At 34.7% G+C, this 144179-nt stretch overlaps 1 pseudogene; it reads right to left on the bottom strand.

Annotated features, from left to right (window-relative positions):
- Positions 1 to 71892: 71892 nt before the first annotated feature.
- Positions 71893 to 125920, bottom strand: LOC100022546 (pseudouridine-5'-phosphatase-like; annotated as a pseudogene).
- Positions 125921 to 144179: the final 18259 nt, after the last annotated feature.

The following is a 144179-nucleotide window of genomic DNA, read 5'->3' as shown; positions in this document are numbered from 1 at the left end:
GAGAGCTCTGGATATAAATCATCAAGGATTTGCCAAGATCTAAAAATATACCAGTCTTCACAGTTATATGTACAAACTTCCAAATATTCCATATTCTTGAGGATCTTGGATTCGTTGGGGGTGGTCGTGTGGAAGGAATAGAATGTTGTTAGGAGTCAAAGAACTGGACTAGAGTTATGATTCCACCAATAAAAATTATTAGATGACCATTTAAATATTTTTCTACTCCAAGTTGATGAACAAATCTCTATGAATAATGCATGGAACCAAACTGAAATTATTGAAATAATTTGGAGTATCTTTCTCTGAAATAAAACCTATACAAATGTATGTATATATGTATAGTTCAACAAATACTGTCAGGTCTTGCTAGAGCTTGAGTAGGGATATTATGGAGAACTAAAATATTTTAATCATTAGTTTCATTGTAAGATTTTAACAAATTTAGAATTTAATGGATTTAAAATTTCCAAGCTTTTATTTCTCTAATTCTGCTCTGGCAAAGGTGGTGATAAGACCTTGAATTATTAGTTTTATCTAAAATGTAGTCAAGAAGAAAAAAATTGAAAAGAAAATCATTTAAATAATTCACAATGGAGACAAATTCATAAATGATTCAAAATTGGCTCCATATCTTCTGATTTAGTGAGTTGGCTTGCAGCTTAAAGGGAGGGATATAATTTGTATCAAATGTCCAAGAATATTTGATAGTGTCAACTAGAAAAAACACAGAACTATTAAATAGTCAAAATCACTCTTTAATCAAGGGCTAAAGGGGTTCAGCACTAAAGGCCTCAGTGCTAATAGGCTAGGACAACAGAGCTGCTCCCCAAGACTACACAGAGTCTGGACACCCTGGTCACTGACCCCTGGGAGTGCCACCATTTCAGGATGGACTCGGAGGAACAAAAGAATTTGGGGATCCTATATACCATTTGGGGAATCCAGGGGCAGGGAAAGATGACATCAATACAGCTACAAAGAAAATGGGAGTGTTCAAACTACACTGATAGGATACAATCCAGCTTGGAAAAGGACTCCTAGCTAGAGGCTAGGGTGTAAGAGAAGAGGCTGCTTACAATAGACTAAAGGATGGTTCCTACTCAGGTGTGGATCTTCTTGGGAAAGGTTCTAATACAATAGGGGAGATTTCCTAAAACAAAGAGTCCTTAGCATATACTTATCTCACCCAACCAGGATTGTCAATCTCCTGAGGATCTCCCACTCAATCTGAAACTGCTAATTTGGGACTCCCTTCAGGGTAGATTCCATGGGAACAGGGAACAAGTACAAGCTTTGGGGTCTCCAATCTACAAGCTAGTCCTGAAACTTGGGGTTCATCAGATCCCATTAGGAAACAAGTTTGGGATTCCTAAATTCCATGTTGACAATAGCAAATGGAAAATAAGACTTTCTTTTATTGCCTATATTAGACTCATCTGAACAATGGAAAACACCTCAAAGATTTATCAATCATCAATACCAATAAAAGTGATTCATAAGGAACCTAGTCCTTGGTGTCTTCAGCATCAGTCAGTAGAGTTATGGAGGTTTTCTTGGAAAGTTTGCATTAGAATATAGCTCTGGAGACTATTTAGCTTTTGAATCAAGATCAGGTCACTGAATGAGTGTGCGTGATTTCCTCTCATTTACAATGGTAATAATAAAATAATTGTATTACATTTCCCATTGTGAAGTTTCTTGTCATTTGTTTAGCATAAAATGTATTTGAAATTTCCAATTGTAACCAAGGAAACTCAATTACATTTGTAGTACCTTTTAGCTTTTCATTTTGTTAAGATTCAAGTAATGAAAAGGTCAAGTTGAGTCTTTGAACTGAAAGTACTGATTTAAACTATTTTTATCAACATGGAGCCTGTGGTATGATGGTTTTGTAGTAATATGCCCACTTCTTTAATAGGGGAAAAGCAAGAAAATTATATTTCTGAGTTAAAAACTTGTTAATATAGTGTTATGAATATACTTCTCATATTTGGCATAGGGGAAACTGCATTATATGCTCAATTATGTTTATGAAGTAGGAAGGCACCCTATTATAACTTAGAAGAAAAGAAAATTAGGCAACTTGTAGTACAGGCATTTCATGTATAGCAAATATTTTAGAGTGGTGAGTGATGTTCTTAGATGGTGAGAATGTCCTTAGGTGCATGGAAAGGGGGAGGGGGCAGCCTGGCCTTCCTTCCCTCTGGCTTTCTAGTAACAAACTCTGGTGAACTCTGTGCTGGAGCAATGGTACCCATGCCCACAGAAAGGGATTTGAGTGTTCCCTCTGGCATGTGTGTCATTGGTTTGCCACCATGGTTTTAATATGCCTGAGCATTCTTAATCGATGTCTGTACTTTATTATTCCATGATTCTACAACTTTTACTTCATTTTTTAGCCTTTGTTTTATTTGGCCTATAACTTATTTTCCCCCATTCTATTTTACATGGCCCCCCAAAGTAATAAAAACCAATGGCTATTGCTAGGCATCTTAGACCCTTGGTCCTGGGGGGAAAAAAACAACTTTGAGCAACTTGGTTATGAGTATAAATAAAATGCAAGATCTGGAATTATATTCAGGAATATTGGTCCAATATCATGTTCAAGTACAGATAAAATCTAAATTTATAACCAAATTTGGTCATTGATAAAGAAGTCACAGTGATCAATAAGGCTATTGATATTGATGAAAATATCCATAAGCAGAGAGGGTTTCTGGAGCAGAACAAAATGAATTTTACTTTAGACATGTTGAGTTTACCATGTCTATAGGAATATCTAATTTGAGATATTTAATAGATAGAGATGTTTGACTCTAGATCATCAGGGAGACTAGGACTGATTTTATTGATCTGTGAATCATCAGCATAGAAATTATAATTAAAACTATGTAAGAAAATAAAATCACCAAATTAGGAGGTCTAGATTAAAAAGAGAAGGGCTTCCAAGACGTAGTCTTGGTAGACACCTATGGTAATATTTGTGGAGCTAGATAGATGGAGGGGTAAAGAGAGCCCTTGGCTTAGAGTTAGGAAATTGGTGGTATTCTTGTTATTGTTCAGTTGTTTGGTCCTATCTGACTGTGACATTCATAGACCATACCTATCTATGGAGTTTTCTTGGCAAGGATGTTGAAATGGTTTACCTTTTTCTTCTCCAGTGGCTCCTTTTGTCAGGCAATTGGAAATTGTGATTTGGGCACTTCCAGTCAAGATGGGGGCTTAGAGAAAGCTAAAGTTCAGATATCCAGAAATCCTTCCTTACTGATCTCAAACTATATGCTCCTAAGGCACCGAAATTCAAAACGAACAACAGCATAGACCCTGGGAACCCTCCTCCTGGACCTGGATCAAAAGGTATGCCCCTTCCCCCAAGCCAGAACCCGAGATCACTCAGATCTAAGGGGTAGGCAGAAGGAAGGTCCCAGGACCCATCCCCCCCAACCCAGAGGTCTGAGTCCGAGGCAGCAGAGGGAACCTCAGAGGCTCAGCGCCTGCTATTCTGAAGGCCTCTTCCTGAAAACAACCTGACTCATTCACGGGGGCACCCAACACAGACAGCAGGGAAACAGAGAGAGACAGGGGGAGCCTGTAGCCCCCTGGCTGGATCGTTTCATCTGAGTCTCATGGAAGGTCCCTGCCTCAGGGCATACTCAATTCAACCCAGTGAAAGTTAATCCTATCAGGAGCTCTCAGAGCTCCAGGAAGCCACGGCCCCTACCCCTCAGAGTGAAGGGTCTTCTGGCCAGCAAAGGCATTGAAACACCTCTCCAAGCCAGGCTCAGAGTGTGGAAATAAGGCAACGGAGAAGCATCGGGAGGGAACTGAGGAGGGCAGTAACACTGAAACACAAGCAATTCCTGGCTTCCTCGGGAAGACAGAACAGCTGAGGAGAAAGGACAATTTGCCTAGGGCTACAGCCTCTGAACACCAGACATAGATAAGAAAAGCTACCCCTCCCCACTCAGATAAAGATGGCAAACAGCACAGAAGATCAAAAGCCTCAACAGTCCAAGAAAAACAAGAAGAAGGGGGTGAATTTGGACACATTTTATGGGGCAAAAATACAAAATACAGAGGAGATAGAAGAGGAAACACAAGCAAATGCGCCAAAACCTTCAAAAGGAAATGGAAACTCTCCACAAACCCATGAAGAATTTGAATCAGAAATCATCAAAAGATTTGAAGCCTTCTGGGAGGAAAAGTGGGAAATGATGTAAAAGAAATTCACGCATCTAATAAACCAGTTTGACCAAACTGAAAAGGAAAACCAGGCTTTAAAGATCAGAATTAGGCAACTCGAAGGCAACAAGCAAGAATTAATAAAGCAAAGCCAAAAGACCAAGAAATTAGAGAATATAAAATATCTCATTGACAAAGTCATAGACTTGGAAAATAGAGGGAAAAGAGACAATTTAAGAATAATTGGACTACCAGAAAAGCCAGAATTAAACAGGAAACTCGACATCATAATACAAGATATAATCAAAGAAAATTGCCCAGAGATGCTAGAACAAGAGGGCAATACAGACACTGAAAGAGTTCATAGAACACCCTATACACTAAATCCCCAAAAGACAACTTCCAGGAATGTAATTGCCAAATTCCAAAGCTTTCAAGCAAAAGAAAAACTCTTACAAGAAGCCAGAAAAAGACAATTTAGATATAAAGGAATGCCAATCAGGGTCACACAAGACCTTGCAAGTTCCACTCTGAATGATCGTAAGGCATGGAACATGATCTTCAGAAAGGCAAGAGAGCTGGGTCTCCAACCAAGAATCAGCTACCCAGCAAAAATGGAAATGTAAATGTAAATAAAAAAACTCAAAAAGCGATCAAATTAAAAACCCCAGCAGAAAACCAAACTAGAAATCCTAAAAATTAAGGGAGAAATTAATAAAATTGAAAGTGATAGAACTATTGATTTAATAAATAAGACAAGAAGCTGGTACATTGAAAAAACAAACTAAATAGACAAAGTACTGATCAATCTAATTAAAAAAAGGAAAGAAGAAAAGCAAATAACAGCATCAAAGATAAAAAGGGGGACATCACCTCTGATGAAGAGGAAATTAAGGCAATCATTAAAAATTACTTTGCCCAATTATATGGCAATAAATACACCAATTTAGAGGATATGGATGCATATATACAAAAACACAAACTGCCTAGACTAACAGAAGAAGAAATAGAATTCTTAAATAATCCCATATCAGAAAATGAAATCCAATAAGCCATCAAAGAACTCCCTAAGGAAAATCCCCAGGGCCTGAAGGATTCACAAGTGAATTCTATCAAACATTCAGAGAACAGTGAATCCCAATACTATTCAAAGTATTTGACATAATAAGCAAAGAGGGAGTTCTACCAAACTCCTTTTATGACACAAACATGGTACTGATTCCAAAACCAGGCAGGTCAAAAACAGAGAAAGAAAATTATAGACCAATCTCCCTAACGAATATAGATGCAAAAATCTTAAATAGGATACTAGCAAAAAGACTCCAGCAAGTGATCAGAAGGGTCATCCACCATGATCAAGTAGGATTTATACCAGGGATGCAGGGCTGGTTCAATATTAGGAAAACCATCCACATAATTGACCACATCAACAAGCAAACCAACAAGAACCACATGATTATCTCAATAGACTCAGAAAAAGCCTCTGATAAAATACAATATCCATTCCTATTAAAAACACTAAAAAGCATAGGAATAGAAGGATCGTTCCTAAAAATAATAAACAGTATATATCTAAAACCATCAGCTAATATCATCTGCAATGGGGATAAACTAGATGTATTCCCAATAAAACCAGGAGTGAAACAAGGATGCCCATTATCACCTCTACTATTTGACATTGTACTAGAAACACTAGCAGTAGTAATTAGAGAAGAAAAAGAAATTGAAGGAATTAAAATAGGCAAGGAGGAGACCAAGTTATTGCTCTATGCAGATGATATGATGGTCTACTTAAAGAATCCTAGAGATTCAACAAAAAAGCTAGTTGAAATAATCAACAACTTTAGCAAAGTTGCAGGATACAAAATAAACCTGCATAAGTCATCAGCATTTCTATATATCTCCAACACAGCTCAGCAGAAAAAACTAGAAAGAGAAATCCCATTCAAAATCACCTTAGACAAAATAAAATACCTAGGAATCTATCTCCCAAGACAAATACAGGAACTATATGTACACAACTACAAAACACTCTCCACACAACTAAAACTAGACTTGAACAATTGGAAAAACATTAACTGCTCATGGATAGGATGAGCCAATATAATAAAAATGAACATCCTACCCAAACTTATTTATCTATTTAGTGCCATACCCATTGAATTCCCAAAAAATTGTTTTACTGATTTAGAAAAAAAACATAAAAAAGTTCATTTGGAATAACAAACAATTAAGGATATCCAGGGAAATAATGAAAAAAATAACACAAACCATGGGGGCCTTGCAGTCCCAGATCTCAAACTATATTATAAAGCAGTGGTCATCAAAATAATTTGGTAATGGCTAAGAGACAGAAAGGAAGATCAGTGGAATACACTGAGGGAAAGCGACCTCAGCAAGACAGTGTACGATAAACCCCAAAATTCCAGCTTTTGGGACAAAAATCCACCATTCGATAAACACTGCTGGGAAAATTGGAAAACAGTGTGGGAGAGATTAGGAATTGATCAACACCTCACACCCTACACAAAGATAAATTCAAAATGGGTGAATGACTTAAACATAAAGAAGGAAAGCATAAGTAAATTGGGTAAACACAGAATAGTATACATGTCTGACCTTTGGGAGGGGAAAGACTTTAAAACCAAGCAAGACAGAAAGAATCACAAAATGTAAAATAAATAATTTTGACTACATCAAATTAAAAAGCTTTTGTACAAACAAAACCAATGTAACTAAAATCAGAGGGGAAAATAACAAATTGGGAAAAATCTTCATAGAAACCTCTGACAAAGGTTTATTTACTCAAATTTATAAAGATCTAAATGAATTGTACAAAAAACCAAGCCATTCTCCAATTGATAAATGGGCAAGGGACATGGATAGGCAGTTTTCAGATAAAGAAATCAAAACTATTAATAAGCACATGAAGAAGTGTTCTAAATCTCTTATAATCAGAGAGATGCAAATAAAAACAACTCTGAGGTATCACCTCACACCTAGCAGATTGGCTAACATGATAGCAAAGTAAAGTAATGAATGCTGGAGGGGATGTGGAAAAGTAGGGACATTAATTCATAGCTGGTGGAGTTGTGAACTGATCCAACCATTCTGGAGGGCAATTTGGAACTATGGTGAAAGGGTGATAAAAGAATGTTTGCCCTTTGACCCAGCCATAGCACTGCTGAGTCTGTACCCCAAAGAGAAAATGGACAAAAAGACTTGTACAAAAATATTCATAGCTGCGCTCTTTGTGGTAGCCAAAAATTGGAAAATGAGGGGATGCCCTTCAATTGGGGAATGGCTGAGCAAATTGTGGTATATGTTGGTGATGGAATACTATTGTGCAAAAAGGAATAATAAAGTGGAGAAATTCCTTGTGGACTGGAACAACCTCCAGGAAGTGATGCAGAGCGAGAGGAGCAGAACCAGGAGAACATTGTACACAGAGACTAATACACTGTGGTATAATCGAAAGTAATGGACTTCTCCATTAGTGGCGGTGTAATGTCCCTGAACAACTTGCAGGGATCTAGGAGAAAAAACACTATCCATCAGCAGAGGACAAACTGTGGGAGTAGAAACACCGAGGAAAAGCAACTGTTTGACTGCAGGGGTGGAGGGGATATGATTGAGGAAAGACTCTAAATGAATACTCTAATGCAAATACTAACAACATGGCAATGGGTTCAAATCAAGAACACATGTGATTCCCAATGGAATCACGCGTCAGCTATGGAGTTGGGGGGGGGGGAAGAAAATGATCTTTGTCTTTAATGAATAATGCATGGAAATGATCAAATAAAATATTAAAAAAAAAGAAATTGTGATTTGTCAAGGGACACATAACTAGGAAGTGTCTGAGTGTCAGGAAGATATGAATTCAAAGCCAGTCTTACATATTTCTTAGACGTGTGACACTGGGCATCTCTTTTATTGTAGATTGGCAGTATAGGAGCTCTGAAAGTTTAAGTGGTTTGCCAATTCAGTATTTATTGTAGCTAAGATGCAAATTCAATTCCTGATTCTATGTGCAGTGCCTTTTCTCTCCCAATTCTGGGTCTGAAGGGAGAGGCAATGAGGGACATAGAGTGAAACTTCTCACTTGGTATAGAAGTAGAAACAAATTAAAATTTAAAAAGCCCCAAACAGATAAATATTCAGTACAAAAGAACAATGCTCTAATGTAGTACATTACATTGTGGGAGAAATGAGAGTACTATGAGGGTATACTGATAAAAAGTCACTACTGCTTGGTTGTCTCTATCCAGCATATTTGAATCTGAATAGTTACAAATCTAGAAGTTTTCAGAGTTCCCCACATATTATTTTGAAAAAAATGGGATTCTTAGAATTTCTTACTCTTCAAAGGCCCAACTGGAACTTAAGCCTGGAGCCTCTTCAACGTCAAATGAAATGATGTTCCTAACTATGTGAACCACTTTAAAAAAACTCCCTTCCTTAGTAACAATAAGTTGCTGCAAAAATATGAGATGTGTGGACCTTCAAAAACTTGAGCTGCACCTAAAGAAAGACATAAAATTAAACTCAACTAGGGCAACTACATATTTTAGTGGATAGAGAGTAAATAGATAGTAGGTCCTGGGTTCAAATCTGACCCCAGACACTTCCTACTTGTGTGACCCTGGGCAAATCACTTAACATCCATTGCCTAATCCTTACCACTCTTCTGCTTTGGGACTAAGACTTATTGTTGATTCTAAGGTGAAGCTAAAGATTAAAAAAATTAAATCCATCCACTTTCAAAGGATAGGATAGCACGATTGCACAGTATTTGTAATTTTCCAACAGTAATGCTATTTCTCTGTGCATCCTCATGACACTCTTAGTGCCTCAAGAATACCATTAAGTGCTTTATTGTATCATTCATTTTTATATGTATGCATACCTAATTGTTTACGTATCATTTTCCCCATTAGACTGTGAGCTCTTTGAGAGTAAGGATTGCCTTTGGCCTTTCTTTCTATCTACAGTATGTAGGACATTATATTTATTGACTTACTAACTGAGGGACTACAAATTAAATTAATTACAAATTAATGAACCACAAATTAAAAGTTCCCAAGCAATAAGGCATCTAGACTCTTAGCTCTTCAAATACTCCTTTCTCTTCACAAGCTTTGCCCTCATTAAAAAAAAATGAATAGTAGCAGTAGCAGTAGCAGTAGCAGTAGCAATAGTAGTAGTAGTAGTAGTAGTAGTAGTAGTAGTAGTAGTAGTAGTAGTAGTAGTAGTAGTAGTAGTAGTAGTAGTTAGTAGTAGTAGTGGTAGTTGTAACAGTAACCTTTGTACAACACTATCAGACATGTAAACCTCTTATTGAATTCTCAGAACAACTGGGTGAAATAGTTGCAATTATTCCCAATTTATAGATGAGAAAATGAGGCTGAATGAGGTTAAGTCACTTGTTCTGGTCTTTCTGATTCAACTTCTGGCTGTCTATCCAGTATTCTAATGAGCGGACCTCATGAGAAGCAGCTGAGATTTAAAGCCCAGGAAAAGTACTTAGTAATTGTAGGACCATTAGCAAATTGTTTAACATCCCTAAACATCCTTACTCTCTGCCTTTGTTAAGCTTAAAACACCATAGGGATAAGAATAACCACTATTAATATTCATATAGTGAGTAATAATACAATCTGATTTCTAAAGAATTGTAAGAAATAAGTCATTGGGAACAAATACATGGATTGTTCCTTTTTGCATTTCATAAATTTCTTCTTTATCCTGACATCACAGGTGGACAAAATGCTGCTTTCTGTGTTTGAATTACTGTATTAGGAAGTAATCTCATCCTCTGCTAACTTCTATGAAAACATCCTCAGTGCAGCTCTGGCAGCAGATAGGATAAGGGGGGTAGATTTCATCTCATCCGGTTCCACATGATTTTTTATCACTTCAGTTGGCTGCTATATATCTATATCTATATTTTTATATGTTAAAAAACCCTTACCTTCCACTTAAGAATCAATACTGTGTGTCAGTTCTAAAGCAGAAAAGCAGTAAGGACAAGGCAATGGGGGTTAAGTGACTCATCCAGGGTCACACAGCTAAGAAGTGTCTGAAGTCAAATTTGAACCCAGGACCTCCTGACCCTCAATTCACTGAATCACTAAGCTTCCCTGATTGCCACATTTTAAAAGAGGTTTTTTATTTCGTAGCTTAGAGATGATATATTTTAGAAATTCTAACAATTATTAAAATATTATTCTTAGAGGCAACTGAGGGTTCAATGAATAGAGTGTTTGGCTTGGAACTAGGAAGACCTAAGTTCAAATCTCGCTCTGTGACTGTGGGCAAATCATTCAACTTCTATTGCCTCAGTTTCCTGAATTGTGTAATGGGAAAAATAACAGCACTTACCTTGCAGGGCTTTTGTGAGGACAAATAGATATTCATAAAAAATGCTTAGCCCAATGCCTGGCACAAGGTAAGTATCATATAAATGCTTATTCCACTTTCCCTTCTTATATTTTATAGATTCATATTATATTTATATGATGGTAGGCAATAGTTTTTTTCTGTGATAATTATCCTGCTCTAATAAAATATAAGACACATATGGTGAGTGTAAAGGGTGAAATTATGGATGAGACTGAAAAAAATCTACATTTAAATGGTTGCCAAGGAAAATCCCAAATAATAAAATACCCAAGTCAGATGCCAAATTTTATGGTGATTTAATTGATAATGGAGAAGATTAAGAAGAAGGAAGAAGAAGAAGGAGTAGGTTTTTTCTCTCCCTGTCCCCCCACCTGATTAGTATTGGGAGGGGGATCAGGAGATAAAGGAGTAAGGGTTTGGAGTATGAAGGAGGAAGGAATCAGCCTGACCTCCAAAGGGGTTCAGCTAAGATGCCTGAACTGAAATCAGCTCCAGGGCAAAACTCACCAACCAACACTCCAAGATGTTATAATGCTTAGCACACTGTAAGCCAGAGTCCTCTCTCCAGGGAAAGAGGAAGGGCCAGGAAGTGCCATGCCTTATGACAGCCCAGAGATCTGTCCTTTTTTTGCACAGGTCTATTGAAGGCCGTCTCCTCAGATAATTAAATCTTGAGTTTGATCCAGACCTTCAAAATCTTGTTAAACTGAGTAGGGTGGAGAATGTAGAGTTTCCAAGACCTGATTCTGTTATTCCAAGTATCTCCATTGCTATTGATCAGGAAATAGCTAAATCACATCTTCTAAAGAATGGTCTGATTAGGGTGGAATAGTTTTGAAATTCACTTGAGGAATGGATTTAAGAATATGGTTGCTTATAACAATACTTATTCCACTATGAAATAATTTTAAAGAATAAATGCATTTCCTAGGGTAATGAAAACCAAAGGGAACTTTTGGAACAGGGTTCAAACAAAAATAGATTACAGTCAAAAACAATCAGTTGAGTCTTTTTGTGCCTGTGGAACTCCCTTTCTGTATGGATGTATGTGGACTATATAATTCTAAAAAGTGCTATTTCCAAAATGATGGCAAGGATCTGATGATATTTTTCCACTTGAATTTAAATTCATTACATTAATGTAGGAGGAAACGCACTTCTTACTGTAGAAACATGTAGAGCTCACAATATGTAGTTCTTGATTCAGTGAGATGCAGTGTGCAAAAAAAATGATGAACTACAGAAGGAAAACTATGTAGCTTATGTGTTTCATTGCAGAATATCAACCTGCCTTTCGGTAATGAGATTTCTTTTTCCATGTTCTCTGATGGAGTTGTTTTAAAATTAAGCCAGCTCAAAAGAGTCACAAAGATAATTCTAACTATTCAAAAATTTAAAATTAAAAGTATGTATAAGATGACATTTTATAATTTGTGTAATCTGGTTGTCTTTTAGAATTATTTAAACAAAATATCTCAGATTGAAATAAATTATGAAAAGGATGACAGAAGAGTAAAAGCCAAAGCCTTTTCTTCTCTTTTGCTAACTTGTGAAATTGGACTCAGAATAAAATGTGAACTTTTTCATACTGTGGGGCTAGGTGCCTTGGAGCTCATCATAATATTTAACTTATTCATGAATACAAAATGTGATTCAAGGCAGCAATAAATGTATCTTACACTGTACTTATATTTCTATTTGTTTTCTTCTCATTTTATGAGCAATAAAAATACTCAAAATTTTAAGAATATTTTGTCCAATAATTCATTCAGCAAACATGTATCCAGCAAGGTATTGTGAGTGGCAATAGGAAAATAAGCAGATGAAGGAGATTCTATATAATTCATCAGAGATCTTACAATATAGTGTAGGAGGGAAAAAATTCACCCATATGTACAAATAAATACAGTTCACAACAAATATGTCACAAGACCAATAAAACGCAATCTAAGGACAGGGTATATTTTTCATTCCCTGTATTTAGCAGTGTCTAGTTCATTGTAGTCACTCAGTGAGAGTTTGTCAATTTGCATTAGCATACAAGGCACTGAGAATATTCTAGTTTGGTCTCCAGAGACTATAGGTATAATCCAAATGAGAAGAAATGGCAGTCTATGGAGGAAGAAAACCTTACCTTTGGTTTGATCAGGGAAGATTTAGGATAAAACAGAAATTGAATCACACTCATATTCAGAATTCATTTGAAGGCACCTAGAGATAAGGGACCTTACTATATCTCCAGGAAATATTGTCTCAAATCAAGGCTAAACTCCCTTCTTCCATCTTCCACAAAATGATTCTAGGTCTCTTATATGGGACCAAGCAGAAAGCATTTAATGCTTTGCCACATGATATTCTGATATATACTTGAAGCACATAGGTCCTCCCTAAACATTCTCTTCAGATTTATGAGCTCCATCATTTGAAAGGTGTTTTGCTTCACAACTTTAACCTGGTCATCCTCTGACTTCTTTTCTAAAATGTAGTGACTTGAGGTGGATAACCTAGAAATGGAATTATGCTGACAGTATATAGGGAATCTATTGCCTTTATCCCTGTGGATATTGCTTCATTTATCTAGCCTCAAAGCACATTAGCAATTTTGCAAGTAGATCTGACTCAAATTAAGTTTCAGTTTACTTAATGCTCCTGGCCATTTTCATATACATTGCTCTCTAACTATATGCTAATAATAACCAACATTTACATAGCATTTTAAAGTTTGTAAAATGCTTTACAAATATTTTTTTTCATTTTACTCTCAAAACCTTTGGAGGTAGGTGCTATTATTATACCTATTTTACAGATGAGAGAACTGAGTCAGACAGAGAGAGGTTATGTGTTTTGTCTAGGTTCAAATAGCTTGTAAGTATATGAGGGCAGATTTCAACTCAGTTCTTCTTTACTCTTAAGCCGTCTATCCTTTATGCCACTTATGTGCCTTTTCTGCATTTTCCAGTTTGATAATTTGAAACCAAGGAAAGGACTTTATATTGCTCCTAATTATTATTTGTATTATTATGTTTTATATATTGTTCTAGATGCTCACGGTCATTTTGTACCATGCTTCAGCTATAGAATGTCATATATTTTGGCTTCTGATTTTCTATGAATTTAGTAAATAGTCTACATACATCTTCATTCAAATCACTGATAAAGATTTTGAAGAACATAGGGCCAAGAAATAGATCCATAGTATTTTTCACTAGAAATTTCTGTCTTAGTTGATATCAATCCATTAGTCACTTCCCTTTGAGTCTATTCATCCAAGCAGTTGTAAATGCATCTACTACATTATTGTATCATTGAGTTAATATCTCTTCATCATGTCAGTAAGGATACACATAAGAAACTTAAAAATGTCTTGCAAAATTACCACAAACCATTCCCATTACATTTTCAAGTCAAGTAGCCATTAAAACAGGGAAATAAGTTAATTTTCTATGACATTGTTTTGATTAAATCATAGTGTCTTTTAGTTACTCCTTCCCTTTTTTACTCATCCCAAATTATTCCTTTCATAATATTTTTCATATAAATTATATATGCATATATAATGTGGTTATTTTGAGTAATTTTTTTTATTAGAAAACTTGCTTCACATCCTTCAATCTTTAAATTCAAAGAATTTCCTCAAGTTCTACCTTTATATTTGATTCTTGCTTAACGTAAATTCTTTTTAAAAAATTGATTGTCCATTTTATCTTTTATGGACTCTATTTTTAGGCCTACCTCTTGGGGAGGAGATTTCTACTCAGTTTTTATTTCTCTCTCTTTCCTCCAATGTCTCCCTCTTCTCCTCCTTGTTCTCTTAACTATCACTTCATTCCTTACTTTCCATCAATTTTAATCAGAGATCCCGGACAATTGGTGAATAGTACATCCAAACAAGAACCGAAAAATACATTGGAGGCACATGAATATAAAAAGGATCCTGAGGAAAATGGCATCTTCAGGTAATGCGTGATCCCTTGTGATGAAGAACCAGCTTTGGACTGAAGATCAAATCCTCAAAACCTAACTGAGTTGCACATAGAATAGAATGACACAACCAAGGGAGCTCTGTGGAATTTTACAGAAAGAAATGACTTCTAGTAGAGTGACTACTTCTTTCTGCCACAAAAGACATTTCTTACTAATATGTTTTAATTTTCATAATCTAGCACACCTCTCTACTCTTCAAATCATTATCACTGTGCTCAAAGGAAACATATTAGAAGAGGAATGACAAAGGAAATAGTAGAAATAGAAATTACTACTTATCCATGAAAATACTTATAGACATGATAAAAAAAAACAAACATAAAATCACCAGGTATGTCTACCTACGTATAAATTGTAAGTACTAAGAGTTGGTGTGATCTAGGATTTTGGAGTTGAGAAGGCTTCACTGGAAGAAATAGTGAAATGAAGTGAAGACTTGACTGTATGATTGAGATGAAAGAAAACAAATGTTATCCAAATGATTGATATAAAAATGAAATGGCAAATAGGGATCTTAATAGTCTTTTATAACTCCTACATTTTTTAGTTTTTAATTTGTGTTTTTTTTATTTTTACGTTATAAACCATTGATTACTTCTACTTCATGAAAGGATTTCTCACAACAAAGTAAAACTATTAATAGTGAATTTATCTGAAATATCATTCATCATTCTACATCTATGGTACCACTCCCATTTCTCTAATGAAAAAATGAATGGGAATCTACTTTCTCACCACTATTGTTTTTGAATGGAAAAACTGCATGCAATAAATATGGTAAGTCAAGCAAAACAAATGCCTTATCAACTCTCTCTGCATCTCTTTTTCTTTATATTTCCATATATATATATATATATATATATATATATATATATATATATATATATATATAAAACTTCTCAACATGGATTCTAGAAATCCCCAAACTTATAGCCTTATGAGGTCTAATAACCACCCACTTTAGTGAGCTTGAAGGTAAAGACCTTAAGTTTGACCTTGTCATATTAGTTTCCCCCTGAGGAAAAATCCAACTTCAAGAGTCTCAGACTAACAATGGACCTTAAAGGAGTTTAAGTGGGGATGGCTAATCCCTTCAGGTATTAGTGGTAGTTCCTCTGTGACCGAGAATGACATTGTCTTTGTGCATTATCATCTATTGATGTACCCTCATGTGGCTTTGGAGTCCAAAGGCTGAGGCGCACAGTGTGTGGCACATGGGGCCTGGGACGCCAGTTGTTACGGGAGGTGCGGCTGTGGCCTGGTGTCTGCGTTCACGCGCAGCGGCAAGACGTCGACGTCGCTCATCTTCAAAGGTGGTGGCAGCATGGTGAATGTGGGTTCGCCAGCTGCTTCTGTCAGAGGCAGCGAGTTCTAGTTGCTTTGGTGCAATGCCAGCCCACTTCAAGTTGGACTTTAGCTGATCCTTGAATCTTTTCTTTGGTCGGCCTTGTTTCCTGAGTCCAGCTGACAGTTCACCATAGAATCCCTGTCTTGGTATTCGCTGTGGGTCCATGCGGATGACGTGTCCAGACCATCGTAGCTGGGTTCTGAGGACCAGGACTTCGATGCTGGTGGAGTTGGCTCTGTCGAGGACTTCCTGGTTGGTGATTCGGTCCTGCCATCGGATCCTCATGATTGACCGGAGGGAGCGTTGGTGGAATTGCTCCAGCTGTTTCATGTGCTTCCGGTACAGTGTCCATGTCTCACAACCGTACAGGAGCGAGCTGAGGACCACTGCGTTGTACACTTTGAGCTTCGTCGCAGTGCTTACACCGCTGTGTTGGAGGACTTTAGAGCACAGCTGCCCGAGTGCCTGGCTGGCCTTTTGGATCCTGGCATTGATCTCATGGTCTAGGGACCCATCGTTGGCGATGGTGCTGCCCAGGTACTTGAAAGTGTTGGCGTTAGAAAGCTGCGTGCCGTCGATTGTAATGCACGGCTGGTTCGTTGACCTCCCTGGTGCAGGTTGGAACAGCACCTCTGTTTTGCTGAGGCTGATAGTCAGGCCAAACAGTTTTGTTGCAGTAGAGAACCTGTCCACAATGGTTTGGAGATGATTTTCTTGGTGGGCCATGAGAGCACAGTCATCTGCGAAGAGAGCTTCCAGGATGAGTCTCTCTGTTGTTTTTGTTTTTGCAGTCAGGAGGCGAAGGTCAAATAGTGAGCCATCCAGTCAGTATTTGATGTATACGCCCAGGTCTAGATCCATCACAGCACGTTGTAATACTTGGTAGAAGTATAGGTTGAATAGTACCGGAGTGAGGACACAGCCTTGTTTCACGCCATTGGAGATGTTGAAGAGATCGGAAGTCTCTCCACCAGATAGGACTTCCCCTGTTATGTCGACATGAAAGAGCTGGATCAGTTTGACGAATTTTGCTGGGCAACCGAGCTTGCTGAGGATCACCCACAATGCGTCCCTGTTCACTGTGTCGAACACCTTTGTCAGGTCTATGAAGACAATGTAGAGACTCAGGTTCTGCTCAAGGCATTTGTCCTGCATTTGCCTCACCATGAAGACCATGTTGATGGTGCTACGATCTGGTCGGAAGCCACATTGTGATTCAGGCAGGTTCTGCTCTGAAACAGATGACAGGAGTCTGTTGAGTATAACACGGACGAGGATCTTTCCGGCAGTGGAGAGTAGAGAGATGCCTCTGTAGTTGTCACAGGCTGCTCGTGAGCCATTGTTCTTGTATAGGGCTACAATGGAGGCATCTCTGAGTTCTGGGGGCATGTCTTCCCCTTCCCATATGCTGGTCAGCACTATGTGGAATGCCTGGAGCGCCTTTCCATTTAAGGCCTTGTACACCTTGGTTGGAATCCCGTCTTTACCTTACCTGCACTCATTTGTTTAATGGCTTTTTGGACTTCCTCTATTGAAGGAGGGATGTCAAGTTGTTCAATGGTGAGGTTTTGGGGGATCTGGTCAAGGGTGCTTTGATCGACTGAGGAGGGTCGATTGAGAAGCTGACTGAAGTGTTCTTTCCCCCTGTTGCTGATGCCTTTTTTTAACTTTTTTAGTTTAAGTGGGGATGGCTAATCCCTTCAGGTATTAAGTACCTCTTTTGTCCTAATGGTTTCTCCAAGTCTTTTTTTTTTTTTAATATATTTTATTTGGTCATTTCCAAGCATTATTCGTTAAAGACATAGATCATTTTCTTTTCCTCCCCCCCCCCACCCCCCATAGCCGACGCGTAAGTCCACTGGGCATTAGATGTTTTCTTGATTTGAACCCATTGCTTTGTTGATAGTATTTGCATTAGAGTGTTCATTTAGAGTCTATCCTCTGTCATGTCCCCTCAACCTCTGTATTCAGGCAGTTGCTTTTTCTCGGTGTTTCCACTCCCATAGTTTATCCTTTGCTTATGAATGGTGTTTTTTTCTCCTGGGTCCCTGCAAGTTGTTCAGGGACATTACACCACCACTAATGGAGAAGTCCATTACGTTCGATGATACCACAGTGTGTTTGTCTCTGTGTACAATGTTCTCCTGGTTCTGCTCCTCTCGCTCTGCATCACTTCCTGGAGGTTGTTCCAGTCTCCATGGAATTCCTCCACTTTATTATTCCTTTTAGCACAATAGTACTCCATCACCAACATATACCACAGTTTGTTCAGCCATTCCTCAATTGATGGGCATCCCCTCATTTTCCAGTTTTGGGCCACCACAAAGAGCGCAGCTATGAATATTTTTGTACAAGTCTTTGTGTCCATTATCTCTTTGGGGTACAGACCCAGCAGTGCTATGACTGGGTCAAAGGGTAGATATTCTTTTAGCACCCTTTGGGCATAGTTCCAAATTGCCCTCCAGAATGGTTGGATCAGTTCACAGCTCCACCAGCAATGAATTAATGTCCCTATTTTGCCACATCCCCTCCAGCATTCATTACTTTCCTTTGCTGTTATGTTAGCCAATCTGCTAGGTGTGAGGTGATACCTCAGAGTTGTTTTGATTTGCATCTCTCTGATTATAAGAGATGTAGAACACTTCTTCATGTGCTTGTTAATAGTTTTGATTTCTTTATCTGAGAACTGCCTATCCATTTCCCTTGCCCATTTATCAATTGGAGAATGGCTTGATTTTGTGTACAATTGATTTAGCTCTTTATAAATATGAGTAATTAAACCTTTGTCAGAGGTTTCTATGAAGATTTTTTCCCAATTTGTTGTTTCCCTTCTGATTTTAGTTATATTGGTTTTGTTTGTACAAAAGCTTTTTAGTTTGATGTAGTCAAAATTATTTATTTTACATTTTGTGATTCTTTCTATATCTTGCTTGGTTTTAAAGCCTTTCCCCTCCCAAAGGTCTGACATGTATACTATTCTGTGTTTACCCAATTTACTTATGGTTTCCTTCTTTATGTTTAAGTCACTCACCCATTTTGAATTTATCTTGGTGTAGGGTGTGAGGTGTTGATCTATTCCTAGTCTCTCCCACACTGTCTTCCAATTTTCCCAGCAGTTTTTATCGAATAGTGGATTTTTGTCCCAAAAGCTGGGATCTTTGGGTTTATCGTATACTGTCTTGCTGAGGTCGCTTTCCCCCAGTCTATTCCACTGATCTTCCTTTCTGTTTCTTAGCCAGTACCAAATTGTTTTGATGACTGCTGCTTTGTAGTATAGTTTTAGGTCAGGGACTGCAAGGCCCCCATCATATGTGTTTTTTTTTCATTATTTCCCTGGATATCCTTGATCTTTTGTTCTTCCAAATGAACTTTGTTATGGTTTTTTCTAAATCAGTGAAGAAGTATTTTGGTAGTTCAATGGGTATGGCACTAAATAGATAAATAAGTTTGGGTAGGATGGTCATTTTTATTATATTGGCTCGTCCTATCCATGAGCAGTTAATGTTTTTCCATTTGTTCAAGTCTAGTTTTAGTTGTGTGGCGAGTGTTTTGTAGTTGTGTTCATATAGTTCCTGTGTTTGTCTTGGGAGATAGATTCCTAGGTATTTTATTTTGTCTAAGGTGATTTTGAATGGGATTTCTCTTTCTAGTTCTTGCTGCTGAGCTGTGTTGGAGATATATAGAAAAGCTGATGATTTATGTGGGTTTATTTTGTATCCTGCAACTTTGCTAAAGTTGTTGATTATTTCAATTAGCTTTTTGGTTGAATCTCTAGGATTCTTTAAGTAGACCATCATGTCATCCGCAAAGAGTGATAACTTGGTCTCCTCCTTGCCTATTTTGATGCCTTCAATTCCTTTATCTTCTCTAATTGCTACTGCTAGTGTTTCTAGTACAATGTCAAATAGTAGAGGTGATAATGGGCATCCTTGTTTCACTCCTGATCTTATTGGGAATGCATCTAGTTTATCCCCATTGCAGATGATATTAGCTGATGGTTTTAGATATATACTGTTTATTATTTTTAGGAATGACCCTTCTATTCCTATGCTTTCTAGTGTTTTTAATAGGAATGGGTGTTGTATTTTATCAAAGGCTTTTTCTGCATCTATTGAAATAATCATGTGATTCTTGCTAGTTTGCTTGTTGATGTGGTCAATTATGTGGATGGTTTTCCTAATGTTGAACCAGCCCTGCATCCCTGGTATGAATCCTACTTGATCATGGTGAATGATCCTTCTGATCACTTGCTGGAGTCTTTTTGCTAGTATCCTATTTAAGATTTTTGCATCTATATTCATTAGGGAGATTGGCCTATAGTTTTCTTTCTCTGTTTTTGACCTGCCTGGTTTTGGAATCAGTACCATGTTTGTGTCGTAAAAGGAGTTTGGTAGAACTCCCTCTTTGCTTATTATGTCAAATAGTTTGTATAGTATTGGGATTAACTGTTCTCTGAATGTTTGATAGAATTCACAGGTGAATCCATCAGGCCCTGGGGACTTTTTCTTAGGAAGTTCTTTGATGGCTTGTTGGATTTCAATTTCTGATATGGGATTATTTAGGAATTCTATTTCCTCTTCTGTTAGTCTAGGCAGTTTGTATTTTTGTATATATTCATCCATTTCTCCTAAATTGGTGTATTTATTGCCATATAATTGGGCAAAGTAATTTCTAATGATTGCCTTAATTTCCTCCTCATTGGAGGTGCTGTCCCCCTTTTCATCTTTAATGCTGTGAATTTGCTTTTCTTCCTTCCTTTTTTTAACTAGATTGACCAGTACCTTGTCTATTTTGTTTGTTTTTTCAAAGTACCAGCTTCTTGTCTCATTTATTAAATCAATAGTTCTATCACTTTCGATTTTATTAATTTCTCCCTTAATTTTTAGGATTTCTAATTTGGTTTTCTGCTGGGGGTTTTTAATTTGATCGCTTTCCAGTTTTTTCATTTGCATTTCCAATTGATTGATCTCTGCTCTCCCTTGTTTGTTAATATAAGCATTCAGGGATATGAATTTACCTCTGATTACCGCTTTGGCTGCATCCCAAAAGGTTTGGAAGGATGTTTCGCCATTGTCATTTTCCTCGATGAAATTATTAATTGTTTCTATGATTTCTTCTTTAACTAAACGGTTTTGGAGTATCATATTGTTTAATTTCCAATTGGTTTTAGATTTGGTTTTCCATGTACCATTACTAATCATTATTTTTATTGCCTTGTGATCTGAGAAGGCTGCATTCATTATTTCTGCTTTTCTGCATTTGTGTGCTATGTTTCTGTGACCTAATGTATGGTCAATTTTTGTGAATGTGCCATGTGGTGCTGAGAAGAAGGTGTATTCCTTTTTATCCCTATTTATTTTTCTCCATATGTCTATTAATTCTAATTTTTCTAAGATTTCATTCACTTCTTTTACCTCTTTCTTATTTATTTTTAATTTGATTTATCTAAATTTGATAATGGTTGGTTTAAGTCTCCCACTAGTATGGTTTTATTGTCTATTTCTTCCTTCAATTCTCCTAGTTTCTCCATTAGAAATTTGGGTGCTATATTATTTGGTGCATACATATTGATTAATGATATTTCCTCATTGTCTATAGTCCCTTTTAACAAAATATAATTACCTTCCCTATCCCTTTTGATCAGGTCTATTTTTGCATTGGCTTTATCAGATATCATGATTACCACTCCTGCCTTCTTTCTATCAGTTGAAGCCCAGAAGGTCTTAATCCATCCTTTAATTCTGACCTTGTGGGTGTCAACCCGCCTCATGTGTGTTTCTTGAAGACAACATATGGTAGGGTTTTGGATTCTAATCCATTCTGCTATTCGTCTACGTTTTATGGGTGAGTTCATCCCATTCACGTTCAAAGTTATGATTGTCATTTGTGGACTCCCTGGCATTTTGATTGCCTTCCCTAATTCTAACCTTTTCTTCTTCGGCTCTACCTTTTAGTCCAGTGATTTACTTTGAAACAGTCCCCCTTGTCCCCTCCCTTGATGTTTCCCTTTTTAGTCCCTCCCTTTTTGTTCCCTCCCCCTCCCCCCTCTCTTTCCCTCCCTTTTTGTTCTCCCTCTCCCCCTCCCCCCCTTGGTTTTCCCTTCTCCTTACCCTTGTTGGGTAAGATAGAATTCAAGATCCCAATGGATCTGGATGATTTTCCCTCTCAGAGCTGATTTCCCTGAGATTGAAGTTTAAGTAACCCCCCCCCTCTCTTCCTCTCCTTCTTATAGGAGTTTTCTTCCCCTCCCCTTCCCATGTGAATCTTTGTGTGAGAATGATTATTCTATTTGGTCTTTCTTTACCCCCTATTTATACATTACATTTTCCCCACATGTTAGTATACATAGGTTGATATAAATGTAGTCCTTATAGAAGAGAGTTTGAGTAAAAGAAGAAGATAACATTTTCCCCTTTCCTTAATATTTACCTTTTCAGGTATTCCTTGCTCTTTGATTTTCGGTATCAAACTTTCCACAGAGCTCTGGTTTTTTCTTTGCAAAAAGTTGGAAGTCTTCTATTTTGTTGAATGCCCATACTTTCCCTTGGAAGTATATAGTCAGTTTTGCTGGGTAGCTGATTCTTGGTTGGAGACCCAGCTCTCTTGCCTTTCTGAAGATCATGTTCCATGCCTTACGATCATTCAGAGTAGAACTTGCAAGGTCTTGGGTGACCCTGATTGGCATTCCTTTATATCTAAATTGTCTTTTTCTGGCTTCCTGTAGGATTTTTTCTTTTGTTTGATAGCTTTGGAATTTGGCAATTACATTCCTGGGAGTTGTCTTTTGGGGGTTTAGTGTAGAAGGTGTTCTGTGAGCTCTGTCAGTGGCTGTATTGCCCCCTTGTTCTAGAATCTCTGGGCAATTTTCTTTGATTATATCTTGTATCACCATGTCCAGTTTGGTGTTTATTTCTGGCTTATCTGGGAGTCCAATTATTCTTAAATTATCCCTTCTCCCCCTATTTTCCAGATCTATCACCTTGTCGGTGAGATATTTTATGTTCTCTTCTAATTTCTTGGTATTTTGGCTTTGCTTTATTGATTCTTGCTCTTTTACACGATCGTTGTCTTCCAGCTGCCTGATTCTGGCCTTTAAAGCCTGGTTTTCTTTTACAGTTTGGTCAAACTGGTTTTGTAGATGCGTGAATTTCTTTTGCATTATTTCCAACTTTTCCTCCCAGAAGGCTTCCATCTTTTTGGTCATTTCTGATTCAAATTCTTCATAGGTTTGTGGAGAGTTTCCATTTCCTTTGGAAGGTTTTGGAGCATTTTCTTTTATATTATCTTCTGTCTGCTCTGTATTTTGTATTTTGGCTCCATAGAATGTGTCCAAAGTCGCCCCTTTCTTCTTATTTTTCTTGGTATTTTGGGGCTTCTGTGGTTCTGTGGAGTTTGCCATTTCTGAATGTGGAGGATTAGTTTTTCTTGTCTCTTTCTGGTGTTCAGAGGCTTTAGTCCTGGGCAGATAGTTCTATGAGCTTTCCCTGGGTTAAACTGAATATGCCTCACTGGAACTGGAATGGAAGGTTCGGACCACGAGGCCACACTCTCCCCCCGGCTCGCTTTCCGGAAGTTGCCTTCAGAATCGCTGGCCGTGAGGCTGTTTCGTCGGCCTGCGGGGGGATGGGCTGCAGCTTTCCCAAGCTCCGGGCAAGGACTTTCACTGAGACTTGGATAGCAGGATCCAGCCTGTGAGGCTGTCTTGCCCGCCCTGAGGGTTGCTGTTGTTTCGACCAGCTCTCTGCAGCGGAAGCCCCAGGCAGTAACTTTCACCGGGACTGTAGAAGGCCCTGAGGGTTCTGCTCTCTGAGCCCGGCCGGGCTGCGGCTTCCGGGAGCCTTGGACTCTGCGCTCCTACCCCTGAGGTCCGAGTGATCTCGGGTTCTGGCTTTTAAGGGGAGCCGTACCTTTTGAACCGGGTCCAGGTCCAGGAGGAGGGTTCCCAGGGTCTGTGCTGTTGATCGTTTTGAATTTCGGCGCCTTAGGAGCTTATCGTTTGAGATTGGTCGGGAAGGGTTTTCCGGAGATCTGAGCTTTAGCTTTCTCTAAGCCGCCATCTTAACCGGAAGTCTCTCCAAGTCTTTCACCAAGGTAGAGCAGCCCTTGGCTGGATCTTTCCCTTTTGTGTATATTATAAAGCTTCAGCCTCTTACTGTTATTCCTGTCAAGGACCGCTCATTTTCTTTGTAACCATTGTAAAGTCAATCAACTATATTCTCCCATTCTCAGTCCCGAGTTCCCTTCAAAGGGTATTTAAACTTCCCAATTTTCATGGCTCCTCAGATTTGTCATCTAGCTAGGTGGTAGTCCCAGGGGTAAGTGACCAGAGCAACCAGAGTCTTGGGACTCTGTGTGGATTTGTAGTGCAGCTCTGAGTGAGGCCTTGAGGATAGCACTGAACCCCTACCCCTTTTTCTTAATTAAAGTTTTTTGACTAATTATTAGTGCTGTGTTTTTTTTTCCAGTTTAACAATCTTACTCTGTACAATAAATCCTTCACTTCTCTTCCAGAAGGTTAATAGTATGCTTTATGATCAATGGTCATTGTATACTAATATTATAGCTTTCAAAGTTGTTTTTATAATGTTTTTTATTGAATAAATTGTTCTGCTTCTCATTTCATTTATCAATTTATAAATGTCATTTCCCACCTATAATATTGACACTATTTACATTCGTTCATATAATTATTTGTCTTTTTGAAATCATCTATTTTCTTATTTCTTACAGTGCAATTAATATCACATCATATTCTTTTATAGCAACTTATTTTGTCACTCCTCTGACTTTACCTGATATCCTTTTGGTTTCTAGGTTTTCATTACCATGAAAAAACTACAATAAACACTTTTAAGCATATAGGAAATTTTTCTTTTTTTTTTAATCTCTTTTATATGGCCTTTGCAATAGTATAGTTGGAACATGAGGCATGCTTTCTTTAGTAGCCTTTTGTTATATAATTCCAAATCACTTTCCAGAATGATTTACCTATTTACAACATACTTATTTATTTTCTTAAGCCAATCCAATGTTTATCATTTACTTTTTTTTGTCAGTCTTGCAGGCAAAAGGTATTCTCAGAAATCAAATTTCCCTTTTTCTAACTAGTAGTAACTCAAAATATTTTTTTCATATAGCAACAAACTGCTTGGGTTTCTTTTCTTTAGAACTACCTCTTTACATAAGACAATTTATCATTTGGGGAATAGCTCTTACTTTTACAAGTATGAATCCTATTCATGCATATTTCAACAAGGAGATCTTTATTAGAGAAGGTGATGCAAAGATTTGAATTTTCACCCTATTTTTCCTTTGGCCCAGAACCATGAAGATTTTGAATACTCTGAAATTGAATACCTTCACTCACTTCATGAGATACATTAGTATCACTAATTGCTACTTAACATCTGTATCCTGCAAGTATAGTGAAATTATTAATTGTTTCAATTATTTTTATTTGACTCCATAGATTCCTGTATACACACCATTATATCATATGCAAAACGCAATAATTTTATTTCTTCTTATGTTTACTTCCTCAATTTATTTTACTTAAATTATTGCAATAGTATCTATTATTATAGAAAATAGAAGTGATGACCTAGGACAACCTACTTTTATACTTTTACTGACAATTTTTCTCTTTGTTTTCTTTTTCTCTGTTTAGAAAACATCACTGCTCTGAACCTTGAGGTAGCCAATTTTTGCTCATGTATAATTAAATCTTCTGGTTATAAACTCAATGATCTTTCACTTGTTTAGCCAAGCTATTTGCCCAACAGTTCTTAACTCTTGTTACAGACTGTGAATCTTAAAAACTACTCAGACTGTACCTTAGAGGATTTGGTCTAGCTATTTCCTTATTGTAACAGTGGAGATACCTGGTCTAACAAGAATCAAGAATGTATTGGGAACTTTTAAAATTACTCTACCCTACTCAGACAGTGCCTTAGGGGGAGATAAAGTTGTAAACTCCTGATTGAACAATGAAAGTCCCTAACTCATACCTTATAGTAAAGCTAGAACCTTAAGCGAGGTCTGTTTTTAGATCTAATACAAAAAGGTGTTAAGTACCTGTAAAGGTTAAATTAATCACAAAAAGGTCAAGTAACTTAAAAAAAGAAAGCTTAACAAAGAGGTGTAAAGTACTCAGAAGATATAATCTAACCAGAGAATGTGTGAACTAAAGAGTGGTGAAAACTAAGAATGGGCAGTTCTGGAAAAAGCATCTACTGTGATTGGTAGATGTGAAAATTTAGGGGAGGTGACATAAGAGAAAATTTCTTTAAAAAGAAGGGGTAAAAAGTCAGCTGAGAAAAAATTTCAGTTCAGAGTGGAAGAACCCAGCTTGGAGACAGTCTTGTGGTGAGTAATAAGACTTACTCACTCTCCCTTAGGCTCAGGCCTAGGCCATTTTGGCCTAGGTCTTTTTCTACTGCTTGGCTTAACCTGAGCCAGAGCAGTTTGCAGTTTAAATTAATTCTCTCTCTCTCTCTCTCTCTCTCTCTCTCTCTCTCTCTCTCTCTCTCTCTCTCTCTCTCTCTCCTTCTTTCTTTCTTAATTAAAATCTCCATAAATCCCAGCTGAATTGGGTATTTTCATATTTGGGAATTTCCCATGGTGACCACCTATTTTAGATTTTAAGTCAAAACACTAAAAATTATCCTTACAGTTGTGGTGTTTACAAGACTGACTAATGATCTCTCCTTTACTCGAGGATGCTGTTACTATCCTTGTTATGTGATTCTTTGATTTATAAAAATTACTTCCCCATTCCAAAAATATCCTTCCCATCCTATCCAGAGAACCATATTATAATGCTTCAAGCTCCAAAACTCTTACATCCTATGTATGCCTTTCTAGAATTCAAGGCATTCCAGTAATTTCTTATTACTTCCTCACTGGTTCTTCCCACTTTCCAAAACATAACATATATAGCCCTATCTTTGCATCAGCATAGTTGGCTCTTAAGATACAATTTAGGGATTTCCAAAGTGCTTAGAAATGCAATCCTACCTTCTTATGTTTTTCAAATTGTTATGTTAAGATTCTATCCACAATAGGTTCCTTAGATACTGTTGACATTATAAAGTACACTGCAAATATAAAATTGTTGTGTAATATTTCTCTTCCCATGATGGTTATAACTTTCTCTCCTTCTAATATATTCCTAGTTGTGCATAGAATATGCACAATTGTGATCAGTCTTTCTTTTGCTTTCTCTTCCACCTCATCTGTTATTTCAAATGTGTCATTAAACAAGTTTAATGTACCCACAAAGAAACTATGAGCAAGCCACTGAGACACTAGCCTTCAGAATAAGTGCTTAATGACCATGGAGAAAGATTTTTCTTTTCTGATCTTTATTATTCCATTGCAGTTATATTTCTACTTGGTTTATGTTACCAAGATGCAAAAAGTATTTGGGGCTTAACAGAGTTAAATGTGGACAAGAGGGAGATTATTATAATTCTTACTAGTTCATTCACAAGAGGTTATGTAATAATAAATGTCATTTTTACTCACCTCCTTTTCAATTTTTAGAATTTAGTGATTAGGGAAATATGATATGAAGGCCTGCAGAATTCCTGAAAGATAACAATATTGCCATTTTTTGTGAGATCAAAATTTCTCTTTTCTTTTGCATACTTCATATCCTTATATGATTTTCTAACATTGCTAATCCTAATTTGATTTCTCTCTTCTGGGCAAAGGTTAACATGTGCTACTTATTTTTATAAGAAATCTGCTCATGGATTCATAAACTCTTGACATAAGTCATTCAAATAAGGGGTACTAGCTCTTATTTCAGAATATACACAGAGAATGTGTCCTAGATATGAGAAAAATAAAATAAAATAAATCTAATTGTTATATAAGAATGTAAAATGGCAACATTTCAAGATCCAAGTAATTTAATTAATAAAGAGCTAAACTTTTATTGTTTATAGTATCAAATTCAAGAAACATATCCCTGTCACATAGTGACTTAAATATATATGCTAACATTATCTGTTTTATATTTTTAATTAATTTGCTAAAAATTTCCCAATTTCATTTAAATCTGGTTTGGACTGCATTTGGAATGAAAACAGCTTCAGTGCCACCTATTGGTCATGTGCTTGTCAACTCTAGTGTACAAGACATAATCTATTTAACTTTTATGTTTATTTTTAGTCATTTTTAGTCATGTATGACTCTTCATAACTCCTTTTTGGGTTTCCTTGTAAAAAATACTTGAGTTCAATTTGTAGATGTGGAAAATGTGGCAAAAAGGGTTATGTGACTTACTCCAGGCAGGTCCTACCCTCTCACAAGGATAGGGGTCTTGGAGGTGGGGCAGCATCAGCATAATGAAGACAGGAAGCAGTTAATGTTTCAACCTATAGCCAGAAGTCACAAGGAACTGCTCTGCCTTTGGCTAGCTTGACTTTATTTTTATACCCTAGTGATTACATGTGTTCTTGGAACACAATTGGGAGTAAGTCATACATTAACTTTGAATAAATTGTTTAATCAACATTTTATGATTATCCTACATACTTTGATTCCATGGATTCTAACAACAAAGGTGAAACTTTTGCAGAAGATAAATGTTTTCTCATCACAGGCAGCATGGCTAGAGGTCAGTTCCTTATTAAGCTGTGAGGTGCTCAGACATGCCACTAAGCCAAGAGTGATTATTTGTTACTTTAATCAAATACACAATCAATCAAATTTTTTTAGGAGATAACACACAACATTGTTGCCAAGTGTGTGGTCAGAGGGTAATAAAAGTATAACCCAGTTTTAAGTATTTTTCTAGTACCAGGCTTTAATTTTCTAATATTTCACTAAGGTTTCTAAGACATTTTACCTTGCCTACAGTTAGGAAAACAAATCAGTGAGGTAAAACATGCTAGCCTCTGCATGAAAGGCAATTAATATACTGAGTCCAGGAAGCTTTTATGGCCTGGCTTATATGGTGGTGGAGAATCTAGATACTGTTTTGTTAGGGGTTTTAGAGAAAAGGGGGTCCCATCTATGATCTAAATGGATACATAGGAATCCTTAGGTTTAATCTTATAAGTAGAATCTTTAGGCAATATTCTGGGAGAAGAGGGGTAGAGTGGGACATCTACTTCAACCCTGCAAGCATTTTGCTCTCATCTATGTTTTCCTGGGGCTGGGGAGAGTATAATAGTCATAACAATTTCAATAATAAGGGATGCTAATGAGAGAGAAGTCCCATGAAGGGTTCTGAGTGGGTGTTTTCATACTTCTTGAGGGCTGCTTTGCAGTACCTGGTTTCCACTTGTGACCATGTCAAAAAGCATGGAGTTGATGGCTCCCAGGTGATACAGAAGATACAATACTAAGACTGGTGTTAGGAAGACCAAAGTTCAAATCCAGTTTCAAATACTTACTAGCTATGTGATCATGGGTAAATCATTTAATCTCTATTTTCCTCAACTTTAAAATATTACGTAAAAGAATTATATTAATATGATAAAAATAATTACATATAATAATACAATTATATTGGTATAATATACCTACCATTCAGGATTATTGTGAATGGCAAATGAGATGATATTTATAAAGCACTTATCACAATACTTAGCAAATAGTATGTACCATTTAAATACTAGTTCTTATTGGCAATAATAATAGTGATAATAAAGGAAACCATTTTGAAAAATGAGGACTCTGATCAATGAAATGAAAAAATATCCATATGTGGGGAACCAAAGATGAAAAGGAGATAACTTAAAATGCAAAATGAGAGATATATTTTTGAACATGCCAACTGAAGGAATTGGATTTGTTTGAGTTTCTGGCTGAGTTTCCCTCCTTTACTTTTCTAACTTATCCCCTAATCTTCTTCAGAGCCCTAGAGGCGGGGATTTTAAAACTCCCCCTGGCACAGACCAGGCAGGAGAAATCCTATATCCTCTTTCCTCCTTCTCCTTAAATTTCTTCCCTCTATATTAATTAAATTACCATAAATTTCTAGACTGACTTGGATATTTTATTTGGGATTTTCCCTGGCAACCAATTAACTCTATATTTTAAGTCACAACCCTAAAATTATATTTACAGCTCTTTGGGGTTTCTAGGGTTCAACATGGTAAATGATCAACAGATGGAATGACTGAAGGAATCACCAGTTCTTTTTGTATTACCCTTTCATCCTCTCTATCTTTCTCCTTCCCTAGTATAACATAGTTGAATTGAATAATTTAAACTTGGGTATATGCATGTTTCTATGTATGTTCAATAGTTCTGTCATTGTTTACATACTGTGTTACATAATGCCTTATGCAAATTTTTATTTTGACCAGGTTCAAACTCTAATGTTATATTTGAATAGTCATGTCAGAAAATTCTTTTTTAAATAGAAATATTTTATTCATTGAGTAGTTTAATAATTTTGATTTGAATGAGATTAGAATAAAATGAAACTGAGTCCCTTATCTTTTCCTTCTTGTGTTATTTTCATCTTGTGTTTTTTAAATGAATATCAATCCTTTTGAAATCATATGTCAGAGAGATTTGGAAATTATGGAGGAATATCATCATTTGATAAGAACAATCCATATTTAGTATCAAAGGTGATCCTGGAAATAATTTATATCAGTGATGGTGAACCTATGGCATGGGTAAGAAAGATAGCACTCAGAGTGCACTCTATAAGTACTTGGTCACCCCCTCTCTCATCAAGAGTTCATTACTAGAAAGGCAGAGGGACTGAGGCAGAACTGTTCTCTTCCTAGTCTCCATTAAGCCCGATGACATTTTTTCACTTTACTTGCCCCTCTGTCCAGCAGCCCAATGGGAGCACACAGGGGGTTAATGTGGACAGCTCATAGGCTGCAGAGCTGGAAGGGAGCAGAGCACTGATGACATTCCCCTTCCCCTCTCTACGCTCACTGAGAACATTATTCTCTTCCCCTGCCAAGCAACCCAATGCGAGTGCTCTCTCCCTCTCCTGTGTGGGGAAAGGGGGCAGGGGGGCATGGTACAGGATCTCTGGGGGTTGGGCACAGCTTTCAGACTGGGGATTTGGGGGGGCAGGGCCTGGCACTCCATCTCTAGAAGGTTTGTCATTACTGATCTGTACTAACTTCTTCATTTTTCAAAAGAGAGAGTTTAGACATAAAGAGGGAAAATATTACCATGAACATACCAAATGTCAGACAACTCAAGATCTCAGATGAGTGTATAATAGTGAAACTATTGCTGCTGCTGCTTTGAGTGCCATAAATTATGGAAGGGAATGGGCATGGCCATTATCACTGCAATCATTATAAAAATGAGGAAGAAGAATATCTCTAATATAAATAGTTTAAAAATAGTGGAACCAAAAAGAAGAAAAAGTAGTAGAAAAAGAGGAAAGAGAAAATTAAGGGCTGTTAGAACATCAGGATCATCCTGTGAATGTGAACTTCATCAATTCTATGCCCACAATCATCCATATCTATGAGAAGAGTAGAATAGTTGAGATCAGTTTTATTTGTGTCCACAAGAAATTGAATTCCAAGTAAGTGAGTGGTACCAGTGCATTTTAGAGATGCCATAATGATTTACTTGAAATTTATCTTCTGGGCTTTTTAGACTACTGGGGTAGTACTACTGAAACTTGTTGGCCCTTTCTGGTAATAATTCATTAGTACGTGAATGTTGATTGAAGTGAAATTCCCATATTTGAGTAGGAACATGATTATTTAGGGCACCATGAAACCCTATGGAGACACCAAAAACATTTGGGACATGGCCCATAGCACAATGGGTCAAAAAACAATCAAATTTTAGAGTTGTGCCAGCCCTGACCAAGTAACTTGGCAGTTCCATCTAACCTCCATTATGAGTTCAGCTTTTTGGAGTAGCTGAAATTTGGAACTGGGAATGGCAATCTGCTTTATTATGTATACCATTGGAAGTTTTTTAGTATGGCTGAAGAGAAGTTTGGACAGGTATTGCAGGTATCAATTGACAATGAAATTGAACAAAATCTTTGAACCAGGGAAAGGAACCCCACAAATTATTGGTCTGATTTTCATAAAAGTGAAATCCCTTGCTGAAGGAACAGACTTGAGTCAGCTTCACTAGCCACTGATTTTTAATATTCTATCACAATAGTGTAGGCTGTGACCTCTGTCTGGCAGCTTTACCAATCTGTTTTACAATTAATTTTATCTTCATGCAGCCATGATCATGGGTTGCTGAAAACTAGCTCATGATTGGCATATTAGTGAGTTAACAGGTAAAACATCTATTCATTTATGTTTACAAGTATATATATATACATATATATATAATATAAAATAATATATACATAACATATGCATATATACATATATAAATGTATCCATTGTAATAGATGATATTTGAGGGTATATTTGATGGATATTAGATAACTAATGGATCAGGTAGTTATCTTCTTTTTGCCTACCCTCCTCCCTTTTATACCTCCCTTCCTCACTTTCCCAATCTCCCTTTCTCCTCTCTTCTTCCCTTCAGTTTTCCCTTCTTCCTTCTTCTTCAGCCTCCTTCTAAGTCACTCAGGGTGAGCATTGATGTTTCAGAGGAAATACACTTTTCTCCTTTTTATCTCAAGTAAGGGTTTATTGGGGAAAACAGGAAAGATGGAGGATAAGGTAAGAGGGGTGGGATTTCCCTATTATCTACAATGAGTTTTAGGTTGGAGGCTATTGAGAGAAATGGCAATTCAGTCACTAGCATGAAACAGAGCCAGTCAGAGAGAGATATATGGACTATTGTCCTTCTTCTTCTGCCTTCAAATCAGCCAGACTACCTCCAGCCTGATTATCCCAAGTCCCAGAGATAAAACCAGCTTCTTCCTTCACAGTTACCACCCTCAGCCAGAAGACCAAAAAAAAAAAAAAAACAAACAAAAAACAAAACAAAAAAAAAACCAGTCACTGTTGGCTTGGCTCCAAACTGGAATATTCAGTAATATTCCAAATGGAATTTTTCTTTGATTGACAGCTGACCCATCTCCAGCTTCTGTCGTTTGCATACATGCCTCTTCCACACCATCTATCTATCTATCCGCCTATCATCCATCTATTCATATAGCTATATATATATATATATATATATGTCTGTGTATGTATCAATGTATCTATGTGTTGATATAAATATCTGTGTGTATATATCTATCCATGTATGTTTGTATATGTGTGTGTGTGTATGTATGTATGTATGTATCTATCTTTCTACCTATCTTTTCTAAAGAGTAAGTGGTAGAGTCAAGGACTTCTGATATTAAATCCAGTACTCTTTCTAGGAGGCCTGCTTTCTTCCGAGGGTTCACTTGGTGGGGAATATTTCATTGTTGTTTCTGTAACTACATCTGTATCTGAAATCATTCTGTTGTTTACAGATAGGAAATGCATCTGTATTATTCAGTGTGCCCTGCCGTAATTTAGCTCTTCTGAGATATGTAACAGCTCTTTCGGGTCATTCACAGGATAATGCTTTTTTTTTTTGTATTTCATTTGATGCTTTACTGTTAGTGCTGCCTACCATAAATGATAACTTAAAAGCCCTATAAATAAGCCACCCAGGATACATTTCATCAATTGCACCCTAGAGATCCAAAAGAACTAACTAATCAATGAAATGGTGCATTAAAAAGCACATACTATGATTGTAGTTGCATAATCAAATCCAAATCACTAAATTATATGATAGTTCTTATTCAGCTATTCAATAAGATTATATTTATCAAGCAGCAATGCCTTTTTTGATACAAATTGATAGGAAAGATAAAAAGTTCCTTCTCAATTATTCTGGATACTCTTCAAGTCAGAGATTCTTACACAGAAGCATATTTAAATGCATCCTTTGATTCCTTAACATATGAACTAATTACACAAATTGCAAGGCCTTGTGCTAGTTACTATGGAAGATACAACTAATTAAATGGGTCTTTGCCCTTAAGGAAGGTATAAGTAAAACATGAAATCTAAATGCAAGATATAAAGTTTAAAAACTTTAAAAGGGATATCAGAAGACAGCAGAAGATGAATTTCTAGAGGAATATTATGGACAATCAATCAGGGCCATGAAATTCAGAGTATGGAAAGAAATCATTGGATTAAAGTGACTTGGTAAGTTTTCATAGGGGAAGATGGATGTAATCTACTCCTTGAATAAAAGGTAGAGTTTGGAAATTAGAAAAGACATTCCAGATGGGGCAGAGGTATGGGGCACAAGCACATGTAAAGTATGTGGAAAACTTTAGAATGTATTTGAAGTGTGAGGAGACAGTGGAGACTTCCCTAAGGATATTAATAAGATCTTAAGCATACAAGGTATAAAAGCACACAGTAAAAGGGAGTTAAACACATTAGGAGATTGTATAGACAGTTGACTAGGGTTTTACACAACCTAGCAGGTTTATGGTGTTCTCCCCAGAGGCAGAGTACTAACCTGAGGTAGAGGTCAATGATGATTGACTGGGAATTTGGCTCAACCCAGCTGAGGTAGAACCCTCACTCCAGGATAAAACCTAAAAGACTGCTTCTCTACCTTATTGTTCTGTTTGATGGATCTGACTGTTTAAACAGGGATAGGATCAGGAAAGATGATGTAAGGTTTTTCTAAACTAATAAAATAAGCATCCATGTCAAACGATGTCAAGTCTTGTCAGCTCTCTGCTGAAGCTGAGGCCAATCTGAATCTCCTCTCTATCTAGCATTTCTTTCCTATGCTGTCTAATCCTGGCTAATGCATGAAAGGAATAAGTCTCTACATATTAGCTGAAGCAGGTGAGAGGTCAGGTATTAGGAGTGATTCTGTCTATTTCAGGGAATAACCCCAGAAATTAACTAAGCAGTATGAATCTGTTCTCTCTTTGGTCTTATTCTTCTCCATGTGGCAGGATGGGTGGCAGGACTATGCAGAGCTCAGTTTTGATAGAAAATCCTTGGCAGCAGTAGGTTTCACTTACAAGTGCTGGAATAAGGATCTCAAAGTTGGCTCTCTCTTCAGAGTTTAAGAGCAACTTCTCAAGCTGGCAGTTCAACTCCCAGAAACCCCTTTTCTCTCTCCAAGATTCCAATCAGACTCTCTCCTGTCTTCACTGCTCAACCATATTCTATGGCACTTGCTTGCAAACTAATTTCTTTTGCAAAATACCATCTCTAAAAGGTAGCTTTTCATCTTTGACTTCAGAGTAAGGAGTTTTTGCCTCAAATTATAGGTAATGGAGAATGAATAAATATTTCTGAATCAGGAATTGATTTGATCAAAGAAATGCCCTATTGGTATTTATATAGCAAAACTGTGAAGCATAGATTAAAGAGGAAAAGATCAGAATAGGGAGACCAGTTGGGTATCTCTACAATATTACATTAAGACTATAATGGGAGGACTTACGGGTAAACATGGCTGCAATCTAGACTTGAATCACTTCCTCTCCCCCAGCACTGAACGAAATAGACTACCTCAAAAGAGCGTAAAAATCATCCTTGGGAGAAGGGAGGGACTCTCCAGAAGGCCACAGCAATGAAGGTACGTGGGGTTTGAACATTTCCACACTATAAGAAGGAGAAAAAGTGTGCACAAAACCATGAACTGAGCTGCCCTCTCCCATCTCCCCTACAGAACCAGAGTAGGGGCTCAGCACACTCACCAGAGACAGCGAGTGAGTGAGGAACGTCTCTGTCTGGGGGGGCACACCAAGGTCCTTGGGATTTAACAGGAACTGCCAGGGTACTACCCTCAGGGAGGTTTCACTAGAGAACCCTGTGCACTAGAGAATGCACAGACCTCAGAGGCTCTTGCAAACTGTGAACACTGTGGAGATGCTAGAAACTGTAGAAACTTCCTGGGGCCAAAGCTCCCCTCCTCACTGTAGTGGGGGGGGCAAAACAGGGTCCTTGAAAATTCACAGGGGCTACCAGGGAATTACCCTTCAGAGCGGTATTACAGGAAACTCCTGTGCACAGGAGAGGAGAGACCACAGAGCACCGGGGCAGGCCAGCACAATAACAAACCTCAGAGTCAGGGAAGAACCAGCCTGAGGCAAAAAACATCACCACTTAAATCCACAGAAAACCCAACCATAACAACCAGTCCTCTGACCAAAAAGGAAAGGGAAAACCACCAAAGGGAAGGCTAATAGTGACCAAGATCAACCCTCAAGGAAGAAAGGGAAAAAGTGACTTGAAAACTTTTATGGAGGGAAAACCCAGACTACAGAGGAAAAAGAGGATGAAATTCAAACAAAATCAAAACATGCCCCCCAAAATGGAAATTATCTACAAGCTCTGGAAGAACTCAAAATGGAGCTTATCCAAAAGATGGAAACCTTCTGTCAAGAAAAATGGGAAAAAATTCAGAAAGAGGTCAACAGCCTGACAGACAAATACTCAAAATTGGAGAAAAAGCTGGAAGCCTCTAACAGAAGGGCAAACCAAACTGAAAAGCAAAACCAGTCCTTAAAGACCACAATTAAGCATCTAGAAGACAAGGATCTTGAAAATCACCAAGAATTAATAAAGTAAAGTAAAAAAATTAATGAATTAGAAGAAAACATAAAATATCTCACTGACAAGCTGACAGACCAGAAAAACAGAAGGAGAGACAATTTGCGAATCATTGGTCTACCTGAAAAATCAGAGATAAACAAAAATCTTGATGCCATACTATAAGAAATGATCAAAGAAAATTGCCCTGATGTTCTCAAGCAAGAGGGCAAAATAGAAATGGAAAGGGTTCATAGAACACCCTTTATACTAAATCCCCAAAAGACAACCCCCAGGAATGTAATCGTCAAATTCAAGAGCTTCCAAGCTAAGGAAAAAATCTTACAAGAAGCTAAAAAGAGAAACTTCAGATTCAGAGGAGCATCAATAAGGGTAACACAAGACCTAGCAGTGAACATGCTAAGAGACCACAAAGCATGGGACACGATATTCAGAAAGGCAAGAGAAATGGGTCTTCAACCAAGAATCAGCTACCCATCAAAACTGACTATATACATCCAGGGGAAATTATGGGCATTCAACAAAATAGAAGATTTCCAAGTATTTGCAAAGAAAAGATCAGAACTCAGTGGAAAGTTTGACATTCAAACACAAAGAGCAAGAGAAACATGAAAAGGTAAATATGAAAGAAAGGGAAAAGCAGAAAAGTGTTTTTTTCTTTTATTCAAACTCTCTTCTATAAGGGCCAAAATTAGATCAAACATATATACTAACATATGGGGGAAATGTTATATGTAACTTTCAAAAAAGGTATGCATTAATATAGTAATCAGAAGAATCACTCATAGGGAAAGATCGGGGCATTAACATGATTTGGAGGGAAAAAAACAGAAAGAAAGAAAAAAGGAGGGAGGATCAATGATGGTACTAAGATATACTTGAAGAAATAGAAATAAATTAAATAGAATAATCTTTGTCACACAAAGATAAACATGAGAAGCAGAGGGGAAGAATTCTCTTATAAGAAGGAGAGGAAAAATGTGCTAATTGTTATTACTTTAACCTTTCTCTGAGTGAAATTAACTCTCAGAGGGAAGAAAATCTAGATCCATTGGGATCGTGAATTATATCTTATCCAACAGGTTAAGGGAGAAGGGAAAACTAAGGGGGGCTGAGGGGGAAGGAGTACAAAAAGGGAGGGAAGGAGGGGGGAGAGGAAGGGAACAAAAATGGAGGGGCCAGAAAGTGAAACATAACAAGGGAGGGGACTAGTGTGACATGGAAATCATTTTAAAAGACTGATATATATTAATTTAAGGTCGCCAAGGAATTCAGCTATGTAATTCGTAAATGAAAACTCAAGTCAGCAGTCAACCTTTTATGGAGTTTTTAATTACAATCAGGAGGAAGAAAGGTATTAGAGAGAGAGAGAGAGAGAGAGAGAGAGAGAGAGAGAGAGAGAGAGAGAGAGAGAGAGAGAGAAGGAGAGAGAAGGGATTAGGGCTTAAATACCCCCACTGTTTAAGCTGGGCCAAAGGCCCAAGCCCTTAGATAGCTGAGGCAAAGAAAAGAGATCAGTCCCTATCACTCATGTGACCAAAATGGAGAAACAGTCTCAGGGGCCTCCACCTCCAGCCTCCTTCAGAGCAAGCCCTTCTCTCAGACCTCTCCAGGAACTCTCCCTCCAGGACCTCTCTCCTCTCAGACTCCTTCAGAGCAAAACCTCTCAGAGCAAAAGCTCTCAGAGCAAAAAACCTCTCAGAGCAAAAGCTCTCAGAGCAAAAACTCCTCCTCAGGAACTCTTCCTCCAGGTCCTCTCCTCTCAGACCTCCTTTAGAGCCAAAAGTCTCAGAGCAAAACCTCCTCCTTCTGTCCTCAGACCCTGCTATCTTTAAGGAAACCATCTAAGTCCCCTCCCCTCAGTTCTCACAACTACCAATCACTGTCCATCTCTTCCCTGTGCCAATGGTGGTTCTAGCTTAACCCAGGACCACCCAGAGGTCTGCCCCACTTTGCACATGTCTGTTGAAGGTCATATTCTCAAATAATTAAATCTTGATCTTTGCTGCAGCCCTTCCTAAATCCCGTTACTCTGAGTAGGGTGGAGATTGTAAGTTCCAAGACCTGGTTCTGTCATTCCAAGTATCTCTATTGTATCAATTCTAAAATCAATCATGACTCAAAGAACTTCCTGTTCTATGCTTAAGTATAGGTCAAAGCCCTTTCCATTGTTTAGGAAAGGTTTCTTTCCTAAAGTAGTCTTACATAGGGAGGAGAAGGACCCTCCCATGCCAAGGGTTTTCACATTCCAATAGAGAAAAAAAGTCCCCAGGGCCTGATGGATTCACAAGTGAATTCTATCAAACCTTAAATGAACAGCTAATCCCAATATAATACAAACTATTTGACATAATAAGCAAAGATGGAGTTCTACCAAATTCCTTTTATGACACAAACATGGTACTGATTCCAAAGCCAGGCAGGTAAAAAAATACAAGAAAGAAAACTATAGGCCTGTAAAAAATGGACTCTAATCCAGGACTTAAATCCCCAGAAATCCTTGCTGAACTTCCCCAGAGTGCTTTGTAATCTCACTCGGTTTTCACCTGGGCCAAGAGCAAAATCATTATTTACAGGGTCTCCACCCACAGCAGGCGCTGGGCCTTTCCTGTTTCTACTTGCAAGCAGATGTGGCTCTTTTCATAATGTAGGTGAGGTTGTCTAGGCCCCTGGGCCTAGACACATGCTTTCTTATCCTGCATTTTCTTTAATCTTAATCTTCAATAAACCTCTAAAATATAATACTCTTTGCAGAGAGAAACTAATTTCTACCTGCCTCAGTTTCCTAAAATTTTAATCTTTACAGACCAATCTCCCTAATGAACATAGATGCAAAAATCTTAAACAGGATACTAGCAAAAAGACTTCAGCAAGTGATCAGGAGGGTCATTCACTATGATCAAGTAGGATTTATACCAGGAATGCAAGGCTGGTTCAATATTAGGAAAACCATCGACATTATTGACCATATGAACAAGCAAACCAACAAAAATCACATGATTATCTCAATAGACACAGAAAAAGCCTTTGATAATCAATATCCATTCCTATTAAAAACATCAGAAAACATAGGAATAGAAGGGTCTTTCCTAAAAATAATAAACAGTATATATCTAAAACCATCAGCTAATATCATATCCAATGGGGATAAACTTGGTGAATTCCTAATAAGATCAGGAGTGAAAAAAGGATGTCCATTATCACCTCTATAATTTAACATTGTACTAAAAACACTAGCAGTAGCAATTAGAGAAGTAAAAGAAATTGAAGGCATTAAAAAAGGCAATGAGGAGACCAAGTTATCATTCTTTGCGGATGACATGATGGTCTACTTGAAGAATCCTAGAGAATCAACAAAAAAAGCTAGTTGAAATAATCAACAACTTTAGCAAAGTTGCAGGATACAAAATAAACCAGCATAAGTCATCAGCATTTCTATATATTTCCAACACAGCTCAGCAGCAAAACCTAGAAAGAGAAATCCCATTTAAAATCACCTTGAACAAAATAAAATACTTAGGAATCTATGTCCCGAGACAAACACAGGAACTATATAACCACAACTACAAAACACTCTCCACACAAGTAAAGCTCGACGTGAGCAATTGGAAAAACATCAAGTGCTCATGGGTAGTATGATCCAATATAATAAAAATGACTATCCTACACAGACTTATCTATCTATTTAGTGCTATACCCATTGAACTTCCAAAAAAATTTTCACTGATTTAGAAAAAACTATAACAAAGTTCATTTGGAATAACAAAGGATCAAGGATATCCAGGGAAATAATGAAAAAAAAATACAAAGGAAGGTGGCCTTGCAGTCCCAGATCTCAAACTATATTATAAAGCAGTGGTCATCAAAACAATTTGGTACTGGCTAAGAGACAGAAAGGAGATTCAGTGGATTAGACTCGGGGTAAGTGACCTCAGCAACACAGCCTATGACAAACCCAAAGTCCCCAGCTTTTGGGACAAAAATCTACTATTTGACAAAAACTGCTGGGAAAACTGGAAGACAGTGTGGGAGAGATTCGGTTTGGATCAACACCTCACACCCTACACCAAGATAAACTCAGTATGGGTGAATGACCTGAATATAAAGAAGGAAACTATAAGTAAACTAGGAGAACACCAAATAGTATACATGTCAGACCTGTGGGAAGGGAAAGACTTTAAAACCAAGCAAGACATAGAAAGAGTCACAAAATGTAAAATGAACAATTTTGATTACATCAAATTAAAAAGTTTTTGTACAAACAAAACCAATGTAACCAAAATTAGAAGGGAAGCAACAAATTGGGAAATAATTTTCATAACAAAAACCTCTGACAAATGTCTAATTACTCAAATTTATAATGAGCTAAATCAATTTTACAAAAAATCAAGCCATTCTCCAATTGATAAATGGGCAACGGACATGAACAGGTATTTTTCAGCCAAAGAAATCAATATGATTAATAAGCACATGAAAAAGTGTTCAAAATCTCTTATAATCAGAGAGATGCAAATCAAAACAACTCTGAGGTATCACCTCATACCTAGCAGATTGATTAACATGACAGCAAAGGTAAGTAATGAAAATTGGAGGGGATGTGGCAAAGTGGGGACATTAATTCATTCCTGGTGGAGTTGTGAATTGATCCAACCATTCTGGAGGGCAATTTGGAACTATGCCCAAAGGGCGATAAAGGAATGTCTGCCCTTTGATCCAGCCATAGCATTGCTGGGTTTGTACCCCAAAGAGACAATAAGGAAAGATATGTACAAGAATATTTATAGCTGCGCTCTTTGTGGTGGCAAAAAAATTGGAAAATGCGGGGATGCCCTTCAATTGGGGAATGGCTAAACATATTGTCTTACATGTTGGTGATGGAATACTATTGTGCTAAAAGGAATAATAAAGTGGAGGAATTCCATGGAGACTGAAACAACCTACAGGAGGTGATACAGAGTGAAAGGAGCAGAGCCAGGAGAACATTGTACACAGAGACTGATACACTGTGGTACAATCGAAAGTAATGAACTTCTCCTTTAGGGGCAATGCAATGTCCCTGAATAATCCACAGGAATCTAGGAGAAAAAAAAACACTACCCACAACAGAGGACAAATTGGGGGAGTAAAAACACCAAGGAAAGGCAACAGCTTGATTACAGGGGTGGAGGGGATATGATTGAGGGGAGTCTCTAAATGAGCACCTTAATGAAAATACCAACAACATGGAAAAGAGTTCAGACTGAGGACACATGTGATACCCAGAGGAATCACGCATCGCCATTGGGAGGCATGGGGAACTTGGAACACCAATGGGAGGAATAATCTGAGGAAGGACAGAGAATTCCCAGGATGGTAGGAAGGCAATATCCCAGACCCATAATAAAATCTGGTAACCTGAAATCCTGGTGTGGAAGCGGTCTACAATTCCAACCTGGCTATAGCTTTTCCATTGCCCAGGCTACATTATCTGTAACATCCTTGAATACACACTTTCATTTCTTAAGATAAAGACATCTGAGCAGCAGTTCTTTGGGTGAAAAACAGCATTCTCTCTCCCACAAAAACAAACAAGCAAAACAAACACACAAAAATACTAACCTCTCTTTCCCACAATATATTTTGGTTCTGAAACCCATGAGTTTCACTTTCAGTTCAAGCACCATCCATCTGAAGGTAAAGAAAACCTTCCTTAATCCTTTCCTTTCTGTCTTAGGGGCCAGCTTTAAGTAGGAGCAGAAGTGGTCCCTTACCATAGTTTAGGTACATTCCTACTATAGTACAGAATGGCTGGCAGGCTCTAGGTAAATGGGGGATGTCATGCTTTGAGTTTTGTCTATTTGGGGGCAATGGGACAGATGTGGTTGTCATGCTGCTTCCTGGGGCCTTGCTGCATCAGGAGCATTACCAACCATGGTATAGGTTGATAATAGAGATGGACAGGGTGGATGGGGCAACGGAGTATATATCCCCAAAGACTCACTTTTGGGATGCTCAATTGGGACAAAGTCACTTTTCTAGAGTTGGTTAGCTAGGAAGTGTCTTGAGGCCAGATTTGAACCCTGGATTTCCCCCTTCCAGGCTTGGCTCTCAATGCATTGAGCTACCTACCTGCCCTCTTCACTGCCTTATTCAATTATAAATCTCTTAAATCTCTTTTTTTCTACTTATGTATAGTTTATTGTTGGTAACATGGCCTATTTCTTCCTGTAATATTTATTATTATTTAGTTTATTTAAATTTGTGATTCCTCTATTATTCATAGGCATGTGGTAATACTTAAAGAAATTGATATTAAACTGCTCTTTGTTTCAGGGAGAAGTTTGGAGAACTAAAATGTACTATACCATTTCACAAATGAAATCCAGTCAGTTCAAAGATAGTTTGCAGTGTCCACAAAATATATGAGTTGATGGATAAGTTATCTGGGCTGCACATCAAACTGACTTCTATAAACTGGACAAAATAGTCATTATTCATCTACTTGGGCATCTCACATAGATTATGAAGGCCAGTTAATTTGAGTGCTCATGAATCACATTCAGGAGTTTCTTCAATGTTCTTGAATTTTTTATAAGCTAAATCACATTCTCTTTGGATAGGGTTGTGAGGAGTTTTTAACCTACCTGACTGCATTCTTTGTTCTTTTCCTTTACTCACCAAAAAATATCATCATTAGGAAACCTCATCATCCCCCAAGCTCAAATCAGCTTTGTTATTCCCACCTTGTCAGTATCCTCTGCCTCTCTAATTAGAGGGAATAATGATAAGCTATAAAACCTGTATAATTATTCTAAAATGAAAAGTTTAAATTCTTTTGAGAGTAACTTAAGGTTAAGAAACATGCTACCTCTCCAAATCCAGAAAGCGAACTGTTTGGAGAAGGCACCATGAAGATGCCTCCACAGACCACACACTGTACCAGAAGATCCAGAGAAAAGTTTGGGAAGTGGTGATTTGAACTGTGTGGGGTTGAATGCATTTGTTTTGTATGTATACTCTTATGCCAAAGGGGACTGCCCCATAACTAGCTTTTTGTCAATACGCCTAGCAATTATTGGTTTTGTTATTTTTTCCTCGTATCCTCAAATTATTGTAATTTCAAAGTTTGTTTTGTTTATAAGATCCATTGGAGAGACTAGTCTTCCATGAATCTCAGGGGTGAATGTATAATTGAAAATCTGTTTCCTAAAAAAGAATTACATTTCCTGGGATCCCACTGACTTCCTGTCATTACATACTTCCTATAGAAAGGGGATATTAGGCAGGGACATAGAAGTTCCTTCCTTTTTTGTCATGATCACAGTAAGCTTGGTGGCAGTGTTAAGAGCAGGGATTTTAAATGTGCTCAACAGCCATGGGCATGTGGTTCTTTATTTTGTATCCTCTTTATTCCTTGATTTCTAAAGATCATTAATAAATCTCCTAAATGTATATATATATGTAAGTATATATGTATATATATTTATATTTGAGATGTAATTTTAACTTTTACAAACCTTAATTTAAGGAGGGGGACCCAGTCCATCCATCTCTTCATTTCCCACCAGCTGCCCTTGTCTGCACTTCTCAACCGTATCCTCACTCTACTTACCTCTCCCCTCATTCTTTTCAGTTTCCTTTTTATTCTGTCTTTTTCTTTAGATTATAAATTCCTTAAAAGCAAAGACTCTTTTTATTACTTAGTGAATAATAGTGAACTAGGAAATAGTAGACATGCAATACATATTTATTTTCTTACTGACTGACATAACATTTATGAAAGTAAATTGGAAAAGTATCATATGGATATAAGGCTTTATAAGTCTTATAATATCACTGCGTTGGAGGAGAGCAAGGAGTCAAAGACGACCCTGAAGTTTGAGCATGATTAGAAAAAGGATGTTATCTATAGAAATAAGACATCAAGAAAGAGTTCTAATTTTAACAAAGGTCAAGGGCATGAAACATGACAAGTTATATATTTAAATATATTAATTTGAGATTACAAATTACAATTCAGAATCCATGGCTACTTTTTATTTAAAAGGCACTTTCTCTGAAAAACATTTTAATGAGATATCTATTTTTGTATGATGTTTGTATGATGTTTAGTGTTACTTTTATAGTTCAAAAATCTCACTTTTTCAGAAGGGTAATATTTCACATCCACTCAACTTGGGTGAAAAATTTTAATAACAAAAAGGAGCCAATGTGATTTTTTTCTAATTAAAAAGTTTTGCATTATCAGACACTAAATTATTACCAATATTTATTTGAAAGATGTTAACACATTGTTGGGCAGCAAGATTGCAAAGTGGATAGAGTGCCTGACCAGAAATCAAGAAAACTCATTTTCCTAAATTCAGGTCTCTCCTCAAACACTTCCAAGCTGTGTGATCCTGGACAAGACACTTAACCCTGTTTGCCTTAGTTCCTCATCTGTAAAGTGGGTTGGAAAAGGAAATGACAAACCAATTTAGTATCTTTCCTTATAAAACCCCAAAAGGGGTCACAGTCAGATATGATTAAAATGATTTAACAACAGCAACAACAAAAATATAGTGCCTGCTTATCCAATTTACCATTAAGTATACTAATTAATGTAATGAAAATATAAAACAGATTTCCACTCATCAATGCAGGTATAATCACTTTAATATCTATTCAATAACAAAAATATCAATTCCTTGTTAGATTTAAATTAATATCAATAACTGCAAGTATTATTTTTATAAAGTTTATTAATAGACACTTGAAGAAGAAGAAAACAAGATAGAAGTATAAAGCCTAATCTAACCTAACTGACCACTGCCTGGCTCTCATGCAAGCTCCACAGCCACGTTCTAGAAAATGTAGAGAAACGGTGTTGGCACACCAAAAATTTTGTTCTCTGTCACTCCCACACAAATGCATTCATTTCTGTCCATTCATGCAGCATTCACATAGCGTAAGTACACAAATGGGATGCTGGGTAAAATCATCTGAGTCCCCCAAGCTTTTGGGGAGTGAATTCTGTCTACGCACCCCTTAAGAACAAACCTTGAATCTGATTCGTAAAAGATGGATCAGTAGGTAGAATGCTGGACCTTGTATCAGGAAGACCAAAATTTGAATCCTGAATTACCCTGAATAAGTCACTAACATATATTTGCATTAGTTTTATCATCTGGAAAATGGAGATGATAATAACTACTTCACAGGGTTGTCATGAGGATAAAATGAAATAATATTTGTAAAGGACCTAGCAAAACTTAAAGTGCTTTATAAATAACAATAATAATAATAGTAGTAGTAATGAATATCCTAGCAATTTTTTTTATCAGTATTCACAACAAAAATTTTCTTTCTGCTTAATAAGAGGTCATGTCTCTATCCAAATGGCATTCTGGTGTGTACCTATCAATTGATTTTTAGAGAATATGGGAATCTCATGTCTTTTGAGTACCAGTAAAGCTGGATCTTTTTTTCTAACTGTTTTATCCCGTGGCAGAATAATGACTAGAGTCCAGAATGGGTTTATTGTAGTTCTGGCTATGGCATTTACTGGTTAAATGTCCTTAACTAAATTCTGATTGTTGTCTCATTACCTAATTTGTTTAAATACAATTTGATTGTATATTTTTGTCTAAGTTGTGAGGAAAAGAATATAAATTGTTCATAATAATTTTTGGTGGCCTCTATTACCTTAGAGTACATACATTTGTTATTTACCAAACTACCTTTCACAGATGCTTATCTTATTGTTGAAAACCAAGCTAATATAGGAAAAATAACAATCACAAATGAAGGCTTAAAACAAAATGTTAAAATAGACAAGCTAAGTTTGCATTCTTAATTCCACAATAAAAAATGATTATTAAAACAAACAAAATTTACAAAAGATTGGTATAAGATATATTTTCCACAACAGTGGGAAGCTTCATCAGTGATATGACCTCTTAGATGCCAGTATGAGTCCTTTTAATAAAATATTCTTAATCTCAAGAAATTGGTATTTAAAAATATTTCTTTGGGTGCTAATCTGACTTTTTCATAAAGCATTAAGAAAGCATTTCACATTATTGATATTTATAAATTATACTGTTTACTTCCAATTCTTCCTATTTTTAAAGTTATTTGTTAAATAAGATGACATGGGGAGAGAGGTGGAAAAGAATGCAAGGGGAAACTTAAGAGATATAAAATTTTCAAAATCCATACAAATGCAATTTTCAAAAAAGAAGTGTTGGAAATTTAAGTTGTTTCTGCAGAACTAAATGTGAATTTTCTTTCATTTATCATGCTAATTAATAGAATCAACAAATAATGAAGCTGAAGAGAGTGAATCAAGGGTTCAGGAAAAAGGTAGAGTCTTAGGAACATGAAATGAATTTTCCAAGACTTGAGAGTTGAAAGAAAAAATAAACTCAATTTAGAGAAGATGTGAAAAATGGAGTATTAGAGGAGAAATGCTGAAGAAATGTTTGTCAAATGCTTCATGTTCTTGTTGAGGTAATAGGAGACCAGGTCATTTACTGAAACTGTGTGTGTGTGTATCCATCTAGATTCATTCACTATAAATTTTGTGGAGTAAAATCAGCTGAATTTTCAAATGTTCTTCAAAAAATGAGCAGGTCCTATAGAAGGAGGAAAGAAATCAGCCAATGATGGCTATTTAAAGATGAGGATTTGGAGGTTAGGATAAAAAAAGAATGTCAAAGAGGCAAGGTTAATAGAACAGTGACTGGTAAAACTATGGTAGTGTAAAACCATGGATTTGCTCTTGTTTGGGGAGGTAAATGAAATCATCACAAGGGAGATGACCTGAGAGAACAAGAATGATTTGGGATCCAAACATTTACTATAAGAGAGAGGAATAAATATAGAAATGAAGGAGCAAGATGAAGAAAGGGAAAAATGGAAGGGTAGAGGGCAGAATTTCAAAGTTTTTTGCAGGCAGTGAAAATTCTCAAAGCTATGAATTCTTTGACATAACTATATTGATGTATTATTGCTAAAGAATATGAAACCAGGTCTTGATTAGTATGAACGTGATTCTCCTGAACTGGTCACATTATTCAAATTCACACTGCATATATCTATTAGTCTGGAATATATCATGCAGTTGCAATTCAAATGGTAGAAATTTGAATATATGTGATTACTTCACAGGCTTTATTTTTTCACACTAAGTGGGACTATTTGAAAAGAGCCAATGGAGTTGCCTCAGAGTAAGTCAGCCTTAGTCCATTAAAAGGTGAAATAAGCCCTACATTTTCTCTTTAAATGTAGTAGAGCATATTTTCTCTCTTTCTATATATGTTTTTAAAATACTTACTTTTCATCTTAAGTATTGTTTCCAAGGCAAAAGAATGATAAGGGATAGACAATGGGGGTTAAATGACTTGCCCAGGGTCACAGAGCTAAGAAGTGTCTGAGGCCAGATCTGAACCCAGGATGTCTCATCTCTGGGCCTGGTTTTTAATTCACTGAGCCACCTAGCTGCTCCCTTCAATAAATATTTTAACTTTTATTTTTAAAATTTATTTCTCCTAAAGGAAATTAGGAGGAATAATAATCATTCTCTTTGAGTGAAATATTCAGAGTTGCAAAGAAGTTCAAAATCCTTGACAGTCTTTGTGAAATACTGGGTGTCATGGTTTCTAGGCTTTTTTGTTTCTAATTGCCATGTTTAACTGTCATCATTAATCCCTAAATATCATAAAGGAAAAGTTCCTCTATAAGTCATTACTATATGACTAAATAATTCTCTTTTAAAAATCCTCTTGATATTTCCTCTCTAAGTAAAATAATCCTGCTGTGTTTGCACATATGATTTTCTCTATTTGACTATCCCATGGTACAACTGCAAGAAAACATATACTACTCTTTTCATATTTTCATTAGATCTCATTTAGTGTCACTTCAGAAAACTCATCCCTATCAACTATCATTATTGAATTCTGACACATTTAGTTTTTATTAACTGTTTTATAAGATGATTATGCAAAAATTCCTGAGAAGGTCAAAGTAGATGGCTGAAAATATCTCTGTCTCCCATCTCCCCAGAGAAGAGGAGTAGATTAAAACACACATACCCAAGATGTATGTGTATACATTTCACATACATGTGAAATATTCCTTATGTGTGTGTCAGCAAATATTTGTTCATCACCTACTATGTACCTGGGATAAGCAAGGAACTAAAATTACAAAGACAAAAAATTAAATATTCCCTACTTTATAGAAGTATAACATTCTATGAAAGATAAAATATGCCCAAATATGTGTATAAAGAGTAAAAAATAGAAGATGAAAATTTGAGGAATTGAAAAAGTTTTTATTAAGAAGATAATGCTTGAGTTAATTTATGAAGGAAGTAAAAAATTCTGTTAAGGAGAGGGTGAAGAGATGATAGTATTCAAGACAAAGGGGATGGTTAATATTCTGTGTCCAGAAGAGCAGGAAGGCCAATTTGGCTATTCCATAAAGTATAGGAAAATTAATAATGTAAAATGAAGCTTGAAAGGTAAATTAGGGATTAGTTTTTAAAGGATTTAGAAGTCTAAAGGTGGAGTGTATATTTTATCCTAGAGGCAACTAAGAGCCACTGCAGTTTATTGACAAGAAAAATGGCACAGTCAGAGCTGTGCTTTAGAAAAAAATATCTGGTGGCTTTGTAGACCCAAAAGATGTAATATCTCCACAAGGAGAGTCTTCATAAGAGTGGGTTATCTACACTAACCTGTTCCTCTCTTCCTAAAAAACCTCAATCCCTGTTCTTGGCTAAGCTATGACTATCCCCCCACCCCCTTAGTTGGTATAAGGAACTGGTCTGTGTAAGTTTAGTAAGGCTCAGGGAAGATCCTAGATCCAAAAGGACCTAGACCTAGTCTCACAAGCTGTGCAGACAAGTTGGTCAGGATCACCAGGTTCTGCTTCAAGGAAATACAGCACCAGAGACAGCAAGCAGGACAGGGACAAGGACAGGATCAGCCACTAAAGAAATGCAGCCATCACCTCTAGATATCTCCAGAGAGGACATCTAGCAGTCTCAATACCAGTCTAACCCTCCCTTCAAAGTTCCAGAATCTTTTCTGCTGGTCTCATGCCACTCTCCATTGCAAACTAACACACTTTCCTCCTTAACTTTTCCTTGTAACAAACCTACTATTTATTTTTGTAGAGTTCATGAGCTAAGAATTTTTTCTTCATTTTAAATGATTGAAAATAAAAAAAGAAGAATTTTTCATGATACATAATATGATATGAAATTAAAATTTTAGTGCCCATAAATAAAGTTTTATTGGGACACAATCATGCTCATTTGTTTTCTTATTTTCTGTGGCTGCTTTTGTTCCAATGGCAGAGTTGAGGAATTGTGATAGGAACAATACTTGGTTCCCTCCTCACTTTCCACTGCTCCTTCAGCCCAATGGAAAATGCAGTAACACAATTATAACTCGACAATGTTTCAGATACTCTGTGAATCACCATACCATATTTTCATTTTATTACTAGTGTATACTCATTATATCAAACAAACCTATATGGGGAAAAGTTGAATGTTTTGAGTTCAGGGTCAAGATAATTTTTTCTGATGAAGAAGAATTGTCCTTAACCATCATTATCAAACACTGAATGGTAGAAATTAGCTTTTGATGCAGATTTAATAATGTTTGCAGATTTGATGTTTCTTAATGGGTTCAACTTAAAATTTAAGATAAATTTGATAAGTAATGCTGTTTGAATGACAAGTAATATCAAGTTTCTTAAATAATTACTATGTTGTCAAAAGTTAAAACATGAGATCAGCCTTCTCACACACATTTTCAGTAGTTCTGTTTTCTGAGCTCAAACTATAGTGTCAATTACCTTTTTCTGGCCTATGTGTAAGTGCCAAAGGAATTTTGGTATTTCAAAAGCCATTTAACTGTGTAATTTAGGAGCTTCTACTTAATATTTGATTGGAAGTAATTAATTTGAAATGTAAAAATGTTGAAACATGACAAAAGTCAAGTATCAAGAGAAGAATCTAAATTGAATAGACTATAAGCAAAATTCCCAAGGGGGGGGCAGGAGGACCAGGTAGATTTACAATTATTTATTTATATACAATTATATATACAATATATGCAATATACAATTAATTATACCAAACATTTAAAGATTATCTAATTCCAATATTAAATAAATTATTTGAAATAATAGGTAAAGAAGGAGTTTTACCAATTTCTTTTTATTACACAAATATGTTGCTGATATATAAACCAGGAAGAACAAAAACAGAGAAAGAAAAACATAAACCAATTTCATTAATAATATGGTTGCAATTATCCCAAATAAAATACTCTCTAGGAGACTACAACAATATTTAATAAATATAATACATTGCAACCAAATATGATTTATACCAGGAATGGAGGGATGGTTTAATATAAGGAAAATTTCAACATAATTGACTATATTTAATAAAAAAGCAATTAACATTATATGATTATATCAATGGATTCAGTAAAAGCCTGTATCAACATACAACACTCATTCCTATTAAAACACTGGAAATCATGGGTATAAATGATTTTTTCTTAATATTATATGAAGCATCTATCTAAAATTATCAGCAAATATTGTTTTTAATGGGGAAAAGCTAGAAGCCTTCTGAATAAGATCAAGAGTGAAACAAGGATGCCCATTATCATCAATACTATTTAATATAGTATTAAAAATCCAAATTATCAATAAGAGAATAAAGAAGAAAATGAATGAATCAGAATGGGCAAAGAGATAATAAAAACATCTCTGCAAGTGACATGATGGTATATATGTAAAATACTAGAGATTCGAATACAAAATTATTTGAAACTATCAAAAATTTCAACAAAGTAGCAGGATATAAAGTAAAACCACATAAATAATCATTATTTTTATATATTACTAAGCAAGTCCTCTAAGAACTATTTAAAATAACCATAGGTAGAATAAAATACCTTGGAGCACATCTGCCAAAAATAAATGACAGAACTACATGAAAATAATTATAATACACATTTTACTATCTAAATCATCTGAGATATATTAATTACTTATGAAGTGGCAGGGTCAATATAAATAAAATGCCAATCCTATCTAAACTAATCTACTTATTCAATGCCATCCCAATTAATTTACCAAAACAATATTTTACTGATCTATAACAAACAAAATTCTTTTGTAAAAACAAAAGATCAAGAATATTAGAAGAACTAATGAAAAAATTAAAGGAAGAAGGTCTTTTAGTACCAAATTTTAAAATGTATCATAAAGCAGTCATTTTCAATACTATCTGGCACTAAGAAATAGAAAGTAGATAAGTGAAACAGGACAGATATAAAATAATAGTAGTAAAAATTATAATAACCTTTTATTTGACAAAAGCATAGATCTAGGTTTAGGGGATAAGGATTAATTATTCTGTAAAAATTGTTGGGACAATTGAAAAGTAGTTGGTCAGAAATTAGGTAAAACCTAATTCTTACATCATTTTAAGTAAGATTAAGTAAAGATTTAAGTAAGATTAAGTAAAATGGATACATGATCTAGACATAAGAAGAGATAGAAATAAATTAGAAGAACTGAGAACATATTACCTATTAAATTTATTGATAGGATTGGAATTTATCAGCCAACAAGAGATGGAGAGCATTGTGAGATATAAAATGGCTATGGAAAAATAGGGACACTATTACATTTTTATTGGAACTGTGAATTGATCCAACCTTTTTGAAGACCAATTTGCAAGTATACCCAGAGATTTATAAAACTGTCTATACCCTTAGATGCAGCAATCTTGTTGTGTCTGTTTACTAAGGAGATCAGGAATAAAGAAAAAGAACCTTTTTGTTCCAAAATATTTATAGCAGATTTCTTTCTGGTGTCAAAGAACTGGAAATTAAGGGGATGTCTATCAAATGGGGAATTACTAAACAAATTGTGGTACATGATTGTAATGGAATACTACTGCATCTTAAGAAATAATGAACACAGTAACTTTTAAAAAAGGAAAGAACTACATGAGATTATGAACAGTGAAATAAGCAGAACAAAGAGAATATTATACACAGCTACAGATTTAGTACCTGAAGAATAAATTATAGATATTACCTCCAGAGAATGAACTGAAAAAAATGGAAACTTGAAATGTATTATATCTATATCCATATTTATATCTATGTCTATATATTGTGAACCTTAAAATTTCTAAGAACCTACTTCATAGGGTTAGGATTGTAAACCTTGAAGAAATTCCCAGACCCTACTTCATGGGGTTGGGTTAAGACCATTCCCCATTGGGACCATTCCCGATTTGGGCACTGAAGGTACTTAGATCAGGAATGTGAGAACTCTACTTAGATCAGGAATGTGAGAGCTCTACTCCACCCCTACTTAAGTCTGCCCTAGGGAAAGATAAAGTTGTAAATTCTTTGCTGAACAATGAAAAGTACTTAAACCCATACTTATAGTAAGACAAAAAGTTCTTTAAGCCATGCCTATTTTAGGACTAATACAAAAGGGTGCTAAGTACCTATAAAGGTCAAGCAATTTGTGAATTTACAAGGAACAAAGAGGTGAGAAACTTACTCAGAGTTTTCCTGGTATGAATTACTCAAAAATTTACAGCTTCTTAGGTGTGAACTAAGAATGGTCTGCCCTTTGAAAAAGGTCTACTGTGATTGGTAGATGTGAGAACTTAGGGGAGGTGACATAGGAGAAAATTCCCTATATAAGGAGATGACAGTCTCCTAAGAAAGAAGAGTCTCTAAGGAGGCTCTGAAGACAGTCTGAAGAAGGCTGACTCTGGCTGGAACTCCCTCTGAGGAGACTCTGTCCCTCTGAATTCTTGCTTGGACAGATCTTGTGGTTAGTGATTAAGGACTGACTGATCTCTCTCTTAAGACTCAGGTCTAGGCCATGTTGGCTTAAGGCCCTTCATACTTATTCCTTTTTCTCTCTTTAATTCCTCATTTGTATTAATTAAAATCTCTATAAAACCCAGTTAACTTGGGTATATTTCATAATTGGGAATATTTCCCTGGTGACCACCTTATATTTGATTAAAAAACAAGACACTGTCTTGAAACTATATTTTCTGTGGTCACAATTTACTCATACACTCTTATATCTACTACAATTTACTCTTCCACTCTTTTAACTGCCACAATTTATTTCTTCCACTATTTTAATCACTACAGTTTATGGCCTCAACCATTTTAATTATTACAATATATAAATATATGTTTCCAAAATGATGACTTCTATGATGGTAAGAAGGGAGAAAAGGGGTTAGACACATTAAAATAAATTCTATTATTAAAAAAATAGCAAAATATATTGACCAAGTAGTTCAAAAAATCTAATAGAATTTTAAAAATATCTTCCAAGAAATGAACATTCTCAATTAAATTCATATGCTCTTAGATCAGTATCAGTATTTGAAAGTATTTACATTCATGAGAATCAGTATATAGAGGAACTATGCAACATTATGTTAAAGATACATATGAATATATGAATATTTGGTATCATTTTTGATGATAGAGAACATGGACTTTGAACTTATATTAAGCAAGATGCTATTCACCTCACCCCAAAAGAATTACATTCTATTTAGCTGACCTATATGACAAAAATTACTTTATTAGTAGTATATTTTTAATTTTGCCAAGAAAAATTGTGAAAATTTGTTTTTTTCTCTTGTTGTATAAATATATACATACTTTACTTGATTTTGACTTTTGGCCCACAGCCTAAAATATTTGCCATCTGGCTCTTTGCAAATAAAAAAGCATGCTGGTACTTGTTCTAGACAATCAACAGAAAAATAAATTAAGTCTTGACTCTGAGGCACAAAGACTCACCAAGAACATTTAAAAGTCTTTAAGCTGGTTCCAGCATGTATATTCATACATTGAACATACAACATACACAGTTGAATATGGACATACAAATACCTATACATGTATACATGGTAGTAGCAGATACAGTGAGTATATATATATATATATATATATATATATATATATATATATATATATATATATATATATATATATATATATATATATTTACCTGTATTTATCTAGGACTTTCCTGATGAAAGAGGATTCTCAAAGATTTTGAATAACCTCCATAGGATGATAGAGAAACCTTATGCCAGACTGGCACTTAAGAGAATTCAGTATTTTTTGAGGTTCTAATTATTTTGAGGAAAGGTTTTGGGCTATCAGAGAAAGTAGAAAGGAAAGAGTGATATATCACTCATATTCAAAGAATGTAAAGTTAGATGAGAGAAGATAAACAATGAATGGAGAAGTGGACAGAGACCAACCTGAGGTGGCCTTTGTGGTAATTTTGGCAGCTTAGATAACATTTTAAAAATAACATTTACCTGAGTTTTGAATTCCATTGCAGCCTTATAAACTTTAAATTCTTATTCATATGCTTTCTTTTACTTGATTATACTAATACAATCTTAGACTATCAAGAATGATTTCATCTAATAGTAATCTTGCTTATAAATTCACATCTTGATATTGACAGAGAGAAGAGACATTAAGCTACAGGAGAAAATCCTGTTAGGACAAGTTTGGTAATTTCTCTTAATATTACAGAATATACTCGCTAAAATATCCCCTAAATCCAGAGAGAAATAATTACTAAGTGCACAAGACAGTTCGAAACAACTGGGTCAGGGTTTGATACTGTGATCTTGAAGTGTATCTAAGAGATCTTATATCATATTATGCCACTTTTATATTCTCTACATGTATTGTACATATGTGTATGTAAATACACATATTTAAACAATATACTTACATAATATACCTGATTATCTTTACATTAATTTAGAAATAAACATCTGTATTTCTCTATCCCTCTTATCTCTCACTAATGGGGGTGTGGCCTGATAATGCCTCTTGATTTTAAACAGAAATGAGGAAAATGCAAAAAATATATTACAAATAGTTCACATGAACAAAACCATTTTTATTTTTGTATGTTTGAATTATTTTGACAACTCTGAAAAATTAAAAAATATTATTCCACAGGACTTCCTTTAAATGAGAACATCTAGTATTTATGAATATTTGCTAATATTATTAAGCTTCTTTTCTCAGCATAGGAAATAAACTAGTCCAATGTCTCATAAAAAAACAAACAAACAAACTTAAAGTCAAAAGGTCAACTAAATGCTCTATGTTGTTTTTTTTTTCAGATGTGCAGTCAGAAAGAAATTCTAATATATATACTTTCTTCTTATAACTAATTCAGAATTCAGTTCTGTTAGCTCTAGGGCAGAGTTTTACCGTCTCATCTCTGGTAGTCATTTTTCCTTTGTCACAGGATATGAAATGAGAATACATTGTGTTCCACAGTGTAGTGTAGTTGTAAGGATGAATAAATGGGATGTTTACAGACTGATCATACCTACAACCAACATTATTAAAGTTTAAATTCATATGATGCTTTCTGGAAGACCCTTTCAAAAAGGAATAAACCCTACTGCGTTTTCAGAAGGGCATTTTCAACTAGCAAACAAATAAAGATGAGACTGAACTCTGGGAAGAGATCTAATACCTGGAGTTCTGATAAAAAGGAAATAAGCACAGAGGGAAGTAAAAGGACTATGAAGCAGAGGGAGAAGCTTAGAGCCCTTGCAAAAATAGTAGAGTCAGAATACTAGCCTGTGTTAGAAAGGAGCTTTTATTTCTGAAGAAACACTGAAGAAAGTCTCAAAAAGTGAGGGGGCTAATTAGCAGATGGGATTATTGTTGCAAATGAAGTATAAGCAGGCCTTTTTAAAAGTTCAATTTTTAGATAATATACTAAAAATCATCACTTTTCTCTATCTACCCCATCAGGGCTCCATCTGCTTTCTGTCCTGAAAAGCCTGTTTAAAAATGTGGTTATCCTAATGTTGCAAAATATATTTCCACTTATCGCAGTTCTTGTAAAACACTTCTTGGTTTTTGTTTTTGTTTTGGAAGATGTTCCCTCTGAAAATATATACACATGCAAAAAAAGCATGAACAGAAATGTCTTAATCCCTTAACCCATCATTAATTTTATCACAGGACATATTCAGAAATTTCCACAGGACAAGTATACACATACCTATAATATACATGTGAATATAAACATGCACATGCATATGTAGGCATGTATATTTTATAACATTTTGATGTAAAAACAAATTTAATGCTGCCAAATATTTTATGAAATTCTTATTATATGCAAAGCATTGTGCCAGGTACCAAGATCATAATGACTTAGGAAAATAGTTCCCATCCCTGTTAAATTCTACTGGGAGATATACAAGGTGAATATATTAATCAATACAAGAAAATTTGAGGATAGGACTGAGGGCTAAGTAAAAGTTTTACCATAGTAGATTATACCTATCCTAGCCTTAAGGGAAGCAAAAGATTTTAATGGGTGCAGATCAGGACACTTCAGAGACCATAGAATCACTACACAGTCAAGGAAATAGGAGATCAAGTGTCAGTTTTCTCATCTGTAAACTAGGAATAATACTTTGACTACCTACCTCAGAAGCCTATTGTGATGTAAGATATCCTTAATGTTAATGATTTAAAAACATCTCAATGAGAAGGTTCAAGTTCTATAAATTTTCCATATGTTTTACTTAGACATTCACATTATTCCATGGAGAATATCATTAAAAAATAAGAATGATATTGGTTTGACTTCATCAGCAAAATTTTAATTACAAGATCTGCTAGACACATCAGCTTTTCAGTATTTAAGCACCAAAGCAAAACAAAGCCAAGTTAAATGTGAAAATTAAATCTTTAAGGAATTCCTAAAGCAATTAGTACCTGTGCAATTAATTTGTCAGTTAATCCTCTTCTGCCTTGATGTCTTTCGTATTGTTGTCTCAAACTGTTACTTACTTTTTATGCTCCTGCTTTGTCCTTGTCTGTCTGTCTCAACTCCTCAATTATTTTATAAACTTTTTTGAGGGTTGTGAATATATAATATTCCCATAACTTTGGGAATATGATCTCTGCTCCATAGATATTAATTTTGTTTTTTTATGCTTTTCTTTCCTTTAATCATTAGCATAACAGGCACCAAAATACTTAGGCAGAAATATCTTCCTACTGTCAAAATTATTCATGAAATAAATAAGCTGAAATTTGGGAAAGATCTTAGAGATCATTCATTCAAGAAGTATTTTTGTTAAATATCTCTTATGAGCAAAGTTGCAGAGGTTATAAAGCTACCATAGACCTTGCTCCCAAGAGCTTATCTTTTAATTACTTGAAAGTTTACACAATTACCTATGATAGAGAGAAAGTTCATTCTGTGAGCAAGTGTCATGGTATAGTGGAAAGAGGGAAGGCTATGGAGTCAGTGGATGTAGTTTCAACTCTTGTTCCTGAAGACTATTATCTCTGTGACCTTGGGCAAGTCATTTACATTCTGTCAGAAGCCTCCAGGTGTAACAACTTTTCATGCCACTGGACCCAGGCATCGACTTTTCCACTTAAATCTCCTTCACGCACAAGTGTCTTTGTGCACACTCATCTACATCACAGATGAAAATGCACAAAGACAATCATCATCCTCTGTTACCGAGAGACTACTATCTTCAATTTCAACAACTGCAAAATGGAGGATGGTGAACCACATGACCTTGAAAGTCCTTTCCACTTTTGAAGCTACAATACAATGAAAGTGAATGCAAAAGATTTATCTAAGTATAGCAATTTAAGGGAGAAATAATTTTTATCAAAGGGTGTGAAGTATGAGAAGATTGGAAAGGTGGTAGAAGCTATAATTTAGGAAAGTTTGAATACCACCCAGAGGATTTGAGGGAATCTTATATTACAAAAAGGATTTAATCTCTAATGTCAAATGTCACTAAGAGGTCAAGAATAATAAGAATGATAATCCATTTGCCTCAGTGACAATATTATTAGTGAATATAATATAATGATGGAATAAAATCCCATCTTTTACAGTAAGCTTTTTGGAACCTTTCATTTTATTGCTTCTGTCTTTTGATTATTTTCTACATAACCTATACATAGATTGTTTGTGAATATTTATTTATATGTGATTTTCCCTATTAGATAGTGAGCTCCTCAGGACAGAGATCGTCTTTTGCTGTTCTTTGCATTTCTAGCTCTTAGCTTAGCATAGTGCTAGCAACATAGTAGGCACTAAATAAATGCTTATCTTTTGACTGTTCCTCCTTGTCACTGTTCCATAGGTAAAACATTTGAAGGAAAGAAGGAAAATTCACATCTGTATTTTTATTCTTTATACTACACAATACATTTAGCAATTTAGAAACATTTTTGCTCAGAAGCATGTAGATACCATTTTTATTATTTGTCCTCATGGATATTAGCATTCTTTTCTACCAGATTGAGGAGGAGCACATTTTTCTTTGAATGTACTTTTTGTCTCATGAATTTATTATGGTAATTCTTGTTACTTTGAATATATGTGGAGATAAGTTACTTCTTATCTTGAAAACAATGGTTCAAAGAAATCCTTTCCCAGGTAGATGTGTCACATCTTTGATTTCATGTTTCCATCAAACAGATCCCTTTCCTAATTTGCTTATTGCATATGTTGGCAAAAGGTTAGTAGAGTTTTATGACTGCCAAATATTTATGTATATGTGCACGTTTTTCAAATTAAAATAATAAATGTTTTCTGTTCTTACTCAGAGTATTAAAGCACTGAAGAAGTGAAATTTAAATGATGATTTAAAAACTGAATTCTGCCCATTTTCTTACATTGAAATTGATAACAGGGATTTTCACAAATTTAAAATAGAGTTGAAAATAATGTAAAGTATAGCTCATGTCAGTGTAATCTAGGTGTCATAAGGATTTCTATTCAGGTTCTCTAGGCTCATTAATACCAACATAAAACCATAAAGGTAAGTCTGGGATTTTCAAAGTGGGGTATACTATATAACTTTGACTCACTATTCTTTAAGGGCCCTAAAAGTAACCATGGTGTGTGTGTGTGTCTGTGTGTGTGTGTGAGGGACTGAGGGAATACACACTACTACCACACATCATTGCTACTACTCTATTAATACCTGTCACCTTTGTGCTTCCCATTTATATAAAATTAGTAGGCATGACAACTGCAAATCTCAAGCTTAACATATTTACTTAATGATAAGGCAAAAACAAGAATAATGATACTATTTATGCAAGAGAAGACAAAAAGTAAAAAAAAAATCATATTTCTTATAATAGAAGAAAAAAGCAAGAATAATTAGAAGCTTATAGTCCAATTGTAAAACTGGTTTGCACACTACCACAAATACTATCAGTGTTCAGAAGGAAGAATAGGTATACACAACAACATAATAGGGAGTTACATAAATTGGAAAATTCCTGGGTCTAGTGACAAGTTGTAACTTTGGACTATAGATTCTGGACTCAATCCTTTGTAGCTACAGTAATGATTTTCATTACGCAAAGCCACTTTTTTTGCAAGCTGCTCCTTGTCTGGCCCTTATAAACATACTACTAGACAGATCTATTCTTTTTTTTTTTTGACTTGAGTATGAACTCTATTTAAGTGAGGCAGTTTCCCAAAGTTGTGAGCTTTACTCTCTGTTCCAGAGTCTTTGGAGTCCAGTGATAAGATAGGAGTCAAGATGACTGATACTGTCACAGGATACCTTCTTTTTCTTTCCCTTTTTATATTTAGAATATTTTTCCATGGTTACATGATTCATTATTCCCCCCACCACCACTTGCTCTTTCCTCCCCCTTCTGGAGTTGAAAAGAAGTTCCACTGGGTTATACATGTATCATTGTTCAAAACCTATTTCCATGTTATTCATATTTGTAATAGAGTAATCTTTTAACATCAAATCCCAAATCATATCCCTATTGAACTACATGATCGATCATGTGTTTTTCTTCTGTGTTTCTGTTCCCATAGTTCTTTCTCTGGATGTGGATAGCATTCTTTCTCATAAATTCCTCTGGATTATGTTGGGTCATTTAATTACTGCTAGTAGAAAAGATTATTACATGCAATTGTGCCACAATGTATCAGTCTCCATGTACAATGTTATGCTGTTCTGCTCCTTTCACTCTACATCAATTCTTGGAGGTCTTTCCAGTTCACATGGATTTCCTTCAGTTCATGATTCATTTCAGCAAAATAATATTCCATCATCATCAGATGCCACATTTTTTCAGTCATTCCCCAATCTATGGGTACCCTCTCATTTTCCAATATTTTGCCACAGAGTGCAGCTATAAATATTTAAATATTTATAAATATTTATTATCTCTTTGATATACAAACCCAACAGTGGTGTAGTTGAGACAAAGGGTAGGAATTCTTTTAAAGCCCTTTGGGCATAGTTCCAAATTGCCCTCCAGAATGGTTGGATCAATTTACAACTCCAACAGCAGTGAATTAGTGTCCCAATTTTGCCTCATCCTCTCCAACATTTATCACTTTCCTTTTTCTGCCATGTTGACCAGTCTGATAGGTCACTAGCGGTGGTACTTCAGACTTGTTATAATTTGCATTTCTTTAATCAGGAGGAATTTATAACACTTTTTGCTGTGCTTATTGATAGTTTTTACTTCATCATATGAAAACTAGGCAGATCTATTCTTTCATCAATGACAATCTTTTTTTTGCTCACAGCCATTCTTAATATGGCAATCGTGAAAAAGTGTTAAGCTTTTTCAGTGACTAGCAGTTTCCTTAAGCCAGAGAAATATTGTGCTTTTTAGATCTTTAAATAAAAAGGGATTGTGTTTTGTCCAGTTAATTATAATTCTTTCCATCTGAGTAGGGTGGAGTAGTTTTAAAATTCACATTTCTCATAGAAAAGCATAGCTCACAGCCCAAGTCCTCCTACCTCCCCATTTATCCCTCACCACAATAAAAAGCAGAAGAGAATTATCAGGTATCCCTGAGAGATTTTTCCCCTTCTGAGGCTATAAATGGCAATAAAGAGCAATAAGTTATATTGAAGCAGGATTTAATACTCCTCCAAACCACCCCGCAGCTGAACTGTCTCTCTCAACTGGCAAATCAATGACTAATCAGTAGGCTCCCAGAAAAGCAGCTGATGTCATCTTGTCTAGTCAGCTTCTATCACATTCCCTATTCTATTGTCTTAAAGAAACTTTTCTCATGACCATCTTTGGACGTAGATTTAAGTAAACCCTAAATCTGTCACTTTATATCTATTAGGATTAAAATAGATTTGGGGTTAATTTTGGGATTTAGGGTTAATAACACAATGAAGATCCTGTCTGGGTAAATTGGAGTCCTACTTGGAATCTTGAAGCAGAATTCCTGGTGAGGGGCTCTGAGAATTCAGGGAAGCTTGAAATGGTTGGTTTTCCAACTGTCAGACTCTCTCTGGGAGTTAACCTTTGCTTGGAGAGGTTGGTTGGTTCCTGGTCTCTGGATTTACTCTGGAAAATACTGGTCATTAAGAGTGGAAGCAGGTTGGAGTTTGGAAGATAAGTTGGTGATGAAGCCCAGAAGAGAAGAAGGAATGAGAAACTGTTTGTCATCTGTATGGTTCCAGAGTGCAGGCTTTTAAGCCTTGCTAGGCCCAGAAACCTGATTAGGCACAGAAAGAACTGATGTGAGCTGAAATAATCAAAAGAGACAGTTACTTAAGATATATAAACGTATTATAACTAGCATATGGTATTTACCATAGATTTTTGGGTTTCAGTGGTAGATTTAAAGAGATCAGTGGAGTCCTGGACCCCAGGCATAAGAAACTCTGTGAGGAGTCTTAGTTTGGGAATTGGGATAAGTTAGACCCCCTTAGAGTTAGGGATCCTATCCTCAACTTTTTAATCCATCCTTACCTGTCCTTAAACCTTTTAAACCTTATTAAATAGAGGTTTTTGTTTTCTTAAAAACTGTCTCCAAGCCATTTACTTAGTTATCCTTGTGTAGGTCCAAAACCAATTTCACTGAGCCTCAGCTCACAACAGCTCCAACTCAACTGTCAGCCAGCTACCCTTTTACCACCAACAACAACCACAGAGACTATAAAGAAGGGGCAGTTTATCTCTATAATTTCCAACAACCTTAAATTAATCTGAGCTTCAGTTTCATTATTAATAAAATGAAAGAAAATGATACTTTCTATGACTACTATACAGTATTATTCTGGGAATGTATATGGAAACACTTAAAAAAAACCCTACAAAGGACAATAGAAATACAAAGCATTTTTAATTAGCTTCACTATAATATAAAAGTATGGAATTAGCTATGAGATAGGTTGTGAGATCTATGAAATCCTGTAGCATATTAAGGTGATTTGAATCACTACCCTATTATTTATAGAGATCTAGTATATAGCCAATTATCTGTGGTAACAGTGCCAATCTAATGCATGAATAGCCTAAGCAAATTCAATTTCTATTGCTCAAAGAGTATCAGAGGATGAATGGATCTGAAAATACATTAATTTTTTTGTTTTTAAAATTGCATTTCAGGGTTATCCACACAATGAAAAACATCTAACACCTTAACTCATATATCTTTTGTGGTACAAGTTGGTCTGTTCCTCCCTTCTCTTTACATTTCTACCTTTTCTTTCAGATTTTCTGCCTGTTTCTCTTTTCATGACGATGTCCTTGTCTTTCTTTTCACTCTTCTATACTCCTTTTGGCCCCTCTACCCCCTTCCATTCTTTCTTTACCTCTCTCTTCTTCCCTCTCTCTTCTTTAGCCCTTAGAAATAGCAATTAGCTAAAAAAGGCTTAAAGTCTCCTGCTTCACAATAGTGGAATTTTCTTATTTTATTTATTTATTTATTTTAAGTTACATGGAGAAAAACTTTTGAATTTTTTTTTTGACATTTTAGGACTCAGATTTTCTCCCTCCCCTTCTATTCCTTCCCTTAAAGGATAATTAGTCTGACATATATTATGTCAGTGCTTTCATGTAATAGATATTTCCATATCACTTACATATCACACACAGAATAAAAAAAAACTTGTGAAAGAAATAAAATAGAAAGCAGGGACTTCAGGTCAAGATGGTGGCTTAGAGAAAGCTAAAGTTCAGATCTCTGGAAACCCTTTCCTACCAATCTCAAACTATATGCTCCTAGGGTGCCGAAATTCAAAACGATCAACAGTACAGACCCTGGGAATCCTCCTCCTGGACCTGGACCTGGTTCAAAAGGTAAGGCCAACCTCAAAAGCCAGAACCCAAGATCACTTGGACCTAAGGAGTAGGAGAGCTGAGTCCAAGGCTACAGAGGGAAACTTAGACCTGAGATTGTAACCCCCTGGCCGGATCCTTCCATCTGAGTTCCAGTGAAAGTCACTGCCCTCAGAACTCTGGGAAGCTGTAGCCCCTCCCCCCTCAGAGAGCAGGGTCGTCTGAAACAACAGAAATCCCCAGGGCCGGCAAGACAGCCTCATGGCCAGCTATTCTGAAGGCAACTTCCGGAAAGCAACCCGACCCAGTCGAGGGGGGACCCAAACAACAGGGAAACAGAGAGAGCCAGAGGAGAGTGTAACCCCCTGGCCAGATCCTTCCATTCCAGTTCCAGTGAAAGTCACTGCCTTAAGGAATACTCAGTTCAACCCAGGGAAAGCTCATAGAATGGACAATCTGCCCAGGACTAAAACCTCTGAACACCAGACAGAGATAAGAAAAGATAATCCTCCCCATTCAGAGATGGCAAACTCCACAGAAGCACAGAAGCCCCCAAATCCCCAAAAAAATAAGAAGAAAGGGGTGACTTTGGACACATTCCATGAAGCAAAAATACAAAATACAGAGGAGATAGAAGACAATACACAAGAAAATGCTCCGAAACCTTCCAAAGGAAATGGAAACTCTCCACAAACCCATGAAGAATTTGAATCAGAAATGACCAAAACGATGGAAGCCATCTGGGAGGAAAAGTGGGAAATAATGCAAAAGAAATTCACGCATCTACAAAACCGGTGTGACCAAACTGAAAAGGAAAACCAGGCTTTAAAGTTTAGAATCAGGCAACTGGAAGACAATGATCATGTAAAAGAGCAAGAATTAATAAAGCAAAGCCAAAATACCAAGCAATTAGAAGAGAATATAAAATATCTCACCAACAAGGTGACAGACCTGGAAAATAGAGGGAGAAGTGATAATTTAAGAATAATTGGACTTCCAGAAAAGCCAGAAACAAACACCAAACTCAACATCATGATACAAGATATAATCAAAGAAAATTGCCCAGAGACTCTAGAACAAGGGGGCAATACAGCCACTGACAGAGCTCACAGAACACCTTCTACACTAAACCCCCAAAAGACAACTCCCAGGAATGTAATTGCCAAATTCCAAAGCTATCAAACAAAAGAAAAAATCCTACAGGAAGCCAGAAAAAGACAATTTAGATATAAAGGAATGCCAATCAGGGTCACACAAGACCTTGCAAGTTCTACTCTGAATGATCATAAATGGAACATGATCTTCAGAAAGGCAAGAGAGCTGGGTCTTCAAACAAGAATCAGCTACCAAGCAAAACTGACTATATACTTCCAGGGGAAAGTATGGGCATTCAACAAAATAGAAGATTTCCAACTTTTTTGCAAAGAAAAGACCAGAGCTCTGTGGAAAGTTTGATACTGAAAAACAAAGAGCAAGGAATACCTGAAAAGGTAAATATTAAGGAAAGGGGAAAGGAGAAAAATGTTATCTTCTTCTTTTATTCAAACTCTCTTCTATAAGGATTACATTTATATCAATCTATGTATACTAACATGTGGGGAAAATGTAATGTATAAACAGGGGGTAAAGAAAGACCAAATAGAATAATCTTTCTCACACAAAGATTCACATGGGAAGGGGAGGGGAAGAAAACTCCTATAAGAAGGAGAGGAAGAGAGGGTTTTTTACTTAAACCTTAATCTCAGGGAAATCAACTCTGAGAGGGAAAAACATCCAGATCCATTGGGATCTTGAATTCTATCTTACCCAACAAGGGTAGGGAGAAGGGAAAGCCAAGGGCGGGAGGGGGAGAGGGAAAACAAAAAGGGAGGGAAATAGAGGGGGGAGGAGGAGGGAAGAAAAAGGGAGGGACTAAAAAGGGAAACATCAAGGGAGGGGACAAGGGGGACTGATTCAAAGTAAATCACTGGACTAAAAGCTAGAGCCGAAGAAGAAAAGGTTAGAATTAGGGAAGGATATCAAAATGCCAGGGAGTCCACAAGTGACAGTCATAACTTTGAACGTGAATGGGATGAACTCACCCATAAAACGTAGACGAATAGCAGAATGGATTAGAATCCAAAACCCTACCATATGTTGTCTTCAAGAAAAACACATGAGGTGGGTTGACACCCACAAGGTCAGAATTAAAGGATGGAGTAAGACCTTCTGGGCCTCAACTGACAGAAAGAAGGCAGGAGAAACAATCATGATATCTGATAAAGCCAATGCAAAAATCGACCTGATCAAAAGGGATAGGGAAGGTAATTATATTTTGTTAAAAGGGACTCTAGACAATGAGGAAATATCATTAATCAACATGTATGCACCAAATAATATAGCACCCAAATTTCTAATGGAGAAACTAGGAGAATTGAAGGAAGAAATAGACAGTAAAACCATATTAGTGGGACACTTAAACCAACCATTATCAAATTTAGATAAATCAAATCAAAAAATAAATAAGAAAGAGGTAAAAAAAGTGAATGAAATCTTTAAAAAAATTAGAATTAATAGACATATGGAGAAAAATAAATAGGGATAAAAAGGAATACACCTTCTTCTCAGCACCACATGGCTCATTCACAAAAATTGACCATACATTAGGTCACAGAAACATAGCACACAAATGCAGAAAAGCAGAAATAATGAATGCAGTCTTTTCAGATCACAAGGCAATAAAAATAATGATTAGTAATGGTACATGGAAAACCAAATCAAAAACTAATTGGAAATTAAACAATATGATACTCCAAAATTGTTTAGTTAAAGAAGAAATCATAGAAACAATTAATAATTTTATCCAGGAAAATGACAATGGCAAGACATCCTTTCAAAACTTTTGGGATGCAGCCAAAGCGGTAATCAGAGGTAAATTCATATCCCTGAATGCTTATATTAACAAACTAGGGAGAGCAGAGATCAATCAATTGGAAATGCAAATGAAAAAACTCAAAAGCAATCAAATTAAAAACCCCCAGCAGAAAACCAAACTAGAAATCCTAAAAATTAAGGGAGAAATTAATAAAATTGAAAGTGATAGAACTATTGATTTAATAAATAAGACAAGAAGCTGGTACTTTGAAAAAACAAACAAAATAGAGAAAGTACTGGTCAATCTAATTAAAAAAAGGATGGAAGAAAGGCAAATTAACAGCATCAAAGATGAAAAGGGGGACAGCACCTCCAATGAAAAGGAAATTAAGGCAATCATTAAAAATTACTTTGCTCAATTATATGGCAATAAATACACCAATTTAGGTGATATGGATGAATATATACAAAAATACAAAGTGTCTAGACTAACAGAAGAAGAAATAGAATTCTTAAATAATACCATATCAGAAAATGAAATCCAACAAGCCATCAAAGAACTTCCTAAGAAAAGATCCCCAGGGCCTGATGGATTCACCAGTGAATTCTATCAACCATTCAGAGAACAGTTAATCCCAATACTATACAAACTATTTGACATAATAAGCAAAGAGGGAGTTCTACCAAACTCCTTTTACGACACAAACATGGTACTGATTCCAAAACCAGGCAGGTCAAAAACAGAGAAATAAAACTATAGACCAATCTCCCTCATGAATATAGATGCAAAAATCCTAAATAGGATACTAGCAAAAAGATTCCAGCAAGTGAACAGAAGGATCATCCACCATGATCAAGTAGGATTTATACCAGGGATGCAGGGCTGGTTCAGTATTAGGAAAACCATCCACATAAATGACCACATCAACAAGCAAACCAACAAGAAACACTTGATTATCTCAATAGATGCAGAAAAAGCATTTGATAAAATACAAAACCCATTCCTATTAAAAACACTAGAAACATAAGAATAGAAGGGTTTTTTTCTAAAAATAATAAACAGTATATATCTAAAACCATCAGCTAATATCATCTGCAATGGTGATAACCTAGAAGCATTCCCAATAAGATCAGGAGTGAAACAAGGATGCCCATTATAACCTCTACTATTTGACATTGTACTAGAAAACTAGCAGTAGCAATTAGAGAAGAAAAAGAAATTGAAGGCATCAAAATAGGCAAGGAGGAGACTAAGTTATCACTCTTTGCAGATGACATGATGGTCTACTTTAAAAATCCTAGAGATTCAACCAAAAAGCTAATTGAAATAATCAACAACTTTAGCAAAGTTGCAGGACACAAAATAAACCCACATAAATCATCATCTTTTCTATATATCTCCAACACAGCTCAGCAGCAAAAACTAGAAAGAGAAATCCCATTCAAAATCACCTTAGACAAAATAAAATACCTAGGAATCTACCTCCCGAGACAAACACAGGAACTATATGAACACAACTACAAAACACTCGCCACACAACTAAAACTAGACTTGAACAATTGGAAAAACATTAACTGCTCATGGATAGGACGAGCCAATATAATAAAAATGACAATCCTATCCAAACTTTTTCATCTATTTAGTGCCATACCCATTGAACTACCAAAATACTTCTTCTCTGATTTAGAAAAAAACATAACAAAATTCATTTGGAACAACAAAAGATCAATGATATCCAGGGAAATAATGAAAAAAAAACACACATGATGGGGGCCTTGCAGTCCCTGACCTTAAACTATATTACAAAGCAGCAGTCATCAAAACAATTTAGTACTGGCTAAGAAACAGAAAGGAAGATCAGTGGAATAGACTGGGGGAAAGCGACCTCAGCAAGACAGTATACGATAAACCCAAAGATCCCAGATTTTGGGACAAAAATCCACTATTCGATAAAAACTGTTGGGAAAATTGGAAGACAGTGTGGGAGAGACTAGGAATAGATCAACACCTGACACCCCACACCAAGATAAATTCGAAATGGGTGAGTGACTTAAACATAAAGAAGGAAACCATAAGTAAATCGGGTAAACACAGAATAGTATACATGTCAGACCTTTGGGAGGGGAAAGACTTTAAAACCAAGCAAGACATACAAAGAATCACAAAATATAAAATAAATAATTTTGACTACATCAAAATAAAAAGCCTTTGCACAAACAAAACCAATATAACTAAAATCAGAAGGGAAACAACAAACTGGGAAAAAATCTTCATAGATATCTCTGGCAAAGGTTTAATTACTCAAATTTATAAAGAGCTAAATCAATTGTACAAAAAAACCAAGCCATTCTCCAATTGATAAAAGGGGCAAGGTAGTTTTCAGCCAAAGAAATCAAAACTATTAATAAGCACATGAAGAAGTGTTCTAAATCTCTTATAATCAGAGAGATGCAAATAAAAACAACTCTGAGGTATCACCTCACACCTAGCAGATTGGCTAACGTGACAGCTATGGAAAATAATGAATACTGGAAGGGATGTGGAAAAGTAGGGACATTAATTTATTGCTGGTGGAGTTGTGAACTGATCCAGCCATTCTGGAGGGCAATTTGGAACTATGCCCAAAGGGCGATAAAGGAATGTCTACCCTTTGATCCAGCCATAGAACTGCTGGGTCTGTACCCCAAAGAGATAATGGACAAAAGGACTTGTACAAAAATATTCATAGCTGTGCTCTTTGTGGTGGCCAAAACCTGGAAAACGGGGGATGCCCATCATTTGGGGAATGGCTGAGCAAATTGTGGTATATGTTGGTGATGGAATACTATTGTGCTAAAAGGAATAATAAAATGGAGGTGTTCCCTGGAGACTGGAACAACCTCCAGGAAGTGATGCAGAGAGAGAGGAGCAGAACCAGGAGAACATTGTACACAGAGACTAATACACTGTGGTATAATCGAACATAATGGACTTCTCCATTAGTGGTGGTGTAATGTCCCTGAACAATTTGCAGGGATCTAGGAGAAAAAAAAACACCATTCATAAGCAGAGGATAAATTGTGGGAGTGGAAACACCGAGGAAAAGCAATTGCCTGAATACAGCGGTTGAGGGGACATGACAGAGGAGAGACTCTAAATGAACACTCTAATGCAAATATTATCAATATAGCAATGGGTTCAAATCAAGAAAACATGTAATGCCCAGTGGATTTACATGTCGGCTATGGGGGGTGGGGGGGAGGAAAAGAAAATGATCTATGTCTTTAATGAATAATGCTTGGAAATGATCAAATAAAATATTAAAAAAAAGAAATAAAATAGAAGATGACATCTGTAATCAGACTGTACCAAAAGTTTCTTCTTAGGCTATGGATGGCATTTTTCATCATGAATACTTTGTGGTTATGTAGGAAACTTGCTTTGCTGATAATGGTTTAGCCCTTCACATTTATTTATCCTATATTTCTGTTACTGTATAAATACTTGTTCTCCTCACTACATTTTGCAACACTTCATACCAGTCTTTCCAGGTTTTTTTCTGAATTCTTCCTGTTTGTCATTTCTTATATTCAATAGTATTCTGTTACACAACTTGTTCAGTCATCCCCCAAATGGTGGTGGATAATCCCTCAGTTTCCAATTCTTTGTCACTACAAAAAAAGACCTAATAAAATATTTTTATACAGGTAAGTCTTTCCCCTTATCTCTGTTCTTTTTGGGATACATAAACAGTAGCTTTTATTCACATATAAGGATTCTTCCATAATAGTTTGATAATTTATAATTATGTGATTTAAATAAGATATGATAGGAATGTTATTTAAAGTCTCTTTAATGTTAAAAATGCTGATATAATTCCCCTTACTTTTCATACATGTTTGAGGTTGTGACATGGGGAAACTGAGCCTCTAGTCCTGTAGTGTGATTAAAAATAAAGTCAATTGAGAAGGGAAAGGAGACAAGGAAGGGGTTCCTTGGTCACAAACTTTATTACTGGAACCTATTCTGAAAATCTATTTCATCAATCCTATTTATGACTCCTTTTCATAACATATGTTCAGAACATCTTCTGAATGCTTGATCCAATTCATAACCTCTTTTTGAGCCATTGCCTATGCTTATAAAATTTCTAGTCTGGGACCTGGACATTCTAGACCACTCCAACAAGCTATGGCTTGTGTTTTTTGTGCCTACAAAATAAAAGTCAGATCTTTGGCTTGAGATTTTATTCCAGTTCGTTTTATTTCTTTCAGGTATTTCTTGGCTAAAGGGTATGCAAGTTTTATGACCCATTGAATGTTGTTGCATATTGTTCTCCAGAATGGTTGTATCAGTTTAGAGTTTAACCAAGAGTGTAAGTGTCCCAATTTTCCCACTATCCCCACCAATATTTATCATTTTCTCTTTCTGTCATGTTAGCCAATCTGATAGTTGTGATGTGGTATTTCAGAGTTGTTTTAATTTGAATTTCTCAAGTCAATAGTGAATTAAAGATTTTTTTCATAGGGCTATAGGTAATTTTAATTACTTTGTCTAAGACTTGACTGTTCATGTCCTGTGACCATTTTACTTTCCTTTTCTTTTTCTTTTCTTTAAATAAAAACAACCCTTACTTTCCTACTCAGATAGAATATTGTGTATTGGTTCTAAGGCAGAAGAGTAGTATGGGTTAGGCTATGGGAGTTGTTACTTGCCAGAGTCACATAGCTACAAAGTGTCTGAGGCCAAATTTGAACCCAGGACATTTTGTCTCAATGCCTGACTCAAAATCCACCTAGCCACCTAGCTGCCCCCTCCTTTGACCATTTTTCAATTGTGGAATGCTTTGTATTCTTTTTTAAAATTTTAATAAGAAATGTCCAAATAAGTTTTCTGAAGTTATGTGCTCAATATTGTCACTTTCCCTTATTCCCTCCCCACTCCTAGAGTTAACAAGCAATTCAGTTTGGGTTATACATGTATTATCATGCAAAATCTATTGCCACATTTTTAATATTTTTCCATATTCTTTAAAAGTTTATTTTTTGTAATAGCAATTTGGAATTTACTAAAATAAATCATCTTCATCAATTTTATTGAATATTTTCTGAGCCTAGACATGATCTCTCTTTGGTTGGAAAACATAAATCACAGGTAGCAGGGTATTTTTCAGATGAGTGTAATCAACTACTAATTATTTAGATGTTAATTATGATTTTCCCTGTGATTCATCTTGGCCATCCTCATTGTTTATTCTACCTCAAAAAAGGCAGGGCAAGATGAATTCATCAAATTACTTGGAAATAACAGTACATGATATGATGGGAAGAGTGACTAAATTAATCACTAACAAACTTTTTTTGTTTATATGTTCACTTTCTGATAAGTTCCTATCAAAATGAAAAAAAAAATCCAAGATAACAAGTAGGGGGGTAATGCTACAAAACAGATCATCAATGGAATTATCTTTCAATCATCTGATGGCAATCCAAACAACTCTGACTTATAAATCCTCCAGTGATTTAAGCACCAAGGTTGCCTTTCTTGTAAGCTCTGAGTTTAATTGTTCATCGTGACCTACATCTCAGCTATAAGAGCTGCCTGAACTCCATTTAAAGCATTTTCAAACACAAGGCACTTTTTTGCAGAAGGAGAAGGGGAAAATCTCTTTGCACAAGTTAGAAACAAATCAGGCTCTGGTTTGCCACTCTTCACATCAGGGTGATCATCCAGAACAAGATGATTAAATAAACTAGAGTTCTTCATGTCTATTTGTCTTCCATTCAAATGACAATCCAACTGAGCTAGTAGGAACAGCAATAGATATATTGTGTCTATGCAGATGGTTAATCAGCTTTTCAACACCTGGGATAAATGTAGTTGTTGGAAATATTTGTTCTTGTTTCTTTTTGCTTTCTGTCAACAGTTCCTCTTTGGTTAATGGAAGATCCAAGACTTCTACGATACCCTAGGCTTAATCCAATGCCTTTTTACCCATAATCATATCTTTCTCATCCCACACAGATTTCTTACCATAGCAATCATAGATATCCTGGTATACTACTGAATAAAGTTGTTCAATATCCAGAAGGAATCTGTCCATGTCAAAGAGCAGATGGGCGACCAGTTGCAGGAGGCACAGGATCCAGGCTGGGGGCCATGAGACTATTGTGCCCTGGGCATTGGTCTGATCAGTTTACATAGGTCTTTTCAGTTCTTTCTGAAATCATCCTGTTCGTCATTCCTTATAGCACAATAGTACTACATCATCATCATCATATACCACAATTTATTCAGCCATTCCCCAATTGAGGGACATCCCTTTAATTTCTAGATTTTTTGTCACCACAAATAGAGCAGCTATAAATATTTTTGTACAAACAGTTACTTTTTCATTTTTTATCCCTTTGGGATAGAGCATAACAGTGATATTACTTGATCAAAAGATATGGGGAATGCGTTGTATTCTTGTAAATTTGTGTCAGTTTGTGAATATTTGAGAGATTATACCCATATCAGAGACATTTTTCTATGAAATTTTCCTCCACAATTTTTTGTTGCCCTTCTAATCTTGGTTGCACTGGTTTTGTTTGTAAAAAAAATTTCTAATTTAATGTAATCAAAATTATCTATTTCATTTTTCATAATGTTCTCTATGTCTTGTTTGGTCATAAATTCTTTCCTTACCCATATGGCTGACAGATAAACTTTTCTATGTTCCCCTAATATGGTATCACCCTTTATTTCTAGCTCAAATATCCGTTTTGACTTTATAAATATTGTACAGAGTGAGATTTTGATCTATGCCTCATTTTTGCCATATTGATTTCTAGTTGTTCTAGCAGTTTTTATAAAATAGTGAATATTTTCCCTAAAACCTTGTATCTTTGAATTTATTGAACACTAAATTGTTATGGAGATTAGCTACCCTATGTTGATTACCTAATCTATTCCATTGATTTACTACTCAGCATCAGATTATTTTGATGATTATTGCTTTATAGTATATTTTGTATCTGGTAGTGTTAGACCTCCTTTCTTAATTTTAAAAATTGATTCCCTTGAGATTTTTGATATTTTCTTCTTGTAGATCAATTTTGTCTCTATTTTTTTGTAATAATACAAAATAATTTTTGGTAATTTGATTGGTATTGCTCTGAATAGGTAAATTAATTTAAGCAGGATAGTAATTTTTATTATATTTCAGTTTATTCATGAGCAATTAATGTTTTTTTTCAATTGTTTAGGCCTGACTTCCTTTGTGTGAAGAGTATTTTATAATTGTGTTCATATACTTGCTGAGTTTGTTTTGGTAGGCACAGCCTCAGATATTTTATATTATCTTCAGTTACTTTGAATAGAAATTTTTTTTTCTATCTCGCTGTTGGACTTTGTTGGTGCTAAATAGAAATGCTAATGATTTATGCGGGTCTATTTTTTATCCTGCAACTCTGCTAAAGTTGTTATTTCTATTAGTTTTTTGGTAAATTTTCTCGTAATACTTTCATACCTTCTGCAAAGGGGGAATAGCTTTGTTTTGAGTTCCTTCATTTTATTAAATACCTTTATCTCTATAAGGCCCTTTTTAATAATAATACTCTTAGAACTGCTACAGTGGAACTTATGAAATATCAAGGAAATTCAGAGGTTATCCCTTTAACTATGGACTCAAGAAATTATTCAGGAATGAAGGTGTCAGTCTCACTTGGAAGTATTCCACTCTGAATTACTTGGGATTTCCTCTTACCTCTCAGTAACAGAACATTACTTTTCTAATGATCTTTAGAATTCAAGTTGTTTCTTATTCTTGGTTTATCTGGTTCCATTATCCCAGTACAAGTGACATCAGGGCTAAAGAAACATATCATGATGCTACTTAGTTTCAGATACACTGATGTACCAGTTAAGCTTGCTATTACTATTCTGTTCCTAGAAAACAAGTGTCAGAGTTCTTGGTATATCTATCATCCAGCTAGGGTAGAGGAGTTTCTTTAAATTAGCACTAGGTCCAAACAAATGGCTCTTTCCAATTCTGATGAGGGACCCTGCTTCCACTTAATGGCTTATACTTCTTGACTTACTCTCAGAGAATGGGATTGGGGGGGGAGGAGTACCATATGGTATAGTTGAAATAATTCTACTCTTGAAATAAAGAGAAATGGATTTTAAGTTTTGCTTCACAGTCTTACTTAGTTGTATATTCAGGATAATTTTTAAGCTCTCAGAATCTATTTCTTTATCTGTTAAATATGGATGTTATCTTATTTTGAGAGAAGTGCTTTGTACAAAATACTACAAGTGTAATTTCTAATTATTTAGAATATTTGGTTCTATTTTGGAAAATCATTAAATCTAGCCTTAGCTAAGAATTGGTTTAAATTCTTCCGATAGGACCCTGCTTTTCATGACAGCCCAAAAGATAAAACAATCCTATGACGTCTTAGAAGAAGAGTAGTATCTGAAATTAAAGAAGTCATAATATTCTGTTATGATGAAGCTGTTTATGAAACATTATATTCAATTCTGGGTAACATAACCTGAGTCCAAATCTGGCCACAGATAATTAATAGCTGTATAACCCTGGACAAATCCTTTAACCTCTGTTTGCCCTTATTTCTTCACTGCTAACATGGGAATAATAATGGCATCTACCTTGCAAGGTTGTTGTGAGGATCAAAGGAGATGATATTTATAAAATGTTTAGCATAGAATCTGGCACATAGTAAACACAATATAAATGCTCATTAATTCCCTCTCAACATCCCGTTAAGATAGGTGAACTACTAGGTGGCCCTGTGGAGAGAAATACCAGTTTTTGTAGGTGGGGGAAGGATGATGCAAAATCTTACTTTTCATTTCTCCTAACTCTTCTAATCCAACATTGGTAATATCGTTGGTGGTATTATCTCTTAATTAATTTACAGACAACATTTATGCCAATAAGAAACAAAATTTAAGCACGAATTTACCAGTTTACCAGGCAGAGGAGAGCAAAAAGTGGAGAAGAGATAAATTCATCAAATGCTGTTGCAGCCTATCCAGTCAGGTCACTTCTTAAGAGAGTAAGATCAGTTTCCAACTGATCATGATCATATTTTTGGGTGGCAGTCTGTGCCCTTCCTTTCAGATTAAAAAGCCCTTGTCTATATCACTCCTCTTGTTCCTTTATTATCTTTTTTGCCTCAAAATTTCCAATTAATTCCTATCTCTCCTCTTTCTTCAGTTGCTCCTTCTAGCTGAGAGAAGCTATGCTTTCTATCATCCCCCTTGCTGACAGGGACTTACACTCATATTCCTGGAATTTCCAGTGATAGAAGCAAGTCATAGTTTAGAAAGGAAAGGCTTACTTGTTTCTGCTCTGACAATACCCACTATTTATTCATATTTGAAGAACTAGAAGTTTATCTCTGAACGCATAACCCTACATGGATTCTGAGCAGACATAAAGAATGTAGGCCAGATAAACCCAAGACACCTTAATCAAAGATTTTTCCTTCTGAACCCTTTTTTTCTTTTTTTTTTCTTCTGTGGGTTGCATATTTATCCCTATATTCTCTATGAGGTAGGGAGAAAAGTTTATGAACTTTTGAGCAATTTCAGTTTTAGTGAAAGCTCAACACCTTTAAAACACCATCATCAACATTATTGAACACCAGTTGGAACCATTATTGAATAGCCTAATGCTCTCTCTGCCTCATGGGAATCTTTGAGATATACACCTTTCATTTTATTTATGGTTCTCCGAAAGGAAGAATGAAGTCTCTATCCAAAATAATTTCAGAGCCAATGTAGCCCAAAAATTGGTTCACACTTCCCAGGAGCCCTTTCTGGAACTAGGGTAATCCAAGTATTAGAGAGAACTTTTCATATGAGTTTTTTCTTTAGGGATAATTTTGAATAAGGGGCTGCTCTTTTAAATAAGAGAAGCCTTGAGGACTAGAGAATGAGGCATTATAAATCAAGATAACTATTAGTATAGGAGATGGCTGGTGCCTAAGTATATAGAGCTCTGGGCCCAGAGTTGGGAAAACTTGAGTTCAAATTCAGCCTCAGACACAATAGATTTGTGACTCTGGACAAGTCACTTGATCCACCTGAAAAGGAAATGGCAAACCAATCCAGTATCTTTGTCAAGAAAACTCTGTGGACAGTATGATTCAGGGGTCACAAAGAGTGGGACATGACTAAACAACAGGAACAAATAGGATACTTATGGTTAATATGCAGTGCAATTGCTTCTGTCTTTATATGGATCCAGTGTCTATCTAATTGGAAAACCTCAGCATTAGGACTCCCTACATCTAATTTTCTGTGCCTTAGTCTAGGGTAGTAGGCCTTGACATTACATTTTTCTTTGTATTTTTTAAAGGATTAATTGATTTTTTTCTGATCAATTATTTCAAAACCTGCTATTTATTTCCCAGAGACAGCAAACCTTTTCTAATAACAAATGTAAAAAAAGATAATTTAAATTATCTGGCTGCTAGACTTCTATAAACAGTATAAATAACAATCCATTTCTATCGTTCCTCTCCAAGAAAACATGGAGGTACATTTTATCATTACTTTTGATTACTGTAAATTAATTGTTTTGTTTTGTTTTATTGTCTTTTCCATTGACAATATGGAGTTAAATCTATTTTTCTCTTGGTTATATGTGCTTTATATTCCCAAATATTTGTTATTTCCCAAGGTGAAATAATATTCCAACTCATCCAGGAGGTACAATTTGTTATCTATTATCACATCCATGAACATATACTTTTTCTCCAGTTATTTATCTCCTCATTTCTCTGGCACATACAATGATGTTTTTTTTAAAATATTTTTATATGTATTGCTCTCTTTTTTTTTTTGCTCTTGAACCCTTTAATAGTGTATATGAAATTTTAGAAATTCTGAGTCAAAGTATATGAAAATTTGTTACCTATTTTTGTTAAATTCTGAATTATTGTCAGATTGGACTATTTCACAGCACTAAGAAAAGTGCATTAATGTACTGATCCCTTCAACATTGACCATTTTATCTTTTGAAAATCTTTGGCATTTTATTATGCATGAGGTAAAATTAAAATGTTTTAATTTTAATTTCCCTTTTTTTTGTTACTTAGAACAGTCTTTGAGTACTGTTTTATATTTCCAATTTTTTGACCATTTATATATTGGAGAGTGACTTTTGATCTTATGTATTTGAACTCGTCCCCATTATATCTTGATATCAGAATTTTATCAGAGATATTTAATACAAACATTTTCCTTCCAATTGACAGTTTTGTGTCTTAATCATAAGGTTAAACAACTTTTTAATGGCAGAACTTGTAATTTATTGAAACTATCTTTTATGTTTTTAGTGATATAATTATTTGGAATTACATTCTATTTCTTTCAAGAATGTTTTATAATGTTTTTGTAAACCTTAAATGTGTCATGGAAGATTCACTGCAAGTTATTTTAGATATTTCATAGTTTTTAAAAATAGGATATTCTTTTCTATTATTTCCTGATATGTATTTGTATTGCCACACAGAAACTTTAATTTTTAAGGATTTATTTTGTGACCTACCATTTTACTGAAGCCATGAAATGTCCTTTTTAACTGATTCACTAGGGTGTTCTTCCAAATTTGAATTTTTTTTGAATACTCTTTTCTAATGGTTTTGATATTTTTATTGTTCTCTTGGCCTATTGCTATCAATAGCACTTCAAATATTGTCAGATCATATTGTATAAATATGACTTCCTTGTTTCTTGTTTCAGACTTTTATTTTATGAAAACTTTGTATTAAAGATTTTTGTTTCTATTGAAGATAGTTGCTAGATTTCAGTTTTAGCTCATGTTCTAATAATTCCTCTTTTATATCTGTTTTTTGCATAAGTTAGTGATATATTTTCTTTCTACATTTTTCTGTTTCATTACATGATTACATGGTTGGATTGTTTTCAGATTAGTCATGGTTAACTGTGAAAGGTGATTTTATAATATTGAAATACCATGGATATACAATATTACTCTGATTTTGTCAAAGTTAACAATTTTTTGGATATATGTCTTTAATGAGAAAAATCACTTATATAGAAATTTAAGGTTAACAAAGTACTTTACATATATGCATATTATATATAATTTTATTCTCACAACAATGCTAGGACATAAGTGCCTTTACTATTCCTATTTTGCAGATGAAAAAAACTGAGCCAAAGTGAGTTAGGTGACTTGACAATGGTCATTTTGTAAGTATGTATGGTTGGATTTGAACTTAGATTTTCTTAAATCTTAGCCTAGCATTCCACATATAACATTAATTGACTTGTTATATTCCCTCTGCTAGAATTTTAATCATAATATTTGGAGTAACATGAATGAGTATTATTGACCTGTATTCTTCTTTCCTTGATTTAACCATCTTCAGTTTAGAAAAAAGTATTATATTATTTTCATCAAAGAAATTGGATTATTTTTTTTTCTTTTTTACTGATGGAAAATAATATGTCTTTTATAGCTATTATTCTAAAAAACATTACTTCTATATATGTTTAGACTATTTTAAAAAATTTCCTCCTAGAAAGTCCCTTTTCACTTTATTCAATTTTAATTTCTGAGGTTTGTTTTAAGGTCTTTATTTCCGTGTTAATTTGAGTTGTAAAAATTAAAAAGTTTGTCAAGTGATTTTGAAATATCTCTTTTGATATTCATGACAATTTGAGGAGATAGGCATTATTATTATCTCCATTTTATAGATGAGGAAACTGAGTCAAATAAAGATTAAACTGACTTGGCATGGTCAGACAGCCAAGTAACAAAAGACACAGTAAGTGTCTAACCACATTGGAATTGAGGCTTTTCTTATTCAAAGTTCGTGGCTCTATATATTGTTAGATTAAAAAAAAATACATTGATCACTTTGTTAATTTTCTTCTCTTCTTTTTCATATTATTTATTTTCTTTTAAAAATTTGTGTTTTGTTTTTACATTGCAAGCATATTGCAATTATGAGTATTCAATGAGAGGTCTTTTGGAACAAAGAAAAACAAATAATGGAGTGATCTCATCTAAAAGAACAAACAATATTTCCTCCTTTTACTTTTCACTTTTTTATTAAATCAACAGAAATCAATTTCTCTCTTCAACCCATGTGGCAGTGCAAAAAGGTTAAAAACAACAACAATTTTTGTAACAAATATTCATAGTTAATTAAAGCAAATTCCCTAATTTGAAAAAGTCAAATAAAATAAACTCAGACCTTTATTATATCAGAGAGCTCTTTTGGAAGGAGGGGATGAGAAATATAGTGGGAGATTTAGACTATGTTAAAATGAAATATACCAATAAAATTTATTTTAGGAAAATATTTGATTTTGATCACTTTATTATCATTATTATACTTCCAAGAAGCTATATTTGAAAAAGGACCCATACACTTCATTTATCACAAACATATACATACAAACATACATGCACACACATATAGATGGACCAACTGGATGGCATAGTGGAAAGAGCACCAAGCATGGAATCAGGAGGACCTGTTTAAATGTATCCTGAGATACTTACTAGCTATGATTCTAGGCCAGTGGATAAGCATAGTTGCTTTAGTTTTCTCATCTGTAAAATGAAATGCAGAAGGAAATGGCAAAGACTCCAGTATCTTTACCAAGAAAACTCCAATGGGGGTCATGAAGATTTAGACATGGCTGTAAAATGACTAAATGATCATATGTGCACACATGTACATATATACATATGTGTATGTATAAATATTATATATGATAATATTGAATCATTTTGCATTCATAATATCTATCTAAATTGGTTTGTGGATGTTTTTAATGTATGATTGTAATAGCTAGATTTTATATAGATTTATTTGTACTTATTCATATTAGACATATAAATAGATTTATATTTATTATGTATAGCTTTATACAGAACTATTATGCCTATGTATAATTTATATATATTATATAGATGAGAATTCAATTCACAGCAGCATTATTTTAATAACAAAATGCTGGAAACAACTTAGGTACTCAGTGATTATGAAATGGTGGAACAAATTGTGTTATATATATATATATATATATATATATATATTAAATGCAAAAAAACATATTCTAAGAATATGAAGGATTTTGAGAAGTCCTGCATGAATTGATGCAATATAAAGAAGGTAGAAATAAAGGAACAATAAACACGATGGCTTCATTAAGAACTAAAAAAAAACAACTAGGTGATGCTATTTCCAAATTACAATTCAAATATCTATTCTTTCTGTTAACAATAAATTGTAAAAGTTGAAGTCTAAGCACACTATCATTGTTTTAGGTGTCTAAATAATTTTTCAATGGAAAATTTTTAGTGTTGGGAGATGCTATTTGCAGAAAATTGACTAATGTATCAAAACTTATCAAGATAAAAAGTTTGTTAAAATATAACATGCAAACTTTTTTTTAGTATCTTCCTTATTCACAAGTTTTCATTTTATTATATTACAAGTCAATTAGTGATCCTCCTCCACAGATGCCCAATCTTCATTGTTCTATTAGCATAGGAAAAAGAATCAGAAAAATACTTAAAAGTACTCAAATAGGTTGTAATTTTGTTTTGCCCGAATCATCAAGATTGCCTATTTATCTAACTCTGTATTTGGTGAAAGGCTGATCAGCTTTTTGTCTCCATGTGTCTATGGAAACCTGAGCTACTGTATTACCTGAAATCTCATTATTTCAATGAATACAGGAAATGAAATTAGAAGGCAAACATCCAAGGACAGTAGGGACAAAAATCCTGGCTTCATCTCTATCCTCCACAAAGACTCTTAGCTCCCTAGCTTGATATTTTATTTTCTCAGGTATTCAGACATGGTTGTTTCATGTTGTAAAGTTATTATATATAAAGCACATGAGAGGGTTTAGATATTGGTACTAATATTTCTCTATCCTTTATCTATATATAATATCTCTCTATATATAATATATATATAATATCCCTACTAATATTCCTCCCCCTTTTTTGCTATCACAAGGGCATTTTGCTGTGATAGTAGAAGAGGACTTGATTTTCAGCTTGAGTTTGAATACCCACTTAGTTACTTATTAATTATATGACTTTGAAGAAATAGTTTCTCCAAACATTTTTATAATAAAATCTCTGACAAAGGTTTAATTTCCCAAATATATAAGGAACTAAGACAAATTTACAAAAAATTAAAACATTCCCCAATCAGCAAATGGTCAAGGGACATGAATAGGCAATTTTCACATAATGAAATCAAAACATATCAATAAGCACATGAAAAAATGTTCTAAATCCCTCCTGGTTATAGAAATGCACATTAAAACAACTCTGATGTTGAGCAATATGGCAGCAAAAGAAAGTGATAAATATGGGAGGGAATATGGCAAAATTGGGACACTAATATATTGCTGGTGGAGTTGTGAATTGGTCCAACCATTCTGGAGGGCAATTTGGAACTATAGACAAAAGACTTTAAATAAATGCCTACCCTTTGACATATCCATGCCACTTTTGGGTTTGTACCCCAAAGAGATAAAAGGGAAAAAAGACTTGTACAAAAATATTTATAGTTGTACTTTTTGTGATACCAAAAAAAAATTGGAAAATGAGGAGGTATCTTTTGATTGAGGAATGACTCAATGAATTGTGGTATATGTTGGTGATGGAATATTATTGTGTTGAAAGGAATAAAGGACTGGAGAAATTCCATGTGAACTGCAAAGACCTCCAGGAATTGATGCAGAGTGAAAGGAGCAAAACCAAGAGAACACTGTACACAGATTGTGGCACAATCAAATGTAATAGACATTTCTACTACAAGCAATGCAATGACCCAGCACAATCCAGAGGAATTTGGGGGAAAGAATTCTGTCTACATCCAGAGAAAGAACTGTGGAAATGGAAATGCATTAGAAAAATATGTGATCAATCATGTAGCACAATAAAGATATGATTGGGGTTTTGTTGTTAAAGGATTGCTATACTACAGATATGAATAACATGGAAATAGGTTTTGAACAATGATACATGTATTTCCCAGTGGAACTTCCTTCCTTCCTAGGCTTCAGGAGATAGGAGAAAAGAGCAAGGGTGGGGAGGGGGTCATGAATCATGTAACCATAGAAAAATATTCTAAATTAAAAGGGAAAAAAGAAAAAAGAAATAGTATCTTCACATTGGGCTTTATTTTCTCAATCTCTAAAATTATGGGATTGTATTAGATATTCTCTAAAATTTCTTGTAATGTTGATTTTATGATTCTTTGGTCCTTATCTCTTATATTTAGCAGTCTCTCTACTAGCACAGAGGACCAGATTCTAAAGTTTTCCATAAGAAATTGTGCCTTTAACCCTCCACCAGAACCAATGAATATTAGGGATTTATAGCCTGAGAATTTGAGAGACCTCTCAAGTCATCTAGTTTATTTCTCTATCTTTAACATCCCTATAGACATCTAATCTCTGCTTAGATGCAAGAAAATTGTATTTGTAGTCAGAGAACCTGGTTTCAAATCCTAGAACTACAATTTACTAAACATGTCATGTTAATTATTTATCTTTTATTGAAATCATTTCCCTCATAGAAAACTTAAGTATTTTTCAGCTTTAAATTCATGATTCTATTCTTTAAAGATAAAGGAGAGGATGTTTTGCTTTTTAAACAATCCATTATATTTTCCTGAAGGTTTTAATCCATAGGAAGTTTAGCTGTTTGTTGATCTGGAGTCTGGTCTTAATGTTGTATTCTGACCATACTCGGGTCCATTTGTTTTAGAAACACCTCACTGACAGTTAAATTGACCAATGCAAAGAGGTGAGTTCAAATTTGACCTCAGAGACTTACATGATATGTGAAACTGAAGAAGTCACTATTGCATTCTGTTTCAATTTCCTCAACTGTAAAATGGAGAGGAGGGTAATAATAGCACTTATCTCCCAGGGTTGTTATAAAGATAAAATGAGACAAGTATTTAATACCTAATTAATAAATGATAGTGTCCTTCCTGTGGGGACATTTTGAAGTAGAAAGTTATTAGTAAAAAGTGGAACATGATGCAAAGCAATACTAAGCAACTGGATAAAGTAACATGGTAGCAATTATGACTGTCTTTATAAACAAGATCATTTCTATATCTTGATTTCACTCTTCTTTATTCACTGGATTCATTTATTCATTCATTCTCCATTGCTTGTTTCAGAATCTTGATAGGTCTGGTGGGACCCCTTATTTCAAGAACTCTCCATTCCCTATAACTGTGACTAAGTAGAGCTCCAGTTGTACAACTTATCAACACACAGGAATAATAAATAGTAATTATTTCTTATTTCCCATTGAGTCTTAAATAGCTTATTTGTAAACAAAGCCTTAAAACAAATGAATTCACTTTTGCTTTATTCAGGACCAAGATAAATCACCAATTAGTTTTCTTTATAGAAATTAATATTATTTGGAATTGATAGTTGTCTTGTGTATAGGAAGGCAGAAGAATCTGCCATTCTTTCAGTGGTGGGAAAGAAAGGAGAAGAATATTTTAATTACAACAGATAACTCCCTCTAATAATTTTTTCATATCTATGGTTGTATTAACAAATTCTTATCACTACTTGGCCTCATTTTAAAACTTCAATTTCCTCTGATGGATTATTATTCCTGTTATATATTTTACTAAACTTAACCATAGGCTTATCCAGTAGAATATGAGTTCTTAATGTACAAAGATGATTTATTTTTTTTTTTGCAACCCAATTTCTTAGAAAAGTGTCTAGGCCATACATAGTAGGTGAAAAATAAATCCAATTCAAATCAACATTTATCAAGTACCTACTGTGTGTAGAACACTGAACTAAATGCTGCAGGAGAAACCAAGCTCAGTAGTCTGAATCTTAGACACTAGTACCCTTCTGAGTCTTGTTTTAATACACTTTTAAATACTAACGTTAGGAATGTTAATTATTTCTAGGAAAAAAACCTAAAATTTCATCTGTGAAATGTAGACCTGCCAACCACCATTATGGAATTATATTGAAGAGTAGGGCTTTAATAAAAAATTAGTAGGGCTTTTGTATGAATAAATTCACACATACATAGACACAGGAGAGGTAGTATAGTCACTGGGCTGGTGAAGACATGGCACATGCGCCTCTGCAGCACAGAGGGTACTGCTCCCTTCCCACTCTTCACGGCAACTGAGGACATTTTTCACATGTCCCACCTCTCTGTCCATCAGCCCAATGGGAGCATTTCTTCCCTCCACTCTCTGGGATAATGTGGGGGAGGTGTGGCCTACAAGCCACACTACAAGGTGTGGTTTGAGGGTGCATTTTGGACATGCAATCTCTATATTATACCAGTATAGAAGATAGAAAGCTTACCTCAGAATCGTGAAAATCTGGGTTCAAGTTCATCTACCAATATTTTTGTCTGTCTCTTAATTACTCAGTACCCAAAGCATCTTTCCAAGTAACTGGGAAGGTACTGATCTATATTCTAGGAGGCATTTTTCATTAAGTATTATGGAAATGAATTGTGTTTATTAGTCAGGAGACAGTTTGCCATCCTTTTCTTGGTTACCAAAGATAAGGGAGAAAATCGTTGGAAAAAACTTGAATTCTAGATATTGTGTATGTTTTATTTGAAACCCAGATTTCAAACTTGAAGAATTTTGAGGGCTCCTTCTTAGGTATATCTCCATAATGGTGGAGAGAATTGTGAATCAACACTGTTTGAATTAAAAGGGCAGATTTGGTGTGAGAATTTTAGAAAGGAGAAATAATTCTTGCTTTGAGAGAGAGATATAGTTCAGACTCTCTTTAGGGAAAATTTAATGTGAATGTGATTAAGGGAAAGAACTTTGGTGTATTGATAACACATTTCTGTAGTTTCTAGCTTGTCTTCCTACATACTTTGAGGAATTTTCCTCTGAGTGAAATCAGTACTTTTTTTCCTAGTTAACCTAAGATAACTCTCTCAAAATATGAGTTCATTTAATCCATGTATTTTTGGTGTGTCTAAATCTCCATAATTTCTTGATTTGTTTATTATTTGCTTATATAAATTTTATTGCTAGTCACTCTTTGTGATGATATTTTGTATAATTAGCATTTAGTAGGAAGAAGACAAGTCTTGTTAGCAAGCTTGGGATATACTCTCTTTTCAAAATATAGCAGCCCAGAAACTGACTTGAACTTAAAACCACATCCCTAGGCTAACAATATTTCAGTGGTTTGGTGTATAAAAAGTTATAATTCTACTTTTTTTTTTCTCTCAGAGAAGAACAGAGCTGCCAGACTCTGCCATATCTTCTGCAGGTAAGTATGAATGTATCCCTTGAAAAGATTAAAGAAATATTTATCCATGGTTCCTAATGAACCATATTTGTTATTCAGTCATTCAGTCATGTCTGACTCTGTGATCCTGTGGACTTGTCCATAAAGTATTCTTGGCAAAGATACTAGAATGATTTGCAATTTCTTTTTCCAGTGTGCCCCTATTTTATAGATAAGGAACTCAGGCAAATTGGGTTTAAGTGATTTGCCCAGGGTTACACAGTCAGTAAATATCTGAGACCACATTTGAACTCATGTCTTCTTAACTCCAGGACTAGTACGCTATCCACTTCACCGGCTAACTAATGTACCTAACATTTAGATAGTCCTTATTGCATGATTTATGTGCTTCTTAAATGGTACACAACTTTCCAGCTTTCATTGACCCTTCTCATGTATAAAAGTGTTATATAAAATCAAACCAAAAAATTGCTAATTTGAAACTAAAGAAAATTATTATTAACCTACTTCTTGCTTTTCTATTAAGCGGAGGAATGCATGATTCATTATATGTTCTGTGAAGCCAAGATTACTCATTGTAATCAATATGCATCCAGCTATCTTTTAATTAATTTTTGTTCACAATATTGTATTTATTCTGTACATTATGCTTCTGGTTCTGCTAACTTTGCTAGGTTTTTTTTTCTTTTTCTTTTTTTTTTTGCTATTACAAACCAGTCACTCCTTCTGGAAAGCTTGAAAACTATCTTTCATTAGTTATCAAGTCCCTTCAATTCTACCTAACTTGAAATCATAGTTTTTTATTCTCATTGCTATAACACTAATCTAGACCTTTATTACCTCTAGTCTAGACAATTGTCCAAGTCACCTAACAACTCTTATAATGTTTAACTAGCCTTTATAGTACTGCTAGATTAACCTTTATGGTTAAAAAAAATCTATAAAAAAAGGACTGATTCACTAAAGCCCTTTTCTAATCTTTCATCTTGGGAAATCATAGGACACTGAGTAATACCATCTTGCTGTGCTAATGAATCAATTCAATTGTCCACAAATGTATTGGGACAGATCATTGAATAGTTAAAGTAAAGGGCACAAATCAATATTACATTTGAAGGAATAAAAATCAGAAGAAAATATAGATAAAATAATGTATTCTTCATGTGTTTGCAAATTAATCTAAACATCTTGGAAATCAATTTGGAGCTATGCTCCCAAACATGAAGTTATATTACACTCCAAACCATTAAAAATTACAAAATTTAAGAATTGTCAATATGAGAGGTGTTGTGGAATATGGGGCATACTATAACATAGTTGGTGGAACTGACTTGCTGCAATCATTCTAGAAAATAATCTGGAATTAGATAAAGAAAGTGGCTAAAATTTCCTAACTTTTACCCAGAGATTCCACTGATAGGCATATTTTACATCAAGGAAACTGACAAAAAGAAAAGACCACATGCACCTATGTTGATATATACACAAATATGTCCACAAAGCACAGTAACACTTTTTCTGGAAGCAAAGAATTATAAGCAAAAGATTTGGGAATAGCTAAATAAATTGTGGCATATTTATGCAATGGAAAATTATGGAAATAATGTTCATGATAGCTACAACAATGTAAATGGAAAAACAAAAAAATCAAAAGTGAATTTTACAAAATTTTTATGATATAGCTTGGCCTCAAAAAAGGGATATAAAAAAGATACACTACCCTGATATTTTGCAAATGTGGAGACCAAAAAATATGACACTTATCAGAAGTCAATGCTGGGAAAGATGTTACAATATTGAAGTAAAGTCATATTTTTGTCATGTCAAATTGAACACACACACATTCTCTAAAAAAAGGATTACATTGAATGAAGACTGATTATAGAGGAGAAAGTGCTCTACCTCTGCAGACAGGAATGAACTTATTGATGTTTTCTGTTATATCACGTTTAGGAATTCCCCAGTGAGTTGCTAGACTTAACCCTACTTTTTTAAATTGGGGTCCTACTTTTGTGTGTCTTGGAAAAAATAAAAAAGCCTGAAGTCACATGGCATCAACCTGGTGGGGGAGTAGCTAGATGGTGAAATGGCAGCCAGGCCTGAATATGGGAGGTCCTGCTATCAAATCTGGCCATAGACACTTCCTAGCTGGGTGACCCTGGGCAAGTCACTTAACCTCAGTTGCCTACCCCTTATTGATCTGCCTTGAAATAATATTTAATATTAAACCTAATATAGAAGGTAAGGGTTAAAAATGAAATTTTCTGAACCAGTTTTGTTTATGCAGAAGTCTGCTTGGGTAAGATATTAAGCCTGGTGAAATGTAAAATTCCTGGTATGGGGGAAATTAAATAGCTTTCAGAATCAGTCAACCTTTGAGGGTTCATGAAAAGGAAGTATTCAGAAAGTGATTTAAAGGGAAAACAAACTGAAGCTAATAAAAATCTCAGAAAAAATGAAAACTTATGAACAAAAATAGATAGTCCAACAGGGAATCTATTAAAAACAAAAGAAAAATATGGTCTCCAGGATACTAAAAGAATATAAGCATCATTAAACAAGTCATTGTAAGATAAAAATAAATGAATTAACACCTTGTCAGAGTAGTGGAACCTGTGATTTCATTGAGAGGATGGAAATGTAGCAGAATATTATGATGTAGTGTAAGAGAGAAATAAGAATTCTGAAAACTGAATTTATGTAGAATAGAAAAATAATTAATTTACAGTGGCAAATCTCAGCAAAGAATCAAAAAAGGGAACAGCTGATTGGGAATATAAATGTGCAGAAGTGAACAATAACTTGAAATAAGAATAACAAAAAATAGTAATATTCAAAAAATCATGATCTCAACCCAAGCAAAAATTATTGTTTGCAAAGACACTATACTATGAAACAACCTAAGGATTATAGATCTCCTAGAACCATTGCAGCAAACCTATGGCATATGTGCCAAAGGGAGCACTCAGAACCCTCTCTGTAGGCATGTGTGCCCTTGCCCCAACTCAGAGTTCATTACTGGAAAACTGGAGGGACGTGGGTCTGGTCTTCTCCTTTTCTCCTATCCACAAACACTTGCGGACATTTCTCACATCACCAGCCCATCCAAATCGTTTGCCATCACTGTCCTAGAACAGAAGTAAAAAAAAACTTGTATAAGAAATGACACTAGAAAATTCTCAAAAACTTCTGAATGCAGAAAACAAATTTGCTTAGCCAAAAATACACTGATGACCTCCAGGAAAAACAAAACCAATTAACCAACAAACAAATCTAAGCCTCAAACTCCAAGATGCATAGTAATTAAATTTAACCATTGCAAGAGCAAAAATTTCTGCAAGGGAAAAAGATGAAAAAAACCCTTCAAATGTAAAAAAAAGAAAATTACAATAATACTATAATATTCTGCATCCAACAGAAATTTCAAGAGGAGTTGGGATATTGGATTCTGAAGAGTAAAGTAACTCCTGACATTAGCCAAAGTGATCTATTACACAAATAAGCATAATCATCAATGAAAATAAATAGATGTTCCATAAAGGAGAGGCAATCAAAGCACTCTAAGAAATGAAGTCAGACAAGAACAGATTTGTGAACCATCCTAGAAAACAGAAGCAAAAGAATATTTAAAAAATACAGAATGGACAAATTTGAAAATAAATGAGTCAGACTTATATGGAGTGGGTACTCAAAAGAAAAAGTCACGTGTGACATTTGGAACAGTAAAAATAACCACAAATTTAAAAACAGTAGTATTAAAGTGCTTCCTTCCAAAAGAACCCCCCAAATCACAGATGAGTGAAAATAGAATTTAAGTAGGAGAACAAATATTGGAGGAACAGTTCTGAAATAGTATATAATATACCTCACAAAACTCTACTTAGAGGTGAATCAGTGCTTTTCATGTGAGTGTGTGTGTGTGTGTGTGTGTGTGTGTGTGTGTGTGTGTACATGCTGAAGAACAATAGGGCACATGGAGTGGGAAAGGGAGAAGGAAGACAGAGAAAAGTGTGTGACACACCCTAATTAAAAAAATAAAACAATAAACATTTTAGGGAAGAGTCAAGATGCATGAGTAGCAGAAAGAAACACAGATTTCTCAAGGGGTGATAAGATAAGAGGAAGAAGAGAACAAGGACCTGAAAATAAAATATAATTAAATTTAAAGACTAAAGGAAAATAGCTCCTCTAGTCTCTCATAATCTCCTGTAGTTCTCTAATTAGAAAACATTAGGGAAGAACTATAAAAAAATAACTGCTGGGAAGAAATGGAAGGAAATTGATTGGAAAATTGGCTTGAACTTATACTTTACAGCATATTCCCCAATACATTCTAAATGTATATGCAAATTTAATTTAAGACATTATACAAATAAAAATTACAGATGAATAGATTATATGATTTCATAGTTAGTCAGGAGATGAGTTTTTAGCCAAACAAGGGATAGAGACAATTATAAAATGATGAGACAACTTTGATTACATGAAGCTAAAAATTTGCTGCACAAATTAAGATAATGAATTTAAGATAATGGGGGAAATTATATTAAATTTCTTAGAGAAGGGATCTAGAAAATATACATATATATAGTTGCTTATATAGCTAAACATTTAGTGCTCTTCTTTCTCTCTCTCCTATATATCTACATAACTTGTTGCCTAAATATATAGTTGTCCATGTATGTTTTTATACATAAGTAACATTTTTCTATCTATATCTACCTATAATTCTCTCATTGATGTCTTTGTGTTTGTCTCACTATCTATAAATACACATACATGAACAGTGATACATATGAATATTAGTATAATATTCTTATACTTTTAATTTTTTTAAGAAAGAGGTAGCTTTATATTATACATGTGTATATATTATATATATGTAAATATCACACATGTGTATATGATATATAACATTACATATATGTCTATATTACATATAGATGATAGATCTAGATAAATAAATGATGTATAGAGGATAGATGAAAGGTATATCTCTCAATGGCAAAATTGGGAGATTATGTATTTATGACTTTATTGCTGAAACTAATACTTAGGGACAAAAATCTTGACTGATTTATATAAGTAACTTCTCTGTAGCTTAAAGTCTGAGAGAGATACCTGTGACAAAGAGAGGTTGAATCAGATTTGTGATTTATACTTAGGTTTTTCTCTGTGTGAGTTCTCCTCTATCTCATGTTCATGTGCCTTTTCATATATTTGCTCTAGGAATGTACACATGAGTATTTGAACTATATAGAGAAAATTAGTATGCCCCCAATTACAGTAAATATATAGTTTAGTTAATTATTCCATATATATTATCTGTGTAATAAACAGTTATTTAATAGACCTGAGTTTGTTGAGTCAAAACCTGTGTAAATAATCAGCTTGAAGAGGAATTGGCATTGATTATAATCCTGGCTCCAAAGCAAATTTTAAGATCCACTGAGATTCCCTTGGTTTGATTCCTTTTACCGAAAATCAGCTGAACTAAATACATACCTTATTTATTTTATTTTATTTTAATAACAAATTTTCACATGTTTTCCAAAGTTATGCGATCCTTAATGTCTTCTTCCTTTTTTCCATCCCCCTCCCAGTGCTGACAAGCAATTCAGTCTGTGTTATACATATTTAATCATGCAAAAGATATTTCCATATTATTCATTTTGTAAACAAATAATCTTACAGAACCCAAACCCCAAAACATATACCCAAATAAAAAAAAATGTTAAACCATATTCTTCTATTTGCATTCCTACTCCAAAAATTCTTTCTCTATAGGTGGATAGCATTCTTTTTTTTTAAGACCTCAGAACTGTCCTTTTTTGTGAGTAGCAAAGACTATCACATTTTATAGTTCCACAATATTGTATAATATTCTACTGGTTTTGCTTATTTCACTCCACATCAGTTCATGTAGGTCTTTCCAGTTCTTTCTGAAATTATCCTGTTCATCATTCCTTATATAGTATTCCATCACCATCATATACCACATTTTGTTTGGCCATTTTCAATTGAGGGACATCCCTTTAGGTTCTAGTTCTTTGCCACCACAAAAAGAGCAGCAATAAATATTTTTGTGAAGACAAGAATGGTCCCATTTAAAAAAAATCTTTTTGGGATACAGACTCAGTAGTGATATTACTGGATCAAAAGGTGTATATTCTTATATAGCTCTTTGTGCATAATTCTAACTCACCTTCCAGGATGGTTGGATCAGTTCACACCTCCACCAGCAATGCATTAACATCCCAATTTTGCCATATTCCCTCCAACATTTATCATTTTTCCTTAGTGCCATTTAGCCAATCTGATAGGTGTGAGGTGGTACCTCAGAGTTGTTTTAATTTGCATGGTTTAGAACATTTTTTTCATGTGATTGTTGACGGCTTCAATTTCTTCATCTGAAAACTGCCTATTCTGATCTTTTAACCATTTATCAATAGGAGAATGACTTGAATTCTTATATCTTTGTCTTAGTTCTTTATATATTTGAGAAATGATAACTTTATCAAAGGAATTTGTTACAAAATTTTCTCAGTTTGTTGCTTCCCTTCTAATCTTAGTGGCATTAGTTTTGTTTGTACAACCCCTTTTAAATTTAATATAATCAAAATTATTCATTTTATATCCTGTAATATTCTCTATTTCTTCTTTGATCATAAATTCTACCCTTCTCCATACATCTGAGGTAAACAACTCTACACTGCCCTAATTTGCTTATAATGTTATTCTTTATGATATTATGAAATCATATTTCTGTTTTGACCTTATCGTGGTATAGAGTGTGAGATATAAACCTATTTTTTGCCATACTGTTTTTCAATTTCCCAAGCAATTTTTTGTGAGATAGGGAGTTCTTATCATAAATGCTGGGATCCTTGGGTTTATCAAACACTGTATTGCTGAGATCTATTTCCTAGACTTTTCCATTTATGGACCCTTCTATTTCTTAGCCAGGACCATATTGTTTTGATAATTACTGTTTTATAGTACATTTTAAGATCCAGTACCACTAGGCCACCATCCTTCTTATTTTTTTCATTAGTTCTTTTGATATTCCTGACCTTTTGTTCTTCTAGGTGAATTTTTTATTATTTTTCTAGTTCTACAAAATAGTGGATTTTTTTTGGTAGCTTAATTGGTATGGCACTGAAAAAGGAAATAAATTTAGTCGACTGTCATTTTTATTATATCAACTCAGCCTATCTATGAGCAATCAATGTTTTTCTAATCATTTAGATCTAATTTTATTTTTGTGAAAAGTGTTTTGTAATTGTGTTCATATAATTCCTGCATTTATTTTGGCAAATATATTACAAAGTATTTTATATTATATTCAGTTATTTTAAATGGAGTTTTTCTTTCTAACTCTTGCTGCTCAGTTTTGTTGGAAATATATAGAAATGCTTATGACTTATGAGATTTATTTTATATTCTGCAACTTTGCTAAGTTATTAATTAGTTCAAATAATTTTAGTTGATTTTCTAGAATCTTCTAAGTTTATTATCATATCATCTGCAAGGAATGACAGTTTAGTTTCCTTATTGACTACTTTGATTCCTTCAATTTCTTTTTCTTCTTTAATTCCTAAAGCTAGTATTTGTAGTACAATATTAAACAAGAGTGATGATAATGGGCATCCTTGCTTCAACTCCTGGTATTGTCGGGAGGTCTTCCAACTTATCCCCAGTGCATATGATGCTTGCTAATGGTTTTAAATATATACTACTCATTATTTTAAGGAAAGGCCTTTTATTCCTAGATATTCTAATATTTTCAATAAGAATCAATGTTATATTTTAAAGGCTTTTTCTGCATCTATAGAGATCATGATTTGATTTCTGATAGTTTAATAGTTGATATGGTCAATTATGCTGATACATAGCTGATTTTTTAAATAATTACTTTCAAAAGATTTCTGAAGTGTCTACTTTTTCTAGTTTGAAAACACTAAACATCAATCACAAAATATGTCTTTGACACTTTTAATTCTGTTTGAATGAAAAAATGGAAAAAAAAAACTTGGAGGTAGATAACCCATATGAGTCAACATCTATCACCTGCATTATACTAGTACTTTCTGACTCTAAATCGAATATTTTTATTTAGTGGATTTTTCCATATCATATTTGAAAAGCTCCTATATTTATTTTCTACCTGGCTATCTGTTAGAATTTGAAAGTAACATTGATTTCTTGTTTATTTTCTTGCCAATACAGCAGGATGGTGGATGACATCAATCTCAGGATGGTGCCTTAATCACAGGATGCTGGAGATCAATGAGTAGGGAAAAGAGACTAATAGTGCTTTCAGTATTTATAAAATTGCATTTATCAGTTTTTCTACTAAAATAACAATTTTAATTTGGAAAGAAAAGTATATTTTCTTTTGTACCTTGTAATTGCTTTATACTTTATTTTCATTTTAAAAGACCTTGTAGTTTGAAATCAAAGACACCATAAATAGGTGATAGATATATACAATGAACGATAGTGAGATTATGTCACTTCTAATTATTTTAAATGAAATTAAAATGTTTACTTTTTAATACAATATTTAATAATCCTTTTTGGCATTTTGTGATCTGTGTTCTCCCCTTTCCTCCCATTTCTCCCTCCTCTCAAGTTGACTAGTAGTATAACCCATGTTGCACATGTGTTATCATAGAATACATATTTACACATTCATTATATGAAAGAAGACACATATCACTTACACCACAGAAAATTTAAAAAAGGGAATAAAGTTAAAAATGATATGCTTTAACCTGCCTTCAGCCTCTTTCAATTCTTTTTATGGCAGTGGAAAACCTCTTTTGTATGAGTCCCTTGCGGGTTTTGTAAACCCTTTCATTGCTCATAATAGTTAATTCATTCACAGTTGTTCATCATAGATTATTCCTATTAGTATCTACAGTGTTCTGTTGGCTCTGCTCACTTCATTTTGGATAATTTCATATAATTCTTTCCAAGTTTTTTTATAGTCCTGTTTACCATTTCTTATGGTGCAATAGTACTTCATTACAAGCAAATACAATAATATTTTAGTCATTCCCCAATTTATGGGCATCCCTTGTTTCCAGTCCTTTGTTACCAAAAAAAAGGAGGGATGTTATAGGTTTTTTAGTATGAGTTGGTCCTTTCTCTCTATCTTTTATCTCCTTGGGATACAGATCTAGTAATGACATTGTTGGGTCAAAAAGTTTGCCCAGTCTTATGGCCCTTTGGGCATGGTTTTAAATCGCTTTCCAGATTGATTGCTCTAGTTTACATTTCTGCCACAGTCTACAGTTCTAATACCAGTTTATTAGTGTCCCAGTTTTACCACATCACTTCCAATGTTTATCATTTATCTTTTTTTTGTCATACTAGCCAGTCCAATAGGTATGAGGCGGTACCCTGAAGTTGTTTTGGATTGTATTTCAAAAATACCAACCTTCAGTTGAAGATTTAGTCAATGAAATTCAGCAACAAAAAAGTCAGTAATAAGTTAAAGAATTTCCCCCTCCCCCTCACTTATCTTACTTCCTAGTACCCTACATAAATTAAATAATATCAAGACCAAAAAAAGAAACTGACTGAGAGATGAACAAAGAAGTCACTAAGCAGGTAAGTTAAATAACTAGTTTTTGGTTTATTAAATACAGGCATATATTACAATTATATATTTTTGTTATTTAAACTTTAAATATCACAAAATTATACTTTTTTTCTCAAATTGACACACCACCTGAGTTATGCTTGGTTTTTTGGTGAATTTTGACACACCAAGCTCAAAAGGTTGTCCATGACTGACCTAAAACTTCCTAATTTTGTAGGTGGAGTCATCCAAGATGGAAGCATCTTCCCCCACAGAATGCAGATTCCTTAGTTTCTCTTCATCATACATAATTCTCTAAAACTATAAATGGTAGCCTAGAAATAGGAGGTACTGGTCACAAATATGGCCTCTGACATTTCTAATTGTGTGATCCTGGACAAATTAATAGTGATTTAGAGAAATGTTTTTTCTTATGACTAAATATAGTTTTAGTTTCTTCACCTGAGGATTATGTGTTTATATGTTTTGACCATTTTTCAGTTTGGGAATGCTTTGTATTTTTATAAATTTGACTCAGTTCAATGCACAGTTGAGAAATGGCACCTTTGTCAGTGATAATTTCTATAAAATATTTTCCTAGTTTGTTTTTTTCTTTTCTAATTTTGATTCCATATGTTTTGTTTATACAAAACATGTAAATGTAATTTAGTCCAAATTATTTCTTGTTTGAGCATAATTTTTCCCCTTATCCAGAGATCTGACAGGTAAACTATTCCATGGTCCCATAATTTCTTTATGGTATCAACTTTTATATCTAACTCATTTATCCATTTTGATTTAACCTTTGGTATATTTTGTGAGGTGATTTGGTTTGTGCCTATTTTCTGTTGTGCTTTCCCCCAAAATTCCCCAGTTGTTTTTATTGAATAGTGAAAATTTCCCCCAAATCTTGGACTTTTGGATTTGTCAACTACTATATTACTATAATAATTTACTATTGAAGTTTGAGTGCCTAATTTATTCCATTGATCCATTACCCTATTTCTCAGCCAGAACCAGATTATTTTGATGGTTGCTGCTTTAAATAGTTTGACATCCAGTACAACTAAGCCACCTCCCTTCATAGTTTTATCATTAATTCCTTTGATCTTCTTGGCCTAGTTGTTCCAGAGAAATTTTATTATGACTTTTCAACCTCTGTGAAGTAATTTTTGAGTAATTTGAGTGGTATGCCACTAAATAAATAAATTAATTTAGATAAGATTTGCAATGTTTATCATATTGGCTTGGTCTACCTGTGAGCAATTGGTGTTTTCTCAAGTTGTTTAGATATGATTTTATTTGTGAGAAAAGTGTTTTAGGTATTATTATATAATTATTGACTTGTTTTAGCAAGTAGACACCCAGATATTTTATATTATCTATATTTATTTTAAGTATGATTACTCTTTGTATCACTTTCAGTTGGATTTGATTGGTAGTATAGTGAAATGCTGATGACTAATATTGATTTATTTTATGTATATCAACTTGGCTAAACAACTTTGCTAAAGTTGTTCATTCTTTCAATTAATGTTTCTTTTATTCACTAGGATTCTCTAAGTATATTATTACATAAACTGCAGAGTGATAAGTTTATTTCTTCATTATTTATTCTAATTCTTTCAGTTTCTTCTTCTAATTTCTATTTAAGGATTTCTAATTAAGGATTGAATAAAAGCGATGATAAAATGACTCCTTGCTTCATTCTTGTTCTAGTTTATTCAGATTATAGATCATGTATACTGATAGTTTTAGATAGATCCTATTTATCATTTTGGAAATTGTTCCTTTTATTCCACTGTTGTCTAGTGTTTTTTTTAGCAGGAATAATGTTGTATTTTGTCAACTTTTTTTTTCATCTAATGAGATAATCACAGCATTTTTGTTGCCTTTGTTATAGATATGGTGAATTTACTTTCAATTTCTATTTTCTCCTCTTGTTCAAGAATATCAAAGACATATTCTCTGAATTTTTTGCAATATGGTATTTAGGTTCTTTTTTCTTTATCTTGACTTTCAGGCAGTCAGTCCAATGATTCTTTGGTTATCTCTCCTGTATCCATTTTCCATGTCAATTGTTTTTCAAGTGATATATTTTAAATTCTCTTTGATTTTTTATTTCTTTAAATTTATTTTATTGCTTCTTAATGCCTCATGGAATAATTCACTCCCATTCATCCCACTCTAATTTTTAGGAAGCTACTTACTTCTTTGTGGTTTTGCATTTCCTTTTTTGATTATTTTTTTTTCATTTAAAGTTCTGCCTTTTATTTTGAGGAAGCTGTTTTCTTCATTAAATTTTTGTTGTAAGCTGTTCAGTTTTTCCTATCATTTTATTTTCTAATTTTTCCATGTTTTGTTTGATTTTTTCATACTCTTTTGAAAGTCTTCCAGGAGTTCATTTTGGACTTTACATCCTTTCACGTTTTTCTTTGAGGCTTCATACATTTTTATTTTTGTATAGTCAGTGCCAGTTTCTCTGTTTGCTCAGGGGCAGGAGGTGGCTTTCCCCTGACTGCTTATATGCTGAAGCTTAGGTTTGTTCCTGAAGCAGAAGAAGTACTTACCCCAAGTTTGTACTGCAGTCTATTCCAGTGTTTGTTTGTTTGACTATCTTGGTTCCCAAATTGAGCATTTCACAGAAGTAGCCTGGTTGGCCTGCTGTGGAAAGGCTTACAGCTGTTCTATTCAGATACTATTTGGCTGGGTTGTTTGGATCTGCTCTCTCCCACTAAAGTTGTATCTCATTCAGCTAAGTTCCCCCCTCTGATGCTTATACTGGGCTACATCTAGAACTGTATTGTCTTGGTTTTTGCTCTCCCTCTACAAAAGATGGACTGAGGTCAGCTATTCTCTTTCCCCTGCCATTTGTGCTCTATCTTTTCGGCCCAAATTATTCAAAATAATGCCCTCATAACCCAGTGAATGGGACCTCCTTGATGTCCCTCCAGGCAATTCTGGTCCATAGAACCACTTTATCCTGTGTATTGTTGTTTTTGCAACTCTAAGATTACATTTGCAGCATTTTTGTTTTTTGTGATAGTCTGGGAGATTATTAATGATCTTAGAATTTCTTACTTTGCTCTATTAGCTCTATCAGAAGTAGGATCTTTCCTTTCTAATCCTGAGATTCTTTCATTTGAAAGTGGAAAAATGGGTTTCTGTGGTGGATCTAAGATAGCAGAAGAGAGAAGTTGTACAGTGAAGTTTTTCTGACATTCCTCAACCAAAGTAAACAATAGTTCATATTATATTTTGTTATGGCATAGCCAATAAAAAGTCAGGGTGAGGCACTCTTTTCCAGCCCAAGACAACTTAGGTTAGAGCATACCTGGTAGCAACAGAAGATATAGAATATAGCAATGGAGACATCAACAGTAACAGCTTCAGGAGCTCTAAGTATAAATATGGAAAAGGAATTGAACAAAAAAGGGAAAATAAAAATGAAAAAGTTTAGAAAGATTTAGGGAGATTCCTGTCATAGCACTGGGCATAATATAGATTGGCAACTTCATTGCCCATTACTATTTATGGGTTACAGATTCAGGATAGAAAGAAGCCTTCCATTCAAAAGGGACAAATGGCAATACTAAGGACTCCCGGGTAAACATGGTACCAGTCTAGATGCAGGACTCTTCTTCTCCTCATGATGTACTGATATAGAAAAACTCAAAAAGCCAAAAAAAAAAACCCAACTTCAAATTCATATGAATGAAGTGATTCTACAGTAGGGCACAGCATTGAAGGTACATGGGATTCAGGCATTTCCACATCATAAGGGGTGAAAAAATTCACAACAAAATATGAGCTGATTCATCCTTTCCCACCCCACCTACAGAGCCAAGAGCAAAGGAGTGCTGGAATCAGTGAGCAAGTGAGGGGCACCCCTGGGTGAGGGGCACCACTAGGTCTTTGAAAGCTGACTAAGACCACCAAAGACCTACTGCTGAGAGCAACTAAACCTGAGACCTCAATAGACTGAAGAGTGTAGACCCTGGGTACCCATCAGGAATATAGCACAGAGAAGGTCAGCAAACAGCAGAAGCTGAAGACATTTGAGAGCTGGCCTCAGGCAAAAAGCTCACTCCTTAGCTCCATACACAGAGATCCTGCCCTCCTCACTCAGATTTCTGACTGGAAAGGGAAGGAAAAACAACCATAGTGATGGCAAACAGTGCCCAGGAACCACTTCCCAACACCAAGAAAATCAAGAAGAAGGCATTGACCCTGGATAAATTTTATGGGGTAAAAATCCAGACTACAGAGGAAATAGCAGAAGAGGAAATCCAAATAAATGCACCAAAACCTTCCAAAAATGGAAATTGACCACAAGCTCTTGAAGAATTTAAATTGGAGCTTACCAAAAAGATAAAAGCTTTCTGGCAAGAAAAGTGGGAAATAGTTCAAAAAGAAAACAGTTTAAATAACAAGAACTCCCAATTGGAGAAAAAGCTGGAAGCCACAAAAAAAGCAGGATAGATCAAACTGAAAAGGAAAATCAAAACAATACAGCAGAAAACCAGGTCTTAAAGACCAGAATTGGGCAATAGGAAACCAATGATCTTGCAAAACAGCAAGAATTAATGAAGCAAAATCAAAAGACTGACAAAATAGAAGAAAACATAAAATATCTCACTGACAAGATGACAGATCAGGAACACAGATTACAAAGAGACAATTGAGCATCATTGTTCCACCTGAAAACCCAGAAGAAAAAACAGAAATCTTGACATCACACTACAAGAAATTATCCAAGACAGGAATCTATCTCCCGAGATAAACACAGGAACTATATGAACACAATTATAAAACGCTCTCCACACAACTAAAACTAGACTTGAGCAATTGGAAAACATTAACTGCTTATGGATAGGATGAGCCAATATAATAAAAATGACCATCCTACCCAAACTTATCTATCTATTTAGTGCCATGCCCATTGAACTTCCAATTTTTTTTCTGAATTAGGGGAAAAAAAACATAACAAAGTTGATTTGGAAGAACAAAGGATCAAGGATATCCAGGGAAATAATGAAAAAAAAAATACAAGGGAAGGTGGCCTTGCAGTCCCAGATCTCAAACTATACTAAAAAATCAGTGGTCATCAAAACAATTTGGTACTGGCTAAGAGACAGAAAAGAAGATCAGTGGAATAGACTTGGGGTAAGTGACCTCAGCAAAACAGTCTATGACAAACCCAAAGATCCCAGCTTTTGGGACAAAAATCCACTATTTGACAGAAACTTTAGGTAATATTGGAAGACAGTGTAGGAGAGATTAGGTTTGGATCAACATCTCACACCCTACACCAAGCTAAACACAGAATAGGTGAATGACTTGAACATAAAGAAGAAAACTATAAGTAAATTAGGTGAATATAGAATAGTATACATGTCATACCTTTGGGAAGGGAAAGACATTAAAACCAAGCAAGACATAGAAAGAGTCACAAAATGTAAAATAAATAATTTTGACTACATCAAAATAAAAAGCTTTTGTACAAACAAAACCAATGTAACCAAAATTAGAAGGGAAGCAACAAATTGGGAAACAATCTTCATAACTAAAACCTCTGACAAAGGTATTATTACTCAATTTATAAGGAGCTAAATCAATTGTATAAAAAGTCAAGCCATTCTCCAATTGATAAATGGGCAAGGAACATGAATAGGCAATTTTCAGTTAAAGAAATAAAAACTATTAATAAGCACATTAAAAAGTGTGCTAAATCTCTGATAATCAGAGAAATGCAAATCAAAACAACTCTGAGGTATCATCTCACACCTAGCATATTGGCTAACATGACAGCAAAGGAAAGTAATGAATGCTGGAGGGGATGTGGCAAAGTGGGGACATTAATTCATTGCTGGTGGAGTTGTGAATTGATCCAACCATTCTGGAGGGCAATTTGAAACTATGTCCAAAGGGCAACAAAAGAATGTCTACCCTTTGATCCAGCCATAGCACTGCTTGGTTTGTACCCCAAAGAGATAATAAGGAAAAAGACATATACAAAAATATTCATAGCTGTGCTCTTTGTGGTGGCAAGAAATTGGAAAATGAGGGGATTTCCTTCAATTGGAGAATGGCTGAACAAATGGTGGTATATGTTGGTGATGGAATAGTATTGTGCTCAAAGGAATAATAAACTGTGGGAATTCCACGTGAACTGGAATGGTCTCCAGGAATTGATACAGATTGAAAAGAGCAGAATCAGGAGAACATCATACACTGTGGTACAATCAAATGTAATGGACTTCTCCATAAGTGGCAATGCAGTGACCATGTATAACTCTAAGGAATCTATGAGAAAGAACACTATCCACATTCAGAGGAAAAAAATGTGGGAGTAGAAACAAGAAAGAAAAATAACTGCTGGGTTACATGGGCTGAGGGGGATATGATTGGGGATATAGAGTCTAAATGATCATCCTAGTGCAAACACCAACAACATGGAAATAGGTTCTGATCAAGGACACATGTATTACCCAGTGGAATTGCGTGTTGGCTACGGGAAGGGTAGGGGCAGGGGAGGGAGGAAAAGAATATGATTCTTGTAACTAAAGAATAATGTTCTAAATTGACAAAATAAAATTAAAAACAAATAAATAAATAAATAAATAATTTTTTATAAAGGGACTAATGGCCATCTATAGCAGTAGCAATTACAGATAGATTACAGGGGAATTCCTGAATTGGATGAGACCTAGATCAAGATAGAATTGACCAAACCTCTCTCTGGATCCTTAATAAACTTAAATTTGTGCTATGATCCTTTTATTTGGTTACACAGAAAGAGCTGAAATTTCCTAGGTTTGAAATATGCTGAAAGGATAAAAAATTTAGTGCCCCCCTAAATTTTCAATGGCAGCCATTCCAAGTCTCTTAATTTTTACAGTTAAGGATACTATGTCCAAATATGAGGCTAAGTAATTTTCTGCTGCTGGCATGAGATAGTGTTTGAACCTAAGTCATTAAAGCACCAGACTGCTTAAAAAAACACTTTTTTAAGTTTATGTTTTTGTTTTATACCACCAGATTTTAGTTTTACATCCAATTTCCCTATGCTATTTTTTCTAGTTCACCTATTCCTTGAAACAAATTTCAGTACTTAATATTTAAATTTTAAAATTTGTTATTTTGAAACTAATTTATATTTATTGCTAGCTTTAAGAGTTTTTTGAAATTTTATTCAGATAATCATCTCTCTTTTTCCCATTAATGAATGCTTATAGGAATATGATTGTTCTTGAGGAAAGTCTTAGCTGTATCCCAGAAATTGTGGTATTCTATTTCATTATCATCATTTACTTTCACAATTGTTAAATGCTTCTGACTTAGTCTTTGATCTCATTATACAGAATTTTATGGTTACATCTGATTCATGTTGTTGTCTTTTGTTTTCGCTCCATAAACTGAGTCCTATTTTGTTGCATCAAAGTCTGAAGAGTATATGAATAATATTCATATATTTAGGAATTATTTATAATATTTATATGCCTTCCTATAAAATTGTGCATACCCTTTGAACAAGCAATACTGCAATTAAATCTATGCCTGAAAGAGATCAAATTAATAAAGGAAAGGAACATATATGTATAAAAATATTTATAGTAGCTGTTTTTGTGGTGAAAAAGGATTTGAAGCTTAAGGTATGCCCATCAGTTGGGGAATGGTTTAACAAGTTGTTGTATATTATTTTGATGGAATACTATTTTGATATAACAAATAATGTGTGGGAAGGCTTTAGAAAATCCAAGTAAGACATATGAAATGAGGCAAAATGAAGTGAGCATAACCACCAGAACACAGTAACAGCAAAAGTGCATACCAATCAACTATGAATGAATTAGCTATTCAGATCAATAAAATGATCCAAGATAATTCTAAAGCATGTAAGATGAAAAATATCCTCCTCCAGGAAAAGAACTAAAAGAGACTGAATGGAAATCTAAGCACAATATTTTTACTTTCTTTGGTTTTAGAAAAATTTGGCAACATAATTATAGAAATATGTTCTCATGACTTTACACATAGAATTGATATCATATTGTTTACCTTCTCAATGGATGGATGATGAGCAGGGGAAAGGGAGAGGATTTCAAATGCAGTTAAAATTAATCTTAAAATAGAAAAATAATAAATTAAAAGATATGCAAGTTTGGTTTTTGTAAATATTCTAAGACTATGGAGAAATGTAAATTCTTGAACTGTCATCTTTTTAAATATACCATGAATTTTCTATGTCTAGTTTACCCCCAAATATGAAAAATGCATTTTAAAAATTCTTTATTGTCTCTTTTGTTCTTTTCTTTCTCTAGATTTATCCAAAATTGAGAGAGGTTTCCTGAAGCATTCTATTATTATTGGATTACTGACTTTTTCTTATTATTAATTTTTCTTTTATGATTAGATACTAATATATCTGGAGCATGCAAGTTCAATATTGATAATAGTTTGTTGTTTAAAATTAATTTAATCACAATAATTTTCTTTTTCTTTTTTATGTTGGGATTTTGTGGATTTATTTTATCTAATAACATGATTGAGATTCCTGCTTTTTTGGAGGGAACTCATAGATGGTAAAATTCATTCTAATCTCTTAATTTTATACTTTGCCTGTCCTTACATCTTAAATGTGTTTCATGAAAGCAACAGACAGGAAACTGATGCAGAGTGAAATAAGCAGATCTTGAAATTATTTGTAAAAAGTAATGACAATACTGTACAATGATTACTCTCAGGAATATAATGATCCAGGATAATTCTGAACCACTAATGACAAATAATGCATTCAACCACTAGAGAAAGAATAGTTGTGTGTAGCCAGATGTAGACCAAAGCATATTATTTTTCACATTAGTTTGTTTATGGTTTTATTCCAGGATTTTGTTTTCATATAAGTATCTTCTTACAATAATGACCAATGTAGAAGTATGTTTTGCATGATAACACATGTGTAGTCAAGATTAAATTGCTTACCATTTCTGAGAGGATGAAGGGAGGGGACCAAGTAAGACAATTTGGATCTAATCATGTCTTATCATATCTGTTGAAAATTGTTTTGGATATAAATGGGAAAATAAAATATCTTTGAATAAAAAAAGAAAAGAATAATTTTGAATTATATGGAGATGGGTAGAGCCTGGATCAGAGCTCACTTGGCAGCAACAGAAGTTATGAAACTTGGCAATGGGGACAGCAATAGTAGCAGTTTTAGGAGCCCTCAGACCTTTAAAAATGGAAAGGGAATTGACAAGTGGTCAGAAAGAGATTCAAAGAAATCTCTGTCCTTGCTCTGAGCACACTTGCACACTGAGCACTTGGGGACCCCATTGCCCATAACAATTTATGGTGTAGGGGGTTAGAAATGTGAGCGGTTTTTATAAAAGTCTAGACTGGATTAATTAAGAATAGGGTCACCAGGAATTTAATTAATTCCAAGGAGATTTATTTATAAAATATAGAAAGAGTGAAAGTTAGAAAAATCAGAGAGAAAATAGTGCAAGATATCTAACCTACACACAAAATATTTTGCTCCAGCCTGGGCTCAACCCAGGCAGGACTAGTTAGTCCTTAGCCAGAGGGGCCTCAGCCTTGAGCTGAAGCTGGGGATGTAGGGAGCCTCTCTCAAGAAAGTAATTCTCTCCTGAGGCTAGTTCAGTCAGAAAATCCAGGAAAGGAGTCAGCCTTTTTCACTCAACATGTGTCAATCCGAAGGGATACAGTCTAAAATCTCAATCCAGAGCTCCTCCAAAGTCAAGTCAAAGACCAAAGAGAGACCAAAGAGCCTCCTTACAGCAAGTTCTTTGCATTTTAAACTTCATTCCTTTTTATCGCTTCCTGTGACTTCCTTCATTTTGTGTGTACCAATTACAGCTAAAGTTTTTGCTTAGGACTGCCCAGGGGGCAATTAGTCTATTCTGATTCATCACCCACTATCACACACGTGGGTCACAGACCTTCCCCACTCAAGTTTGAGTGGGGTATATATAGTTTTGATGATTAAATCTAAAAAATGGGCAGGAGAGTTAATTTAATCTTCACAATGGATCATAGTTCCAGGATAGAGAAGACTCTTTTAAAATTTCACAAAGAACCAGCGGACCTATAGAACATTAAAAATGGAAGATTCAAGGGACCATGGGCCCTTCCTAGATTGGACTTAACAGGTCATGGTACAATTGACTACCCTGCTCTTTGATTCATAGAAGCTTGGAAACATCAAACATTTCCAAACGAACAGAGCAAGCTTTGAAGTACAAAAATAGCCTGAAGCTCAATAGTATCCAACTACCATTTACTAAGAAAATAGACCAATTTTAATAGCAAATTCAAAGTTAAGGAATAGGTTGGAAAAATGAGCAAATTCTAGAAATTAATCTTACTATAAAAATTTACACTAGAGACACATATTATCAAGACAAAAATTTAGAAAATAAGGATATTAAAATATCTCCAAGCAGAATTTAAAATGGAAAAAAGTAAATTGGACATGATCCAAATGAAAATTCCTTGAAAAGTTAAAAATGATGTTTAAAATCAAGAGTGGTAAAGGAAACATTTGGAAACAAATGAAAGTGATGGAAGAAAATGTGAAAAGACAACAGTTTGGTAAAACTGGAAGAAGGGAAAAGGTGAAAAAAGAATATAAAAATTATTTCGCATGAAAGAAGCATGGAAGAAAGACTTTTAAAGGGAGGCAAAATCAGTGTTGGTGATAGGCAATGAATGAAATTCACAATTGTTGGACTTTGTTAAAAAAGGTAAGAACACACATACTCACATGCACACCCACACAAGTGAGCATAGAAATCTCTTACCCAACACTTACTTAAGTATGGAAAGGAGATATGAGACATGGGGAAGTGTTGGGGGGCAGCTGTGTGGCTCAGTGGATTGAGAACCAGGACTAGATATTGGAGGTCCTGGGTTCAAATGTTGCCTCAGACACTGCCAAGCTATGTGACCCTGGGCAAGTCACTTGTCCCCCATTGCCTAGCATTTACTACCCTTCTGCCTTGGAATCAATACACAGCATTGATTCCAAGATGGACAGTAAGGCTTTAAAAAAATGGGGAAGTGATAAAAAAGGTTTATGAAGACAGGCAATGTTTATTAACAAATTAGACTTTAAAGATGGAAAGGGTAAAAAGAAAGAGAAAGATAAGTAGAAGAAAATAGATTGTAGGGGAATTGACGGTTAAATTATCATAATTGTGAATGTGAATGGGATCAATTCATCCATAAAACAGAAGCAGATAGAATGGTTGAGAAACCAGAATCCCATGTTATGTTCTTCATAAGAAACCTAGTTGAAATAAAGATGCACACACAGAATTTAAACAATAGGCTGGGGCAGAAGTTATGTATATATAGTATATATGTATATATAGTATATGTATATATGTATATATATATATATATATAGTATGCTTCATTTGAGATAAAAAAAGGCAAGGATAGTAATCATGACAGATTAGTTAAAAATATAAATAGATCTATTTAAAGGAGATAAGGAGGGAAAATATATTTTGTTAAAAGGTACCATAGATAATGAAACAATGCCCAACTTTCCCTTCTCAGAGTTAAATAAATCAATAGTAAAATAAACAATAAAGAAATTAAGGAAATTACTATAACTTTAGGAGATTTACATATGATAGACCTCTGAGAAAACTGAATGGGAATATAAAAGATTATTTTTTTTCTTAGGTGTGTATGCCATCTTCACAAAAAATGACAATATATTAAGTTATAAAATATAGGAAAGCAGAAAGATCCAACAAACTCCTTTCAGCTCATAATGCAATAAATTTATATTCAATAAATGTCCTTGTATGAACAGATTAAGAATTAATTGGAAATCAATTAATCCAATCCTAAAGAATGTGTGGATCAAAGAAAAAATCATAAAAATAATAAATAATATCACTGAAGTTCATGACAACAATGAAACAATATGCAAAAATTTCTTAGATGCAACTAATGTAATACTCAAGGGAAAATGTTTATCTATATATAAATATATCACCAAAAGAAAGAACATATCAATGAATTATGTATGTACTTAAAAAGTAGAAGGATGGTTTTGAGGAAACATCAATAAAATATTTAACCTCTTAGTAAATTTGCTTTTTTAAAAGAAGGAAGAAAAACAGATTGCCATTAACATGAATGAAAAGTGTTAATATACCAAAAATGAAGATGAAATTAAGTGCATTTTTTTAATTACATGCAAGTAAAACTGACAATACAAGAGAAATGGATGATATTTTAGGAAAAATATAAATTGACCAGTAACAGAAAAGAAAATACTTTAAAATATTAAGATTATATTTATTTACCAGTAAATTCTTTCAAACATATTAGGAACAATTAATTCTTATATTGTGTAAACTATTTGAAATAATAGAAATAAAGATCGTCTATTATGACCAGGTAGTATTTATACAAACAGTGCAGGGATGGATCAATATTATAAAACTACAAGTATAATTGACCATATAAATAACCAATTTAAAAACAATTGTATGACTATATAATATATGCAGGCAATCTTTTGATAAAATTCATTATCCATTACTATTAAACACACTAGAAAACATTTTTAAAAATTAGTAGTCTCTTTCAAAAACCAAAAGAAAACCTTATCTTTAATGGCAATAAGCAGTAAACTTTCCTAATAATATGGGGTAAAGGAAAAATGTCTATTGTCACTGTTATTAGTCAACATTCAATTAGAAATGCTATTTATTTGAGGTACTTAATGCAATATTATTGGAGCTGTAAACTGATACAACCATTCTGAAAAATAATCTGGAAACTAACCCAAAGGGCCATAAAACTATGCTTACCCTATGACCCAACAATACCACTACTAGATCTGTATCTTAAAGAGATCAAAGAAAGGGGGAAAAAGACTGGTCATAGTTCTTTTTGGTAGTAAACCTGAAGGGATGCTGATTAATCGAGGAATGGCCCAACAACTTGTGGTATATGCTTGTGACAGAATACTATTGTACCATATGAAAAGATAAACAACATGATCACAAAACACCTGGAAAGACAGAGATGAAGTGATTGAAAGTGAAATGAGCAGAATGGGGAGAACATTCTACATAATAACAACAACAATGTATGATGATCAACTGTGAATAATTGAACTATTATTGAACTCAAGGATCCATGACTACTATAAGGCACTCAGGAAGAGAAAGGTCATCTACAACCATAGAAGAAACTGATGGAGTCTGAATGTAGATCAAAGCATGTAATTCTAGAGAACAATTTGGAAGTATGTCCAATGTTTTTCAAACTTTATATACCCTTTGACCTACCAATAATATTAACATTATATGTAACAACAATAACATTAGTAGTTCTGTATCCTAAAGAGATCAAAGAAAAGGGGAAAGAACCTATATGCACAAAAGTAGTTACATAACTCTTTCCATTGTGATAAAAATTAGAAATAAGGGAAATGCTATCAATTAAGAAAAGGCTGGATAAGCTGTCATAAAAGATTGCAATGGAATAAATAGAATTGGGAGAACATTGCACATAGTAACAATGCTAACAATTGAAGTATGATTAATTGTGAAAGTCTTAGCTACTGTGATCTATATAATGATTCCCCCCCCCAAATAATATCATAGACCCATGACAAACAATAGGTCACTTAAGTGAGTGTACTGATGAACTCTAAACACAGATTGACAATTTCTTCTTTATTTTCTTGCTATTTTCTACAACATAGCTAATATGGACACGTTTTTTTTTATTTTATAATATTTTATTTGATCATTTCCAAGCATTATTCATTAAAGACAAATATCATTTTCTTCTCCTCCCCCCTCACCCCCCATAGCCAATGCATCATTCCACTGGGTATCACATGTGTTCTTAATTTGAACCCACTGCCATGTTGTCAATATTTGCATTACAGTGTTCATTTAGAGTCTCTTCTCTGTCATGTCCCCTCAACCGCTGTAGTCAGGCAGTTTCTTTTCCTCGGTGTTTCTACTCCCACAGTTTGTCCTCTGCTTATGAATAGTGTTTTTTCTCCTAGACCCCTGCAGATTGTTCAGGGACATTACATCACCACTAATGGAGAAGTCCATTACTTTCGATTATACCACAGTGTATTAGTCTCTGTGTACAATGTTCTGGTTCTGCTCCTCTCGCTCTACATCACATCATGAAGGTCTTTCCAGTCTCCACGGAATTCCTCCACTTTATTATTACTTTTTGCACAATAGTATTCCATCACCAACATATACCACAATTTGTTCAGCCATTCCCCAATTGATGGGCATCCCCTCGTTTTCCAGTTTTTGGCCACCACAAAGAGTGCAGCTATGAATATTCTTGAACAAGTCTTTTTCTCCATTATCTCTGGGGTACAGACCCAGCAGTGCTATGGCTGGATCAAAGGGTAGACATTCTTTTGTTGCACTTTGGGCATAGTTTCAAATTGCCCTCCAGTATGGTTGGATCAATTCACAACTCCACCAGCAATGAATTAATGTCCCCACTTTGCCACATCCCCTCCAGCATTCATTACTTTCCTTTGCTGTCATGTTAGCCAATATGCTAGGTATGAGGTGATACCTCAGAGTTGTTTTAATTTCCATTTCTCTGATTATCAGAGATTTAGCACACTTTTTCATGTGCTTATTAATAGTTTTGATTTCTTTGGCTGAAAACTACCTATTCATGTCCCTTGCCCATTTATCGTTTGGAGAATGGCTTGGTTTTTTTGTACAATTGATTTAGTTCTTTATAAATTTGAGTAATAAAACCTTTGCCAGAGATATCTATGAAGATTTTTTCCCAATTTGTTGTTTCCCTTATGATTTTAGTTACATTGGTTTTGTTTGTATAAAAGCTTTTTAATTTGATGTAGCCAAAATTATTTATTTTACATTTTGTGATTCTTTCTATGTCTTGCTTGGTTTTAAAGTCTTTCCCCTCCCAAAGGTCTGACATATATACTATTCTGTGTTTACCCAATTTACTTATGGTTACCTTCTTTATATTTAAGTCATTCACCCATTTTGAATTTATCTTGGTGTAGGGTGTGAGGTGTTGATCAATTTCTAATCTCTCCCACACTGTCTTCCAATTTTCCCAACAGCTTTTATCGAATAGTGGATTTTGTCCCAAAAGCTGGGATCTTTGGGTTTATCGTATACTGTCTTGCTGAGGTCGCTTGCCCCCAGTCTATTCCACTGATCCTCCTTTCTGTCTCTTATCCAGTACCAAATTGTTTTGATGACTGCTGCTTTGTAATATAGTTTAAGGTCTGGGACTGCAAGGCCCCCATGATTTGTGTTTTTTTTTTTCATTATTTCCCTGGATATCCTTGATTTTTTGTTATTCCAAATGAACTTTGTTATGGTTTTTTCTAAATCAGTAAAGAAATATTTTGGGAGTTCCTTGGGTATGGCACTAAAGAGATAAATAAGTTTGGGTAGGATGGTCATTTTTATTTATTTCTTTTAAAACATTATTTTATTTGGTTATTTACAAACATTATTCATTGGAAACAATGATCATTATCTTTTCCTCCCCTCCCTCCCTCCCACCACTTCTCCCATAGCCGGTGCACAATTCCACTGGGTTTCACCTATGTTCTTGGTTTAAACCCATTTCCATGTTGTTGGTATTTGCACTAGAGTGTTCATTTAGAGTCTCTCCTCAGTCATTTCTTCTCAGCCCCTGTAGTCAAGCAGTTGCTTTTCATCGGTGTTTTTACTCCCACAGTTTATCCTCTGCTTGTGGATAGTGTTTTTTAGATCGCTGCAGATTGTTCAGAGACATTGCATTGACACTAATGGAGAAGTCCATTACCTTCAATTGTACCACAGTGTATCAGTCTCTGTGTACAATGTTTTTCTGGTTCTGTTCCTTTCGCTCTGCATCACTTCCTGGAGGTTGTTCAAGACTCCATGAAATTCCTCCACTTTATTATTCCTTTTAGCACAATGGTATTCTATCACCAACATATATCACAATTTGTTCAGCCATTCCCCAAATGAAGGGCATCCCTTCATTTTCCAATTTTTGGCCACCAAAAGTCTTTTTCCTTATTATGTCTTTGGGGTACAAACCCAGCAGTGCTATGGCTGGATCAAAGGGCAGACAGTCTTTTATCATCCTTTGGACATAGTTCCAAATTGCCCTCCAGAATGGTTGGATCAATTCACAACTCCACCAGCAATGAATTAATGTCCCTAATTTGCCACATCCCCTCAGCATTCATTATGTGGATAGTTTTCCTAATATTGAACCAGCCCTGCATCCCTGGTATAAATCCTACTTGATCATGGTGGATGACCCTTCTGATCACATGCTGGAGTCTTTTTGCTAGTGTCATATTTAAGATTTTTTGCATCTATATTCATTAGGGAGATTGGTCTCTAATTTTCTTTCTCTGTTTTTGACCTGCCTGGTTTTGGAATCAGTACTATGTTTGTGTCATAAAAGGAGTTTGGTAGAATTCCCTCTTGCTTATTATGTCAAATGGATTAACTGTTCTCTGAATTTTTGATAGAATTCACTTGTGAATCCTTTGGGGTGGGGATTTTTTCTTAGGGAGTTCTTTGATGGCCTGTTGGATTTCATTTCCTGATATGGGATTATTTAAGAATTCTATTTCTTCTTCTGTTAGTCTAGGCAGTTTGTATTTATTATATATTCATCCATATCACCTAGATTGGTGTATTTATTGCCATATAATTGGGCAAAGTAATTTTTAATGATTGCCTTGATTTCCTCTTCATTGGAGGTTCTGTCCCCCTTTTCATCTTTGATGCTGTTAATTTGCTTTTCTTCCTTCATTTTTTTAATTAGATTGACCAGTACTTGGTCTATTTTGTTTGTTTTTTCAAAGTACCAGCTTCTTGTCTTATTTATTAAATCAATAGTTCTATCACTTTCAATTTTATTAATTTCTCCCTTAATTTTTGGAATTTCTAGTTTGGTTTTCTGCTGGGGGTTTTTAATTTGATCGCTTTCAAGTTTTTTTATTTGCATTTCCAATTGATTGATCTCTGCTCTCCCTAGTTTGTTAATATATGCACTCAGGGATATGAATTTACCTCTGATTACCACCTTGGCTGCATCCCAAAAGGTTTGAAAGGATGTCTTGCCATTGTCATTTTCCTCGATGAAATTATTAATTATTTCTATGATTTCTTCTCTAAATGATTTTGGAGTATCATATTATTTAATTTCCAATTAGTGTTTTATTTGGTTTTCCATGTACCATTACTGATCATTATTTTTATTGCCTTGTGATCTGAAGAGGCTGCATTTATTATTTCTGCTTTTCTGCATTTGTGTGCCATGTTTCTGTGACCTAATGTATGGTCAATCTTTGTGAATGTGCCATGTGGTGCTGAGAAAAAGGTGTACCTTTTTATCCCTATTTATTTTTCTCTATATGTCTATTAATTCAAATTTTTCTAAGATTTCATTCACTTCTTTTACCTCTTTCTTATTTATTTTTTGATTTCATTTATCTAAATTTGACAATGGTTGATTAAATCTCCCACTAATATGGTTTTTCTGTCTATTTCTTCCTTCAGTTCTCCTAGTTTCTCCATTAGAAATTTGGGTGCTATATTATTTGGTGCATACATGTTGATTAGTGATATTTCCTCATTATCTAAAGTCCCTTTTAACAAAATATAATTACCTTCCCTATCCTTTTTGATCAGGTCTATTTTTGCTTTGGCTTTATCAGATATCATGATTGCTTCTCCTGCCTTATTTCTGTCAGTTGAGGCCCAGAAGGTCTCACTCCATCATTTAATTCTCACCTTGTGGGTGTCTACCCATCTCATGTGTGTTTCTTAAAGACAACATATGGTAGGGTTTTGGATTCTAATCCATTCTGCTATTCATCTATGTTTTATGGGTGAGTTCATCCCATTTACATTCAAAGTTATGACTGTCACTGGTGGACTCCCTGGCATTTTGATATCCTTCCCTAATTCTAACCTTTCTTCTTCAGCTCTAAATTGTTAATCCAGTGATTTATTTTAAATCAGTCCCCCTTGTCCCCTCCCTTGATATGTTTCCCTTTCTAATCCCTCCCTTTTTCTTCCCTCCCCCTCCCCCTCTTCTTCCCTCCCTTTTTTGTGTTCCCTCACCCCTCTCCCCTTGGTTTTCCCTTCTCCATAGATAGCAGACTATCGAAATACTTATATTAAACATCTTCAAAGCAAGTTATTTTTTCTGAGTTTTTCCATCTAAATTGTTAAAACTTCAACAATTTACAATTAACCCTCATCTAGAATTGATAATTGCCAAAGATATGAAATATCAAGTGAACCCAAAATACAGTGGTACTTATTGAAGTTGTTCAAGAAAAAAAGACATAAATGTCATCTTAACACATGGTTTATTTAATATCCACTTTTCAAAGCTGTAAAAATCCATTTAAAATATATAAGATTCTTTTTGGTGTTATTTAAATTTAGATGTCACAAGCTGCCACAACTGAATATGAAAACTTGTACTCAGGAAAAGAGCAATAGTTTTTTTAACATTTGAAACATCTTGTACATCCACAGATTTTATTCACTATGATTGGCATTGTTATTTCCTGTCATTTCAGGGCAGCACTTGAAACAACAATGTGGGTTCAAAACACAATGAAAGTTTTTACTGATTTTGAGAACCCTGATGCAGAGCACTCTTGCCATTGAGTGCAATAGCCAAGTTTGGAACACAGCCTTCATGAAGTTCTCAAAGTAGAAGAGCAGTCTTTAAACCAAAGTTTTAGAATTTGTTATGTAAAGAAAGGACAAACACCAAAAGTTATATTTCATCTATGCACACACCTTTTTGCAGTTTTAACTGAACTGACTTGTTTTTAAAGAAATAATTAAGTACAACTATTCTTCCTTTGGATGTGGTGCAGTAAGAATTGTCAGTAGAGATTACATTATACGAGGTAAAATAGTTGACTCATGTTTTAGGTGGAATACTGTATGGGAAGTCTGGACTTAGAAACAGGAAGGTGAGGCAGAAAATTCCATATCTGATGCTTCATAAGCTTGAAACAATAACAAATTTATTTAATCTTTCTCAACTTCATTTTCTCATCTATAAAATGGAAATAAAAATACCGACAATATCTACCACTCAGTTGTGAGTCAATAATGAAATAATATTTGTAAGAATTTTGCAAACTTTGAAGTATCAGATAATTTCAAACTATCACTGTCATCATCATTTCCATTTCACTGTTATAATTTGACTCAACACTAAGCTCTTAGTTATCCAACAGCAAAAATTAATACCCATGATGTTTTGATGACCTTTTCCCATTAATCACTGTTTTGCGTTGATTGCTGTGGTCCTCCTAACTGGTCAAAATGCTAATAATACCCAAATTTCCACTCATAGAAATAAGACTAAGTCATAGTTCAAGACATTGCTTTCATAATTATAACTTATTTTGTATGAAAATGTAAAGTGTAAGACCTTTTAGAGAGACTAATAATTTCTGGTAGAGATTATGCTTCCTGGGCATCTCTTTTTTTTTTGATTCTATAAGAGTTCATAGAGTGTTTTGAAATATTTATAGAATTTGACAGTAGGAAAGAATTGCAGAAACCATTTAACTCAACCCCTAAGCTTGGATGCTAAAAGTTCAACTTTTTTCCATAAATTTTCCATGACTTTTTTTCTCCTCTCCACAACTTCCCACTACATAAGCACTCAAAACCAGTAATTTCTTCTGTCAAGATCAAACACTAGAATTAAGAGAATTCAGGATTTTCTATGGAAGGTAGGGAGAAAAAACTTCAAAACATAACAATTTTCAAAGTAAGTAAAAATAATATTGAATGGTAGGCACTAAGCTCTCAGAGAATCAAGACAGGTTTTTTTAGGAAGATTCAGGAGCTGAGATTTGAAGACAAGCTAGAGTTATTATGAAGTGGAGGCAGAGAAAGTATCTTCCAAATTTGGATAAAAGTTTATGTAAATGTAATGAGGCTGAGTATGAAATCTTCTATATGTCCAATACAGAGAAGACACATTTCTCTGCAACATGAAACATGCAAGAGTGAAGGAATATGAAAAAAAAAACAACAAAAGTATTTGTTGGAGCTAAATTGTAAAGCATTTTTGATCTAGAGAGATTTGTATAGAAATTAAAGTTGCATGAATGTGTAAAAATGGAGATTTGAACCCCAGATTCAATCCCCAGAAGTCATTGGTATTTCCCAGAATTCCCTATAATCTCACCTGAGTCTCCACCTGGGTGAGATGATAATTAGTATTTAACTGGGTCTCTCCCTCCCACGCGGTCTCTTCCATTTTGCAATGATGTAGTAAGTAAACTAAGCGCAGGGGTTCTGAACTGGCTAATCAGTCATGGACACAAATGTGGTTTATTATTTTGTAGCCTTGATTTCTAATAATCTTAATAAACCTCATAAAATATAATACTTTTATTACTAGAAACTAATTTAATTTTTACAAATGATATACTTAGAACTGTGCTTATGTATAGAAGATGGATCAGGGAGGGGAAAAGAGGCAGAGAGAATAGCTAGATGGCTATTATAATATTCCATTTGAGAGGTAATGCAGGCCTGATCCAAGATGCTAGCTCCCAAAGATAAAAGGCAACTGGCAGGAATTATCGATTATTTGGATAGCAAGGTACAGAGAGAATCAAAGATATTTCGGATACTGCAAACCTGAGTGTTCACAAAGTTAGTGGTATGGGGTACCTAGGTAGCACAGTGGATTTAGAGTCAGGCCTCAAAACAGGAGGTTGTGGTTCAAATCTGGCCTCAGATACTTCCTAACTATGTAATCCTGGGCAAGTCATTTAAGCCCCCTTGCCTAGTCCTTTCCACATACACTTACCAATACACAGTCTTGACTTAAAGACAGAAGGAAAGGGCATTAAAAAAAAGAAAGGTGGTGGTTGTCTTAACAGCAATAAGGAATTTAAGAGAAAGTGTGATTTCCATGGGAAAGAAATTAATTTTGCTTTTAGATGCTGAGTTTGTGATGACTTGAAGGGCATATAAGTGGAAATATGGTATAGGCAATTGATGACCTGATACTAGAACATAGGACAGAAATAAATGCTACATTTGCACTTCCTGATGAGAGTAATATTTCTACAGATGATAAATGAATCAGTACTAATAATAACAACAGTAATGAAAGCATTTATATTGAATTGTAAAGTTCATAAAGTGCTTCTCAAATATTATTTCACTTATTCTGATAGCAATCCTGAGATTCAGGTGCTATTGATATTGTCATTTTATAGATGCAAAAAGTGAGGCAGAAAGACACCTGGTCATACAACTAGTAAGTGTTTAAGGTTGGATTTTAACTCAGGGTTTCTTGACTCCAGGTCTAGTGCTCTATCAGGTCTGTCATCTATCTGCCTCAACAAGGAGCATTACCCAATGGTCCAAAGAAATCCTGAGAAGTCATCCAGATAGAGGGGATAGTTAAGCTTATGGGAAGTGATAAAATCCCTGACAGAACTTTTAGGGAAACAAGTAAAAAATCTTCTATAGATCTCTTGTGCTTAGTTGCACCTAGAGGATTTTACATAGGCAATTGTGTTGTAAATGAGCCTGAGGAGATAGGAGAACCAAGAAAGGGATATAGATAAAAAAACAAAACAAAAAAAAACCATGGAGGAGAGATTTTCTAGTAGTAAATATTGCTCACTAGCTTTAAATGCTAAGGGGAAGTCCATTATGGTAAAGCCTGAGAAAAAGTTATTGGATTTCACTATTAGGTCATCACTGGTGGTCTTTGAGAGAAGAAGCACAATTGAGTAAATGGGAGGAGAAGTCATATTGAAAGGGAAAGAAAATGAATAAGAAGTCAAGAAGCAGAAGTAAGAAATGTTGAAAGGTTTTTATAAGAGTTTGTTGAGAGTAAGGAGCAATGCAGGATAATTTCAGATAATAGTCAAGAGATAATTATAAAGATAGAAAAGATCTGAGAACATTTTTAGCAGCAGGTAAGGAGTCAGTAGATAAAAAGGAAATTGAAAATTAGAGTAAAAGAATGAATAAAGGTGTAAACTTTCAGAGGATAGATGAGAATATGGTACATACAGAGTGCTTTGATTCAGCAAGGAGAAGGGATATCTCTGAAACTGGAGCAAGGGCAGGGGTTGGAAAATGATGAGTTGAATAGTGCATAGTGGCATTAGGGAGAAAAGGGAATTCTGAAGCTACAGCTTCAATTAAAAAAAAGTAAAATGAAACAAAGTCCTCACAAATGAGGTGGAAAATATAGTTTGAGTAGAGCAAAGAAAGTGCAAGTAAATACTGTTTTCTTTTAAACACCTAAATTCAAGGTAGGAGGCAGTAAACTTATTTTGTACTTTTTAAAACAGTCACATAACAATTGAGATCTGCACAGTTATTTCTGGTAAGTGTGAAATAAAATTATGCAGTCAGATATGTGTTTGGGGATATAAAGTGCAATTCTCCACTTTTTATAAATGGAGAAAACAAGGAGACAAAAACACAAAAAAGATAGAAAAATTATCTAGCTAATCTAGTCTTTTCATCAACTTATTTATCAAAATAATTTTTAAATTTTTATTAATATCCTTTAGAAATGCAACATTTCCAGAATAGAATTCTATAGGAAAATGGCAATTTTAAGTATATATTTTTTAAAAGAAGCAATGCCAGTGTTCTCAACTATAAAATGGCTTATCAAAGTGTTGCTCACCCATATCACCAGCCTGTGTCCTTTTGAAACTGAATTGACATAATCTGAAGGACACATTTCATGATTGCTGATTCACAGTTGAATAAGATAAGTGTTTGTTAGTTTTCTGGTTAGCATTTATGCCTAAGTAGTTTCTGAATAAGCATTCATATCCACAAAGTGCCATTCATTTTCTGATTTTTGAGAAAGACGGAGGTTAACTACATTACAAACTGGGGTGGTGCAATTGTGTGAGAGGGCAATAATAAAGTAATATTCTTGGTGGTTTCCCCCCCTTATATGCTATAGATGGTGAGTGATAGGGCAAAGCAGTCTTTTACCAGACAACTGTAAACCTTAAAATTTCACAGACTTATGAATGTTAAAAATTTTACTCCACATTGAGGAATCCTCCAATTCCCTACTTGAAATAATTCCATACCAGATAGTGAGAACTCTACTTGAATGTGAAAACTCCTTGCTATGGGAGTATCCCTACTCCACCCCTACTTAAGACTGCTTTAGGGCAGAAAACTCCTTGTTAAACAATGAAAGTACTTGAAAACCATACTTATAAAGGAAAGGAGTTTTTTGAGCTACGACTGTTTTTGGAATTGATACAATGGGATGCTAGGTGCTTATAAAGGTAGGGCAACTTGTAAACTACTTAGACCTAAAAGGTGAAAACTTACTCAGAGGTTTTCTCTTAATGAAATTAGTCAACACAGCAGCATTTTTTTCTGACTTACTAAAGAGATTAATCTACTCAGCTGTGAATTCAAAATGGGCTGTCTTTTGGAAAACATCTACAGTGATTGGTAGATGGAAGAAGTTAGGGGAGGTGACATAGGAAATTTTGCCCTTAAAAATAAGAGCTCAGAGAAGAGCTGGGGTTCATTCTGAAACATTCAGATTGAGGAGGTCATTCTGAAACATTCAGATTGAGGAAGGACTGATTCTGAAACATTCAGATGGAGGAGGGAGCTGGTGAAAGCAGCTGAGATGATGCTGGCCTGGTGTCACTAGAATCCTTGCTTAGGCAGGCCTTGTGGTGAGTGTTAAAAGACTGACTGACTGATCTCTCTCTCTTAAGACTCAGGTCTAGGCCATGTTGGCTTAAGGCCCTTTATAATTATTTCCTTTTTCTCTCTTTCTCTCTTTCTTTAATTCCACATTTGTATTAATTAAAATCTCTATAAAACCCAGTTGACTTGGGTATTTGAATAATTGGGAATATTTCCCTGGCGACCACCTTATATTTGATTTAAAAACCAAGACACTGTAGTGAAACATATTTTCTGCAGTCAAATTTACTCACCCTCTCTTATATCTATCACAATTTATATCTTCCACCATTTTAAGCATTACAGTTTAAGACCTCAACCATTTTAAATCTCACACAACTTTTCAAGTAGTAGAAAATTATTTTCCTCAATGATATCTCAAAAAAAACCCCATCTCTTTTGCATTCAGTATAACTCACAGAAGGACAAAGATGAAGTCTGTCTTTCTTTCAATATTTTCTCTTCTAAGACCATGGTAGAAAGTAAAGGACCATAAAGGAAATCCAATTTTATTTTCTCTAAGGGTATACACAAATCCAATAGTTCAGCCATCTCTACACACAGAAGGAGGATTCTATTTTATCCATTGAGCTTCCAGAAGTTGATTTGCTTTCATCTAATCTCCTATTTGATTCCACTTAAAGTAACTGCTCTTATCTTTTTTTCTACTTCTTCTAAGTATCATGTGGCAGGCACAGACATCAAATTTCTTTCTCTATTTGACTATTGGCTTTTCTTCTGTTTTATCTTCTCACTACTATCTCTTTAACTTCTAATGCCTCAAGCCTAAAGTTTAAGCACCATCTTCAATGTGAAACCATTTCTAATCTCCACAATTGCTAATGTCTTCTCTCCCCAACTACATCATATTTAAATTATGTTGTATGGATTTGTAATTATTACCTTAATATTTAAGCTGTAATCATAGTCTTCTCATGAGTAGTAATCTATCTCTAACTCTGGTAGAAAAGGCAATTCCACTGACCTGTCCTGTATAATTAAAAGAACGTGCACACAGAGCCAAGATGATGGATTAGTAGTAGTAAAAGCTGAAACCACTCTTATAATCCTTCCAAACCAATTTTTAAAAAGTGCCTCCTGAAATGACAGGAATCAGAAGCCAACAGAATTACAGAGGGAAGGGGCTCTCTTGCTGAGCACAACTTGAAACATAGGCAGAGAGCATCCATTTTCACAGGATAATGGGCAACCAGAAGCAAATTAGTACACTGACAAATGCCAGAGCACTCCCCACACACACCTACTCTTCCAGAATCTGAGCCTGGATATAGGTCTAATTCAGGATCCTGGGTTCCTGCCTATTCCAATTATAGAGAACCCCACACCCCAGAACCACCATTTGAAATCTCAGGCCCTAGTATTAGCCTAGCCAAAGCATTTGGCCCTTTCAACCCTATGTTGTTGTGAAGCCTTTAGCCACAGGGCAAAATAGCTCAGAGTGATGAATCTTGAAAGTCCTCAGCAGAGGAGACAGAATCAGCAGCTTTTAAAACGCTGAGTCCACAGACAAAAAGATGGCTGGGAAATGAGCAAAGAGTAAAAGAAACACCTAATCTTGGAAAATTTCTGTGGAGAAAAAGAACAAGGCACAAAGTGAATAGAGGATAGTGAAATCCAAGCAACCTCATGCAACGTTCAAAGAAAAATGGTAATTTGTCCCAGGCACTGGAAGAACACAAAAAAGGGATTAAAACTCAAAGAAGAAGAAAAATGAAAAAAAGAAATGAAAGAATACAAAAAGAAAATAACAGCTTAAAAAACAAGGGATGTCAACTGGAAAAAGAGGCACAAAAATCCAATGAAGAAGAGATTCCATGAAAAATAGAATGAAACAAATGGAAAAGGAGATTCAAAAGTTCATGGCAGTAATTCATTCTTTAAAAATTAGAATTTAGAAAAAAGAAGCTAATGACTTCACAAGACATCAGGAAACAATAAAAATCAAAAGAAGAAAATATGGAAGAAAATATGAAAAAAACTCATTGATTAAACAACTAATCTGAAAAATGGATTAAATATCAATTTAAGAATTATTGGACTACCTGAAAGTCTTGATAAGAGAGAAAAAGACTAGACATCATATTACCAGAAATTGTCATAGAAAATGGCTTGATAATTATGAACAGGACGGTAGAAAGAATCCATAGATCATCTCCTGCCATAAATCCTCAAGTGGCAACTCCTGGGAATGTTATAGTCAAGTTCAAGAGCTCCCTGTCAAAGGAGAAAATGCTGTAAATAGTCATAAAAATAATTTAAATATCATGGAGCCCCAGTCAGTATTACACAGCATCTGGCAGCTTTCACACTGAACACTCGGAAGAATCAGAATATGATGTTCCAGAACACAAGGGAACTTGGTTTACAACAAAGAATTATTTGTCCATCAAAACTGATTAATATTCTTTCAAGGAAAAATATAGTCATCTAAAGCAATAGAAAATTTTCAGGCATTCCTGAAGAAAAGATAAGACTTAAACAGAAAATGTGATGGCTAAATACAAAATTAAAGAGAATCATGAAAAGGAAAATAAGATAGAGAAAAAAATTAGGAGCCACAATAAAATCAAATTATTAATTTTCCCATATGGAAAGATGTTTGTAACTCTTGAAAAATTTTATCATTATCATAATATTTAGAAGTATACATACACAAATGATATAATAGTAAGCTGTTTATGATGATAAGAAAAAATTAGGAGCAAAGGTGAGGCATGTACTAAAAGAAATGTGAAAATAGAAATAAAATGGGGTAAATTATATCACATAAAGAATCATGGAGGTAAAAATAAAACTATTACTGTGGAGGGGAGGAGGGGGGTAGTGACAGGTAATATTTAAACCTTACTCTTATTTGAATTGACTCAGAGAAGAAGAAATATCAAGATTCACTAGGGTATAGAATCCCATCCTACAGGGAAGTAAAAGGGGAATAAGAAGGGAGGTGGTGGGAAGGGGGGTAATATAAGGGAAGGGAAATGGGGGAGTGATTAAAAGCAAAATATTGATGGGAAAGGAAAGAGTGAAAGGAAAAGGGGCAGGATGAAAAGGGAAAATAAATATGCAGGGAAATGCACAGATGGAAATAATAACTGAATGTAAATGGGATGAACTCACTCATAAAACTGAAGTAGATAGCAGAGTGGATTTAAAAACCAGATTCCTACCATATATTGTTAACAAGAAACATATTTGAGGCAGGTAGACACACAGAGAGTAAAGGTAATGGGCTCGAACAAAATCTATTGGACTTCAACTATGACAAAAATGCAGGAGTAGTCATCATGACCTCAAGCAAAATACACCTCATTAAAAAAATTTTTTTTAAACCCTTACCTTCCATCTTGGAGTCAATACTGTGTATTAGCTCCAAGGCAGAAGAGTGGTAAGGGCTAGGCAATGGGGGTCAAGTGACTTGCCCAGGGTCACAGAGCTAGGAAGTGGCTGAGGCCAGATTTGAACCTAGGACCTCCTGTCTCTAGGCCTGGTTCTCAATCCACTGAGCTACCCAGCTGCCCCCTTGATTAAAATTTTTAAGGAAGGTAATTACATCTTGATAAAAGGTAGTATAAATAATGAATAAATATCAGTACATAATATATATGCCCAAAGTGGTATAGCATCCAGATTATTATAAGAGAAACTACAGGAGGTTAAGGATGAAAAAGTGGGTAAAACAATACTAGTGGGAGCCTTCAACATTCCCCTAGCAGAACTAGATAAATCTAATAAAAAATAAGAAAGAAGTAAATGAAGTACATGAAATTTCAGAAAACTTAGATTTCTTGGATACCTGGAGAAAACTGAATGAGGATAAAAAGGAATATACCTTCTTTTTAGCAATATGTAGTACATATATAAAAATTTACCATGTACCAGAGCATAAAAAATTCACAACCAAATGCAGAAAAGAAGAAATAATAAATTCAACTTTTCCAGATCATAATATAATAAACTTATAATCAACAAGGGTCATGAAAAAACTAATTAAAATTTATTAGGAAACTAAATAAACTAACTCTCTAAAATGGTAGGGGGATAAAAGAAAAAAAAATCTTAGAAGCAATAACTGATTTCATTGAAGAAAAAGACAATGAAAATACAGTGTATTGAAATTTGTGGGATATAGAAAAAAGTAACATTATGAGGAAATTTTATATTCCTTTATCAATAAAAAATGAAAAAAAGCAGATCAATGAATTGGGCATGCAGCTAAAAATCTAGAAAAAAAAACAAATTTAAAATTCCCAATTAGAGACTAATTGAAACCCCTAAAATCAAAGGACAATTAGTAAAATTGAAAAATTAAAAAACTATCAAAGTGATAAATAAGATGAGGAGTTGGTTCTATGAAAAAAAATCAACAAAAATAATTTAAATAGATCACTGGTTAATTTGATTTAAAAAGGAAAGAAGAGAATCAAATTATCAATATCAAAAATGAAAAGGTGATTTTACCTCCAATGAAGAGGAAATTAAATCTCTTAGAACAGGCTATTTTGCTCAATTATATGACAATAAGTGCAATAATCTAGGTGAAATGGATAAATATTTACAAAAATATAAATTGCCTAGATTAGCAAAAAAAATAAATGGAATATTGAAATAATACATTTCAGAAAAAGAACTTGAACACTCTATCAATGAACTCCCTAAGAAAAAAATCCCCAGGACGGAATGGATTCACAAATGAATTCTTTCAAACATTCAAATGACAACTAATCCCAATACTATAGAAACTATTTGACACAATAAGCAAAGAAGTAGTTCTAACACATTCTTTCTATGAGAAGTAAAAAAAGGTTAATTCTTTCTGAGTGGAGATGATTTCTTTGTATTGCTTTCCACAGTACTTATAACAGTGCTTAGCACAAAGTAAGTTTTTTTTAAAAATCTTTGACTGATATGAAATAAAATTATACACTCTCATTTTGTCCACAGAATACCAATGAATATTGGACATGTTTTATTTAGAAAATCTCATTTTTATTCATCAAGGAATTTTTTTAATTCATTCTCTAGCAAGTTGTATCTTTTAGCTGAAATTTGTCATTTTATTTGTATTAAAATAATGGCAACAAAGCAAATTAATATTTTCCAATGCCAGATATTATGGAGTCAACATGGATTAATTCCTGAACTTAAAGCCAGGAGATAAAGAAAATAAAATCTCTCTTCTGCACTCTGTGCCCTTCACTTCTCTATGAGGAAGTGACTAGAATATTTATTATTTCTCCTCAGAAATTGAATTCTGAAATTTTTCTAAATTTTTTGTTGAAAACTATTGCTGTTATTTCACATATTTTTTCATTTGTTGTTTTTGATGTTGAGTCAAACTTTTGAGTTATATTTAACTCTTTATGACCCCCTTTGGAGTATTCTTGGCAAAAAGGCTAGAGAGATTTGCCATTTCCTTTTCCAGCTCTCTTCATAAATGTTTGCCAAAGGCAAACATGGTGAAATGGCTTGCTCAAAGAAACAGTTAGCAAGTGTTCTCATAATGCTTATTTAATTCTGAATCAGTTCATATAAGCCTTCACAAGATTTTTCCATCTCTTTATCATTTATTTGATTTTGATTTTATTTAGTCAATTTAGAATATTATTCCTTTGTTACAAGAATCATATTATTTCCCTCCCTCCTCTTCACCCATCCCTTCCTGTAGCTGACACACAATTCCACTGGGTTTTACATGTGTCCTTGATCAGAACCTATTTCCATGTTGTTGATGTTCTCACTAGGATGTTCATTTAGAGTTTAAATCCCCAATCATATCCTCCTTGAAACATGTAATCCTTACAGCACAATAATAGTTCTTCACATTCATCTGCCACAATTTGTTTAGCCTAAAATAACTATCACTTTTTTTCCAATCCTTTGCTGCCACAAGTACAAACAACTATAATTGTTATTAAGCTCCTTCTTATAATGAACTGTTGAAAGGAAAATTCTTTTTTTTTCTTCCATTTGGATTAAGGAAGCAAAACTCAGAACAGAGAGAAATAAAAGGATTATTTTTTTATTGGTATGTCAAGGTAACAAAACTTTGATTGCTGGAGAACAGTAAACAACTTCCAGGTGGGGCCAGTTTATATTGTTAACTTTTGTAATGAGATAAAGATTGTCCTTATAGGTTCACATCAGCAAAAGAGACTGGGTCTTTCCATCTCAATTCTTCTCAAACGGTAGCACACAACAATTTCCAGATACAAACAGGCCGTGAGTGCCTTGATTATGTGACAAATATCAGGGAGCTGCAGACTATGGGATGCCTCCCTCCAACACTGATTGACAAGCAGTTCTGGGAATAATGAGTCACTGAGTCAATACAAATTTCAATACATTAAATCTGCCTCTCTATATTTAGAGCCCAACTCTCCCAAAATCATTGTTTTACCATCCAAAGCTACATAAAGTTGAGTATGTCATTCATCTATATAGGAAACCTCCACATATTTGAGTGTGTCAAAATGGGAAAAATGATCTAGAAATCTAGCCTCTTGACTAAGTGGAAAGTTCTTGCTACATTCTATTCTATCAAATTTATTATAGCATTCGAATTATAGCCTTTATGCAAATTTTAACCCCGATTCTGATCTAAATAAGCATCTCTCCATGCCCTAAAATGATTATTCAGCCTTTGCTTAAAGACCTAGAGATATGGATAACACAATACCATAGAGGCAGCATGTTCCTCTATGTACATGGTCACAAGGATTCCCTTCTTCCTCTGCCTCACTGAACTGCAACTTGGTAGCCTGGACCACACTGTGACTTTGTTTTCCTCCATTATTTAGTTGCCTTAGAAATAGGTAAAACCATTGCCATTTCTTAACATGAATATAATTAGAAGTGCTGAAGAAAACCTACCCTGAAAACATTAACTAAACTGGTTGGAGTAGCAAGTGTGAAACAATCTAACAGGCTATAATAGGCAAATTAGAAAGAAAATAAAATATCCCCATGTCTGCTGAATTCAATAGACAGTATCCAAATGATTAAAATTTATATTACTTCTAGAGGGAAACAATTGTGATTTTTAATGATTTAACCAACAAACATCTATATTTCCAATTTATAATGGGATTTCAACAGATGGTAAAAGATTATACATTCTGAAAATATTCCAGGAATACTGGAGGCTTAATGCTTGGTACTGGGAAATTTTTGTTCATACTTCCAATAATCTAGATGGTTGGGGGACAACAACTAATAAGGATTTTCTTCTGTCTAAAGATGATTGGGCATGTATTTTTAAGAATGCTATGAGCATCTGGAAATAGACATGCTAAAATTTTCTTCTTAGCTTGGTCAGCATTAAATTAAAGAGAGTTAAAAATTACAGATTTAGTGACAAAAAGAGCCCAAACCAATTCATCAGTATAAAGAATGATTACAAAAGGAAAGATGCTGATTTGCTGAGTGGTCATTAGTCATTAAGACTATCAGAAATATACTACATATGTGTTAACAGAGCCTACTAGAAAGTGATCAGATAAGTTATAAACAAAGGAGTCTAAGAAAATGAAGAATTTTGGGGTAAATTATCATTATAACTAATAAGCCAAACTAATATATATATATATATATATATATATATATATATATATATATATATATATATATAGTAGTAGTCTCTCGGTAACTGAGGATGACGATTGTCTTTGTGCATTTTCATCTATGATAGATGAGTGTGCACAAAGACACTTGTGCGTGGAGGAGATTCAAGTGGAAAAGTCGATGCACAGAGACAGTCCCACTCTCTCGACGTTGGAAGCCTGGGTCCAGTGGCATGCAAAGTCGTTACACCTGGAGACTTCCTCAGCTGCATTGGATGGCCATGTTGTCTTTTGTGCTCCAACACGCCCTGAGCACTCCACAGTGCTTTGCTGCGTCGCCCTCTCAGCCATTGAACCTTCTTATTGGTTTCTTCCATCTGTTCAGCCAAGCAGTCTTCACATGCTGGGTGAGCAAAGCCCTGGTTCACCAGGGGTCGACGACCCGATGGCTACCCTCACAAGGTTTAGCCGGCCTGTTGAAGCCGTTGCCTGGGGTGTGGCCGCTGCTGCATGCTAGCAGCTACTGGGAATCACAAGTGAGAGCTGGGTGTCAGGTGGGGGTCAGAGGCTGGAGAGCTGCCCTGGGAGGGCATGACAAGCCCTCCATACCAGAGATACTACCCCTCCCTGAGCACCCCATACACCCCTATTATATACATATATATATATAATAAAAGTTCCAGAGGAAAAAATCTTGGACTACTTCTGTCAATTGATTCAACCTTAAGCGAATGATTTATACTTTAACTGCATAAAAAATGAATAAATTTACTACAATGACTGTAAGGATAATTTAGGGTTGTGATCTAATCTAAAGTTGATTTTTGGTCACCAGGGGATATCCCAAATAAAATACCCAAGTCAGTTTGGAAATATATGGTATTTAATCAATAAATAGGGAAGAAATCAAGGAGAAAAGAGAGAGGGAAAGGTATAAGATTTATCCCACCCAGCCTATGCCAGGCGAGCCAGGAGGTCCTTGAAGATTAAAGGCTTCTCTAAGAGGATAGTGTTTGGAAGGTAAAGGAGAGAAAAATCAGCCTAACCTCTGAGAGATCTCAGAGAAGAGCCTCACCAAACTTGGTTACTAGGCTTCCTCCAGTATGGTATCAAGGAAAACTCACGTCTAAACATAATCATCCTGCACCTTCTAATTTTCTAATTGCAGGTGCATACATAATCATTTTGAAATCAACCATATAGGATGCAGTAGCAATTTTCCTTGATAAATACTTGAAATAATGATGTCTAGGCCCTTCTTTTGATTCATGGCTTTTAGGTAGATCAATAATTATTTTTTATTTTAAATTTATTTTTTATTTGTTATAATAAAATAGATGAGTAACTACCTACCACCTATTCTGTCCTCCATTGGAGAAGATATCATTTGACAGAAAGATATATATATATATATGTAAATATATATATATATGTATGTATATATATGATATATTGTAATATATGATATATTTTAATATTATATTTAATTTAATTAATTTTATTAAATATAATATATAAATAAGTATATATGAATATATAAAACTATTACTTGTTTTTTTTTCTATTCATCTGTTCTTTCTCTGAAGTTGGATATAAATAAATAATTCTTCAAAAAATACATCTGTTGCTGAATATAATGTTCTCTTGGTTATGCTTACTTTTCTTTTGATAATTTCATATGGGACTTTCCATTTATTTTTAAATTAACTTGCTTGTCTTTTTTAATGCACAGCAATACTCCATAACAATTATATGTCACAACTTGTTTAGCCATTCCCCAATTGATGTGCATTCCTTCAATTTCTAATTGTTTGCTATCACAAAGACAGCTACTATAAATATTACAGGACATATCGGCTCTTTTCATTTTTCCCCAATCACCTTAGGACCATGTTGGTGAATCTGCAGCATGCATGCTGGAGGGAGCTTCTCTCCTTCCCCTCTCTGCACCTGCCTGAGGACAATTCTTATACCACCTGCCACTATGCCCAGCAGCCCAATGGGAGTGCTTCTTCCCTCCCCTGTCTGTGGTAAGGTGAGGGATATAAGAATTGAAATAATATTTCTACCCAGATACATATTTTATAAAATTTATTAGAAAGGGTAGACAATTATTCCTCTAAGTAATCTGACCACGTGGTCCCTAGCCTGTATGTCTCTTCCTCCCTCCCTTCACCTGCCTGCCCTGTTCATGACTTATTCCTCCTTTGTTCTCTTCTTGGTTCTCCCTCCTCTCAAGGCCAAAACCTTGATTTTTATTGGAATACAACATGTAGAGGAATGCAAACCTGACACAACTGTGTTACGTAAGGAATGTTTGATGGACAGATCAAGTTACTCAGGAGGGGAGAGAGAATGAACCTCCTTGACACAATCCATCTGTGATCCCTTGGGAGACCCATCTCCCCAATGGATCATTTAAATATAACTATCTTATAATTCTAAATACCTTCTAGCTAAAAGTACATACAATATTGCATTTTTCTAAGAGGAAGTTATAATTGTTAGAGATAAAAGTAAAATACAAAAACTGATTGATAGACACATTGACAAAATGCCAATTAGGGGGTAGTCCCCTTTGGCATAAGAGTTTACATTCAGAAAAAATATGTTAAACCTCTTTGAGTTCAGTTCATTATATCCCAAAGTTCATTATGGATCTTTTGATGCAGTGTGTGGCTTTTTCAGGCATCATTATAGCACCTTATCCAAAAGGATCCACTTTCTTGAATTAGGATGTTGGCAAGTTTCTTTTCCTGAAATTTCTCAAAAAAAATTTAAATTTTGTATTTTTAGGAGAATTACACAATCCCCCCTGAGTAGGGTGTTGACCAACACCAGAATCATACCAGGATACATGATCAAGTTATGAGGTATATGAAAAAAATGTTAAAAGAAAAACAAAACAAAAATTAGCCACCCCAAAAATCCCAAATAAAAGAATAACAATTAAATTCTGTATAAAAATAAGTACAGAAATGACAAAAAATAAAATTTTTAAAATTCTTAGTGTAGAAAATTCCGAGTATAAACTAAACCTGTAACAAGTTTTTGAATCACAGCAATGCTCTATTAGAGAGACCTATGTCCCATAAGCCTGTAAGATAATAGCAGCAATACAGCACTTAACCCATTTGCAGCCAGGACTACAGAAAATTGCCAAACTATAAGAGAGAAAGGACTAAGTTTCATTAGCAAATGGGAAACTCATTCCCTGGTCTGATTTTACCATCACTGTCAGAGATAGGGGGAGTCACGATGATAGCTAACCTGTATTGCACATGGGGCATGGTTCAAGGGAGTCTTGCATCTTAATATATGTCAAGCACCTGCACCTCAATTTGTGCACTAGGTTCAATTCCTTTCCTGTTGGCATAGATGTTCAACAATCCTAAATGGATTGGGTTTGGTCTGTTTTGACCTCATGCTACTTGGCACTGTTAGTGGCGCTTTTGTTCCCTTCTCTTGAAATCAGACATAATCATTAAAAAGTCCCATAACATTTATCAATGTATGGCAGGTTTCCATAGTCAAAAGCTTTTTGAGTATGCACATTACTAGGGCTAATAGATACTATAAACTTATACTGTAAACTGTATCCTTCAAGGGAAAAAATATTAATACTGATTTCATGTACTTTGAGTATCAGCAAGGTTAGGAAAAAAAGAAAGAAAAAAACAAATATCCTATTACAAAGATAAAGAGAAAAAATAATTAAAAAAATCATAATTTCACAGTTTATATTCCATGTGACAATGTGTTAGCCAAGCAGAGCCACAACACAAAAGGTTCTTACTAAAAAATGAAATTTGTATCACTCTTAACTTGGCCATGATCCATAGTGGGAGTGTACATAATTTTTTTTTCACCAGGTAAAAGCCTTTTAATGACAGTAGTACAACAACTAATACAGATTCTAAGAAGTACCAAAATCCCAAAAATTAAAAGAGCCCATTTAAGGACAATAGCAAACAAACCAGCTATCATTAGGATTCACATGACTTGCTGTGTGACATGTAAAAACCTTTGAACACATGAATAATTGTCACAAATTCTACAGATTTAGCCAGGCTTTCAACCTTGGCAAAGATATTATTAACAAAGTCTATTATTACTATAATTCTAAAATTTGATAGGAGAGAAACTGAGAAAAAACCTCTGTATAGTTGATAAAGAATTACAAAATATAACAAATCCATTTTGAAGCTTCTAGGCTTCACAGTAAAAAAATTATTCCCACTTACTGGATGAGATTATAATACATCACAGGTTAACTAAGCCACTTGGGCTTACTCTTGGTATGAGACTGTAACAGTGTAACAGAACTCTCTCCAATATGTCTCAACCATTTTCATGTGGAGCCAAGGACTAAAAAGTGAAAATCACTACAGATATGTCATCCATTACATTTACAATTAATGCAGAAATGGGAAAATTGCAACAATAGCATTGCACTGTACTTCAACTACAAATGGACCCTTATCTCTTGTTACAACTCAGAGGCAGGCAAATGAATGATCAGTCAGAGGTAGGGATGCTTCCAGATATCTGAAAGTCAATTCTGAAGACCCATCAAAATCAATTTAAATTATTAGCCAATTAAATTCCCAAAACATGTATACAGGTTGAAACCAATTTGATGGAGTCCATCCATCTGCTCTGTGTGACAATTAACAAAGACAAAAAAGGAACAAAATGCTGTTTATGTTTTTTAAAAATATATTCTTCAGTACAATCATAGGGGAGGTACAAATAAAGATAATGTAACAGAAATTTTAAATTTTGATAACTTATAAAGTGGTTAACAGTAAATTATATACATGTTGTGGGGAGGGGAACAAACTGAAACAGTTAACATCAATAAGGCAATCAGGTCTGAAAAGGCTTAAAAATTCACCTCCAGACTCTTTGAGGTTTCTCCCCCCCTCCAAGTACAATCATTCATCACAATCATGTTATCCACACCTCTGGGTTCCCCCATACTGAGGGGAGTTCCCACAGTGAGTACAGATGTTTGGGTGTGAGTTTTGATTTGCCTCATTCGAATAACTATTTCTCCTATTATGATCGTTATTCCTGAAACTTCTATTCCTATTTTCCTGATTTCTCTTCTTACAATTCATAATTAAATTACCAACTTTTCCACAAAAATAATGTTTTTTTTTAAATCTCTCAATGTCCTGTGGAGATAAAGGTGTATGATGTCGAATGTTTACTAAATCTCCACATCTGTTATATGTAGGGACATCTCTTAAAGGGAAAAGACATTTATTTGAATCATATGTGGTAATTGCTGCTTGGCTTTTGTTCTGGAATTCAATGGAGTGGGTTGGAGTGAGGCTGGTAAGGGAAGGGGGTGAGCTGGTCAGGAGGTGGGGAGGCAGAAAGAAAAGATCAGGGGCAGGGCTGGGGGTGGGACAAAGAGGAGTAGGAGCGGTGAGGTTTAGAGCAGTCATAGTAAGGTGTGTGGGAAGGAGGGTACAGAAAAGGATTGAAATAGGGATGGTATAGGTGGGCATAGAAGGAGGGTATGAATGGTAGGATGTTAAGGGAGGGCAGAAAGGTAGATTGGGGGAAAGGGGATGGGAGGAGTAGGGGATGAGTGAGGTCTGACAGGGTGAGGAGCTAAAGGGTTCAAGTCCTGGTTTTGGTCAGGAGAAAACCTCCTCAAAGTCCAGGTGGGATGATAAAATATGTTTGTTTGTTTTTTGCTAGATTTCACTGAATGAGTTAAGCTAGAATAGTTTGGTTCCAAAGAAAGAATGAGTTCCTCACTGGATGGGGATAGTTGATTTATCAACATGATAAGCCCACAAGTACCAGTATTTATAATCTTTGGAATCTTTGTTTTTAATGGTTAACTTCAAATCTTTTAAGATCTTGAAGTAAAAAGAGCCATATTCTGGCCAGGTAAAAGATATGTTCATCCATGCCTTACAAAGCTTTCTAGCTTCTTTCTTTGTCATCCAATTTTCCTTAGGCAAATTAGGATCACTCCAAAAATTAAGAAATTCATGCAGGGGTCAATCAGTTTGAATATTTCCTGATTTCCCTTGATGTGTTGCAGTATTTCCCATTTTGTCTAGACTGTATGTCTTAATCTACTAATTTAAGTTAGTGTGAGTATTGCAGAATGGTCAGCTTAAACAATGAAAAAAGTTCTTAAAATATAAAAAAAATGGAGACACAAGGTTCTTCAATGTTATTGTGGAAGGCAATAAGAGAAAGTTTAAAACAAAAAGGTCATGTAAGGAAACAGTAATTATTGCACAGCAATAGTATCAATAATGAATGTGTATTTAGTGTAATAATTATTGTTACCAATAATTAACAGGGGCTGGGCGGGGCTGGGTTCCTGTGCTTCAGTCAGGAATTACTGACCCACCCTGGGCTGCAGTAAAAGAACAGGAGTGAGGAAACACATGGGAGGGAGTTTTCTCACCAATCCTTCCAAAGAGGTGCTTTAGATGGTACTCTGCTCCTATTCTCAGCCAGTTTCGTATATGCAATCAGAAGCCACTTTTATCTTATCCAAGCTAACCTAAGCTCTTATTTAAAACTTCAGAAGAAGAAAATTAAGGGTCCTAAGGAAAAAATCCCTGACTGATGGTTACCAACCTTAAGAATTGAAATAATATTTCTACCCAGATATATATTTTATAAAATTTATTAGAAAGGGTAGACAATTATTCCTCTAAGTAACCTGGACCACATGGTCCCTAGCCTGCTTTTCTCTTCCTCCATCCCTTCACCTGCCTACCCTGTTCCTGACTTCTTCCTTATTCATTCACTTCTCAATTCTCCCTCCTCTCAAGCCCAAAGCCTTGACTTTTATTGACATACAATATATAGAGGGACACAAACCTGGTGCAACTGTGTTATGTCACAAATGTTTGAAGGACAAGTCAAGTTTCTCAGGAGGGGGGAAGGAATGAAGTTCCTTGATACAGGGACTTACATGTGATGTGAGGGATCTAGTTTGGGGACTCAGTCTCTAAAAAGTTTACCATAACTGCCTTAGGATATAGTGCTATCATTGGTTTTGCTGGGTCAAAAGGTATAGATAGTTTTATTATTCTTTGATTAATGTTCAAACTCTATGAATAAAGAGTTTTTGGATGAACAAATCAAAGTTATATAACTATTTAAATGCTCTAAATAATTATTTTATTAGAGAAATGCAAATCAAAACAAGTCTGAGATATCTTCCCATACTTATCTAATTGGTTAAGATGATAAAGGGCAAAATGACAAATATTGGAGGGGATGTAGATAAATAAGGATTTTAATACACTGTGAATTATGTAGTAAAACTGTGAAATGAGCCAGTTATTTTGTATAATAATATTAAATTAATTTGATAATTCTTAAATTTTTTCTCCTTACCATTTCTGGGTTGAGAGCTCTGCATGTTCCTGCTATTATAGTCAAAGGATGCAAGGTCCACTCCTAGTGTTTCTTTCTTGTGGGTTCAGGCCAAACTACATCTTGGTGTCACAGACACCAAGTCTCCTGTCTACCTTCAAAGTTGTCCTATGATGGAAAAATGTCTCTGACACTAGAAATCTTTTTGAGATGACATTGTAAAGTTGTTTTGGTTGGAATGTTGGGAGAGTTAGGCTGAGTTCCACCATCTTTGTTCTGCCTCAATAATGGATTCTATTAATACTACGTGTGTGTATAATCATTTCCCTCTTTTTCAAATTTCTTTTTGAAATCAATTTAGTAAAAATACATTAAGAAGATTGAGTAAGTGTAGATAAAAAGGATTACTATAAAATATTAGTATAGTCCTAAGAGAAATAAGCATCTGGTAAGTAGAGATTATTTTATTCTTTGTGCTATTATAGGCAGAACTTACAATGCATAGAAAATCCTTATTTATTACTTGTTGAATAATTTATTTTGGACATTTGACTTCATTGGTATAGAACTATTAGGATCTGAGTGAATAACATCCTTTACTAATGTTGGTCATCATGTCCTTTTTTATATATTAAATTTTATTTTATTTCCCCCCACTTAGGTGTAAAAACAGTTTCCATTATTATTATTATTCACAGTCATTTATTGTAAGGTGTTCCTGACATTGTACAATGTTCTGGTTCTGCTAAATTCACTATGCTTCAGGTCATGTAAGTGTTTCATGATTTTTCTGATCTTCTTCTGCTTGCCATTTCTTGCAGGACAATAGTATTCCATTACAATCATATATGATAATTTACTTAGCTATTCCCCAATTGATGTGTATCCCCCAATGTTCTGAATCTTTGCCCTAAAATGAACTACTATGTTTTTCTGGGTAAGTTATTCTGGGTTGAAGTCCTAATTCTTTTACTTTCTGGAATATCATATTTCAGACTCTTTGATCCTTTAATGTAGAAGCTGCTAAATCTTATGTTATCCTGACTATGGCTCAAATGTATTTGAATTGTCCTGATATTGTCTCTTTGACACAGTTGTTTTAGAATTTGATTATAATATTCCTGGTAGTTATCCCTTTGGGATCTCTTTTAGGAAATGGGGATTCTTTCAATTTCTATTTTGTCCTCAGAATCAAGACTATCAGGACAATTTTGCTTGATTATTTCTTGAAAGATGATATCTATTTTTTTTAAATCAGGACTTTCATGTAGTCTAATAATTCTTAAATTATCTCTCCTGAATTTATTATTTTCCAGGTCAATTGTGTTTCACATGAGACATTTTACATTTTATTTTTTTATTCTTTTGATTTTGATTGTTTCTTGATGTCTCATGGAAACATTAGCTTCCACTGGGAATACCAAGAAAAATAACAATATATCCCTTGCCCTCAAAGAGCTCACCTTTTAATGGGGCAGGCAATGTACACACAAATATGCAAAGATTCACAATAGATTCAGGACTTCTTGTTAAAAAGATAGTGGAGTAAGAAACACCTGAGCCTGCCAAGAACCCTTCAAACATCCACAGAAGAACAAAAATGCCTCAAAATGAATCCTGGAACAGCAGAACCAACAGAGAAACTTGTGAAGCAGTGCTCCATCCCAGAATAATGTGGAGAGAAAGCAAGGAAGACTCATCTTGTTGGGGGAAGAAGAGTGAGTGTTGAACAAGCCTCAGCTGAACTGGGACCAAATACAACACAAGCAGCAGGGGAAAGAACAGAGCCAACTCAGTGTAGTCTCGGCAGGTTGAGAGGAAACCAACACAATACAGATTAAAAATCAGTGGGAAGAAATTGGCTCCACATAGTTCAACCACAACAGAGACCAGGCAGTACCCAACATGAACAGTAGTGGGAGTAGCTCAATCCAACAGGGTCTAGCCTCAGCAGAATTAGGTTGGATGAAATGCCATTCAGCATAAAAGACATCTAAACTGAATAGCTACAAATCTCTGCACAGCAGGCCACCCAGACTGCCTCTGCAGAGTGGTTAATATGGGATAAAGAAAAATGATCTGACCCCAGGCACAGCAGAAGCTTGGGACAATACTCAATTCACCTTGGATTGGAGCTATACTTCAGCATATAGACAAATTCCAGGAAGAAGAAACCTTCAAGCGAACAAAAGACAGAAAAAAACTCAATGCTAGAAATTTTTTTCAGCAACAGAGATGACCAAAATATAAGCTCAGAAGAGGAGAGTAATACAAAAATCAAAACATGTAAAGCCTTAAAGAAAAATGTGAAAGACTATCAAACCCAAATGAACTCCTGGAAGATCTCCAAAGATAAACAAAAAATAATAAGAGATGTGGAATAAAAATTAGAAAAGAAAGTAATAGGAAAAATAAGTTAAAACAAAAAAAAATACTGAAAAAGGTCCCTTAAAAAGGAAAAACAGTAATTCAAAGAGGAGAATAACTCACTAAGAAAGGAAACACAAATCTTTAAAGATGAAAATAGCATCCTAAAAATTAGAATTTGAAAAATGGAAGCTAATGATTTTATAAGACACCAGGAAATGATAAAACAAATTCAAACAAATAGAAGAAAATATGAACTCTTTCACTAGAAAAACAACAGCTCTGGTAAATAGATACAGGAGAGATAATCTAAGAATAACTGATTAGTTGAAAGATCATAAAAAAGAGCCTGAACATCATATTGCAAGAGCATCAGGGAAGTTCTCTGTAAAATTTTCTTTATAACTGTTAGGGCAATGAATATGAACATATATTTCAAAAAAATTCAAGAGATAAGAAAGAGGAAAACTTTGAGAAGAGAGAAAAGAGAAAAAAAGAAAAAAAGTGGTGATAAGTCATCTCACATGAGGAGGCAGTTAAGAATCAAAACAGAGGCATGGAAGATTGGGGTGTGGCAGACAATGCTTGAACCTTACTTTCATTAAAATTGGCGCAAAGTGAGAATAACAGCAACACTTAGGTATAGAAACCCAATAGGGGAATGGGAAAGGGAGAAGGAAAAATGAGGAACAGACAAAAGAAGGGATGAACTGCAGGAGATAGGTAAACAGAAGCAAAAACATTTGTGAACAGGAAAAGGCTGAAAGGAGATAAAGAGAAGAATAAATAAGAGGAAAATAAGAGAGGGAAACCCACATTTAGTAATCATAGCTGCAAATGTGAATGAGATTAAGTCACCTGTAAAACAGAAGAGGATAGTAAAGTAAGTTAAAAGCCAGAATCCCACAATATGATGTCTATAGGAAACTCATTTAAAGCAGGGAGAAACATACAGAGTAAAAATAGAGGGATGAACAAAATATCCTATGCTTTGAAGGAAATATGTTTTAAAATACCCACATATATACAACATATTTAGCATGTTTAAGTATATATGAACATATATGCATTTATACATATTTGATTTTCACAGAATCTAGAGCAGCAGGACACATTCAAACCTTTTACTCAACAGAAAAGGAAACTGAGTTTCAGAGAAGTGAATTAACTCACCAAAATTCACACTTACTAGTCAGTAAAAAACTAGAATTGAAACCCAAATGTGACTTTTTTCATTAGACCCTCTTAGTGTCTCCTTTTCTCTTTGTTGTGCTTTTTTATCTTATTTCTTGTGCTCTGGTCATTGGTCAGCTAGAACTAGATAGACTGAATGACCAAAGGGTAAGGCTTCATAAAGAGGTTTCTTAATTCCATGAATATAAGACTTGAATGAATATTAAGTTCTAAATTACTGAGCTAATGAAAACTGAGGACACTCTTTGTTGTATGCCCCAACATTTCATAAAATCTAAGAGCCAAAGGTCAGGGTTCATACACACACACACACACACACACACACACACACACACACACAAAATGTCCATTTGCCCCTTTAAAGTTTTATTATGGTTTTAGGTATTCCCCCAGTTACATGTAAAAAATCTTTTCCAGACTTGTACAAGAATATTCATAGCTGCGCTCTTTGTGGTGTCCAAAAATTGGAAAACGAGGGGATGCCCATCAATTGGGGAATGGCTGAACAAATTGTGGTATATGTTGGTGATGGAACACTATTGTGCTCAAAGGAATAATAAAGTAGAGGAATTCCATGGAGTCTGGAACAACCTCCAGGAAGTGATGCAGAGCGAAAGGAACAGAACCAGGAGAACATTGTACACAGAGACTAATACACTGGGGTATAATCGAACGTAATGGACTTCTCCATTAGTGGCGGTGTAATGTCCCTGAACAATCTGCAGAGATCTAGGAGAAAAACACTATCCATAAGCAGAGGACAAACTGTGGGAGTAGAAACACCGAGGAAAAACAACTGCCTGACTACAGCGGTTGAGGGGACATGACAGAGGAGAGACTCTAAACAAACACTCTAATGCAAATACTAACAACATGGCAATGGGTTCGAATCAAGAACACATGTGATACCCAGTGGAATCATTCATCGGCTATGGCAGGTGGAGGGGGGGAGGAAAATAAAATGATCTTTGTCTTTAATGAATAATGCTTGGAAATGATCAAATAAAATATTATTAAAATATTTTCCAATATTTTCTCTTTTTTATTCAAAGATATTTTATTTTCCCAATTATGTGTAATAACAATTTTCCATATACATTTTCCAAAATTATAAGATCCAAACCATTTCCTTCTCTCCTGTCCCTCTCCCCCATTCAGAGATGATAAGCAATTTGATCTAGGTCATACATAAATTGTAATACAAAACACACTTCCATGTTAGTCATTATTGTAAGAGCACACTCATGCAAAACAAAATTCCCCAAATAAATCTGTAAGTAAACTTATATGAAAGATAGTGTACTTTCATCCACATCCACATGACCCCAACAGTTCTTTCTCTGGAGGTGGATAACATTCCCTGTTATAAATCTTTCAGAATTGTCCCAGATTATTGTATTTTTGCTGAAAGTAGAAATGTTTTCATAAATTATCTTCATATAATATTACTGTTACAGAGTGGTAATGATTACAAATGAAAAAGAGATATATTTGAGAGATGGTGCAAAGGTGAAATTAACATGTCAACAGATTGAGGAATGAGAGATAGTGAGAAGTACAGGATCACTACTAGGATGTGGACCTGTGGGACTGTGAAGAAGGTATCCTCTTCAGTAATAAAGAAGGAAGGAGGGGTAAGATTTAGGGGGAAAGATAATTTTGGACATGTTGAGTTTAAGATAGCTACTAAATTTCCATATTGAGGTGGGCATGATAAATAGTTGTGAAAATCATCAATATAGAGATGCTATGTAAATCCATGAAACCCAATGAGATTACCAAAAATGAAGTAGTATAGAGAAAGAAGAGAAGAGGAATAATGACTGAAATATAAGAGACACTTATGGATAAAGAGTGTGATTTGGAAGGGGATCCAACAAAGGAAATAAAAAAAGAGTAATCAGATAGGGAGGAGGAGAACCAGGAGAAAGTGATGTTTCAAAAATCTAGAGAAGAGTATTAGGAGTAGAGACTGATCAATAATCAAAGGTTGCAGAGATGTCAAGGAAACGAAAATCAAATAAAGACCATTGGATTTGGCAACAAGGACTTTATTACTAACTTTGGAGAGAGCAATTTTAGTAGAATGACATTTGGAAGCTTGTTACCAAGAATTAAGAGAAAAAATGGAGACACCTATTGCAGTCAGTCTAAGTAGGTTAACTATAAAGGTCAAAAGAGATGTAAGCATGCTAGGAACAATAATAAAATTATTTAGGGATAACAAGTCAATGAAATTTTCTAGTTAGGAATGTAATATTTTCAATCTGAAGTAGTGTAGTATGCCGGAAAGTTTGTTGAACTTTTGGTGTTTAGAGATTGCTGTTCAGTTATTTCAATTGCATCTGAATCTTTTTGAGCCCGTATTTTTTTTTCTTTTTGGAAAAAGTGCTGCAGTTATTTGCTATTTCCTTCTCTAAATCATTTTATAGATGAGGAAACTGAGGCAAACAGGTTTAAGTGACTTGCCTAGTGTCATACAGCTAGTAAGTCTCTGAAGTCAGACTTGAACTCACAAAGATGAGTCTTCCTGATTCTACAAGAAGGATCATTCAGTTTGGCAAAACATTGTACTGTATAACCACGGAAGCCTAGCCTAGTGAAGTATTTGCTTAATGTTCCAAAACATGACAATAAGCATGTAGGAGTTAAAACCTGGATTTTCTGACTTCTAGACCTGATCTCTTTCCATTTTCCCATTCAAATGATGTTCTGTGAGGTGTAATGAATACAATGTAAAAACAACACAAAACCTTGGTAATATAATATTTTTTTTGCTTCAGTCAGAAAAAGAATGGAATAAAAATTATAATTTTGCTGAAAATAATCTATCATTATCTAAAATAATATGACTAGATTATATTCGAGCACAAGTATTTTGCATTATAATCCTTGTAAGAACTTGATATTAAATTTATTTGAATTTGAAAGCATTGTATATTTTTAACCTTCCATTTAAAAACTTTTCTCAAATTGTTTCATTTTGTTTTACGTAATATTTACTACAGATACTTGCCCAATTAAAATTACATAATGCCAACAATTACAACACTAGGACTCAAATTAAAATTGATGCATAGCATGTAGACAAAAGCTCATCATCAAAATGAGGGCTTCTCACTTTTTTGAGGGATATTACTCCTCATTAATACCAAGAATTTTGATGAGAAAAACAATGGGCTCAAAGCTGCAAAAAGATTCAATAAAGTGAGTTATTTCTTACCTGACTACAAAGTGGATATAGAGAGTACAACAAAATTATGTACATTTACAATTTATACTCCTTTAAAAACAAATTATATGCTGGCTTTTCCCTTAGAAAAAAAAATGATAGTATCTTCCCAATGTGTCATGTGCTGAATGATTGAATGTGTGAGGGTCAGATAATCAGGGGTAATAAACCCACCATCATAGCCACTGAGAGAGGGTAATCTTACTAAGGAGATCAGCTCCTCACAAGCAAGAGAAAGTGAAAGAGAAAGAAAGAAAATGATAGGAATAGAAATAACCAATACCTATGTGTCTGTGAAGGACTCTGAGAGAATAAACACACAGCACAATAATTGTAGCTGAGTATTATCCCCTTATTATAACAAAGAACAAGACTTCTTATAGAATATAGAGTTTTAAGTATTCCATCATCCTTAGGGGTGTAACTTTTTCAAAGAAAATTGTTGTGAAAAGACTTTAACAAAAGAATTTCTACAAACCCAAGCAATTGAGGAATATTGACAATAGATTGAAGATATACAGGGATTAGGTGAAAAGAGAGTCTGGGTCATTTGGTCATGACATTACAGAAACTCTTTGATCCTCAAAATAATGAACAGTTCAAGGATATTATGAAGGATGCTATTCAAGAGATGAATGTATTTTGGTTATAGCTAGACAATATTTTTTGAGGTTCTATTTTGAGATCCCAGGCCTGCCAAAAAATCCCTGGTAAACTCATAAGTATGTCGTTATGGCTACTTTTCCTTGGTGGATCTAATTTGTCTTTAATTTCCTTCATATATACTCATACCAATTCACTTTATTAATGTCTCTGTGATGCCACTTTTTCTTTGGGACCTCTAATTTCAAAACCTCAAAGTTAAAAATAATTAAGTAGAATTTAATGAGGTAGTGAAATGATTTAAGACCTCTTTTGGGGGGGCAGGATCTGGCCCTGTGATTGCTTCACTCATTCTGAGTGCCAGCTGGTCTGAACTTTAGACTCTAAGAAGGATGCTTGAGGCAATGAGAACTTAAGTGATTCTTGATTACATAGGTAGTGAGTGTCAGAGGCAGGATTTGAATCTAAAGGTCCTTGTGCCATGAATGAGACCTCTAGTCATTATTTCAGATTACCTCCTTTAATCTTTCTTACAGAGTAAATTTAAATTTGTACAAAAACAATATTATTTAGATGCCATTAAACATTAAACCTGTCACCAATTTCATGTTCCTTCATAGTGATAAGATCACTGATTTAAAACTCAAAGGTGTCTTTGCAGCCACTGAGTCCATCTCTTTCATTTTATAGGAAAGAAAATGAAAGCACAGAGATTAATCAACTAATTTTGGGGTCAAAGAATTAATATCTGTGTCTGAGACAGAATTTCACATCATATTTTCTTTACTCCAGGTATGGAACTTTGTCTATGATGTCAAGGCTTATGTCTCTTTGATCCATAATAAAAGATAAAAAAGAAAGAAAAGATGAACATTTTAACTTATCTATGAACATATTCCTGGTTTAAGAGAACGTTTCATCATTTTTGTCTGTTTGTTTTCTTAATATTTTCAGAAATGCCATGATTAATAGAATTAGAATTTAGAAATTTCCGTTTTCCAATGTATCATGTATATATTTAATCTTCTTTTGCACAACACTCAAAATATATTGTTAAAATAACAATTTTCATGATAACTAATATTATTGGACTATTTGCTTTTTTGAAAAGTGAAAGAGAATGGTAGAAGAAAAAGCTTTGAGGAAAAAATAATAACTCACCACTCTCCTGGGCCTTCCAACATGGCCAGGGTGTCTCTTAATTATAATATCATTCATCTACATAATAAGCAAGGATAGCTGAAAATAAAAAGCACCACAGGGGCTTCAGTGTGAATTCAGTTCCTTTACAGTGTGATTCATTTTCATTGAGGGCCTACTTCTAGGGGAAAGGTTACTTGAACAAGGGAAAACTTATAATCTAGGAAAAATTTCCAGGTAGCTTGAGTCTGTATTGGTGTCATCAATAATAAGGTGGTCCTTCTAATTAAGGTTTTTATCTCCATATGTCCTTCACCATCCTTTCTGGGTTTTTATGACATTGCTTTCTCATTTTACCTCTCTCCTTTTACTAATCACCTACTATGTTTTAGGTGATGCACTAAATACCAAAGAAGTAAAAAACAAAAATGAAACAATCCTTATCTTCAATAGATGTATACTCTTTTGGAAGAAGTATGTACACATATAAATACTCAAAAATATAAACTATAAAAACATCATATGAAAATATAATCCAAAATCTCTAACAATTAAAATAACATTACATTTTACATCACATTTCTAAGATTGATGAAGTTGACAAAAAAGGGCATATCAGAGGGACAGTGGGTAAAAATAAGACATAATAATGAAGTATTGATGGAGCTGCTCTGGCAGAATTGTTCTGTAAAATATTTTGGAACTCTGCTCCCAAGGTTTCTAAATTGTGCTAACCTTTGAGTGAAAAATCAGAGAAAAAGAAAAAAAGACTCTACAAAAATGGTCATAATAGTTCTTTTTATATCTAGACAAATGATAAGAAATTAAAGGCATGCTCCTCAATTTAGGAATGAACTGAACAATTTTTTTATCTATAAATATAACAAAATAACATTCTGTTTAGAGAAATATAGAAAGACTTGTATGAACTAAGGTCAAAAGAAGTGAGAACCAGATGAAAAATTTATAAGAACCTCATCATAAAAATTCACAACTTTTAAAGATTTAAGAACTCTGATCAACACAACTAACCATAATTAGCAGAGGACTAATGATGCAGAATTCTATTCTTTTTAGAGAGATGAAGGCCTAAATATGTAGAATGACACAAACATATTTTGGATATAGCCATTGTGGGACATTGTTTTGCTTAACTTTTTGTTAATATTTGTTATAATGTTTTTTATAATATTTTTATATTTTTGTTATAATATTTGATGTTCTTTTTCTTTTTTTTCCATTCAAGGGATAGTAATGGAAAGTAGAAAGACAAAAAGTAAATGCTGATAAATTAAATATAAATTTTAATTAAAAAGAAATAAATAAAATTCTAATTTGACAGAAGGGACCTACTAGTTTAGGAGGATGAGGAATGACAATGTTAAAGGAGACACTAAAGTTTTACCTTTCAAGGAAATTCGAGATTCTAAAATACAGAGAGATGTTTGTGTATATATGTGTATGTACATCTGTGTGTGTTTTGGGAGACAAAGTTGAGTTAGAGCATTTTAGCAATGAGAGCTTTCCTATGGAAAGAAGTAGGAGATAGAATATCATGTATGAGGAGCACTATGAAGACCAATTTGGCA

This window comes from Monodelphis domestica, chromosome 3 (assembly GCF_027887165.1).
Source record: "Monodelphis domestica isolate mMonDom1 chromosome 3, mMonDom1.pri, whole genome shotgun sequence".
Classification (NCBI taxonomy): Eukaryota; Metazoa; Chordata; class Mammalia; order Didelphimorphia; family Didelphidae; genus Monodelphis; species Monodelphis domestica.
The sequence above is the reverse complement of the archived record's forward strand: the minus strand, read 5'-3'. Positions and strand labels throughout refer to the sequence as shown.